This window comes from Homarus americanus, unplaced genomic scaffold (assembly GCF_018991925.1).
Source record: "Homarus americanus isolate GMGI-L3 unplaced genomic scaffold, GMGI_Hamer_2.0 scaffold74, whole genome shotgun sequence".
NCBI lineage: Eukaryota > Metazoa > Arthropoda > Malacostraca > Decapoda > Nephropidae > Homarus > Homarus americanus.
The window spans coordinates 6,581,053-6,725,231 of record NW_024716951.1 but is presented as its reverse complement, the minus strand read 5'-3'; the positions used below and the strand labels follow the sequence as shown (position 1 = coordinate 6,725,231).

At 40.1% G+C, this 144,179-nt stretch overlaps 7 protein-coding genes across 13 annotated transcripts in view; 2 read left to right on the top strand and 5 right to left on the bottom strand.

Annotated features, from left to right (window-relative positions):
- The first annotated feature begins 35,967 nt into the window (after positions 1-35,967).
- Positions 35,968-63,342, top strand: LOC121858740 (short-chain dehydrogenase/reductase family 9C member 7-like). The gene is made up of 9 exons (XM_042355377.1): positions 35,968-36,101; positions 41,861-42,451; positions 49,122-49,180; positions 49,499-49,655; positions 50,482-50,664; positions 59,411-59,543; positions 59,843-60,053; positions 60,617-60,740; positions 60,902-63,342. The coding sequence occupies exons 2-9, from the start codon at positions 42,247-42,249 to the stop codon at positions 61,066-61,068; spliced, it is 1,239 nt and encodes a 412-aa protein (XP_042211311.1). The 5' UTR covers positions 35,968-36,101; positions 41,861-42,246; the 3' UTR covers positions 61,069-63,342.
- A 5,949-nt stretch (positions 63,343-69,291) lies between these two features.
- Positions 69,292-86,928, bottom strand: LOC121858739 (urea transporter 2-like). The gene is made up of 9 exons (XM_042355375.1): positions 86,659-86,928; positions 74,550-74,675; positions 74,157-74,276; positions 73,825-73,979; positions 73,480-73,657; positions 73,047-73,194; positions 72,517-72,701; positions 72,151-72,288; positions 69,292-71,231 (listed from the first exon to the last, which is right to left on the bottom strand). Exons 1-9 carry the CDS (start codon positions 86,680-86,682, stop codon positions 71,163-71,165), a joined length of 1,143 nt encoding a protein of 380 aa, XP_042211309.1. The 5' UTR covers positions 86,683-86,928; the 3' UTR covers positions 69,292-71,162.
- Positions 86,929-99,095: 12,167 nt separating this feature from the next.
- Positions 99,096-100,454, bottom strand: LOC121858755 (pupal cuticle protein 20-like). Its single transcript, XM_042355389.1, has 3 exons — positions 100,422-100,454; positions 100,061-100,242; positions 99,096-99,511 (listed from the first exon to the last, which is right to left on the bottom strand). Exons 1-3 carry the CDS (start codon positions 100,437-100,439, stop codon positions 99,379-99,381), a joined length of 333 nt encoding a protein of 110 aa, XP_042211323.1. The 5' UTR covers positions 100,440-100,454; the 3' UTR covers positions 99,096-99,378.
- Positions 100,455-103,109: 2,655 nt separating this feature from the next.
- Positions 103,110-104,559, bottom strand: LOC121858754 (pupal cuticle protein 20-like). The gene is made up of 4 exons (XM_042355387.1): positions 104,524-104,559; positions 104,201-104,364; positions 104,148-104,165; positions 103,110-103,523 (listed from the first exon to the last, which is right to left on the bottom strand). Exons 1-4 carry the CDS (start codon positions 104,539-104,541, stop codon positions 103,391-103,393), a joined length of 333 nt encoding a protein of 110 aa, XP_042211321.1. The 5' UTR covers positions 104,542-104,559; the 3' UTR covers positions 103,110-103,390.
- Positions 104,560-106,985: 2,426 nt separating this feature from the next.
- On the bottom strand, positions 106,986-108,313 carry LOC121858753 (endocuticle structural glycoprotein SgAbd-8-like). The gene is made up of 3 exons (XM_042355386.1): positions 108,232-108,313; positions 107,910-108,091; positions 106,986-107,386 (listed from the first exon to the last, which is right to left on the bottom strand). The coding sequence occupies exons 1-3, from the start codon at positions 108,247-108,249 to the stop codon at positions 107,254-107,256; spliced, it is 333 nt and encodes a 110-aa protein (XP_042211320.1). The 5' UTR covers positions 108,250-108,313; the 3' UTR covers positions 106,986-107,253.
- Positions 108,314-125,056: 16,743 nt separating this feature from the next.
- On the top strand, positions 125,057-131,810 carry LOC121858736 (ESCRT-I complex subunit tsg101-like). 6 transcript variants are annotated; one of them, XM_042355369.1, is made up of 4 exons: positions 125,057-125,193; positions 126,734-126,895; positions 128,294-128,452; positions 130,202-131,810. In XM_042355369.1, the coding sequence occupies exons 2-4, from the start codon at positions 126,851-126,853 to the stop codon at positions 131,207-131,209; spliced, it is 1,212 nt and encodes a 403-aa protein (XP_042211303.1). In that variant the 5' UTR covers positions 125,057-125,193; positions 126,734-126,850; the 3' UTR covers positions 131,210-131,810. The 6 variants fall into 6 exon arrangements, with proteins under 6 accessions (XP_042211303.1, XP_042211301.1, XP_042211306.1 ...); XM_042355367.1 differs by having other exon boundaries at positions 128,202-128,452; XM_042355372.1 differs by having other exon boundaries at positions 128,202-128,452; positions 128,883-131,810.
- Positions 131,811-133,513: 1,703 nt separating this feature from the next.
- Positions 133,514-144,179, bottom strand: part of LOC121858738 (GTP-binding protein SAR1b-like) — a 13,340-nt gene continuing 2,674 nt past the window's right edge. Inside the window, exons 1-6 of one of the 2 annotated variants that reach the window (XM_042355374.1) lie at positions 141,796-141,861; positions 141,543-141,601; positions 138,646-138,765; positions 136,963-137,120; positions 136,169-136,312; positions 133,514-134,660 (exon numbers count right to left, since the gene is read on the bottom strand). In XM_042355374.1, the coding sequence (XP_042211308.1) occupies positions 134,544-134,660; positions 136,169-136,312; positions 136,963-137,120; positions 138,646-138,765; positions 141,543-141,585 (582 nt within the window). In that variant the 5' untranslated portion in view covers positions 141,586-141,601; positions 141,796-141,861 and the 3' untranslated portion in view covers positions 133,514-134,543. Of the gene's footprint in view, positions 134,661-136,168; positions 136,313-136,962; positions 137,121-138,645; positions 138,766-141,542; positions 141,602-141,795; positions 141,862-144,179 lie in introns of those variants that run through there. The other variant, XM_042355373.1, reaches the window with a different exon arrangement.

The following is a 144,179-nucleotide window of genomic DNA, read 5'->3' as shown; positions in this document are numbered from 1 at the left end:
CTTGCCTAGTCGACTAGTATATTAAAGGGCGTAAGTGCCTGACGGGCCATGGATTTCATCGGCAAGTTACATATAGTGACAGGATGAGTGTGTGGAGGAGAATTCCCGGTACAATACATCTGTTTATGGCAAGGCGTGGCAGGTCCGACTGAAGTTCCACTTCGATTGCAGGTCCTGGGGCTGACTCCTAGCTCTGGGTCACTGCCGTGGGATCAGGTAAATAATCCCGGGGAACAGCTGACGTGCTGACTTACACACTCCTACTGAAGCATCACAATGGAGGCTCATCAAGAAGCTTACAATTGAAAATGAAACAGTTCTATGTAAAAGGCGACTTTACAGGTATTCAGTGAGTATCTTACCAAAAAATAAGAAATAAAGGTCAAACTAAAAATCAGACACGTCCCTTAGAAGTGACAATATTAAGGCCAGGTGTATAATCACTCTCTTCCGTTAACGAGGGTCATCATGTTTACAACTGAAGTTAAAAAAAGTGGTGTCATTCGTGACAAAACATTATTAAAACTCTGGTTATAAACACGACGACCCCGCCAACGGAAGAAGGTGATTAAAACTCCTGGCGTAAGTCTTCAGTTATCATCCTACCGAAAAAATAAAACAGAACTAAATACAAAAAATAAACAAAATCCTATATGGTATCGGCTTGAATTCCTTAACGATAAATATCCGTAACAAACCAAATGTCAAAATGATTAATGAAATGTCGGTTTGGAGTCATCACTCATTAATATTAATGCCAAAACAAATGTCAACATACTTAAAAAGAAATGTGGGTTTAGAGTCGTGAGAAGTCGTGTTAGTGTTCTTACATAACTTAAACTTTCACCGTCACGACTAAACATCTGTCTTGTGCTGACTCATCACTATTATGGTCACGGGTACGACGACTCGACTCCCCTGACCTGACCCCGTAACTTGAATTCTTTAAGTACTTAACCCTTCAGTAATAATAATAATAATGTTTATGTTTTTATAATTTTTGTATCCGTGTACTAACATTTATTTTATTAATCTACTCGTCAAACAGGTTTGATATATATATATATATATATATATATATATATATATATATATATATATATATATATATATATATATATATATATATATATATATATATATATATGTGTGTGTGTGTGTGTGTGTGTGTCTGTCTGTCTGTCTGTCTGTATTACCCCTTCGCCTATCGGAAAGATGCCAAATTTACGCTGTACAACACTGACACACGTACACAGGTTTACATAAGGTACACACACACACTAAAAAAACTGTATTGTACGTACCTTTAAAACAAAGAGGTCAAGACTAAGGTCACGGCAAAATTAAGAATTAATTGGACGTGACAAAGCCCCCTCTGACCACAATAATTCCTGAGAGGGGGATAGGGGGCAGATTATCCTGAACCGAGAGAGAGAGAGAGAGAGACCAACTACGGGTGTGTACTAATACGACATGCTCACCTTCCTTCCATCCTCCTCTTCCTACTCCTCCTCCTCTTCCTCTTATGTCAGTAGAAGCCTTCTGTGTCACTTAAGGCATGACGCCACATCTCTCTCAGGCAGGTAGTGTAATTAGTGTCCTACAGAGGTACGTCATTCCTTCCGGTGCAGGTGTGATGACTTATTGTATTTGACCACCCTCGGTACACACAGACAGACAGACATACAAACACAGATACTGACACACGTGGTATATAGCTATCGACACTTACACTGGTACACATGAAGTTAGTAGATGGTACACATGAAGGTAGTAGATGGTACACATGAAGGTAGTAGATGGTACACATGAAGGTAGATGGTACACATGAAGGTAGTAGATAGTACACATAAAGGTAATAGATGGTACACACACAAGGTAGTAGATGGTACACATGAAGTTAGTAGATGGTACACATGAAGGTAGTAGATGGTACACATGAAGGTAGTAGATGGTACACATGAAGGTAGATGGTACACATGAAGGTAGTAGATAGTACACATAAAGGTAATAGATGGTACACACACAAGGGTAGATAATGACTCACAAAAAATAGACAGACAGACAAAGGCACACATTGTAAACAAGATCGTCAGTTTTATTTACTTTTTATAAGAGGAAAGGCTCATTACCACTGCTGTACTAAAAACGTGACACTCCACACTCGTTAGTCATTCACTGTTTAAAAATTCCCAGAAATTTCATTACGTAGAGTCGTAGACCATTCCTGACAAAGACCTGTGTGTGTGTGTGTGTGTGTGTGTGTGTGTGTGTAAGCCTATTTTATTTTTGTCCATGTTATGGTAACTTGGTCTCATCTCCCTAAGAAATATCACAGTGACGACATAATAAACACAACTGCATCCAAAGACGTCTGATCCTTGGCCATTAATCGCGTGATTCAAAGAAGCCAAGCAAGAACTCCGCATGCATCCCTGTTGGGCGCTGTAAACGCTTTGGCCCTTTGCCTTACACACTATACAAGGTGGTTACCAATAAACTAGTCCCTTCGCGGGGTAAATCTGAATCTGAAACACCTGAAGTGAAGAACATCCCAACGACAAAAACATTGAAGTGTTTAACTGGAAAAACTAATCAACTTTACAAAGAAAAACAAATCCAACAAACAGAACTCTACTGTACGGTTCTCTCTGATCGCAAGATGGTTAGGGACTTGAGAAGTAGGAGGAGGAGGAGGAGGGGATGAACTCGAGAAGCATAGAAGGAAAAGGACGGGATGAACTCGAGAAGTAGGAGGAGGACGCCAAGGCCTCGAAGAGGAGGACGTCAGGGACTTGAGGATGAGGACGCCAAGGCCTCGAAGAGGAGGAGAGCGCCAGGGACTTGAGGAGGAGGAGGAGGACGTCAGGGACTTGAGGAGGAGGACGCCAGGGACTCGAGGAGGAGGAGAGCGCCAGGGACTCGAGGAGGAGGACGCCAGGGACTTGAGGAGGAGGAGAGCGCCAGGGACTCGAGGAGGAGGACGCCAGGGACTTGAGGGAGGAGGACGCCAGGGACTCGAGGAGGAGGAAGCGCCAGGGACTCGGAGGGGGAGGACGTCAGGGACTTGGAGGAGGAGGACGCCAGGGACTCGAGGAGGAGGAGGCGCCAGGGACTCGGAGGGAGGACGTCAGGGACTTGAGGAGGGAGGACGCAAGGGACTTGAGGAGGAGGACGCCAAGGCCTCGAAGAGGAGGAGAGCAGGAGGAGGGAGGAGGAGGACGTCAGGGACTTGAGGAGGAGGACGCCAGGGACTCGGAGGGACACCAGGGGACTCGGGAGGAGGAGAGCTTCAGGGAGGACGCCAAGGCCTCGAAGAGGAGGACGTCAGGGACTTGAGGATGAGGACGCCAAGGCCTCGAAGAGGAGGAGAGCGCCAGGGACTTGAGGAGGAGGAGGAGGACGTCAGGGACTTGAGGAGGAGGACGCCAGGGACTCGAGGAGGAGGAGAGCGCCAGGGACTCGAGGAGGAGGACGCCAGGGACTTGAGGAGGAGGAGAGCGCCAGGGACTCGAGGAGGAGGACGCCAGGGACTTGAGGAGGAGGAGAGCGCCAGGGACTCGAGGAGGAGGAGGAGCGCGCCAGGGGACTTGAGGGAGGGAGGACGCCAGGGACTCGGGGAGGAGGAGGAAGCGCCAGGGACGGGGAGGGAGGACGTCAGGGACTGGGGAGGGAGGACGCCAGGGACTCGGGGAGGAGGGAGAGCGCCAGGGACGAGGAGGAGGACGCCAGGGACTCGGGGAGGAGGAGGGAGGAGGAGGGCGTTAGGGACTTGAGGAGGAGCCAGGGGACGCGCCAGGGACCTCGCCAGGGAGGTGGGAGGAGGCCAGGACTCGAGAGGAGGACCAGGACTTGAGGAGGAGGACGCAAAGGGACTTGAGGAGGAGGAGAGCGCCAGGGACTCGGGGAGGAGGGGCGTCAGGGACTTGAGGAGGAGGACGCCAGGGACTCGGGGAGGAGGAGAATGCCAGGGACTTGAGGAGGAGGAGGAGGGGGCGTTAGTGACGGGAGGAGGACGCCAGGGACTCGGGAGGAGAGCGCCAGGGACCTGGGGAGGAGGACGCCAGGGACTCAGTGGAGGAGAGCGCCAGGAACTCGAAGAGGAGGACGCAAGGGACTTGAGGAGGAGGACACGAGGACTTGAGGAGGAGGACGCCAGGGACTCGGGAGGAGGAGGCGCCAGGGACGAGGAGGAGGAGGACGTCAGGGGACTTGAGGAGGAGGAGGAGGACGCCAGGGACTTGAGGGAGGAGGCCAGGGGACTGGAGGAGGAGGAGGGAGAGCGCCAGGGGACTTGGGAGGAGGACGCCAGGGACTCGACGAGGGGGAGGAGGGAGGACGTCAGGGACTTGAGGAGGAGGAGGGAGGAGGAGGAGGAGGACGGCAGGGGACTTGAGGAGGAGGGGATGCCAGGGGACTCGAGGGAGGAGGGCGCCAGGGGACTTGAGGAGGAGGAGGGTCGCCAGGGACTTGAGGGGAGGGAGGAGGAGGACGCCAGGGTCTTGAGGAGGAGGACGCCAGGGACTCGAGGGGGAGGAGAGCGCCAGGGACTTGAGGAGGAGGAGGAGGACGCCAGGGACTCGAGGAGGAGGACGCCAACGACTCGAGGAGGAGGAGGATTGGGACTTGAGGTGGAAGAGGACGCCTGGGACTCAAGGCGAAGGAGGATGCAAGGGACTCAAGGAGGAAAAAACAAGGGACAACAGAGATCCTTCCCCTGGATAACCAACCCAACGAATACCACAGTCAGTCAAATGATGATGTCACCGGGGTCAGAGAAAGTGTGTGCGTGTGTGTGTGTAATAATATTAATAATAATAATAAACTGTTTATTAATAGAGTTGCAGCCGGTGGCTGAAAATATACAGACTTACATTTGATTTAGACATAATGATATGCATTGAATACATTTACAGGGCTGTACAGTACATAAATCAGGAGTTGTTTATTATTTTAACAATAGATGGGATGGTGCTATTCTTATATCTATCAGTGCGGGCTCTTATGGGCTGAATTTTGTTGTAGTGGCAGACTGCGCGAGGTGGGACTGCCGGTGGTAGGAGGTGGCGATGACGAGGATGGTGCAGTAGTCCACTGCCAAACCTTGCTAGTGCTTGGTGGTGGAGGTCACTGAGGGATGGCATTTCCAGCGTGGAGAGAGCGTTGTTGTAGCCGGAGTAGTCTGCGCCGAGCATGATTCTGCAGGCCCTTTTCTGTACCTTCTCTAGCTGGCGTTGTTGGGTAGAGTTGAGAGAAGACGACCAGGCTGGTGACGCATATGTTAGTTTGGGGAAAATATAGGCGTTGTAGATAGTCCTCAGCTCTGGCATGGGTGCCCCAAGTGACCTAAGTCGTCGTAGCATGTAGAGTCGGTACGAGGCTGCCTTGATTGTGTTGTTTACATGGGCCTTCCAGTCCAGTTTGTGGTCTATGGTAACACCCAGGAGTTTGGCAGACTGCACTAACTGGAGAGGATGGGCACCCACTGTGACTGCTGGAGCTTGCACTGGAGTGGTGGCGGTATTGATGTGCATGACTACGGTTTTGGTGTGGTTGATGGTGACCTTGTTCTCCGTAGTCCATGCCTGTAGCCTGTCCAGGGTGCCTTGTAGCGATGAGTAGTCTGGTGCGGTGTTGTCCACTGTAACCCCCACAGTGCAGTCACCCACATACCTCCACCTGTGAGGAGTGTATATAGAGCGTCGTTGATCAGGATGAGGAAGCACAGTGGTCCCATCTTGGTCCCCTGGGGAACACCGCAGGTGAGGTGTTGGAATGTGGAGACAGAACCCTGATACCTCACGTGGTCCTGTTTTGTTTTGTTTTTAACTTTGGTTAGCCTGTTTGTAAGTTATTTCGAAAAATTACCGGCATGCATGCTGAGAATTTTGCAAAATAGCCAAGTTCACAAAAAAGAAAAACAAAAAAGAAAAGTAACACACACACACACACACCGTCAGGCAGTGAGGTATCAGGGTTCTGTCTCCACATTCCAACACCTCACCTGCATACGAAGCACCTTTTCTTGCACACCGTGGCGTGGTCGATGTCATAAGATGAGCCACACACGCATTGGGAGGGCAAACCTTCTACTGGCCTTCCGTACCTTATTGCAATGGCATCTGTGAATTCTTGTTTATTAAGGATGAAGACTTTTGCCCTTTTCGGTAACGTTGTTAACCAGTTTGAAGCACCCACCTCCTGCGCTATCGCTACTTTTTTCACATTCTCTGGCAATTGCAGCAGCAGTTATTGCAGTTTATCACTTTGGCCGTGCTATCGTTCTGTCGTAACAGACCGTCGAATCTTGTTTAATTCGTTGGTATCCATCCACCTGACTTGCTGCATTCTGATCTATTATGTGCTCACTGACTACTAATGCAGACTACTACTGCTGACTTTTTTTTTTTAACGTGGCCTCCAGCCTCCCCCAATAGCCACACCTTCGCCACCATTTAATTACCTTAATATTAAATATCCTAATACATAATACTACTACTGATTACTACTACTTTTTATGATTACTACTGATGCTGACTACTACTGCTGACTACTAACTGCTGACTACTAACTGCTGACTACTGCTGATGACTACTACTGCTGCTGACAACTGCTGCTGACTACTACTATTACTGACTACTACTGCTGATTACTAACTTTTGACTACTACAGCTGACTACTAACTGCTGATTACTACTGCTGACTACTAACTGCTGACTTCTACTGCTTACTATTATATCCCCATTACTATTAATCTGTGGAAGTTATACAGACAAATGAATATATGAATTAACTAATAAATAAATAAATAAATAAATAAATAAATAAATAAATAAATAGGAATTAAGTGAAAAAGACTGGAATCGTGATAGAGGTAAATAGTGTTCTAATTATCTATCTACCCGTTAATTTGTCTACCTGTCAATCATCCTACTTATCTGTCATCTTTTTCTCTCTACCTGTTGTTAGATTGTATCTGTCAACTATTGTGGCTAACCGTATGATAATCTTGTCAAACTGTCTGTCTGTCTGTCTGTCTGGAAAAATTATTCTGTCTTTCTGTATATCAATCTGTCTACGTCCGATTTTCACCCATTACATCTCAGAGTAAACAAACAGGAAGGGCTATTGTTACTAATCAAGATGTAAACAAAACAAAGAGAAGCTATGGCCACTAATCAAGATGTAAACAAAACAAAGAGAAGCTATCGTCACTAATCAAGATGTAAACAAAACAGTGAAGAGCTTTGGTCACTGCCTCGGTGTGTCGTATCATCCGTCACTGCTGTCCCACTGGCGGTCAGAGGGCAACAGTGAGTCATACACAGGTGGCACTGTGAATGGTGGGAATGAGGTGTGAGGGATGAGGAGGTAGGAGTGAAGGGGACGGAAGAGAGAAGTTGGAAGGGAGGGGTTGGGAGGGAAGGGGAGGGGTTGGAAGGGAAGGGGAGGGGTTGGGAGGGAAGGGGAGGGGTTGGGAGCGAAAAGGAAGGAAGGGGTGGAGTTGTGAATGGGGTGGATGAGGGAGGGGGTGAGGCGTAAGAGGAAGGAAGAGGGGTAATGAGGAGAGGGGAGGAGGAGAGGTAGGGAGGAATGGGAAAGGAATGAGGGAGGGAGGGAGTGAGTGAAATGACGGAGAGGGAGGAGGGTGGGTCTTGAAATTGGGGAGGAAGGAAGGAGTTGGGTCAGTATCGTCACCATCACTACTACTATCACTATCGTCATCACCATCATTATCACTATCGCCATCGTCATCACTACTACTATCACTATCGTCATCACCATTATCACTGACGTCATCACCATAATTATCACTGACATCATCACCATTATTATAATTATCTTCATCGTCATCACCATCACCACCATTAATATCATATCATAGTCAATATCATTATCTCATTATCACCACTAACAAAAAACAGAAGAGAGAGAGAGAGAGAGAGAGAGAGAGAGAGAGAGAGAGAGAGAGAGAGAGAGAGAGCACATGAGACACGAACTACGCTGTTTCCTAGTGACGTCAACCATGAGGTCACCATTACTTCCCCAGTTTTATCACTGACATCAGAGCTCTTTTAAAACGCATTAAACCACAATAAACAAAAGCGTCTTTATCCATTAAGTCAAGGATGTAACCTTCATTTTCGTTAACTTTTGTTGGAGAATTATTCGATGTAATATACTTGTCAATGAAGTCATTTCCCATTGGCTGTCTTCAGTAAAACTCAGGAGATGCTTCCGGTGTTTTGACGTCATAGGAAGCAAATAGTACGTGACACTGGGAAGGAATGTTTATTAGAATTTTTTTTATCTATTTGTTTGTTTTTTCGTTTTCAGGTTTTTTGTGTTGCTCAACTTCTTAAAAATTTATGTTAAAGGTAATTTAATCTCAGGACGAGTGAGTGAGTGAGTGAGTGAGCGAGTGTGGATTTTTTTTTTTAATGGTGACACAAATTATGATATCTAAATCTGTTCATTGTTATTTTTCTTCATATATAAATATAAAAGCAGATAACTTACTGCCCGTGTAAAATAACAACGTACACACACACACACAGTCTAACAAGAGTGACCAAAAACAGGTTATTGGCTGAAATTAACCTTAAACTAAACTAAACTAAACTAAACAACCTCTAAGAATGGAACACTTGACCGGAAGCAGCGCGAGACATATGTAAACAAACACACCGCCCACCTGTTCTCTTTTGTTTTGATAATGCAGTAGTGGATAAATAAACAATTAGGCACGTGCCCCCTCTTTCCCCTATGCCACAGATCATGGGGAAAACTTTCACAATAAATCAACTATCACAGCCTATCCCACCACCCCTCCCAAAACTCCTGAGATATTTCGCAGTCCATAACTGAATCAAGAATACAGAGAGATAACACATAAACACATAACTCAGAAAGGACAGTTATTGTATGTATCTCAAACTTCTTCAAACATTTAATGGGGAAAATTTTGAGCATCGTGTCATGTTAAATAAATACAACACAGGGGACATATATTTTTTACCTCACTCAACTGCTTGAGAGTCTGAGGAGAAAAGTTTTAATAGCGTTTTAACTTTCAGATATTAATTTCTCGTAGGAAAAGGAATGTTATCTGGTAAGGAAAGCAGTGAGCGGGCACGAGAGTCCTGCAAAACGTCTGAATGAATGATATCATTTACATAAGAAAAGACGTTTTTCTACATGCAAGTTTCCCTTTTCCATAACTAAAATTTATAAAGGAGAGAGAGAGAGAGAGAGAGTTAACATCGACACACACACAGGGGAAGTGAAGGTAGGGCACGGCCACAACCCAACAGTGTGGTAACAAAGTATACTGTCACTAAACATCCTCTGACAGAAACACTCCCCGTCACAGGTATTGCCCCCCCCCCCTCACACACACACACACACACATACATGAGTGTGTAATGAAGGAGCTGTGACGTTCATGGATTTCCCCACCCACTCCGTCTTAACCTGAGAGAAGCTTTACGTGTGTGATGCTAACGAGGACTACTACTACTACAAATATTACTACTACTACTATTACTACTACTACTACTACTACAGGTAATAATAATAATAATAATAATAATAAACAGTGAAGGGAAGAATGTAGCCGTAATCATGGACAACCGTGTACAAAATTCATCCCAAATATTAAAAAAAATAACATTAATTATGTCAAGGATACAGGAAGCAGTTCATTCATGACAGTTTACATGACATGACAGGAGGTAAATGTTGTGGGTCTGAAGTAGTAACGGAGCCTTAGTGATCTTCGAATGCTGGGGATGGTGTGGGTTACGTGAGGGATGGTGGGGGCTACGCGGGGGATGGTGTGGGTTACGTGGGGGATGGTGTGGGTTACGTGGGGATGGTGTGGGTATGGTGTGGGTTACGTGGGGGATGGTGGGGTTACGTGGGGGATGGTGTGGGTTACGCTGGGGATGGTGTGGGTTACGTGGGGATGGTGTGGGTACGCGGGGATGGTGTGGGTTACGCTGGGGATGGTGGGTTAGGGGGATGGTGTGACGCTGGGGATGGTGTGGGTTACGCGGGGATGGTGTGGGTTACGTGGGGGATGGTGTGGGTTACGCAGGGATGGTGTGACGCTGGGGATGGTGTGGGTTACGCGGGGATGGTGTGGGTTACGTGGGGATACGCGGGGATGGTGGGGTTACTCGGGGATGGTGGGGTTACTCGGGGATGGTGGGGTTACGGGGGATGGTGTGGGTTACGCTGGGGATGGTGTGGGTTACGCGGGGGATGGTGTGGGTTACGAAGAAGATCTATGTTTATTTTTGGGGGGGGTTGAATTAAGGGTTAGTTAGGTTAGGCTTTGGTTAGTCCATGATAGTTGCAGTCATCAATGATTTACGCCATAAACCATCTCTCTCTCTCTCTCTCTCTCTCTCTCTCTCTCTCTCTCTCTCTCTCACCCCTCCACCCGAGATCGTGTATACTCTATAATGACGCGACAAAAATAACAAACTCGCATGCTAACATCCTCAGTATCGTAAACATCAGGTACATGAGTTTGCTGCAACTTTACCTTGACTCTTAACATCATTATTTTTTTTTTCTCACGTAAATTAAAACATTATTGGATGAAATGGAGAGAAGTGTGAGGACTGATAGTATTTGAAGTTTATTAGAAAATACGTGTGTTATTAAGAGGCATATTATTTTATCCGACATGAACGGGGTGAGGCTGAGCGTGGTTTCGTCGCTGTCTAATGGTACCTAACAACTAACACATGTGTACCAGGCAGTAAACACAACAGACCCGGTAATTAATCAGTTGTCATAGCTGTTATAAGTTGGTGTTGATATAATATTCTAAGTGTGATCATCAGTAACAGTTACGATTCTATAAACTGTCTCCATTGACCCGCTTTGATAACTACAAACATTTACCGGATTTTGTATAACACGACTGGTATGTATGTGAATCTAGAGGCAAGTGAAAACATTGTAACAATTATAATCATCTGTTTTAATCAATAAATTTAACTAACTTTCGACAATTTGATAAATGTAATATTCCTCGTCATATCTTTTAATAAATATGTCAGTATTCTTATATTCAGGGGTAATTAAATACCCCTCATTTTCCTTAATTCATTAATATAAGTTATATATCTCACATATCTTAAAAAAATACAATAAGAAATGTCACCGTCAAGTCTATAAGAGTAACTATCCTAAAACCGCATAGAAGTGTTCAAAGTACCGGGTCTACCAACTGGTAACATATAGCTCAAGCAGCATGATGTAGAGTCTACATCATGTAGAGTCTACATGTAGTAGTAGTCTACATTGTAGACTACTACTACATGTATAGACGCCAGACCCGGTTTGCTATACCCTACCGTATAGCACACTGGGTCAGGCTAACATGTCGGAGGCAAATTTGTTCGATACAGGACCTGGTGTGTGTCGGCTCTAAGTGTACGGACGAAAAATAAATAAATACACCGTTATTTTGTTGTCAGCGACCGATTCGTAGTGGAAAAGTTTATTGACGAAAACCGAATGACATGGGAAAAAATGACATTCTTTTGATTAAAATGATGATATTATGTGAGGAACATGTCATGCTATCTTGAAAAGTAGAATGGTTTTACATGTACTAGAGCTCTGATGACCTTAACCTATGACCTTCGATGACCAAATATGCACATGTAGTTATGATACCAAAGACTAGTTTAATCTACAGGTAACCGACTTTTGACCTTATTTGATACCGTCCACCTCCATCAGTCAAGTTACTGGTCAAGATCCGTACAGCAGGTGAGCTGTTGAGAAAATAATCCAACAGCTGGTGAGGGATAATAGAGGCATAGAAACTTAAGATAAACAGTTCATGTTGCCAAAATGAACGAATCCAGACTGCCAAAAACAATATGAAGAACTTGAATTGAATAGCAAAGCAGTGTTGGGATACAGAAGGAACAATGGCTGGAGGTGGCGCGTCATATGGAAGATGGCGGGATGGCCGGGATTCGACATGAATGAAACTTCCGATTGAACGCAGACACACCTCCTCTCGAATCTGTCCTGCCAGGTGTATAATGTTGTGTGTGTACCCGCTAAAAGTGATCTGCCAACACTCCCCTGCTAAGACCTTAACACAACAAGATCTGATCCTAGGAGGGTGAGCTTCATGCCACTTCAGTATGAGTTTCTCGCCTAGAGGTCCTTGAGAGGAGTTATAGCTACGATTAGTTGAAAATCGCCTCAGGTGCCGCAGCAGTCATCAGTAAGATGGAAGATGTGCATAGCCTTGTGGAGTGGATCCGCCGTGTGACCCAGACAAGATCTCGTACGGCAGTCAATAGTACCTCAGTTGTGTCTGGTGCCTCACTTACTATGTGCACGACTCGTCCTCCAAGAGCCGACACTCCTGCCAGTGACTTGTGTGTCTGTGAACGAGAATATCACTGTCTTTCCCAGCCGAAATGTTGACAAAGTTTTAAGGAATATTTCATGGACAACTGTACACAATTTATACATATTTTTTTTTCTGGGCTTGTATGTATTTAATATATAGATTCGAAAGTGTATAGTACAGTACTCAGCACCAGACGAAATAAAGGGAGAGACTTTATTCAACGTTACTCTACCTTAATTCTCTCCCCTGAAAATAAAAGTGATTCCCAAAGGCCTGACAACCTATGTATACTACACACATACTACACTCTGTGTATTGCTCATGCATACTGCACATTGTATACTGCTCATTCATACAGCACACTGTATACGCATACTGCACCCTGTAGATTGCAATATGTATACCACACTGTATACTACATAATGAATGCTAAGTCAACGGTACACAAAGAAGCAGTGTGGCTGGCACTCCACTTGACCGTCTTCATTGCCATAACTATAAAGTGGACTATGGTGCCGTAATTGGTTGTGATTAAATAAATATCGCAATGAAGGTAGATTCCGGGTCTCAGTGCAATGCTTTGATTCATGTACCTGATACTTTTTTCATGCACCTGATATTTTGATTCATGCATCTGATATTTTGATTCATGCAAATAATATTTTAATTCACGTACCTGTTACTCTGAGTTTATAAATATTAAAAAGACATGTACTGTATTTTCTTTCAGGCTCTTCAGTTGCCAAGGTCGAACATCCCCGTGTGTCCATATGTAAATTATAATCTTCAGAAGCAGGTGTGTCTGGTAGATGAATATGCAGGACCCCAAGTTTCTTTAGTTAAGTTTTAATTCCTCTTTGTTACACCGACTTTAAAAGATCACAAAAATTTCATCTTTTACCTTGGGTTCATTATACCTTCTGTCGGATGGGTCCTTGGCGGCCTCTGTACCCCGGCCTTTTAACTCAACTCCTCGAGCCTCCAACCTTGTGCACTTGATAATGCTGGGCTCCTAACCCCCCCTACCTCCCATCTCATGACCTCAATTTCTGGGTCAGCCTCGGAACTGTTATGCTACGACAACCTTGTTAATTCCTATGTTACCAATATTTCATTGATTTTGGTAGTTGGTTTATTAATCTCGGTCGTATACTGAAGCAGTGCGACGTGAACGACTGAACGAGCGAAGGTGGCGGCTTGAAGTTCATGTGTAACTTAAGCGTTACCAGAGGGCCTTCTCGTCCCTTCAACTTCCAGAAATGCTTTTATCTTTTAATACGAACATACAACTTCACTGTTATCTTCAAAGGTCAACAGGCGTCGACAGTGACGATACAGAGGCGGCGTGAATGAGTGACCAGGCGGTGGATAACTTGGGAAGAACATGATAGACAAGCAGTGTCGGCAGGAGGGCAGGCAGGAAATACTCATTATATGGCCTTCACGCCGTGTCTTCGCTGCCAGCTGTACGAAGCTGCAACGAGGGCAGCACCTAACCCGGAACTACAGTATGTGATACGTCAACATACAGAGGAAGTATAAGTGTCTGGCACTATCCTGTTATGTGGAGACTTCCTTGTTGTAAAATAAGGAGGAGTCAAGTTTATGTTATACAAAAGATTTACCTCGTAAAATGTGATCTGATCTCTCTTCCGTTTTCCATGATGGGATCTGTTACCGGTTAGGTTAGGCTATGCTGACACTATCTTGTATATCTCGACCTGAGTCAATCAATGAGAGATTCCTTAGCAGCTTTCCACAACACTCGATCATTCACCTCTCGGAAACAAGGCGGCATCAGTTTTAAGATGTCTGGTGGGTCACGGCAAGACTGTGTTCCGGGACGGCAAGCAGCGACCATAAAGGTGACGGCTGGTGCAAAGCTCGGACTGTTTACCAGCCATTTTAAGTAAACACTAGTTCATCCGATGAACAGTGAGTGAACAGACACCAGTGTGGATCGTGTTCCGGTGACACTCTTGGTGAAGGACGTTCGTGTGTTTTGTGAGTGAAGGTTTAGATGTACGACATTTGCCCTGGAGATTATCCCATGAAAGTTCAACAAACTTAGTCACGGAGGATCACTTAGAGAGCGTCACCCAGGCCTACCCATGAACGTAAGTACACTTTGGACAACTTAAAACAAGCAAACGGAGATGCCACCTAAGATACTGTTGCCTAGCAGTACACTTCCTCCCACCTCATTTACATTATGAGGCCTTCCCTCTCATGTGGAGTGACCTAACAGAGAGATTCCTGTTTCCTGTCACACGACAAGCAAACTGTGTTTCTTTATGTTAGTTTACCACACAAGATGCCCGGAGGCTGTAAGAGACAGGCAACACTAACATTCACACGACATCCAGCTGTTACTTTGCGACAGCTGATACTCCTCTTCGCTCACATTCCTACCATATCCGCTGTAAGTTCATGAAGTTTATTACAATACACACACACACACACACACACACACACACACATATATATATATATATATATATATATATATATATATAGTGTTCAGGTGATCCAATGAATGAATAATATAAAGTAACCTTGAGCCCATGGAAGGTTGTCGGCGACGAACCCAGAGAAGAACGGACTACTGTAGGTGACCTTTCTGTCGGTGACTTTCAAACCACCTCCTGCCCCCTACGTCAGACCTTCCCGCCACACGTCTTGTAAATGTTTTTGGTGTTAGGCAGAGCACGAAAAAAAAAACATAACCACTTGAATATAGATAACTACTTAATTAACCCCGATAGTGATTAATAACTCCACCCCCGCAAGAGAGGAACTCCAGAAACTAACCAACAGGATAGGTTTGCTTGGCTCGGCTTGCATCATCTGCATAAAACAAACAAAACAACATATGAATGACGTGTCTGTCCTGTTGTTGTCATCTTTCCTGCCGAACACAACACATGCTTCCATCTGAACCAGAGGCACGAGGCATCACCTGGGGCGAGTAAAGGGTGATCGAAAAGTCTCTGTGCACCATCAATATTTAACACTATAGTTGTTCATTGTTGTATTTACATTATTATATACATTATTCTACATACATTAAATATTAGTAACGGCCACAATAAACGTTGGAAGTAGATACCAATTACAATAATCACTAGAAATAGAATAAATATATAATAATGTAAATATAACAAAGAATAACCATATTGTTGAATGATTACAGGTGCACAGGAACTTTTCGATCACCCTAAAGGACGTACGTAATAACCTGACACCAGCTATTGTCAGTCGTTCCCCGTACAGCAACACGTGAAGACCATAGATTATGCCTCTTCACCATCATTCTTGCCATTAATACTAGAACAAGTCTGACGTGTTAGTGTTGGTGAAGAAGAAGAACGTAATAGTTATTTGAGCTGTTATACTCACTCACCTCAACACAAAGGAATATACGGTTGTTATTTTCATCTATTTTAGTTTTGATGTAATGCTTGCCTCTTGCTGTGTGTGTGTGTGTGCTGTGTACGTGTATGTTACGTGGAATTATGTCTATTAAACAAAAGACAAATCACAAGCACACACACACACACACACACACACACGACATTTCACAAAGAACGTGGTCATCCATGTTCAGTCTACCATTACGAGTCCCTGACGTCATGCAGCTGACCAGTTCAAGACCAACACAAAAACACGTTACACTCCTCTAATGCTTGCTGACTCTTACCTGACGCAGCCAACACTCACGTCACCTGCTGGTCATAAGTACTATACAATAATCACTCGTATATACTGTCAATAAATAAATAAATAAATAAATAAGAAATAGATAAATATAAATTATTTATTTTAACGTAACTCATATGCATATAATTTTAAATATCTAACCATGAACATTGACTGATACATTACTATATAAAGTCTTTCACATTAAGAGTTAGTGGACGGGCAATCGGGAGAAGATAATATTCCTATTTAAACACCTAATAATAATATTAATAATAATAATAATTAACGGTTTATTGAAAAAGTTCTGCAGCCCGAAGGCTGAAAATATACATTGAACATAAATGACTTATTACATACATTGGTGGTTTAACAAACGCCTTCATTAGAGAAAGGTAAAGGAACATACAGTGAACATACAGATTAATGTAGGATTGTACGTGTTGAACAGCAAACACGTAGTGTAGTAACTCCCTCCCAGATGGTGTTAGGAGGGACCTCACGTGATGTAGTAGTTCCCTCAGATGGTGTTATGTGGGACCTGACGTGGTGTAGTAATTCCCTCGCAGATGGTGTTATGAGGGTCCTCACGTGGTGTAATAATTCTCTCACAGATGGTGTTATGAGGGACCTGACGTGGTGTAGTTATTCCCTCACAGATGGTGTTATGAGGGACCTGACGTGGTGTAGTAATTCCCTCACAGATGGTGTTATGAGGGGGCCTCATGTGGTGTAGTAATTCCTTCACAGATGGTGTTATATGAGAGAGGTTTGGTCCCAGGCCTTCCTATCGTAGACGTATTAACACATCGCTGGTTGTTGTTGGGTCTCACAGCCGTTATCACTGGGTACCTGGGACCTCACTGTGTGAAGGTTAACTTGGGTACGACTGTTACTGTTGAGCTGTTCTCACTGACTTAAGCACTGTTCACCACTGTTCACCTCTGTTTAACACTGGTTCCATTTCTTTCCTAAATGAAATTGTAACTTCTGGCGAGAACTTGTTGATATTCCAGTGGGGAGGAGGGTTCAGGGGAGGGGGTTGGTATGGGCCAACTTAACAGTTGACCTGGCTGCTCCGAGAGGAGCGCCAGGTACGTCTTGACTCTTCGGTAATCGAGTATGATAGAATTCTTATATTTACATTTATCTCATCAGATAGGTCCTTCACGGGGTGTCGGGTGGGTGGTTTGGCAGATGAACTAAGGATATACATTTCATAGCTTCATTTATTCTTTTCTAGGATAAGAGACAAATAAAAAAAAATATGAGAGAAAGTGAGAGCATATGAGTCGTGTAATGAAGAAGAATTGTTTCCACGCCAAGGAATGATAACGTTAAATGTCTTTTGTCGTTATTATCAGCTGCTCACACTAATGCACCTCTTGACACACATACAACAGCGCCGCCACCTCCTCAAGTGTCGGCTGACCCCATTATTAAGTAGAGAAGTAAATATATTAATTGCAGCTTATAAGTATATGGTAAGAAGAAGTGGTAGCAGCCTTGAGAGCACGGGCCATCATGTACAGGAACGTAGTGCCTATAAACGTCTACTGGTGGGTTCAATAACTCGTAACTAAAGCCGAGTTGATATATACACAAAGTACAAATAATACTATGAGTGCGAAAGAAAAATCCTAAACAGAATCGTATATATTCAAAGACATCATAAAACTCTAAGTGATAGAGGGACAGTGTAGATGGATCTGTAGACGGAGCTGGCACTCAACTGCATTGACTTCAAGTGTAAAGTTAGGTACCCATTCACAGCTGGGAGAACTTGGAGTACCCAAGATACGGATAAGCGACTCTCAACAGGGGGCGAGTGATGTATCCACTTATTTACTTATGTAATTTACCTTAACCTACCCATAACCCGTCTTAACATAACCAAGCTCATTGTTTTTCATGAAAATTTGTATCCGATATAAGTCAGGTTATTTTGGCCCCATTTACTCTACATTATCTACCTACAGTTCTATATATAACTGAATCATATAGCATCACTACTAATTACTTCCCTTTTGTAATTATTTATGGGAGGTATTAGTTTCCTAAATTTTCTTACCATAAGTTAATTAGCCTCTCAATTAATTACAGTAGATTTATCACATATGGTGCTCTCTGTTTACCTAGGAACCTGACCCAGACAAACCAACTTCTGACGGCGTAGGTGTTGGCTCTGTATAAACACGAGTGCCAGTTACCTATATTTGTCAACAAGTGTGATATATAGTCATAATGGTTAACACAGGTTGTTTGCTTACATTATATATTTCTCAGATGTCATGGTTACTGGAGGATGGAGGCAAGTGGTTGGAAGTTGGCTAAGTGTGTGTGTGTGTTTTGAGTAGCATACGTGTAGCAGTGAGGTCTAGAGTGTGGGTATGAACTGAAGGCGTGGAACAAGATAACAAATAAGACATCTTTATCATCGTCTTCACTTCAGGTGCTGGCTGGTGTTGCTACTCCTGTTGATGGTACAGTAATGCTGGCACTCCTGATAACGGTATTATGAGTGTTGGTACCCTCGGTGATGGCACTGTAAATGTTGGTACTCCTGATAACGGTATTATGAGTGTTGGTACCCTCGGTGATGGTACTGTAAATGTTGGTACTTCTGGAAACGGTGTTGTTAATGTTGGCATCCATGGTGATAGATCACTGCCAGGGTTACTTCTGATTACTGTGTTGTCAAAGTTGGTACACTGATGATGATGATTTTGATGTTATTGCTGAGACACCTGATAGCGATGTTGTCAATGATGGCACCCCTTTTCGTTTCCAGGCACTAATTAGTGTTGACAGGCCTATCAACACCGTTATTCGAAAATAATAATAATTGTTGCTAACCCCGATCAAGACGCTATCCGGAAATCTCCAGTGTTGGCAGGCCTGAAGACGGTGTTACCGGACAACATCAACTGTTGGCAGTCCTGGTGGAAACAGTTGGTTCATCGTGTTGCTTCGTCACCGCTGCTCCCCAGCTAGGTCCTTCGCTCTCATTGGCTAAGCATCCCGTCTCCCGATCATTGGAGGACCTCTGGACCAATCGCCACAAAGGTAAACATGGAGGGTTCCTCGTGTGACTGAGAGGGGGGGGGGGGCTTCTGTTGTGGGCCTCAGAGAGAATATAAAATACTTAAAATCAACATCCTGGATGGTTCTCTGCATGTGGTAAACATTGTATATTATCAAATGTCATTTTCAAATTTCATGAAGGTACACAAACGACTTATTTTAGCCTTCAGACATTAAGAAAAAAAATATATATTGAAGAAAAACTCCCACTCCTCTCCACTCCACTCCAGATATATCATTAATGACATCACCGGCAGGAGTAGTGCTGACTTAACGAAGATGGTTCAGGTGTACACAGGTGATAATCAGGATGGTGACGCAAAGCTAATGACATTGACACCCCACTACAGACCGGACGGGCAGATGGATATAGAAAATTTCGGTATGACAGTGACGGACGGATAACGGTAACATAAAGTATATGACAGCGTTTGACAGATTGTCAGGAATCATTCGTGGCAGACAGATATAGGGATAGACAGTGTGTGTGAGCCGTGAGCGTCCTTTTTAAGAGACGGACGGTAATCAAGCACTCAGGATATAAAGGACCAATCAGTACCTGGCATGACAAATCAACGGACGACCGACATGGCAGCCGTACAGACGACGGATGTGCGGTGCGACAAACGAACGGACGGATGAGAGATGTCACAAGCAAATTGACTTGGCGGGGACATACACAGGCGGCTTTGTGTCACATCTGTCGCGGACCGAGGAACTGAACCCGGGACGTAATAAGAGAGATACGCGCGTTACTCTCTGTATCACAAACACCCTTTATGTTTTGATTGGTTAAAATTTGTCTTCCACGTACAAGTTTAATATCAAGTTTTTCTGACAATCTCTCTGGATTTAGAATTATAAAGCAAACGATATCAGTTTCCTGGGAAAAGATGGTCGAGTGGAGTGTTCACGATGAGGGCAGCCAGGCTTGACCCCTAAGTCAACCTTCCCTCAGTACTTAGCATAAATTAAAATGCGGATACAACTCGCTGCGGATGTGACATTGAATTAGAAGCACTCACTGATATCACAAAACTTGGGCAAGTTCCCCATTCGTCCGTCACGTTAAAGTCCAAGTCACAGTGGCCATAATTCTGGACAGTATCTACATATCACACTGATTATTATCAAACTTACACGTGATCTTGTTATGTTACATCCACATGATAAGATTGATAAAGATTAGATTTTATAAGTCATCGTGTTTACTCCACCTACACGATGAGGTCGACAACAACAAGGGGTGAAAGCATTTTCCTCAAGTCTTCCTCCCAGAACAGTGGAGTACAATGATCAACCATCGGTGTTACGGTATATTGAAACCACTCACTCGTATCTCACATCGAAAGACACCCGGTAGAGCTCTCAATGTACCCCACAAAAGGGAGGAGGAGGAGGAGTAGGAACGGGGAGATCTTACCCACATTACCCATCGTCTAAGGCTCAATATTTTTTCTCCTACTTTCAGAGGCGGGGGAGTATCTGAGGCTGGGAGGAGGGGGAAGAAATCTGAGGCTGGGGAGGGGGGAGGGGGAATCTGAAGCGGGAGGGTAGAGGGGCAGTTCAGCGGTGACACAATACTATATTTTTTTTTTTAATTCAAGCGACCTTCATGATATGGTAATGGGGACAAAAAATTATCACTGATGCCAAGTCAACCGTATAACCTTTAAGAAACAATCTATAATACCACAATAATTAACCTGAACGGGAGAGTTATTAAGTATATTGTTTATGAGTCACATTAAAAAGATTCACAAATGACAGTATCAGTGACTTTTTTTGTTTCCATGTATAAACTAAAACTCAAAATTAAAATGCGTCATCTTTGAAATTTTCCCCCTCAAGTAACACGTTTATGGATTATTAACACCATTTTATTTCTCGGTTAGCCTTGCATTCGTCTCTTGTTCTCGTCACCAGCTTGTGTCAACTTGGTAATGATTTCGGATCTCACTCTTCACTTTTTTGGGGGGGGGGGAGGGGGGGGGGGCAAAGTTTGATCGTAAAGAGATACAATATTTTAGGGAATAAACGGATCTGCCAGTGATAATCAGGAGTTACAAATGATAATCAGATCCTGTCAGTGACAATCAGGATCTACACCGCTACGAGACAGAATATAAAAGTTATTTTTCAGTGATTTCCAACTTGTGTCTTTCAGTTCTTTCCCGCCCATGTCTCAACTTTCCCGCCCATCTCTGTACTTTATCATGCGACACTATCTCAACATCTCTCTCATCCTTTCCCTGGGGTTTCCGTATCATTGGCTCACCCCACAAGCGGAAATGAGAGAGAGAGAGAGAGAGAGAGAGAGAGAGAGAGAGAGAGAGAGATAAACATTTCCACCTTTAAATCTTTAGTGAGGGCGGCCACTGGAGAGACTTATTTGGGGAAGGAGAGATAGTCATCACGCAGGTTTATGCAAGAGGTGAGGACAAGGTGTGTGGGAGGGGTCCATAACAAAATCCCCGAGGACGAAAATCCCGCGGACAAAAACCCCACCGGACAAAAACCCCACTGGACATAAACCCCACTCTACTGGACAAAAAAAAACATCGGACAAAACCCACAACGGACAAAATCCCCTCATAGTAAAAAAAACAAAAAAAATCTATTTAAAGTTTATAACAGCGAGCATCATGAACTGTAATTAATATGATAAAAAGTAAATTAAAACTATATCATCATCAACATTTATCTCATGTTAAAAAATAAGACAAAATCTAATTGCAGTTTGTATTAATTTCTTACAAATTCACTTTAACAATACCACTTACTAAGAGGATGTCTGGACCAAGTGAACTGTAGTCATATCGTAAGAGTGGAAGTTCTGTAGTCGACTTATATATAAATAAATATATATATAAGTGTAAAGAAGGTTGTATGAATATCAATATCGCGGATGTATAACAACTGATTGATGTAAATAAAAATATGTGATATTGATTTGTACATATATACTGTACGTATGTTACAGGTATATACTGTATATGTGTATTTATATCTTTCGTGTTCATATAAGCGACACTTCATAATGTTATTTGTAAAAAAAATTTGAAAACTTAAAATAAGTTTGTTTTATTTTCTACCATGAGATAAATATTGAGGTTTAAATAGATTTTGTTTTATTTTTTACTATGATGGAATTTTGTCCGTTGTGGGTTTTGTCCGGTGGGTTTTTAGTCCAGTAGGGTGGGGTTTATGTCCAGTGGGTTTTTTGTCCGAGGGGTTTTTGTCCTCGTGGATTTTGTCCGCATCCCGTGTGGGAGGATGGAAAGTGACAGATGGAGTGAAACAGAGACAGACAGACAGACAGACAGAGAAAAAGAGTCAGAGAGAGAGAGAGAGACAGAGAAAGAGAAGAGAAAAAAGTCAGAGATAAAGAGATAAACATAGAAATAGACAGAAAAGATACAGAGACGTACAGATAATTACAGTAGCGATAAACAGAGAGACAGACAGAGAGGCAGACAGAGATAGAAAAAAAGAACCAGCGGGAGAAACAGACAGAAATCGACAGAGAAAGAGAAATTGACAGAGACAGGAAGAAAGACAGAGAGAATAAGACGCTGCTGCCTCACCTATCGTGGGTGTGTGCAGAAGTACAAGTCACTATTACGAAACGAGTCACTGTTGTTGACCTCAGGGACGAACGCCGGTCTAGGTGCAGTGACCGATTTGTTGTTCCCTGCTACTCCTCCCTGCTGTTGCTGTTCCCTGCTGTTGTTGCTCCCTGCTGTTGTTGTTCCCTGTTGATGTTCCCTGCTGTTGTTGCTCCCTGCTGATGTTGTTCCCTACTGTTGTTGCTTCCTGCTGTTGTTGCTCCCTGCTGTTGATGCTCCCTGTTGTTGGTGCTCCTTGCTGTTGTTGCCCCTTGCTGTTGTTGCTCCCTGTTGTTGCTCCCTGCTGTTTTTGCTCCCTGCTGTTTTTGCTCCCTGCTGTTGACGTTCCCTGCTGATGTTGTTTCCTGCTGTTGTTGCTCCCTGCTGTTATTTCTTCCTGCTGTTGTTGCTCCCTGCTGTTGTTGCTGGTCTGCTCGTTTGTTAGTCACGGTAAGTCATTGTCGGTTTTGTTAGGTCATTGTAGGTCATGTTTGGTCATTGTAGGTCATGCTTGATCACTGTAGGGTTATGTCAGGTGACTATAGATCACGCTAGGTCACTGTAGGTCATGTCAGGTCACTATAATTCATATCAGGTCACCGTTTATTACCACAAGAGTCTACCACCAGGCAATATCACGCTTCCACCTCAACACCTACGGTCCTGCGCCATCAGTGACAAGTTAACCTTCCTTACGGGTTCCTCTCCCTGGATGTTGAGTGGCGCGTAAAGGCCAAACTCGAGACCGACTTATTTAATTGTTATTGTAGATATTATTCATAAAATGGATAAAACTAATGACAAAATTACGTCCTCCGTATTATGTTTTTAGTGAATAACTTCTTTATGGTTTTATGACGAAAAATTCTAAGCCGGTTCTGACACACGAAGAGGTATTGGTAATGAATAACAGGAGGCCCACGAGGGGTTAACAAGGTAGTGTGAATTTACTTCAGTATATTCAAACGTGATGATGGTAAATTTATAAGTGAATTAAACATTACAAGTTGAAAGTAATAACCTAGAAGAACAATACGTATTCAGTTTATATTGTGTCTTCAGACGTTTAATACACTGTGTACTTAGGCAGACGGTCAACTCACCAGCCCTGACGCCACACAGACAATGGTTGCCTGAGGTCTATTTCTGCTGATCTATCTTAAGAGAAAACGTCATGAAGAAGTAAATTAATTTGTTGATGTTATTTGGTGTTTTGTTTTGGGGGGAATTGTATTATGATTATCTTTAATGACTGAAGCTTAAATTTAAGAGATTAGTTTTTAAGAATGAAAAGACGTGTTGGGTCATCCCTTCTCACCTGTACCTGTATGACGACACCAATTAACTGGGAAAAGTCGGGCCTTTTTTTTTTAGAACATATATTTTTTAAACAAACTTTGAAGAATTGGTTCCTAGTTTCCTGATTTTTTGTGTATCTGGAAATGCCATTAATATCAGACGTGAAATTGATTGTCATTATTTAGAAAAGTGTTTTTTTTTTCCTGTTGTTATCCTTTTAATTCCTATTTCTTAGTTAAGGTTCATATATACATCTTGCAGTGCTTAGACCTGGAGCAGCGTAGCCCTTCACTTATACTAAATTAAAGTCACTCATAGAGAGGCTTTGATGTAGTTAAGTCCTTTGTCACTATTCTGAGTGCAGCTCGACCTTTCAACCTTTAATTTCCAGGCCAGTTCTCTAACCACCTGGCCACTACTCCCCCCTCGCCAGTTGTGCTTCAGAAGACGGAGTTATTTTTGCCTCATCAGATGTGCACAAAAACCCGAGAAGGAAAGAGGCAGAGTGTGGAGTCATAAGAACATAAGAAAATAAGGACTCTGCAATAGGCCGGTGGCCTGTGCATGGCAGCTCCTTTCGGGAGTTACAACCACCCTCTATCGTCCACGAATCTATCTAGCCTCCCTTTAAAGCTTTCCAGCGTTCCAGCACTTACTAGAAAGTTGCTAAGCTTGTTATACTCATCTACCACACTATATATGAACCGGTTTCTTCCTCTCTCCCTCCTAAACCTAAACTTATCCAACTTGAATCCGTTGCTACGAGTCCTATCCTGTTCGGATATTATAAGAACTTTCCTTATATCTCCTTTATTGATTCCTTTCACCAACTTAAATACTTCTATCATATCTCCCCGCACTCTTCGTCTTTCTAGGGAAGGCAAGTTTAGTCACAAATAATGTTATAGTCACTCACTACTTCTGTCTGATTATAAGAGAACCTGTTTAGTTATGGTAAATTCTTATGCATATTTCGATGGTATTTTCACTAGTTATCGTTATACTCTTTAATTAAATGAAACAAATGTATACGTAGTCGTAACACTCGGAAGTGAGAAAATTTATCATACGAAACCTTAGTAATAATGGTCCAGGACTGTGTTGTCTCGTCTGAACCACCTACCCTCCTCTCTCTCTCTCTCCTCTTCTCTCTTTTTTTACTTCTCGTGTTTTTACATTTCTCTCTCTCCTTCACCTGGTTCAAACGCTGCTTTCTCCTCTTGCCAACTTATAAAAGCCGCTTCTCTTTTTGTATGTAATATTTAATAATTAACTTTGTTCAAACATATCCTCCAGGCTGGGGTGAGCAGTGTGTCTAAACATATATCTGTCTCTCCATTTACCTGCCCCCCGTTGGTTTAAGACAGCTCACCATGCATCTTGGCACCATACAGGGACGCTAGTCATCACATAGTACGGTCCTGTCAGGGTGCTTAAATTTATGTCTTCATAAATATAAGAAAGTTAGTAATGAGATGAGGTGTGTTACCTGGGCCAAGTCTTTCTGCTTTATCAGGATCAATCAATTATGTATCAGAGAATTGTCATCCACATTTCCTTTTGTGCATCTTTAAACTGTTTACATGACCCCTAATTCTTGTATGAAGTTATCTGAACATTAAGCCTTAAGTTATAAAGAGAAGCGTTACCCTTTGGTATTTGCACGACGGATGATTATTGAAAATTATTGTGGAGAAGCAGGTTTTGGGGCCGGCCGGCCACCAGAATATATATATATATATATATATATATATATATATATATATATATATATATATATATATATATATATATATATATATATGTGTGTGTGTGTGTGTGTGTGTTACCGCCACAGTAAAATAAACTAGGAGAGAGAGAGGTTGAGAAGAGAGGCATAGTGTTGACAACGTGTTTGTTGACATGTTTAATATGAAACAGATGGTCCTCGCCTCGGGCTACGATTGGGCTGTGATTGCTCCCACAGTAGTTTACCGATTCTTGCAGGAGAAACAACTCGCTGGTCTAACCCTAGACCCTAAAACGTGAGTGTGATCGTGAACTAGCAAAGCCTCTAAATAAAAACGCTAAATAACTTTAATAAGTATATTTATGAACTGTAATTTGATCATATTATACAAATTGCCTCCTGATGTATCAATAGTTATAACATGTGAGTTATATTTAAGATGTTAACAGGCTATGTACTGTATATTGATTGTATTATTCATACTATGTGTCCTGAGATAACACCATTTGTTATATGTGAATTGTTCTTTAACAGGTTTTGACCGAATTATATGGTACGAGTCAACATTGAGGGTTTATTTCTCCAGCAACAAACCAATAACGCTCCTATGAGCGTTAACAATATAAATATACTAATGGAGAGTGGGGGTGTCGTCAACACACCCTGGCACCAGGGTATTGTTCCAACAATGACGGGCCGAAGCTTCCTTCCAGTGTTTCCCAGGTGACGTTCCGTGATGCTGACGGAGCTTTTTAATAGGAAACAATTGTGCAATAATTTAGAAATTGGAAAGACTAAGTTTCTGAACCACGAAACACAAAGGTGCAATTTAAAATCAATAATAAATAAATGAATGAATATATGATAAGCAATATATATCAATTACTGTATCTATAAAAAATACCATTAGAGACCCCCGCTGAATCCTAACCTTGACCTTTGACTTAAAAAATCCCCATATATAAACGGGCCCTCCTTGAGCAACACACAGCCACCTGTCTGCCATGTTATATTAAATTCGGTTCACTCGTTATTTTTTTCAAGATTTTGTCTACATTTAGTATGAACACACACACACACACACACACACACACACAAACACACACACACACACACACACACCTCTCTCTCTGCTCCCTATTTGTACACACACCTGTTCCTCCCACACTCACAACGTGACCCCTCTCTCACCTGACAACGAGCACACACACACACACACACATATATAGTCAACAGGTCCGGACACCAACCTTCACACTACATGATGCACCGAGCAAGTTTTTTTTTCTTTGCGCTGAGGACCGTACTGGTGTGTAACCTAGACTACACCCCAGCTGAGAATGTGTAGGACCAGAGGGTGTTTCCGCTCTTGTGTTTGCTTGTGGTAAGGAGGTGAGTAGGTGTAGTTTGAAAGGGTGTAGAAGTGTGGGAGTGTGTAGGTGTAGTGTGGGAGGGTGTAGGTGCAATGTGGGAGTGTGTAGGTGTGGTGAGGGAGGGTGTAGAATTGTGGTGTGGGAGGGTGTAGAAGTGTGGTGTGGGAGGGTGTAGGAGTGTGGGAGAGTGTAGGTGTGGTGAGGGAATGTAGGAGTGTGAGAGAGTGTAGGTGTGGGAGGGGAGGGTGTAGATGTGCTGTGTGGGTGTGTGTGTGTAGTGTGAGGGTGTAGTGAGGTGTGTAGGTGCAGTATGGGAGGGTGTGTGTGTGGGTGTGTAGGTGTGGTGTGGTGAGAGTAGGGTGTAGGGTGTGTAGGAGGGAGGGGGTGTGTGTAGGGGGGTAGAAGGTGGTGGTGTGTAGGTGTAGGTGTGTGGGGTGTGTGTGAGGTGTTGTAGTGGGAGAAGTGAAGGTGTAGGTGAGAGAATAGAAGGGCATAGAAGCGTGTGGGAGGGTGTAGAGGGTGTAGGTGTGGTGTGGTGAGTGAGAAAGAGGAAAAAAGGGAAAGAAAATTCTCCAGTGGCATTACTTTGAGCAATAAATAGACACAAATAAAAAATAAATTGACATATAAAAAGACAATAAAGAGATTAAAAGTGATTGAGAGTCAGTGACCCGTTTAGTGAGAAGAGAGATCAACAGTAAATGCCACAGTGCAAAAAGCAAAAAAAAAAATCATTGCAACGTTAAGTGGATGCAGTGCGAGGGACTTTTGATTGGCTGAACGGAGTAAAAAGGGGAGGAACATTACGGGGAAAGTGTCTTATGATTGGCTATGAGGAAAGTAACGGGAGGGGTAACGAAGAATAGTCGCCTATGATTGGTTGTGTGGAGAGGGGTGGGGATGAGAGGGAATGATTTTTTGACATCTTTCGCGATTGGCTGTGTGGAGAAGGAGGGGGAGAGACAGCCAAGAAATATCGTTCACGATTGGCTGAATGGAAAATTAAGCTTAGTGTGTGGGCGGAGCATCAAGATAATGGCGTTTATTAATTGGCTGTAGGTTTAGTAAGGGGAGTAGCATCATATTTTAAAGGAGAACATCAGGTTTTTATTATCAAACGCCTAAGTCATTGATGCCATTAACGGAGAAGTTGGTTTTGTTCAGGTGTTTCAGGTGCCAAGGTCATTAAGAAGGCACCATTTATTTTGGGGGTCACCTGAAGATAAGCCCTCCAGCTATATTTCACATGATGATTAACCACCCTAACGCTACCTAAGGGAGACTAGGTTAAATTAGTTTAGGTTTGCGTTAGGTTGATTAATTTTAATGTAAAATAAACTGGGGAGACTTTTAAGACACGATCACACACAGCTACAGGATTCATCTTAAGACACGTCAAGGAGAAGGACCTGGAGGGTAAGAACATAGTGGCCACCCTCATGATAAACACACGCTTATGGCAACACTGCTTTACCATAACCCCAAGATAGGTATAGAAACGACAGCTATCAAGGCAACACAACTTGGGAAAAACAATTACAAACGCCATCCTCGTTACACGAGGGGAAACCATTATTTAATATAATCATACTTGAGTATGATGACTTAACCTTTTGAGTACAATGTCGTCGTACTCGAGGGGTTATAGTATTATTATAACATGTCTCAGTAACTCCGTGTCTTAAACCCCACGGACACTGTCTGCATATTTTTGTGAGTGTTCGGGAAAGTTCATAATTACTAGACTAAACTGTAATCTTAAACCCGACGTCCCACCCTCTTTACAAACTAATGGTAAATATATACTTGTACATTCATCTTTTAGGCACAATATTTCCTTAACCTCTACTGACCTTGTTGATGTTGTTGTTGTTGTTGATGTTGTTGTTGTAGATTGCGATGGCTCAACTGACTGTTATCAAGCACCGTTCTCTAGGTCACAACCTCATCAACTTACAGCATTTAACTTTCATTTCGTCACATCATTTCCCAGTAGGAGTTGTTGCCTCAAACCTGCCGAAAAAAGGAAAAACTATGAACACGGAGTAACGCAGATGCCATAAGTGGCACATATTTAATATATAATAAGGGTCACATAAGAGGAAATATCATCAGTTGAAGTACAAAATTGGGATTGGCTGGAGTGAACACACTGGTTAACCACGAGTTGTTGATTATTACAATGGTTGTGATTGGGCTGTTCTTCTAGCGATCAGTACGTGGTCGTATTGGCTAGATGCGGTTGTAGTGTCGAACAGTAATTCGCAGACGTGGGATCACGGGTGGGAGAAGGAAACGGTGTCAAGAGGAATGCAGAAGCTTCTACCCAGACTTGCGGATGGGGTCATGGTGGTGATCAGAGAGAGCTGAGAGTGTCAGTGTACTGAGCGCTTCTTGATATGTGGAGTAGGAGGGGGAGAGAATAATCTTGCATGCCCTCTATTGCACTTTTTCTAGTTGCTTACGTTGTGTGTGGTATTTAGGGAGGAAAGCCAGGTAGGGGAGGCATAGGTGAGCTTGGGAAGATGAATGTTGAGTAAACACTGAGGAGCTCGGATGCAGGAACTCTGCGGGACTTGAGTCGGCGGAGGAGGAGACGGAACTGAAGGATTTGACAGCTTCACTGATGTGTGGTTTCCAATTTAGTTTGTTGTCTATGGTGACGGCGAGGAGCTTAGTGTGTGTGTGTGTGTGTGTTGGGGGATCAGGACACGCAAACGACATACATACCTGTATATGAGTGTAACCACGTGCATTGGAAACCAGTTAATAATAATGTGGAGAAACAGTAAAAAAATAAAAAACACATTAATAGACATTCTAGGGTGGGTGTATGTATGGATGAATAGACAGACCTTAAGTTAACCATAAACCCCCTTAATTAGGTTTATTGATTACTAGAACCTATTAATGTGACCTAAACCAAACTCTCGATCCAGCTTCGAGTTATAACTTTACCCTCATGCTGTCAAGGGATGAGGCAATCACACTGTCAGCAACCAGGTAGTGTCATGTGATTGGTGATGACAGCGGGATGACAGGGGTAGTGGTAGTGGTGGTAGTAGTGATGGTGGTAGTAACACATAGATCCTAGAAGAAATACCACTGATTGAACAGTTTAAGTATTGTGGTAGTTGGAAGAAAATCAAGTTAATTTTAGGTTAATAGTGAAGTTATGTACGAATGTTTGGTTAATGATATACGGATACTGTAGACTTATTATTCAAGTATATTGTTGCGAGGGTAAATGTATTTATTATTAAGAAATTTAATTATTCTCAAACTGACTGATATCACAAGAGGGATGTGTGTCGTAAGGTATCAGAGGAGGGATGTGTGTCGTAAGGTATCAGAGGAGGGATGTGTAAGTACTAAAGAGGGATGTGTTGACAGTAAAATAATTTACTCTTCTATATGGAATATGTATAACCAATTTAGTCTGAAATAAAACATACAGTGTAGACGATTCAGTGGGATGAATTTTTATTTTATTTTAGGAAAATCTAAGACAAATCTTCAAAATAATCACCTCACCTGTAATACTCATTTTCGACCTAAACAAAATAGTTACAGTAATTTGTAATACTCGAAAGATCAGTTTACAGTAAACATTGTAGTGACTAATCCTTTACTGTGTGTATGTGGTAGCTACTTACGGGTCATATAAAAAATCCACTCCTAATACAATAACTACACGGGTCATAATGATCCTCAAGTACTATGCCAGATACTGATGTTCACTTATGAGCCGCGTGTCCCAGAATCAGAAAAAAAATCCTTATCCCACAAAGATCTGTCAGTTTCCCCTATTAGTATTCCGACACACTCTATCTTTAGCCTCCCTCCCCTAATTTTCAATTAGTTCTTTAAATAAGACCGCCAATTTACTGTTATGGGTGGATATTTACGCCAGCTGATTTTTATAAACATACAGTATATAGACTAAAAATAAAAGGAAAACAAATGGTTGTACGATGCATCTTCGTTGTTGGTAGTCGCCTGTGTGGCTGCCTGGTGCTTGTTGTTATCTGTAGCTGTTTGTTAATCTCTGTATATGTTTACTGTGTGTTATTTGATCTATGAGATGATCTGGGCTCGTGGCTACGGTGTTTGTTATAGTTCTCAATCAAAAAGTCAACCTCACTATTGGCCAGGAATGAAGACAAGTGGTAGACATAGCGTCCGTGTCTGTAGTAACTGGTACAAGTGATGAAGTAGAGTTTTAAGTAGGTGAGGGTCCTGTTCTCCCCTAAGGTGGTGTCCATCATGAGAGGGCCCGTGTCATTACCCCATTACGCCCCTTAACAGCGAGATCAGGCCAAAGTTTAAGATCAATATCTATTCGGGGAACGAACTAATACGCCGGCATGCATACTGTAGAGTGCACTACTAAGGCTTCCTCTACAGTGCTTGTTGATCTCCCACCACCGAAAAACAGATGTTTACCTCTACGCCATGTTGTTTTTTCCACACTCGTCAGGTGGCCTTCAACTTGTAAATATTCGATATTCTTACCATTAAAACCATTAGCTTGGGGTATTTTTTTTTCTGAAGTATTGATGAATTAGTGAATTACTAATCCATTGTATTTCTACAGAAAAAAAAGAACAAAAGGAACATAGTGTTTGACAAACATGCCGGCGTATTTTTTTTTCTGAAGTATTGATGAATTAGTGAATTACTAATCCATTGTATTTCTACAGAAAAAAAAGAACAAAAGGAACATAGTGTTTGACAAACATGCCGGCGTGTACAACAGTACTGTGAACGCATTCGGTAACACGCACACGGGAGTGTTTATGGCCTTTGCTTTCAAGGAATCAAAAATTGGATACGGGCTGCTGACCCTGTGGTGAAGGCAGCCTTATCCGGCGTTGTTACTGCCACAATTACCTCCGGGATATTGCAAGGGATATTGCAACTATCATTAACGATACAAACGTGATAACTTGTACGATAGTTACGATATTTATGTTCTCTTTAATCAAATAATTATTAATTACCTTCAGTGTGTTGAATATTTGTCCTACAAACCAGAAAATAATAATGATTACGACGATAGAAACATATAAATCAATTATCTTATCTATGTAATCTGTTACTACAAAAATAAAAACAACGGGGACTCAACTATGGCAAGTTTTTCTCATGCTGAACCTCGATGGCCAACGACGTAGGGGTAAGATCTCCTGCGTCGTAGTTACTAAAAGATCTCCAGTGTCGTGGTTACTCCCTCAACCAGTTAGTCCCTCAGCTGTTTGGGTCGTCGTCGGCAGCTCCATTCTTTGGTCTCGGGTTATAAGGCATCTGAGTAGTAGGTAATGCCACAGTGTTTACTCATCATCTCTGACGCAGTAGAGAGTCGCGTCATTACTGTACTAAGTAACCTAAGACCACACCAGCAGGGACATCCAAGACACAAGCCCTGAAAGATGACTTCGACTCGCCTCTACGTTCTTCTATATGAGGTGTTAAGAGGCTTTATATCAATGTAAATAGATAACCTGGATCACCTGAGGATTAACCACCCTATCCTACCCAATCCTAACCTAACCTGACTCTAACCTGCGTTGCCCTACCCTACTCTAAACTGACGCTTACCTACCCATATCTAACAGAACGCTACCATAACCTAACACTACCCTACCCTACCCTACCTTACCCTAACCTAACTTAACGATAATGTACCTTACCGTAATCTAACATACATAACATAATCCAACCTGACCTAATCCCACCAGGTAGCGTTAGGGTGGTTAATCTTCAAGTGAAATCAATTGGGGTGTGTAATCTTCAGGTAATCCGATATCTTGCGTCTCATACACCAAACTAAAGTGACCTAAAGTAATATACTCGACACACACACACACACACACACACACACACACACACACACACTTTGAGCCACCTATAGAACGCATGAGACAAGGAGATATGTGGGCCATGCGTTAAGACTAGAGACATGCGTGAGATCAGAACCTGCGTGAGATGAGGACATGCGCGAGATGAGGACATACATGGTACTCAGGATGTTCTTGATGACGTTGTACTGTACATCATACTAGGCAAGGGGGGTTTAGGACATACCGGAGATTAAGACATATGGGATATAAGGACACGCGGGAGATCAGGACATGCGGGGGGCTAGGGCATACGGGACGTTAGGACATTTACACAATCTAATAAGGTTATCAAGAGAGGCTCTAGGGAGACTGTGGGTTTAACGAGAGACTCTAGGGAGACTGTGGGTTTAACGAGAGACTCTAGGGGATATGTTCATTCAGGAAGGGATTCGAAGCATAGTGAAAACATTGAACATTTCTTATACTTAACGAATAATTTCAAGAGTTTAATCTACTCAAGGGAGAAATTATTTAGATTTTCAGATCAACGAGGAGTTTTATCAACGAGGATCATCGGGATAATGACACTAGTCAACGAGCATTATACGTCTATTACCGTAAGCTTAACGAGGGATTTTAACGAGTTTTATTATCAAGGCATTATACTTTTTTCATCAATATTATCAAGGCATTATACTTTTCCATCTATATTATCAAGGCATTATACTTTTACTATACTTTTACATCTATATTATCAAGGCATTATACTTTTCCATCTATATTATCAAGGCATTATACTTTTTCTATCTATCTATATTATCAAGGTATTATACTTTTACTATACTTTTCCATCTATATTATCAAGGCATTATACTTTTACATCTATATTATCAAGGCATTATACTTTTTCCATCTATATAATAAAAGCTGTAGTATGATCATTAATTTACAATAATCTACAAAATACTCTAATCATACTCGCTTCCTCTTCATGTCACTCCTGCTGATAAGAAACACGCCACAGTTTGTTAAGAAAAATAATACCCATAAAATAAGTAAATGTTGGATTCTCGAAGGTTCGTCACCGATTAAGTTTTCCTCCTGATTTGTAATATGAGAATGCCTCTAATTAACTGGTTTCTTCTTAGCTATAGGAAACAAAAGTAACCTCTTAAAAGTAACCTTGAACTATACTGGGTCATGACCTCAAATAGCTGCCGTTTCTTGTCAAATGAAAGGAAGGAAAGTACTACGTTAAGAGGATGGAATATTCTATTTTGGTCTTAATAGAATTCATATCTGCCTGATGGTATTATTGACTATTTCAACTCCACCAAAATTTGATAGTGGTTGATCAAATTGTTTACATGATTCAGCTGTTTTGGGACCGGTCTAGGTGTAAAAATAAAAGGTACAATCATGGTCACCTGGCCTCGGATCCCACGTGCAATTAATACAGGTAAAGAAGGTTAAGAGAGGGAAGATAGATGATTAGAAGGAAGAGATGGGAAATGGAAGAGGAGGAGAGATAGTGGGGAAGGGAGAGAGAGAGAGAGGAGGAGGAAAGGAAAGAAGAGGAGGATAAAGAAGGAGGAGGAAAGGAGGCAAAGGAAGAGAGAGACGAAAAGGTAAAAATTATTGATGGGAGAGAAAAAGGAGAGAGAGAGAGAGAGAGAGAGAGAGAGAGAGAGAGAGAGAGAGAGGATAGGTATATACAAAAAGCGGGAGATAGAAATGAAAAATAACAGGAATGACGTAAGTGATAAGATAAGCCTCTATTCTCTCCTCCACACCTCTCTCCGCTCTCAAAAAGCGGGAGATAGAAATGAAAAATAACAGGAATGACGTAAGTGATAAGATAAGCCTCTATTCTCTCCTCCACACCTCTCTCCGCTCTCACTCCACTCCCCATGCCTTTTGAGTCGCTACTGTAACCTAACCTAACCTATCGTAACCTAACCTAGTGCTACTGTAGTCTAACCTAAACTAACCCTCCTAACCTAACGTTACTGTAACCTAACCTAACCTAATGCTACTGTAATCTAACCTATCCTATCCTAACCTAGTGCTACTGTAATCTAACCTATCCTATCCTAACCTAGTGCTACTGTAATCTAACCTAAACTAACCCTCCTAACCTAACGCTACTGTAACCTATCCTAACCTAACCTAACCTAATGCTACTGTGATCTAACCTAATCTAATGCTACTGTAACCTAACCTAACCTAACCTAACCTAACCTAACCTAACCTAACCTATTATAACTTAATCTACTCTATCCTACCCTAACCCAAGTAACGTAAGGGTGTCTAATCTTCAGGTGAAATAAGCTAGGGTGTCTAATCTTCAGGTGAGATAAGCTTGAGTGTCTAATCTTCAGGTGAAATAAGCTAGGGGTGTCTGATCTTCAGGTGAGATAAGCTTGAGTGTCTAATCTTCCAGTGAAATAAGCTAGGGTGTCTGATCTTCAGGTGAAATAAGCTTGAGTGTCTTATCTTCCAGTGAAATAAGCTAGGGTGTCTGATCTTCAGGTGAAATAAGCTTGAGCGTCTAATCTTCATGTGATTCCCATTATCTGTTACCATGGTTAAGTTTGCTTGTAATATCTGGACAAATTTCGCCAAAACCGACATCTCATTGTAGAGGGTTGACAAAACGTTGCAAGACATAGGCATCTACAATGTCAATGAATGAGTTACACCCGACTTACACATCCTATGAGTATCTCACCTTACCACTGTGTTTATTTATGAATGGGAAGGACAATTATGCGTAGGGTGGGAGATAATGAATTTCTTAACCAATCCACTTTCTAGGATTCAAATGTTTCTTGTTTTTCTTCGTTTACAGTGTTCACTATAACGTACAGCACAATAACAAGAAAGAAAAAAACTATAGGAGATGTAGTAATGGCAACAATTAACAAGATACGAGTTACCGTCAACAAGATAGAGGGAGGGAACAAAATACTAGGGTTGCCAGCTAGCGTTCCCCAGTCTTTGCCCGAACTCCGTGGTTGACGCGTCTCTCTCACTCTCTGCCTCACTCTACTCAACCAGCAACACGCTCAGGTACTGCAGCCTCGTTATCTTCACCAGAGTCTTGGTGTGTGTATGTAGTGCTGATGATATCCTTGTGATATGTATGTCACTGAAGAAGGACTGAAACACGGTATATGTTTTACGTTATAATATTTATTTAGCTTTGAATTTTACTACAACAGTTGGGATACAGTGCGTCTGTAACCTAGATGAATAGGCCTATTTAACGAAAACTTAATACAGTATGTTGTTAGAGGAGTTCATCTTGACTATGTGACGCACAAGAATAATCTTTAGCTTATCAATACGACTTAGTTTTCCTGCAGTAGGACATTGCCTCCCTCGTTACATATGTTGGTGTGTTGGTAATTAAGACATCTACAGGGTCATTCCTTTACAACAACGAAAAAAGCGGATTCGATAAATATCAAATAACAAGGCTAGAAATTTTTATTAAACCTTTAACAGAAATCAAATGTTCAGTTTTAATATATCAAATCTATATGACGAATAGATTCTGATAATTGATATTTTATGAAGAAATTGTTCCGTGTTTAAAAGTCTTAAATAGAAATACTAAAAGAACGACTTTTGCCTCTACTGCTGTCACCAAACTAATAAAAGTTGTAATATGGAAAGTAAGACGTGAAACTCGTATAGTTGAGGCCAGTAACTCAAGTGTGGGCGAGTTACTATTATCTATTACGTAACGATAATACTCTGGAATGTATTCTGGCAGCAGGGGCTATAACATTTATGTAAACAGTACTGTGGTTTTCCTCATTTATTATAGTTAAATGTTCTTGAAGTGATTATTTATCGTCATCTATTACTTACAATGAACCTGAATAATAATTACTTCAACAACTATTTACTTTGAATATTAAACCAATAAAACGCATTAAACATAATCATAAAAATTAACCACTACTACTAGACCGTAATTCAAAGTGTTTTCAAATATATTATCAAATTATTTTGTTGTAAATCATAATAACTCGTCCAGACGTTACGAGGTGATGTCAAGGGTTGCGTATAGCGTTGCGTTCTGGAGCTGACATTTGCAGCCTAGCAACTCGTCAGCCTTCATAGGTATGTGTTGCAACTTGTCACCACAGTCACAGTAAATGGGGCAGAATATTGTTTTACGATTATTCTTGTTTGCTGAGGAAGAAGTTGTCTTAGACGATAGCCAATGACCTTCCTCAAATGGGCAGACATGTTAATGAGTAGTTATTTTGTGAATTGAGGAAAATTATCAGAATTTCATATGTGATTTAATTTTTTGTTAGTCGGCGGGAAATAATAGTTCATGATGATACACGATGCAGGGTTAGGTTAGGTTAAAGTTTAATTATATTTTAGAAATAAAAGAAGGAGCTTAGAGAAACACGCCCTCAGAAAAAAAAATATACCTATTCCTAAATGTAAAGGTGATGTTAAAATGAATTCTAAGTCACTTTTCTCTAATAAATTCAGTTCGATTTGCAGTGAAGATATTACACACATTGGAACTCACACAGAAAAGACGCAAATGTACACAAAAGTCATGAAAATCACCTTTTATCGTCGCCAGGTTATTTTTACCGGTGACATCATCGTAACGTCATCCTTTACAATAACTTTATTACATATATATGAAGCTAAATGTCAGTGTTACACCTCAAACATGTTGGACAGAGCAAAAAAAAAAACTCTCCGACTGTATAATGGTTCAAGAATGTATATACTCCAGTGAATATTGCAAAACATTGTCCTAATTTTAACTAATTATTGTGTTGTGTAAATACTGACATAGTTACTTAGCTTAAATGCCCTGGCTGTTGAAGCAGCTCAAACACTAACGAGAAAGGAAAGTTTTCTCTAAATACAGTTACAGTACTGTCTAATGAACAAACTAGGAACCCCTCTTGATTAAAGGATCATTGTAGCAACAAAATATTGCTTAATGAAACAGTATAAAAAAAAGGAAACATTATAATTTATCTTTCATTCGTTTTAAATGTCAGTGTCAAACGTAAAAACTGACTTCTGGAACAGTGGTAGCTGCAGCGTTTAAAGCAACAACACAGCTCTGTACAGAAAATTTAAACTCTCTACCTGATTTATTTCTTTTATCCTCAGGAGTATGTTAAACGTGTTGTGTTTTAAGTGGGTTGATACTGTGATCATTTTAGATGCGGTAAAGCACCAGTGACGCTTACCTCCTGAGTGCCTCTGGGGATGGATTGTGGTAATTACAACCCTGGCGACGGAACAGCTAAGGTCATATGCCGTCAATGCCTCTGGGGACCACAAATAATACCTCCTTCACTTTTCTTACGTAGATAATTACCGAACAGAAAATAACGAAAACTTCTAAATGACCTAAACAAAAGCACACACACAAAAAACATCCAGATTTATATAAACGAAACAGTTTTTGCTAAATTTATAAGAAATGTGACATGAAATCTTAAATAACACATCACAGAAAATAGCGTTAAGGACTATGCATTATATTCAATGTAATACTAACCACGTAATGTTCAACTCTTCAGAAGGTAGAATAGCGAGGTAATGCTGATTGAATATAAACAATGATATCGACCATGGCTATCCTATAAGGTGTTTGTTTACGTGTAGAAGTCGTCCCAGCAACACCTCTCTTATTGTACAGTGAGTGTTAGGAGGAGGCGATGTAACGGAGGTCCAGTACTCACAGATAAAACAGTCAAGGTGACATAACACCTAGATAACTAACTTCGTGGGCGACACAGCTCTTCATTTTTTCTGTAAACATTATTCTATTTTTATGTTCTCACGTTCTGTAATTATTGTTCCCTCGTGTAATATTCATAAGGCTCAATTGTTGTCCTTCCCTCTTACACTTTCTTACGCCCACACCTGCAATCATCACGCCCACACCTGCAAACATCACACCCACACCTGCAAACATCACACCCACACCTGCAAACATCACACACTCACCACGCCCATATTCCATAGGGTTAAAAATAAAGGTATACTCCTCTACCCCAGAACCTGTACCCCAACACAGCTCCGCCACTTTGCCTAAGATAACTAAGAAAATTACTCGAGTCTTGGGTCATATATTCCCCGGCACCATTACTGACAACATACATCTCACTTTCAGTCTTCATAATTGGACTAAGATGCGTCCCTTGTACCATCAGGAGGCGCACGTATGATGTGGTACGCTTAAGTCCTCTAAAAAAAGCTTGACTTGAAAAGAAACTTGAAATCATCTGAAGATTAGTCTCCCCAGCTTATTTCACCTAAAAGATTGACCACACTAACCTAACCTAACCTGACCACACTAACCTAACCTAACCTGACCACACTAACCTAACCCCACCAGGTAGCATTAGAGTGCTTAATCCTCAGGTAAATTAGCTAATCCGAAACTTAGACACTAAACAGCATTTTATTGACATGAGAATTCTGTGTTTTTGTGGTTTTCAATAATTATGTTGATTTTTCGAGTTCCCTGGTGGCTACACGGGAAAAAGGAAGCGAAGCATTAAAGGTCACAAATTGTTCGTGTGATTGGGTCAAAACAGTCCACGAAATGATCTGAGAAGTTCTATTGATAAAATGATCGTTCTTTAATCTAGGTCAGCGGGATCGAAACTGTCCTTGGAATAATTGGAACGAGGCGATTGCTACAGGACAATGCGACCGGGAGTGTAAGTAGGACGAAGGTTCGATTGGTTCATCAGTGGCACGAATTACCCCTTCCTCATTCATTACATCATCCTGGTGTACCCCTGGGAGAGTCTCTGATCAAGGTCGACTAAATAACCTTCCTTCGATTCCTCTCATTGTGAAGCCAAGGCGAGGAATACACTGATTATAATAAGCTAGTCAAGAAGCATCACGTGGTGGGTCCCTCACAGAGAATAACATTGTCCTGGTGCACATAGAGAGTAAATAAATGCCATAAGGATTGGACACTCAGTTGACTATCACTCTCACACGGGACACTGAAGGCTTATTACTCGACTCAGTTTACTAACTTACTGAATGGTGAACACGGCGAACAAGTGAGAGACAAGAAATGTTTATACTAAAGAAGGAGATTTTAACACGGAACAAATAATAATGGGCACTGAACACTTACATTAAGGATGGAGCTTTTGATGTTTACAGGCCACTCGTGCTCTCATGTTTCTCGTTGTTACGCAATTTAATTATTTTCCCTTTTTATCAGTCATTGGTAATTTCTTAAAAAAAAATTACCTGATCTTATAATATGATAATGATTTGTTTCCTTGTTAGGTTACTAAATGAATCACTTCAATTAATCGTTGAAAGCCAAGTGTTGTGGTGTGCGCAAGACGTATACAGCATTCTGGTGCATGGTCTGTTTACGACCTCCGTGAAGGTTGGCTGCTGTATAACCATAAACACATGGGTCCTGGGTATCAGTGGAAGACGACTTGATAGTTCACACTGAATCTCAAACATCATCCCGATTTTTAATGTACTCTACGCATCGTCAGTAACACCTAGGTTAATATTTTCTGCTTTTACCTGTGATTTATATTTTTTTTTCGCCCTGTTTCAAGTCTGGCATCTATAAAACATCCGCGTGGTAGTTATTCCCTTAACAATGCTTAACTTGACACAAGAGTCGTGTGTCTTAGCCAACATCTCCAGGCGGTGAGGTTATACAGTAACATAAGAACCCTTCAAAATCCATAGCTTGTTATACACCAGCGAGTGTGGGTTGCTGTGTACTCTTATATTACTCAGACTGTCGTAACAGTATATCCACGTGATCGGGTATTACCTAACAAGAGCTTCACAAGTTAGTAATCTAAGAATTAACTTTTTTCATTGCCTTGCGTATACCAGTGAGTCACGAGATCATGGCATCACGCACCTTCGCTATGATAACACCTGATAACAGATATTAGGCTCCACTCTTAACCCCTCCCCCCCCCCTCTCTATGAAGGGGTACAATACTCCTCGCATGTCCAAAGGGTTGCTGGTTCACGCCCGAGATGACCCAGTTGAACCAGTTTTGAATAGACATCTTAACTATACCAATGAGGATATGAAGGCGGTCGAGTGCAGTGCCGATCACGTTGTCTTCATGTCTATCGAAGGGTTCATCTTTCAGTCCTCTGTGTGGGTTGAATCCGCACTGCCAGGGAGACCTACGTGACCCTCTCATCCTTTATTTCTGAAAGCTGTAACTAGAACAGTGTTTTGACGGTCACTCTCCACCTACGTGATGTCAGTCCAGTTCACATCTCAAAGTTGTTTCATAGATGACAACAGGCAGTCCTTGACATCTCAGAATAATACTACGGTTCTGGTAATGATGCACAGTGTCGTCATCCTTGTCACTGTCGTCGGTGTACTACAAGTGTACTGAAACACAAACGTTTGATACAGTGAGTTCATTGGGCGGGTCCGAGGCTTATCTTGATAGCTATCCGGTGGACATGCTGTGAGAATTGTAGTAAGTCTTTCGTTACCAAATGTTAATTCTGGGTTGCTGAGTTATGTTTTCTAAGTGAGAAATCTGTGTATATGAGTGTGTAAGAATGCTAAGTGAGTGTAGTTACGTGTAGAAGATATCCGTGTTTGTATATTGTAGTATGTACCTGTTAAAGGATCACAAAGATTCTCCTAAGCTTTTTCACCAGGTGATTAAATGCCCAAACGCTACCTGGGGGAATAGGATGGGTTAGTTTAATCTTACGGTGAAATATAGTATATAAGAAACATTGTCTTACATCGTTTACTTTTTTAATGGACTGTTCTTGTGTTACAGGATTAGCTGTGGATCTCTCTAGTGGTATGTCTGAACACACTCCCTAGTGCCGCACACTCCGGCATCCAGAAGACCTGACCTTGAATGGATAGGAGTTGGCTTACAAGTGAGGATACACTGTTGATGAAGGCAAAGTGTTTCTCGCGGTGAAGTTCTCCTGTGGGTAAAGATCTACGGCCAAAACATCCCGCAAGCCAAGATATCCTGAATGGGGAAGTACTGTTGAGAACTTTTATGTCACCTAAGGAATCCCTACGCCACCCACGTCACACCTGAATACCTCCTATACCACCTACGTCACACCTGAGGAACCCCAATAGTCGCCCTTACTTTGCCGGGTGACCTGCAGAGCTTCGACAGAATAACCTCGTAGTAGGGGCTTCATCATGAGTATGAGATTTTACCACATGGTGGGGGCGTGGGTACTGGCGTGGGCAGCGCTACTGGTGGTGTCACAGCGGTCATGGGCGGTGTCCTGTCTGGCGTTAGGTCTCATGGCTGCACACATAGCAGACTGGGTTATGAAGGCAGCCAAGAACGCCATGAGAAGGACGTGCATCGACCCCACTGGAAAAGCCATCTTCATCACGGGTGAGTATCTACACATGATGTTTGTTCACTTCGTCATAGTTTGTATCTTGAGTTTTTTTTATCTCTCTGCAGCTCCTAAACGAACTTTGTTGCTCTTAACCCTTTATAGGACAAGGGATCCCCTTAGCTGAATAAAATCGTTGGGCGTTACCCGAATAAAATCACTAAGGGATGCTGCACTTTGCCCGCTAAACGGTTAATGGAGATAGATTCTAAGCCACAGTGAATTAGGATTTTTTTTCTTTCAGGAGAGATCTTGCAGGTTCCCCCGTGACATTTGTTTAGATATTCTGATGAAGAGATTCTAAGGCTTAGGGGAGGAAGTCACGTAACTGGCGGTGGAATTCTAGGATGCATTCCCCCAATCCCCTCTCCCAGGCTACATGTGACGTCACGAGAGATCATAATTCTCGGGGATATCCCTCAATTTTTTCCTTCTCGGGGATATTCCTCAATTTTTTCCCCCATTCTCCCCCCCCCCCCATCCCAAACACGTTTCTCCTTACCTTGATACAACCTGTGAAGCTTACAAAGTTCCCCAGTCACACACACACACACACACAAAGGTATATAGAAACTTACACGTACAAAAACTCCCCTAGCTCCCTAAGGACATCCCTCCCCCTTAGCTCCAAACTCCACTGTGTCAATTGGTTAAGGTAAACAAAACGACATCACCGGTGACGGCAGTACTCCCGGGGAAATCCAATAACAAGGTCGTTGACACACATTCTTGATATAAACTAAGATTTCCTCGACCAAGACCCAAATTTCTCTATATTCTGTCAGGTAATTCGTAAGTTTTAGTTTACACACACACACACACAGGCAAAACATCCTACTTGTAAATAGATAAAACTAAAAAAAACAATATATATCGCAAGACACTTCCAAACCTCGAAAATACAAGTGCGCGCTCTACCCCCAGCGGCCTACCAGGTATGGGCGACGCTTTTGAATATTAACAAAAACAAAAATGGCCGTCAAATAGTAAATTTTAGTCAGATCATGACTATTTTCGGATGGCTTCGAGTTCATGAGAGGACCAAATATTCCTCTGGAGTTTTAAGATAATAATATATGTTAAAGTATTTATGAACGTATTTGTGGATACATTGGAAATATAATTATAATAGAGAGTTTTTATTGTATGGGACAGTATTTGGGTGTTTCATCATCTGACGTCTTATAACAGGACCACCAACTTATGGACATTATATAAAGAAGTACAGTATTATATAAACAAGTGTTATAAGCGCTCTTCATAATACTTTATATATATTTTATACGGATTATATATAGATTAACATAAGGAATATACATGGTTGTAGCATCATTATATATAACTATTATATGATTATAGTTTAAACAAATATTATAGGTACCTGTATATACGTTCACTCAGTAAAAAAAAAGTATCTTTACAATTTCTGTGCGAATTAAAATGACACCACGAACGAAGGTTTTTGATAAAGGCCCATGAGGCATACTGATATTCACCAGTCATAATGCAACAAACTAATTTTATATTTTGAATGAAATAACTAAATTAGACCTTCCATAATAGGTAGGATACGTCTCACAATCACTCCTACCAACCCTAGCGAGACAAATGTACATAAATTTTTCTTTCTATCACAAATACAGTAAACTCATACTATGGACATGGTTGTATAGACCCAAAGAAGCTTATCTCTTAAGATATACACATCGGCAATATTATCAGTATGTACACCGATATACACAGTATTTTCTTTTTTACTGTTTACGTAACATTGATGTACAGAAGGTCACAGAGACAAACAGGATTGGCGTCAGGATAGTGATAAGCCACAAAGAGGGAGATAGGCCTAGTGTCGACGTCCCTAGTTACGCGCCAGCTAGTTGAGGACACGCGCAGGTGGGATATCTTTGGGCATGTAAACATTGTCGGCATTATTAATTATAATCTATGATAATTGGGCCATTTGTTGTTTGTACGAAGTAGAATGAATATTGACTTAATGCTTTGTTCAGTTTATGATCTCATGTTGTAAGTAGATGTGCACGGTACTGACACACATCTATGGTGAGGTGATGACGCCTCTACTTTCGTTATAAATTACTACTTACAAACACGTCATCTTCTTCACCAACCTTCATTTTAAATTCATACATTAACAGTTTTTTCCATTGTATTTCTCGATATTTCTTAAGTTTTAAAGTCATATTTTTTTAAAGATCTCTATTTTCCATAGCCTTTACACAGGTATATAGCCTTTACACAGGTATATAGCCTTTCTCGAAGAAATTTTCGATTATTTTACCTGATGATTAAACATCCTAAAATGACCTTAAACGCGACCTTAAGCACGACCAACGCGATCATAAATACGCCCTCAAACACGGTATTAAATACTTCCTCAAATACGACCTTTAACGCGACCTTAAATACGACTTGAAACATGACCTCAAACACGACCTTAAATACGGTCACAATCACGACCTCAAACATTACCCAAACACGACCTCAAACATTACCCAAACACGACCTCAAACATTACCCAAACACGACCTCAAACATTACCCAAACACGACCTCAAACATTACCCAAACACGACCTCAAACATTACCCAAACACGACCTCAAACATTACCCAAACACGACCTCAAACATTACCCGAACACGACCTCAAACCACGAGGCTTATCGAGTTGGTAAAATACAAGGAGAAGACAGTTTTATGTGACTGATAAAACAGTAACATTAGCCACCTGTTGATAAGATATGTTTATCTCTTAACCTAACCTAACAGAGACATAAAGGTGAATGGGACTTATATAATATGCTATCCTACATATCATAACACCATAGAAATGACTATATATAATTGTTAGTTTGGTTTAAAATGAATCAAATTGCCACAAAATGTTTATTGTTCTATAGAAATTAAAATTATATATGCTGAAAAATGGTACTCTTAAGATGGTACCCTCCAGAAGCTTCCAAGTGATTTCGAGTTAAGGATGTGTGTTTGGTAACTTGTTCTATTCTATAATACGGTGACCTTAAAACTGAACCGCATAATCCGCACATACGCGAGATATAGTTTAAAGCTTTTAGATATGAACCCCAGTCTATACTTTGTCAGCCTTACTTCGAATATAAACACAATAATGACTTCTTTTTAGGTTCTTACTTATCATTAACCTTAAATCTTTCTCACAATCGGATTCCACTGTATCTGCGTTATTCAGCTGATAGATAGTTCCTCTGTTTCCATTTCCTAGCCTTTAAGCTGTTCACTTTTCCACATTAAATTACATGTGTCATTTTTCAGTCCATACTAAAAAGTTATTTAAGTTTTCCTGTATTTGTTTTTCTTCTGATTTTTCATCGGATTTCATTCCACTCCTTTCTGTCAGCCTTCACCACCACCACCACCAGTCTACCATCACATTCCACACCCATCCTACACCTCACTACACACGTCCTCTATCGTTCACCATACCTACACCCACATCACTTCCCAATACATCACTGTCACCTGCCAATACATCACAGTCACTTACCAACACACCATAACACATCACACAACAAATAACAAAGACATTATATGAACCCAAATTTGAAGAAAGAGTAAGTATAGCGAAGACGTCACATAAACACCATCACAACAGGGTAAGACAACGTGAGCTGGACGTCATTATAATGCCATTAACGTCGACTTAAATCACCAGGAGAGACACTTGAGGTCCCACAAACTCACACCACTTAAGAGTGTGTGTGAGAGGAGGAGAGGTGATACTTTCTGGTTTATACTCGTATGGTGTGGTGTGGTGTGGGTGTAGGGGGGGGGGTGTGTATAGTGTAGTGTTGTTTTAGTATGATGTGGTGTAGTGTCATAGGGGTGTATTGGAGAGTAGTGGTGTAGTATAACCTATCCCCCATCCCTACAACAACCACACCAATGAATCCCTCAACTCGACCATAAGGCCACTTGACATACTAGTGAAGTTTAATTTGGGTGGTATTTTAACGACTTACGGTCAAGTGCTAAAGATAAGCTCATGAACCTTTGGGACACATAAGAGAGGTAGGGACTTAGGTCATTCATCAACAACCGCCTGTCATAGCAGTCATTTGCCAGCGTTAAAATTATGACTCGCTCAAAACTAGTCCTATATGACGGGATCAAACTAAAAAAAAATAAACTATGACGTTTCTTCACGCCAGAGGAGCACTAAATAAACTCTACAGATTCCTTGGTACTACATAGCCCCCCACTCCCCACACACACACACACACACACACACACACTCATGACCTTCACATAAGCTACATCATCATCAAAACCACACGCAAACATCACCAATGGGCCAGTAAAAAGAACTGCTAACAATGCTACACACACACACACACACACACCTCCCAACACATACCTCCTAAGAACACGCACACACGGGCCTATGATTTCACCTGGAAAACGTATTCAACATTTCTAGATATCCTTAGGTAAGATGAAAACAACATCCTTCTTCTCCTCCTTATTCCCCTTCCTCCCTCTCTCCCTAAATCCCAGTTCTTCTTCTTTATTTCTTCTTCCCTAACTTCCACTTGCAACAATCTTCCTCTCCATCTTGATTCTTTCTCTTTTCTCCCTCCCTCCCTCCCTCCGTTCTTCCTCTTCGCCGCCATCCACACCCACACACACCGTCATCCACACCCCCATCCACACCCCCCCCATCCACACCCAACTCACGAAATCATTTACAACTACTTCTATCGTAAATCAGCATTCATTCAGATCCACCAAGATCTTCGTGGCGGAACTGGCGAAAATATATCTCTTTGACGTCATCCTTCAGCCTCTTCAACCACTTCAGCCGCTCAAATAACCACAAAAAATGAGTATATATTTCTCGCCCTTGTTGATGCATATAAATAAATAAATAAAGCCTCAAGTGGTAAACAAAAGGTCAAGACTTGAGTAAATCGCATATTTTAAAACACCCGGTGAAAGAGTCTAGGGCATTCGAGGGACACTGGTTGTATTTGGTTGGCTGAGACGCGCACTTCCGCTCTGACGTCACCTCTATGATGTCATTGTACCCTTCTACGTCACGACCCGGCGGCTTAAACCACTTAGGTCAGTTGATTATGGGCACTTGGGAATGCCCAACCGGTATTAAAACATCAAAATACCGAGTTAGTGAAAAAGAGGATATGTCAGTCACCTTGATAACGTTGGAGGAGGTGTGATGGAGATGATCTTACAAACGAAAACAGATAGGTGACACACACACACACACACACACACACACACACACACACACACACACACACACACACACACACACACACACACCATCTCCAGGAACATGACTGACAGCAAGAGATAAAAATCAGGGACTTTTGTGAACTGGAAAATGAACACCATTTTTTTTTAAGTTAACTTAAATAAAAAAAAATCCTCTCAGTAAGTAGTGTCGTCTCCTTCACTAATGTTCTCGCCTAGTGTCGTGAAGCAACGTAACATCCTGAATATGAGGCGTGTGTGTGTGTGTCTGTTTACTCAGTACTCCCCCAAAAAATAACAAAAACTCAGAATGTCACGACGTAAACAGGGAAAATCACGAAAGATATGTACTGTAAAATACTGACGGTTACTAAGTTACAAATATTAACGGGAAATCGTGATTGGGTAACAACAAAAATATATAAAATGAAGGTTTACACAAATATGCCATAACTCTAGGTTTAGTATAATCGTTTTAATGTCATATAAACCCGACGTTAGAGAAAGAGGGAAAAATTATCATAAACTATATTCAAAACACTGTTAAAATTGTCTCTATATAAGGTTCAAGCGGTCTCTCTCTCTCTTGTTTAAATTTTGGGTCAGACTATACGGCACTAAATAATATCCTACAGAATCCGCGGACCAAACCCTAATCTACATAACACAACCAAATGAGAATAATTTAGACTTTAGTTAAGGTTAGGTTGGGTTAAGTTGGTCGCGTGTGCCGTCAGAGAAACTATATCTTGTCTTGCTGGCACCCAAATGAACTGCTGTCGTGTTTTATATAATTTATGGAATTTTATAAGACTTTTTCGTAAGGTAACATTATTTATATTTCCTTACTTTTACACAAATTAAAAACAATATGGCGGATTTAGATTAATAATGATATTCTCACTTAACCTAACCTAACCTAACCTAACCTAACCTAACCTAACCTAACCTAACTGGGAATATGGCGAAGAAAAAACAACAACAAAATTCAAAGCTAATCTTCCTAGACAAATCTCATCCTGGCGCCGTGTCTGAGGTGGCGGGATAATGTCAGTATCTACCATCCTGCCGGACTTTAGTATAGAGTAGCGTCCGGGCAGTGACCTTATCCTTGACCTTTAGAATTCTTAAAAGGCAAGAAGATCCTTTTAGGAAACAAACAGTGCACATGAACAAGGACAAGAAGTCACCTTTAATAGCAAGATATTTTTATGAATGACGAACACGTGACGAAAACAAATAAAAATGCTCTCTAGTTGGTTATATAGTAACGTTAACGAGAGAGAGAGAGAGAGAGAACGAAGTATAGAGTATGAAATGTCATCAAAAAATCAACCATCGACAACTGTTCATTCGTGTGTTTCCCTAACCAGTTTCTCGTCTTTGTTCACAGGCTGTGACACCGGGTTCGGTCGACTCCTTGCGGTCAGGCTCGACAAGATGGGTTTTAAGGTAAGTGTGGGATTGTTTTTGTTTTTTCCAGTTGCGGTAGACATCTCTGTTAACGTTTCTTCTGACTGGTTGTTTGAGTTATAAATTATTATCTCCCTTATTTTAAGAATTAATATTAGATTATACAAGATATACAAACCTAAAAATAGAATATTATAGTAAATATCAATTAAAACAACCCAATATTAGGTTTTAATAAATAAATAAATAATAATAATAATAATAATAATAATAATAATAATAATAAATACTAAGTGTCGGAAGGTGACGTGAGGCGGTAATAGACTGCATCTAATCTATCCTTCATCGTCTCTTCAGGTATACGCGGGCTGTCTGCTGCCGAATGGTGAAGGCGCTTGCTTGCTGCAGCAGGAGGCATCGGCGAAGCTTAAGGTGTTGAGCGTGGACGTGACCAAGGACGACGAGGTGCGAGCAGCTTACAAAACCATCGAGAACGACCTTGGCGAGGACCTGAGTACGTAGATTGGAGAGGTTGGACTTGGAGGGGGAGTGGTGGGGGGGGGAGGTGGATGATAGAGAGGAGGGGTGGTTGAGAGGGGGGGGGTTCCTGTTTGGGCTAGTAAAGTGAGTGTGTGGGAGAGAAAGAGATTGTGTGAGAAAGAACATATGTGAAAGTTCTTGGCCGTGTGTGTGAGTGTGTGTGTGTGTGTGTGTGTGTGTGTGAGTGTCTGTCTGTCTGTCTGTCTGTCTGTCTGTCTGTCTTTTATTTGTCTTCTGGATAAGTAAATTTTCAACTCTCTTTTTCATTTACATCTTAAGACAGTGCAGTAATATGTAAACTATATAAGTAATAAGTGTGAGAGGCGTCATCTGGTGTGCTAGATGACGTGTATATATATATATATTCGTTCATAAATACATAAATACAATAAAAATGTAATATAGTTATGAATTATAGTTATTCATCCATGTATTCCTATTTTCCCTGTTATTTATGACTATCGATTTACACTTAAGTCTCTCTTGTCACGCCATGTCACGACACCATTCTCACTAGGGCTTCCGGGCTCTTGAGAACTACGACTAAGATATATTGTTTACTGGTTGTTTTAGTCCATCTATTTTCTCACAGTGTCTCGTGTGTTCATGTGACCTGTGTCTTATTGTTATCTGATACTGAACGCTGGACCTAACTAACGCCTTCTACCACTATCTGTTATCATGCTACTACCATAATCACCTGTTATCATCCTACCACCACCTCGAACAACCACTGTTATTATACAAGTACAGTTACCTATTATTTTGCCGTAACCCATTTCTCCTCCTCGCCCCTGCAGGTCTGTGGGCGGTAGTCAACAACGCAGGTATCGCGGCCTTCACAGAGATAGAGTGGTGTCCTATCTCTGAGTTCCGCCGTGTCTACGAGGTCAACTCCCTGGGTCCCATCCGCGTCACCAAGGAATTCATGCCCCTCCTCCGTGAGTCCAAGGGCAGGGTCGTCCTCGTCGCTTCCCTCGCTGGTGAGTTTCGTGGAAAGTTCCTCTGCTTTTGATCATGTTTTGAAGATGTTTCGTCAGCGTCAATTCGTTGAAGGGTTGGGAAGCCTTTTGAGGACATAAGTCCATAGGAAAAGATCGTAAGTGCAAGGCTTTGTGAACCCAAAGGCTCACAAGTCCAAGAACCTTCGTGCATAGGACAACAATTCCAAGAGCATGCAAGTCCGAAGGTTTGTAAGCTTAAGATCTTGAAAGTCCAAGACCCAGGAAGTTCAAGGGGAAGGTTCTACTTGAAGCTTCCCGAGCTGGTGAATTTCTTGTAATTTAAGTTATGTTTAACCTTGTTATGCCCGCTTCTGGTCACTATGTGTGACTATGATACCATTATACTTATGTCAAAACTGATCCACTTTAATTGTTGTTGTTTTTTCTGGGGTTTTTACCTTGGTTGTTTGTTTTCCTCTCGCCGTCTCCCCCACTCTCCTACCGCCCTAATTTCCGAGTGAAGGACGTCTGGCAAGAACGAGTGTAAAGATGTGGTCGTGTGGTGGGTCTCTCAGCGTTACTCGAAACTAGTTATGAGTTCATCTCTGTTTATAAAACAACAAAACGGGTGTATATCCTCCGTAATATATATCCAGAATAATTCGTACTTATCTCTACGTAAACAACTGTTCGTCTCCTCTGGTAAAACATAATAGGTACAGTACAAACATGGTCTTATCTCTTATGTAAATACAAGTCCTCATAAGAACCAGTAGTTACACAAATGTCCACCAAACGTCACCGCGTCTCTTATCGTGTTCACTGTAACTCGAGCCTTAAAAGTCAACAAGTGTTGGCAGCTCCGCCAACCTCGTCACTGGTTGATTCACTTCCCCGAAAAACTTCCCTATTTCCACTGAGTGAGCGTCGACCACTTCCACTTGACAGTGGAGGCTCATGCGATAGCGTTTCCTTTTGCATGTATTGTTATTAAAAGTTCAGGGCAGTTTCGATACCATTTCACCACCATCAGTTGTCGTCGCCCAAGAGAACTTAACTCGCTGAGAATGAACCAGTGAACCAAGAGACTCGAGGAACCATAAGATTACGTTTATCTACGTTCTGCAAGACACACCACACTGTTTATCGCGAGCTAAGAGAAGATAGCCGCCAAATGACATTGAAATTACCTTGTGACTCAACTGTATCACGATGCGAGCTGTCACCGGCAGCTGGGAGGAAGAACAACTTTATAAATCACCAGGAACCCGAGTTTTGAAACCTAACCTAACCCGAGGTCTTACGCCAGATGCTGTAGGATTCTAAGCTATGGTCGTCTTGCTGGAATTCGACTTTGTTTTTACACCATTAGTTTGTCGTGAGCTGAGTGACTCGAACACCTTCGGGTTTATGACAGGACACGAGACCCTCATCATGTTTTTCATATTTATTTTATATTTTTTCCCATTTTAATTTTTCCATATTATTATTTTACATCTTCCATTGCTTTTCCTCTCGTTATCTGCACATTAAGAGACAGTGTATCAGCCAAGGTCAGTACTATGAAGCTACAGGATGCTCTAAGTAGCTCCCACAGTTATCATCACTTTAACCACGTAGATTATCCCCTACCAGAGCCCGGAGATGCTGCCACTTGGTTTACAGTATTGTTAACTGGATCAATATTTATGGGACAAAACCATAAAATAAAATGGATCGATTTCATTGTTCAAGATCAGAAGTAATTTATTTGTTACTAAAACAGATCATACAGCTGTTTGTTGTATCCCTTCACAGATAAGACTCCTGTATCGTATATTACCTTGGTTTAAAATTCTGTATGTCTTATCTACTGGTTTATGTTGAATAAAAGTGAAAGAAATTAAACTATAATGTTGATCTAATCTTCTCTATAAACGATAAATTTATGTTAAAAGTGTAAAAATACGTCGAGGAAACGCCCATTCGAATCATCCGTTTATGAGATACAAATAAAATCATACTTAAATAATATGTAAATTACCCGCGACAGCCAGGGTGCGAGTGACCATCTGGCATATTGCAAGAGAGATACAGAGAACGATCTCAATGACCCAGGTGTTGACAGCCAGGTAATACAATCCCTTTAGGAGGGACGGAAAGAACAGTCCTTCATAATTATAGAGTTTTACTTAATCTCTAGATGGACGATGGATAAGCCAGAATATTATTACGTATTAGTAAGTAGTGTTTTATGCAGGAGGGAGAAGCAGGAATGGTTTTTTTAGGTAGAGATAAAGATAGAGAGATAAAATAACTTACTCCTATTAAAACAACATCGACGGGACGAGAGGAGGTTTGTATTGGGAACAAGAGCCAAGGAGATAATATTAAAAATGTGGGGGAGGGGAAGATACAATACAGTATATTGGTGTTGAAGAGTAAGACCTTCCTCAGCCACGGTGACTAAAACATCTGAAAAGCTTATTTATAAAATCTATCTGGTGTAGAAACTAATTAAACCTTAGTAGCTGATTAACCCTGTCAGATGAAACGCCATTTGTATCAAAGGAGAGAGAAGCAGGGATGGCAGAGTCCTATAGGATGTACTACGGCATCCTGTCCTCCCACACGTGACTTGTTTAACAACGCAGCACCCCGAGTTATACAACACTGCTATAGAGATCCTAGCCTTCTCCCTAAAGGATCCCCCCCCTGGTCTATGGTATGACATTCTCTTCGCCCGAATTCCTCGATCTATTGATATAAGTCCGCCAAGGTTGGGTGGCGTTGGGCCTTAGGATCTTCCGCCTTCGAGATAAGGAACTTATGGATGGAATTTCTATACAGTGTCGAGTCATTTTCCTGTGATTTTTGTTCCCTTGTCTTTTATCTGTTACCTGTGTAAGTGTCCTTGACGGTATTTGTTCCCTGAGAATACTAAAGACATCAGGGACAGTGATTCGACACCCCCTGACCCCCCTCCTTGCTTCCCCCATGCCTCCCTCCCTCCCTTCCCCATACCTCCTTCTCTGTCTCCCTCCCTACCTCAGTATAGTTCAGCATCATCGTCAGAATAGTCAGTATAGTTCTGTCATCATAACAACTACTCCTGAGAGAGGGGCAGCGTCTTACACGACCCAACAGTAAGAGAGAGGTGGTGTTGGACAGGAGGTCATTATAAGTAACACCCCCATCCCTTGGAGTACTGTGTGTGTGTGTGTGTGTGCATAGAAGACCCAAACACCGGAAGTCACGTGGTGTTACTCATCGTAGTCCGAGTGAGTGACCTCATTATCACCACCCCCCCCTTCCTCCTCCTCTGACGCACACTAAACATCTTTTATTTTGTAATTAACTCAAGGGACAAATAAACACAATCATTATTAAACTTTTGAGGATTATTGATATTAAGTAGTTGAGGAAATATGATAATTGGACTTAGAAGTTACTTAAGAGTCAAGTTAATTATTTACGGCAAGTAAGAACCTCTGTTGTTTACTATCACCGATGAATGGGACTACGTCTTGCTATATAACTGGTCACGTGATGATGTGTGTTGATAACGATAACAATAATAACAATAATGATAATCAGGTATGATAAATTATTGATTGTATAAATAATACAAATAAAAACGATTATATATTTTTTTTCTATTTTGAGTTTGTGATTTTCTTGTGTTTAGCGTTAAGCTTGTTCCCATAGCCTTCCCACGCTAGTCTAAATTGTAGTCTCGTGAGTCCGGGTTACTGCCCACGCACGCAATCTAACAGTCACGTGTAACCACAGACTAATCTCGAGTGAACTTTAAAGAGGCACCAGTTCGCGCCCTTTCAAAAGTCTCAGACGTGTGACCTTTTGCTTCCGATATCATAGTAACTGGGGAAGTTACCATGGCGACTCTTATTTACCCAGTATAAAGACTTTAGTTCTCTTTAAATCCTGCCGATACACTCAGATTAATGTACATGTTATGTAAAAGACACTGGTAAGCCCTTTTCATACAGGTTGGTCGACACAATGCAATGGATTAGGTCCGTTTCCCCTAATCACTGGTGTTTATAGGTCAATATTATGAGCAAGTGGCCGGTGATGTGTGCTCAGGTCTCCTATAATCCAGACCCCAGACTCTTAGAGGATTATAGGAGCAGTGCTTCATATAACTGGTGATGTAAGGACGCACCTGAGTGACTGTTTTAACTGGTGATGTAAGGACACACCTGAGTGACTGTTTTAACTGGTGATGTAAGGACACACCTGAGTGACTGTTTTAACTGGTGATGTAAGGACACACCTGAGTGACTGTTTTAACTGGTGATGTAAGGACACACCTGAGTGACTGTTTTAACTGGTGATGTAAGGACACACCTGAGTGACTGTTTTAACTGGTGATGTAAGGACACACCTGAGTGACTGTTTTAACTGGTGATGTAAGGACACACCTGAGTGACTGTTTTAACTGGTGATGTAAGGACACACCTGAGTGACTGTTTTAACTGGTGATGTAAGGACACACCTGAGTGACTGTTTTAACTGGTGATGTAAGGACACACCTGAGTGACTGTTTTAACTGGTGATGTAAGGACACACCTGAGTGACTGTTTTAACTGGTGATGTAAGGACACACCTGAGTGACTGTTTTAACTGGTGATGTAAGGACACACCTGAGTGACTGTTTTAACTGGTGATGTAAGGACACACCTGAGTGACTGTTTTAACTGGTGATGTAAGGACACACCTGAGTGACTGTTTTAACTGGTGATGTAAGGACACACCTGAGTGACTGTTTTAACTTATATTATTTACTTGTGTACGAAGACTTACATCCATGACGCCATACACACACACACACTTTCTATGACAAATACGAAAGATAAAATATCCATGAGGAGGTGTAAATGAAAGAACTCTTTGTGTGTATTGTAATGTGATATAGATGGAATGAGGTTATGTGCTTCTTACTGTAGATTGTTGTTACACTTCCCCTCCCTCCTCCTCCCTCACTTCCACCATCCTCTCATTATCTCCCTCACTGGGTTTTCTTTACTGTGTACTGTTATAAATCAGATGACGTAAATAGATGGATGAATTCTTGGACATGCAACAATGATCCTCTACATACTCATTCGTACACACACACACACAAGCGCGCGTGCACTTCAATACATGAATGCTTCTCCCGAGTTTCAACATACACACACACACACGCCCCAACAGTTACAAAATTGCAACATATCCTGATACTATACCGCCTCTCCATCAACAAACTGTACCAACACTTTTATATTGATACACTACAGTCATTCTCACAAACTATACACCATCTCAACCAACTATGTACCTTTATCTTTCCCTCATTATAGAAATGTTCTCAAGGGTGTCAATAAACTCTTATAAAACCAAACCAAACCAAACCAAACCTAACCAAACCAAACCAAACCAAACCAAACCTAACCAAACCTAACCAAACCTACACCACCCCTGGCAGTCACCACACAAGACGGGAGAAATATAATCACCCCCAGTGTCTCTTGCATCATAATAAAAACATCTAAGTCTCCATTCCTTCGATGCGTACTTCATAATATCACGACAGTCACTTGTTTACACTTAGCTAGGCATGCGTAGTTGTCCTGGGCATAAACTAGTTCGAAGAAGTTATGTGTTTAAAGCTTATTGAATAGTTGTTACGTAAATGGATAAACAATGGTTGTATTTTCAGAAGGTTAAATTAGTCACACAAACAGTCTAAACAATTTATACGCATCCGAATAAGTTGATTGATTGTAAATAAACAAAACTGAACTTATGCTGCCGGGAATGAATGAATGAATGAATGAATGAGAGTAAACTTTATCTCCTCATTATCTTAACATTTATTCATCATTCATATATACCACAGTTATTACTTAACATCTTCACCATTATGTGCTGCGCCGTTATATGTAGTATCATCACGTTTATCAGTGGCACGACATACTAACACGGCACTGGCACTATCAAGGACTGCCACCACAACTACCACCAACACCCTTAGTATAACCATCAAAATTCGGATATCTCTCCAATAACCATTATTACCACCATCTCCCACTCTCCCTCACTGTCACCACCATCTCCCACTCTCCCTCACTGTCACCACCATCTCCCACTCTCCCTCACTGTTACCATCAGCACCACTACCCTTCCTCCATCAGCATTACCTCCAACACCCTTCCTTACTATCCATCTCCTCCCCCACCCCCTCACCATCAATTAATATTTTATTCCTCTCCCCCCCTTCTCTTCATCATCACTCAGCTCCCTCTCCCCCTTCATCACTCAGCCCCCCCAGCAAGGCTTATCAGGTACCGTTGACCTTGGCTGTAATGACTTGCAGAGTATTCAACCCCGGCTCCTGCGTAGTCTGTGGGGTGGGGGGCGCTTTTGTCGCCTGCAGATTTCACACCCGCTGCCGAACCGGTCCTTCACGCTCCCTAGTGGCTCCTGGCCCTGTGTGTGTAGCCCCTGGCTTTGTTAGTGTGGCCCCTGGCTCTGTGTGTGTGTGTGTGGCCCCTGGTTCTGTATGTGTGGCTCCTAGCTGTATGTGTGTGTGGCCCCTGGATCTTTGTGTGTGTGGCCCCTGGCTCTGTGTTTGTGACCCCTGGCTCTGTGTGTATGGCCCATAGCTCTATGTATGTGTGGCCCCTGACTTTGCGTGTGTGTGGTCCCTGGAAATTTTTTTAGGCCTGTCGTTGTGAATTTCATCAGTAATCGTAGCATAACTGTGGACTATAACACGCGTCCAAACATACAACATCAGAGCTAACAAACACAGTGAATGAGGTTTCCCAGGTCGTCATGTAATGATATCAAGTTGTTTTTATTTTATTTCGTGAGTTTTTTTTACTTCAACCCTCGCGAGATTTTTGTTTTGTTTCGTGTTTTTATTTACTTCAGGCTTTGGGGGACAGGAGGTAGAACATGAGGATGGTATCTAGTTGGTGTGGTGTGGTGTGGCGGAGATGACATGGCTCAACACATTGTAATCCACCACGCATGACGAGTGTAATAAAATCTCACTCCACAACAGACTTCGATTCTGCCAAGTAATGACATTATAAAAGAGAGAGAGACAAGATGGGTGGAGGGGCCGTGTGATGGAGTCTCGGGCATGACAAGGTAAAGTGAACAAGGCTTTATGTTCACGAAGGTCCCAAACACGCCCTGATGTTAAGCAAACACTTGTACACACACACCACTCACGCATGCATACACAACACACACAAAAATTACATCAGCGAATTTAACACACTCACACATATATCTCTCTCTCTCTCTCTCCAATTGCTTCATTTCCCCTCGTATCATCTATTGTTTTCAAAATTTGTATGTATGTATGTCAGTGAGCCACATTTTTTACATATTTCTCATTATGTCTCACTTCTTAATAAACTCTTATCACTATATCACGTTCTTGCCTCGTTTGGTTCAGGGTCGTGTCCTCTGTTTGGTGTTGTAACAGAGAGACGTCCTTATTTACAAACATTTCACCACATTTGTTCGAAGTACAATGGTTATAGTTGTTATATACTTAGTTAATTGTTATTGGTGTGATTTATGCATTTTTTAGAAGGCTTTGGTCTTTAAGTTTGTGGTATGAAGTACGTACGTCAAGGAGGGCGGGGCAGTGAAGTTTGTTTACAAAGGGATGATGTGGATGACTTACTGTTTACAATGGGGCGAGGCTTTTTGATGGTGGTCACAACACACACACACACCTGTGACCTTCAACCACCGATAGCCTTCACATTTTACCTTTTTAATTATATATATATATATTTTTTTTATCCAATTCAACTTAGAATGTATAATGAACCTACACGGAGGCGGTGAATAGAGTGTAGCGGTTCAGAATACACATTGTTTACGAATTATTGCTTACTATTTATACGAGTCGAGGATGAGGGCGAATGTATTCACTCTCTCTCTCTCTCTCTCTCTCTCTCTCTCTCTCCCGGATTCATCCCACACAAAACTGGAAGCGGAAGAATGACGGAGATAAATTGGGTTTCCGGTGACTTGCTGACGCTGTTAAACTTATTGTAAGAGAGAGAGAGAGAGAGAGAGAGAGAGAGAGCCCCCATGTGCGAGAAAAAGGTTGTAATTGTAAAGTAAGGGGGAGAGGTGGGGGCGGGGCGGGGAGGGGAAGTGGGAGAGGGGGGAGGGGAGGAGAGAGAGAGAGGACTTCTTATAATTAGATTCAATTTACTGATAATTCCTTTCACGAAAAAAAAAACGAAGTCATTGACTCTGATGATGAAACTATTAATTTTGATTACCTTTAGTTTAATCACCCCATCCTAACGCTATACCTGGGGTGTTAAGTGTAGGTTATATTAGATTAAGTTAGGTTAGGGTAGATTAAGTTATGTTAGTTAGGGTAAGTTATATGAGGTTAATTTAAGTATGATTATCGTTAGGTTAATTGACCTTCAGACGAAATAATCTGGGTGTCTAATCTTCAGATGATCTATTAATCGAATAGAAATAATATTAAACTGAATGTCAACTGTGATGCATTAATAAATATTACTATATTAAATATCAACGTTCCAGGTGAGAGGTTTCTTAATTACGAGTGAGAGGAGACAGGTGTGAATTAAAGATCACTCAGGTATTTGCCGACCTGCCAGTGACTTGTAGTTCCCACTTAGACATTCGGCGCCCCACACCTCTTTATTGTTGTATTATCCCCATTATTCTAACATCACCTTCTCTGCCGCTATTACTTGTCTGACTCTCTCTTTCTTCTCCCCGTCAGGTCGCTACACTTTCCCCGGGTTCACCGCCTACAGCATGAGTAAGCACGCCACCGTCTCCTTCGCCGACGGCCTTAGACTGGAGATGCAGAAGTGGGGAATCTCTGTCCACACCGTCGAACCCACGCTTTACAGGTGAGTTCTTGAGCCACGTACACTATGAGCCGCCCTGCTGGCCCACCATTTTTACAGATAGTTCCTTGATATTAATTTCCATTATCTAGAGGCGTTTTCATAGCGTCATGTAAGTACCGTCTTGACCAGAACACAATTGGATATTTAAAATCAACTCTATCTCCATTATCTTCGCTAACTGTTAACGATGGCAACTCCATAAATTCTTCATCTTCTAAATACGATTATTTTTCTGTGGTCACGATTAGACCCAACCACCTGTATCCCCTCTTATATTTTGTTTTCCCTTTGGTCGGTAGGACTCCCATCAGCCAGGAGGGTCCCATACACAACGCCCTCGACAGGTTCTGGCACCAGTGTTCTGAGGATGTGAGAAAGTCCTACGGCGACGAGTACATCAAGGACTTCAAGACAACCATCTCCAGCCACCTGAACAGAGCCAAGCCCTCAGAGAAGATCAAGGAGGTCATAGACGACATGGTGGACGCGGTGGCCGGCGACGACCCCAAGGTACAGTACTTCTCGAGGCTCACCATCCCTCCCTTAGTGCCAGAGGTTCTAGGTGGTAAAGGTTCTAGGTGGTAAAGGTTTTAGGTGGTAAAGGTTCTAGGTGGTAAAAGTTCTAGGTAATATTCGTCTATCTCGTTAAATAATCAGATTTTTCTTGACAACGAACAACTTAATTAAATCCCCCAATCACATGAAGATTACCTCCCCCCCCCCAGCTCATTTCACCTGATGCTTAAACACCCAAACGCTGCATTGAGGAGTTAGGTTAGGTTAGGTTAAGTTAGGTTAGGTTAGGTTAGGTTAGGTTAGGTTAGGTTAGGTTAGGTTATGTGAAGTTAAATTAGAGTAGATTATATTAGGTTAAGTTAAATTAGATTAGATTAGGTTAACATTAACAACAAAGGGATTAATCTTAAAAATTAAATCAGCTTAGGAAGGAAGGGCTAATAATATTCAAGAAATCCACAAAAATCAAATACGTGGATTTTTAACATAGAAGACCTTGGTGGTTATAATGTTAAAATAGTGTGTGGATTAACAAGGCATCTCTCTCCTTCACACAGATCCGTTATGTACCCAGCGTCATCACACAGATCAGAGCCAAACTTCTCTCTTCTCTTCCTGACAACCTAAGGGATCACTTCTTCCTCAGCAGCCAACCCCAGACACCACCAGCCTACGTCACAGGTGAGAGATAGATAGATAGATAGGTGGGTGGGTGGGTGGAGGGATAGATGGATGGAGGGATAGATGGATGGATGGATAGATGGAGGGATGGATGGATGGATGAATGGATGGATGTATATAGATTGAAAGATACTAAAAAAACTCTCTTCTCTCTCCACCAGAACTGAGGAAGAAGAAGAAGCCTAGATTAATGGATCCACGAACCATCAGGCCAGGTGACCAAGGCCGTGGTAAGAGGCTAGTCAGAATGTTCTCCATGCCAAACTGGACCAAGAATGAGATGACCCCTTCACCTGTCAAGGAAAACGAGCCTATGTTCAAGTTCTAAGTGGGAGATTTTGAATTCTGAAGTTTTCTAATTGAGTTGGAAGGCTTCAAGTTCGTTCAAGTTTAAGGGCCTCAAGTTTCTGCTCAAGGGCTTCAAATTCAAGTTCAAGTTCTGTGATTTGGGGCAAACAGATAAAAACCCTCTATCAAAACAAAAGCTGGAACAAGATCGATGTTCCAAGTTCAAGTTCTTAAGTTTTGGTCGTACAGATAATATCCAATACCATGAGAAAAAAAACTTTAACTTCTAAGTTTTAGGCCGAACTATGGATATCTGTAGATAATTTAAAAGTTCAAATTCATCTGTTTTTATCGAGTGATAGTGACAGTGTCTAGACCCCCAAGTTCTAATTACATTCTATCCTGTGTTGTTGTTCCATTCAAGGTCATTTTCGGTCTAATAGAGTGATGTCATGCAAGTATCAGTTTTATTCAGTGTTGGCGGCCGTATCTAGGCTTATATATTGTTCTAAGATCACGTGTGCATTATTAACGGGTGCCATTTATATATAAGAAAACAAAATGACTGCAATTTCTACGTCGTATTTTTTTTAGTGCTGACAATTACACCTTAGTGGAATAAGTTCAAATTCTAAATGACATCAGTGAACTTTTTTTTTCATGTGGTGTCTTTTTGAATATGAGAACACAAAAAGTTTAATCCAGTGGAATTTTTTTTTTACAACTAACTGTACCTGCTACGTCAGACCATATATTCCCTTTACCAGTGGTAGCTCATTGTGTGTTCAGCTGCACTAGAAAACATGAATGAAATATCCCCAGAGAGAAAAATTGTATCATAAACTTCATGACCAGTTTAAGTACACACGTTATATCAGGGAGTCATAGAGCCTTCAAGTGGGAACAAGATACGTCGTCGTCTTGTTTACTTGTATAGCTATGAACTGTTGTACCAGAGCAAACATATCGGAGATGCTTACCAGGACACTTACTAGAGAGTCCAAATTTTCAAAGATTCGTAAGATACAAACTTTAAACACAACAAATACTTCACAAGAAATAACCTTAGTGGTTTCATCAACGATAACTTAACTAGATACGTTTAACATCACACCTTAACTGGAGCTAAAATGAATCAAGTTAAGTTTATCTCTTACATTAACTGATGCTAGTATATTTGTTTGTTTTTTATTCATTCTGGTTTCAATTAACTTTGATTATATTCTTTGTGAAGGGAAATAAAAACGGTAAATATACAGAGATGTGTGAAACAAATAAGTGCGCTTTTCGATCTTCACTTAGTAGGAAAAGTTATCGTATACATCTTTGAGAATCTGGCCCCAGGGACCTTCTTCGTTATGATCTCACACGCACGACCTGGTTAAGGTGTCTGTGTGTCTTATTACCTGAACTGTGGCTGTTTGTGTAGTGTTCTATGTCTGTATAACTCTCTGTTTGTATGTACAGTGATGTGTGTCTGTGTACATTGGTGTGTGTGGGTGTACAGTGATGTGTGTGTGTGTGTTTGTCTACGTACAATGGTTATGTACAGTGTTCTTTGTATAGTGAGACGGGTCTGTATATTACCTTCACTATACCATACGTGTGTCTGTATAGTGTACTTAAAAGCACAACAACGTGTACCTGTACAGTGACCGTGATTTATGTTGTATATAAATGTACAATAATTTAAGCTTTCAATTTATCAACCTTTGTTAATAAAACTACCTACAAGTACATGTCTTAAAAAATACTAAACCCAGCTAAAGAGAGTTAATTGTAACTATTAACTAAACAAGGGAGGTTAATTTTACAAGTAACAATTAAGAATCCGAATATGTACATGAACTTAGTAAATCAACTCTCATATCAATAGGACATATACTATAAACCTCAGACATGTTATTTTGTGGACATCAGTTCAACTTTAAAAATACATTCCTGTTTTCTAGTCTAATATTGAAGTAAACTGGACCAATATATTTCATCTTTATATACACAATATACACAATAATTTCAAACCATTCAGGTATACATACTCGGAATCCCATTTTCTGTATATATGTATGTATTCAAAGGGACCAAATTATCCTCACATTAATTCCAGTTGGCAGTGTATTACCGGGAAAATTGCTCCAGGGTTAATTACACCTTACCTGGCTTACAAAAAATGACTAATGAATATGAGTGTTTGGTGTACGTACCTGTATTGTGTGTTGATGGTGTTTGATGACGAGAGGAATAAGTTATCGTGATTCCGGTAAGGAGCAAACATTACAGGGTATAATGTTATGAATAAAATATTATTTCTTAATTGCCAGTTTCTTATCCTTTTATTTATATATACTTGTAGGAGAAAGTTTAGTAACACGAGAGAAACTTTATTAACAAGAAGGACAGTTGAATAATTAAAGACGATTAATAAAACAAGGAAGAAATATTACATGAGAAAGATAATTTAAGAAAATAAAGATTATTAAAAATGGAAGGCTTAATAACGAATAATTAAAAACAAGAAAAAGATCAGCTACAAAACATTAAAATCAAATGGAAGAAATTAAAAAGAGAAAACGATTTGAAAAACAGAGAGAAATCAGCGCCGACAAATATCAGAAGAAGGAAGAGTGAGAGACGACAATAACGAGAGGAAGAGAGAGAGAGAGAGGCAAGAGATAGTGTGGTATAGAATCATCAGCAAAAATAAACACTTCCAATGTACTACCCAGCTCCGTGAGAGAGGAAACTGGCCTCAAGTGAGAATTATTTACGAACACACTTAGATATATTCCCGACTGACAGACACGTTATTGTTTACTGGTGTTCATGGTATACTCTGAGACCGTGAATGAATACGTGAGGTGCTCACTTACGTTACTCAATACGTTAATAATACACATGTGAAGTTGTTTAGTCTCAGTTTACAGTGTGGACCATACTGTATATACCGGAACTTAAGAGTGGATGGAGCGTCACTTAAAGGTTTATTTATGTTTTACTTTAGTTATTTTTCAATGCTAAGTCTTTATTATTTCATATATCGGATCTTAAACGTGTTAGACTTTAATAAACTACTGAACAGTCCCCGAGCTAGATTACAGAGCTCTGGATATGTTGTAGAGCTAACAGCTACTCACTGTAGTACCAACTTGCATTATAAAATCATAAATATTTGGCCATGCACATGCAGGCGTAGTGCCTTTTTCAAGAACATACTTAAATGAATGTGTAAATGGGTTCCACATGTGTTGTGTGGATACAACACACCGACTATGAAGCCTTGGTTACACAAGTAAGCAGCGTAACTTGCACTGCATTTGACTTCTTCCACTTTCAACTTTAAAATTAAGTACTTCTTCACAGCCAGGTGGATTGGAGTGACCCACACACGAACCAGAGACTGAGTATCCACTCGGCCGCCGCACTATTCTCAGGTACGTTGTTAAGAACATGACCTATTATGAAGACTGTCTGATAAAAGGATCTATTTACGGTGTACTGTATAGAACATAATTATATGGATGAGAACGAGACGTCCAAGATATTGCAAGGAATATACTATGAAAAACATGCTAAGAGTGTTGCCAAATGTCACTGTTCAATACTCGTGTACAAAGGTGAGGTATCACAACATCTCGTTGTATATTGTAAATGTGTTAACATGTGTCTACTTTTCCAAACATGTTATATAATCATTGAGAGATGACTGGGCAAGCAATGGGTAGATCACAATACCACGAAAAGTATATGTATAAGGGCCATTAGTCCATTTGATTCACTACCGATTTATGTTTTGCATTTATATGAATATCTGGATATAATGGCCCAACGCTTCATCAAAGATAAACATAATTAACCTAAGTGCATAGTTAACCCAAAAGTGCTGCGTTCTCTATGATACATAAAGACAAGTGGTTGAAAGGAGTAACTCTTCTGTTTTGCAATAAGCGTTACTCGTTCCCACACGAAGCATCATAATTACGGAGAACAAGGAAAAGCGAGTGTGGAAACCATTCATAATGAGGCCCATAGGAACGAGCTAAATAATACTGTTCTTTCCTCCCTCGCTACATTTGTCTTGTGTTAAAACAATGAAGAGGTTAATGAATTTCCTGCTAAACACGGATATAATTTCTTCACACTACCCACAAACGCCATGGTTGTGAAGGGCACACCCAAGTTGCTGTTTTTTTAGTTAAAAAAAAATCGTGGTTTCAACATCGGATTCGTCGAATACAAGTACTATCAGTAACTATCTATAAAAAAAATCACAAAACTTCTGGCTTCGAGGCACCCGTCTCAAAATTTACTCCTTTTTTTTTGCGGAGATTAGTCCACCCAGGCACAAGTCACTGACCCACATCGGGGCCTGGGGGCGAAAATGTAATAATAATAATATTAAATAATAGTCATAATAATTCATAATAAATAAAATTTATGATAAAAAATAAACAATAAAATAATAATAATAATAATAATAATAATAATAATAATAGTAATAATAATAATAATTATTATTATAATATTAATAATTTTAATAATAAAGAACCATGACTACGAAACTCCAACTCAGAAACATTTTTAATGCAGCACTTGCCTCTGGCTACTTTCCAAGGAAATTTAAAACAGCAAGCATCCGACTTATACCAAAACAAGGTAAATCCCCCACCCAAGTATCAAATTACAGACCAATCTCTCTTCTAGAAACACCGGGAAAAGTCCTAGAAAAAATAATTAACCACCGACTGAGAATACACCTCGAACTTGAAGAGAAATACAACCCCAGGCAGCATGGATTTAGAAAACACAGAGGAGCCCATACAGCCTTAGCCCTAATTTACGAAAACATAGCAAACGCAATACACAACAAGGATCAATGTAACGTAGTATTAAGGGACGCAGCAAAAGCATTCGACAAGGTCTGGCACTTAGGGCTCAAATACAAAATTACCACCCAAGAACTTCCCAACAACTTTACTTCCTTTCTGTGTAACTTCCTTGACAATAGAGAGGCCAAAATTATCATTGGTAACCACATAGGCCCAAGCATCAAGTTATACAGCGGAGTACCACAGGGAAGTAACCTCTCGCCCACACTCTACACAATATACACGGCGGACATGCCACCTCCAATACACGGAGAATACGTTGCTTATGCTGATAACGTCACCCAAATCATCCGACATCCAGGCAAGGGCAAACAGATGATGGCACGGAAAACAGCCCACGCCATCGAGCAAATCAACGAATATGAAAAAAAGTGGAAAATACAAACCAATACACAGAAACTAATGATAATACACATTGCCAAAATAAACCCAGCACCAATCACAGTCAACAACGTACCTATACAATACTCCAACGAAGGCAATATTCTGGGACTCACAATAACAAGAACAGGCATAGCAAAACACATAACACAACGCAAACAGCTTGCCCAATCACAACTCACGAAACTACGAAGATTTAGCAAAATTTCCACCAAATTTCAACTACACCTATTCAAAACACTTGTCCGCCCCCACCTGGAGTATCCTCCAATACCACTTAGCACGATCAGCAAAACCAGCCAACTTAAACTTCAATCAGTACAAAACAAAGCTATCCGTAGAGCATCAAAGCAACTCCCGCCATACACCACCAAAATACAAAAACTTCACGAATTATACAATATCGAACCACTGAACACACGTACACACAGCCAAGCGCAGAGAATATGGAGCAAACTTGAAGAGTTGAAGGACCCATTATTCTCCCAGTTAAAAGAAGAAGGAACAACTAAAACACACAGCTGGTGGCCCAAGAGCGTCCATGCTAGCATAAAAGAACAAGACCCACTTTACACATATGTGCACATATAACACCACCATCTAACAAACATAAATTAACACCCATTACAATAATGAATACCAAGCTAGCTTAGCTTCCCTCCCCTCCACCTGCCTCCCTCCACCTGCCTCCCTTGAGCGCGCGGGCATGTGCTGTGGGTGGCCACCACCCCAACATATCAACTCGTCTCAGCTAGGTTGACAGCCCACCTGCCATCTCCCCCTCCTACTTTTCCTCTCGTTCCTATGCTTTACTTCTCTCTCCTCCCCTTTCCCAGTGCAAAGTCATTTGCCACTTTATTTCATTATCATCATCATCATACAAAATGACAAAAAAAGATCAAAAGTGAGAAACAGTATATGTATGTTGTGTTGTCAATGGCAAGAGAAACAATTGAGACCCTGCAATTGTGTGTAAATGAGGCATATAAAATTTTAAACATAAAATAACACCCGATTGTCACACAGCTCGACAAATTAGCTTTATTTACTCGGTTTACGATTTTAATATTTGATTTGAACACGCACAGGTACTGTAGACAAAATTACGTCTATTCATCTATAAAATTTTGATACCTTTCATCACCGAAGATTTAAAAAAAAAAATCCATCTGATTACTGTTTTAAGATACGGCTTTACACTCCCTTTCCCCACATCCCCCTCCCCGTCCCCTCCCACATCCCCCTCCCCCTTATCCCGCTCCCCATCCCCCTCCCCTTCTCATTACCCGTTCCCCCTCCTAATAGTCTAATACTAGCATTACGTCTCCGAAAACTGATGCTTATGGTTAGTTAGGTTATAATCTTCAATAAAATTAATAAGTATCTTACCTTGCCAATGAGGTGAGTCTCCCATACGGGCCTCGGAATCCTCTTTCACTCTTGTACTGTACTGGAGCTGTTATTTACATGACAAATTCCCAAACAGACGAGTGGAAGTCACGCCATCTGTCTTACAGGTGCACTAACATACTAATACACTCGCTCAACAGTATATCATTTTGCCGTGTGTAGTATTCTTCCTTTTGGAGTTCAACTACTGTTTGTTGTTCTAGACATCAGGTGGTAAGGTAAACGCCTGCGACCGTCACGATTTTCAGGAAATTCTATTCACTCTATTCTGGACATATTTCCTTGGCAAGGTTTGTACGTGTGCGTCAACAATTATCTCATACTTGTAAAAAAAACGTAAATTAAACTATTTCGGGTGAGTTTAAAGATTATAAACATTTTGTTACATCTATGAAAACTGACTCATAAGCAACACTTCACCGTCGAAGTATTTTCCTGAAAACCTTGACGGCCATGAGCACTCGGAAACTATTTGGCCTCGTTAATGTTTGACGTCATAAGGTTATTATTGCGCCACTTATAACATATTATTAGGTTAATGCCAGAGGATTTTATTTAACATAGAAAGATCCCTCGTTCCTATGTTAGTAACTACACTCGTCCATCGATGATATTATATACGAGATTAAGAATTCTATCTCGTTAGTGGTTATTCAAACGGGATTTAAAGCTCTAATTTCCGCTACTATTCCTGTATTTAAGGTTATACTACAGTAGTTTTAGCGTGATAATCAAAATGAAAAAAATAGTTTCAATGGGATACAAAACCAGGATTAAAGTCTCTTAAGATTCATGCGGGGTGAATAAAATAACTAATTCCCTCATGTGAACAGAGACACAGATCAGGTCCTTAATGGCGTCAAAATTTTAATGAGACTGTACTGTACCTTGACGTCTTGGATCACCTGAAGATTCGTCCCCCAGCTTATTTCACCTGAAGATTCGTCCCCCAGCTTATTTCACCTCAGCTTATTTTACTTGAAGATTAACCACCCTAATGCTAACCGAACCATACCTGACCTAACAATCTAACTTAACCTAACCTAACCAAACTTCTCTCAGGTAGCGTTAGGTGGGTTAAACGTCACGCGAAATAAGCTGGGGTGGCGAATCTTCAGGTGATCCGATTTTTGTATTTCACTTCCGGTTAAAAATATCCCAAATCTAATCAAACTTTGTCCCAAATTATAAATGATTTAGTCGAGGCAATAGTTAACGATAATAGATTGAGTTAACACTTATTAAAGCCACTGTGGCCTCTGTACTGCGTCCCCAGCTCTATAAATACATACCTTGGTGACTGACTGACGGACTGACTGAGAGAGCCATTTCTTTTAATCAATTCTTAAGTCTCTTTTGTTTTTATATTATCCCGCATTATCTAAACATGTTTTTCTTTTCTGATTCTTATAATGAGAAGAAAGAAAACTAATTAATACTTGTTTTTAGTGAAGACAATTTTTTTTTTTTTTTCTTAAGATTTTTTTTTATAATGAAAACAATAATTTCTTTGCTTAAGGAAGAAAATTGGGGGAAGACAAACTCAGTAGTTATTTTGTTCACAGAAGGACCATTAAACAACAACAAAAATCTTACATCATGTATTCATAAACATCAGAGCTTTTGTTGCTATCAGAGAACTTTTTTTTTTTACAATAACAGAAAATATAAACAAAACAAAACACGTAGGAAATAATTATGAATAAAGATATGGACAGGTAAAAATATATAGAATAAAAGTATTACCATTATATTACTGTAATAGATCATTTATTTTAAAACAAACTACAGACAAGAATAAACATTTGAAATCCCCTTTAAGAAATTCACTATTACAAGTATTTCAAGAGTGATATTGATTCAATGGTTAAATGAATATATTAATTACAATATTACCAGTTGTTACCTATTGCAATATGTCTACCCCGTTCAATACCTCAGGAAACATTGATGACCTTTTACCTTTGACCTATGGGGGCGTAGGGGGGGGGGATGACATATTTTTACTAAGTCTACTGAATGAACTCCAGTGGAAAATGAACCCAAAATCCAAACCTATATATCGATGTGTGCATTTTGACCCCTGTGACCCCCTGTATAATAGTCAAATATGCATCACTTCTAAAACGTTCATAATATCTGTAGTGAGGCATCTTTCTGTGAGGTTTTATGTTCCTTGATTTAATTACGACTGTATAATGACTCCCAGACCCCAATAAGGTGTTAGTGGGACCTTTCATCAATATAAATGAACGAAAATACATAATACTTACTTTTTTAAATGTTATTGTGGCGCTCAGGTGAATGCAGTTCTATAATGGCCTTTAATTAATGAGTAAATATATTTCTTTTAGACTTCACATAAGAAAATATGAGAAATAATTATCCACATAATTTTCATAATATTTTTCTATCTCCTACATATTACATGAATCTTTAATATTATTCTATGTTAATTTCTCTTCATGCAGCGGTATAGATGCGTAGATAATTAATATTTAGCATCTAGAACAGACAAACAAACAAACGATATATGAGTAATCTGCGGTGTCTCGAGTTAAAACAACAACAACTATTCTTTTAAATTCTCTTTAAAATGGCAAAAGTTTGTAAGCATTAAAATATTTATGCAGAAAACTCCAGACACATACAAAAAAAATCAGTTCTCAAGCAAGTATAACCCAAGTATTTTTTAAGGTGAAGAAATAAGAAATTAAAACAATACGGACCTAAATTAACTTGCATACAAAGTTTAGTTAGCAGCAAAATATATAACTATCTTGACATACAACAAAAATAAAATAACATAAAAATCTTTCCTTCTCATATATCTACCTGCCTCCCTCACATGACACTCGGAACTACACACACCTCACCTCACCTCGCAACCTTATACAGGGTGGTGTAAAAGTAGGTATAAATTAATCTGTTTACGTCAAAATCATTAGCTGAATGTTGTTTTCTGGGATACATTATGCGTTTTATTAATCTCCAGAAAACCAAAGAGAGAGTACAGCAGTGGGGGTGAGTAAAGCTATATTTGAACTTCTACGTCCATTTAGAATAGAATTACTATCATATACTTCATCTTGCACCAGCCTGTATAGAAATCAATGGTTGACTCGTTGTTTAAGCGACCAAATTGACTCTCCTGGTTGAGTTTGGTGTTGAAAAGCAGGAAAAAAACAGGTTGTCTATTCTTTATTGATGGTGGTGATGATATAGGTTAACGAGCTAGTTGTTGATGTTACCTGTTGAGTGCCCTAAGACAATGTTAGGTGACGGTACCCTGATGTAAGGTTAAAGGGGTCTTGGTGGTGTCCTTGGGGCGATGGTAGGTGAGGGGTGTATAGGTCTTGAGACTTCACAGGGCCTTCTGGGTATTCAAGGTTTTAAGGTCCTCAGGGCTCAGAAAGGCCCTACCTCCAGGGTCTTCAGGGTCTTCAAAGTGGGTGTGTTAGACCATGGGCTCGGTGGTAGTCTCGTCCCCATCTCGGTTGTCCTTAGTGGCCACGATACGAGATTTCTGGAAAGACACAAGGAGATAAATGATGGCGACAGTGTATGTGTTTTGATCTGTACAATATGTTGTCCCTCTCCATCTCGTTCTCTCACTTCACTTGAAACTTGCATCGGTATGAGTGAGAAGACAGGCACACACAAACAGCCAGACATGATGCAATGGCAAGCTCTCTCTCTCTCTCTCTCTCTCTCTCTCTCTCTCTCTCTCTCTCTCTCTCTCTCTCTCTCTGATCTCACCATAACTTAAAAAGCAATATATCAGAAAGTGAAAGTGAGTTCCTAGACTCGACGGACCATTAGGGATAGTGTAAAAGGTAGCGTGGCTGGCACTGCACTCGATCACTTTCACTCTCCCAACTGTAAACTTAGGTATCTATTCACAGCTTGGTGGGTTAGGGGTGTCCCGAGCGACCCTTGAAACAAAAAGCGGGAGTGTTTTCCTCTTGGCCAGCACACTCCTTAGACCAGAGACTAACATAACCTTAATGTAAAGACGTTGCCAAACTCGACATCAAAAGATAACATGACATCATCACACTTGAGACTGAGGATGGTCTAGTTACTAGTCTGAAATATCTCCTACTTGGAAATAACATGACAACAAGCAGGTGGCGATCGGGTGTCCTCTTGGTATAGCTTTCATAAACGATTTGTTATTTGATAGCATGGTGATGGCTGCTCTTATTGGCACTCATGGTAAGAGGAAACATAAATACTTCCCTGAAATGTGACAGTGTCAACCAGGAGGACATCTAGGAGGCAGCCTTGACTCTTGAATCAACGGGAATAATATTGTTCACTCAGCGGCTGCTGACATACTGCACTTGGTTAAGAAGAATTACCCGAGTGTTAGATATTTGCTTAAGGATGAATTACGTTCTGAAAGTAACTGTACAATATTTACTTGTGGGTGTTGTACTTACTTGATTGTACTGTACGAGGTGTAGCTCAGGGAACGAAGGGCTAGTGACACGCAGGGTGCTGGGGCCCATGGCCATGGCCGTCGCCAAGAACAGCACTGAGGCCAGGCAGAATGGGAAGGTGAACACCGGCAGCCCGTTCTGGTAGAGGAGAACATATGGTGAACATTGACAACTTTTTATAGACGAAAAGAACGAGGGTTGATCAAAAACAATTGAGAATTATTAACATAGATTGAAAGAATAAAACAATTCCACAGATACTATTTTGATAAGCTGAAACTGTGTGTTCTTATGATGTAAAACCCAGCCTCTTCCTACACATCTGACTTACTTCAACAGAGAGAGAGCAAAGGTACATGTACTTACTGCGGCGTAAACGGGAATAAGTGCAGCCTGAAGGTAGGTGGCGAAGACTGCGTTGATGGCGGCGACGAGAATGACCCTCGGGGTGGGGGCCATGAAGAAGGCGATGGAGCCGGCCGCCAGGAACCCGTTGTACCCCCAGATACCGTGATAGACCAGCGTGTAGGGTGCAGACGACACCACCAGACCTGTGTATCAGTTAACGTGTAGGCAGGAGAAACTTATCGCTTATGCGGTAGTTAATACAAGACTGAAGGGACGAACTAAGAGGCAAAAGGTACAGAAGAATATTTTCACTATATAATATTACTACAGTTCTATAAGGCTGATTTGGTAAGCAAATTATCGACTACGTATCATAGTTCTGCTAATATTTAAACCACTGCAGTTAGTACTGTGATGAGAACGGGCTCGGTGTGGGAGTAATCCGTCAGGAGCAAAGGACAACTCAGTGGTGTAGTCACGACTCTCAAGCTACCTATGTAGTCTTTTGATGTGATGGTCTGAGTGTGGCCCCAAGGTGTGGTACTCACCTGTCAAGGTGCCGAGGGTGGCTCCCAGGTAGCTGACGAGGGTGAGGGTAGGGGAGAAGATGAAGAGTCCCAAGAGTACAAGAACAGAACAGGCGACGCTTTCCACAGCCCACACGTGCCCGGCAGACAACAACGTTCCCAGGAACACCTGTAAGTAAGCAGACGTCTTCATTAGTGACTCAAGACTTCGTAGTCACGAAAACCACCGTTCAACCAAGGTCTATAGGATATATAGACTTTGCATTCAACAACTTTAGCTTCACCTGTCAAGAGATGAGCTTCTCGGAAGTGCGTCCAGGATTCAAACTCTCCCACTTTGCCTGACAAGAGGAACCGCTCCTGGTTTCAGCTAGTTCCACTAAAACAAGCTGACTCATCTTGTTCCCTTGAAAAAGGCTACTTCACTTGGTCTCATCGAAACAAGTTACCTCACCTGGTCCCACTGTAGGCCGGTATCGGGCTCCTCAGAAGGCGCTGGGGAGGCCTCTTCGCCGAAGCCCGCGGCCTTCATACACAAGAAGGTGGTGGAGATAGCGATGTTGAAGGGCAGTGTGTAGGCGGGGATGTTGTGGCCCTCCAGGATCCTACCCAGCCCTGCCATAACGCACACGCTGTGGGAGACACTCACTGGTGTAGAATTCTTGACAACTCAAGAGCAATTCAAACAATAGCCAAGAGAAAATAAATTTGGGAAATGAAAGACAGTGACACTGATAAGGCACTGCAGTAAGCTCAGATAACAGTGCCTGACAGTGACAATAGTGCCAGGTGTACATACGTGAACATGGCAGCAACGATAATGTATCCCCAGACGGCTGGTGAGAGTGGCGTGTGGAAGACGAGGGGGTAGAGGGCGGTGGAGACAGTGCCTATCAACACGGCGTTAAAGTTACTGTGACCAGCGGCTATGGCGTCGTCTTGCCAGCATAACAACTGGACAAAGGAGTAAAGGTTGTGTGTCGTGGTTACTGTTTTAAATGCTTCAACTGCCGTGTTATTTAGCCTCATGTAAAGATTTTTATTTCAATTACTTCGGTTACCATGGTAACTAATCACCATTCAGAAGGCTTTAGTTTATTACAACAAATAACTTTTGAAAATTTAGCTAACCTTAGCAACGAAGACTGAGGTGAGGGAACAGACGACGGCGCCTAACCCGCTCATGACGTTGCCGACGAACAGACCAATCAGGATGAGCAGCCCAGAGATGGGGTTGTTACCGAAGGCCACCTGGAGACAACAAATGTTATTGATAACGTAATGAAAAAATAAGATCAGTTCATTGATAAAATAGTAAAACCAAGAAACTTAATGACATAATGGAAAACTGACACTTGGAAAAATAGAGAACAGATGCAAAGAAAACAGCAGACAAACGTGCAGAAGGCCAGGCATAGAAACGAGCAGTCAGAGAGACAGGGACAGATAAAAAGTAAAAAATAAAAAAACAGAAACAGAAAGCACCAGACTAAGACACGAAGTAACAGAGACACACAAACGTACCTGTGCGATGCCCCTCAGCACACTGTCCAGGACCTTCACGACGACAGCTGGGGACTTCCAGCTGAACTTGGCCAGAGCGTCTCTCGCAGCTGGCGCATCACCCACCACCCACGCCAACGCCCCGGGCTGACCAGGGAGATACAAACACCTTGTTAGTCCATACACGCCCTCCTGATGTATGCGACACCTACGCCTAACACCACCCGAGCCAGCAACCCAGGCTTTCACGGAAATACACGTAGAAACTAAGAAATGATGAATTAATTCACTCCTGGGACCCAGAAACCCCCTTATCATCAGTCCTGGGCCCCAGAGACCCCCTTAGCACCACTCCTGGGCCCCAGAAATCCCCTCATCCGACCTCTATATGGGAGTTATGGGAGCCATAAATCAAAGACACAGAGTCAAATGTTTTGGTTGTTACTGTAGCTGTGGTTGAGTGATGGTAGCTCGTGACGTCATACCTATATAACAATAGAATCAACACGTGAGAAGAATTATACAAACCATAGAATAAATTATATCTGTAAAGGAATAATCATATACAATAAAACCTCTATTTAACGGACTATATGGAGAGGAAATTCTGTTATATCGACTGTCCGTTAGAATTGTAACCTCTATCTAACGAACTACATCGAGATGAAAGTGTAATATATCGTGGGTCCATTAGATGTGAAACCCTCCATTTAACGGATTATATGGAGAGAGAAGTCCATTATATGGAGGTTTCACTGTAACTACATAAAAACACAAAACAGATGAAAGGATTTTATGATAACGTTTACCATAGGACGTCAGACTGTACCATACACTCCTGGCGGCAGCGTTAAATACTACCGCTTAGAAGAACTCATAACCCCTTTTAGTCACGAGTAATCCATAAAATTTTTCAATCTCCTCCTAATGACGAACCACGACTCGCTAAAGTAACCAAGACTCATTTGACGTGTTTGTTTGCTTCACACATTATCTTGGTATATAATTCTGGTGTGGAGGATTCTGTATATAGTTTATGTGTGTGTGTGTGTGTGTGTGTGTGTGTGTGTGTACGTGATGGGTTTATTGAGCTTGAGTGGACTATTAGGTCAGCTAAGTGATCTTTAAATGTTAAAATCGTGCGTATGGACATATGGATCTCTGTGTGTATGTGTGTGTGTGTGTGTGTGTGTGTGTGTGTGTGTGTGTATGTGTGTGTGTGTGTGTGTGTATTGTTCCCACACTAAGAAGTTCTACGCAAAACAGAATAAATTAATCTTCATCACACGCCTTGACCCTAAGAGGACTCCCCCTCTTTAACCACTTCCCTCTTCGTTACTCTCTCTTTGTTTATATATATGTTGTTTTTCTTCCTGTCTCTCTTTCCTTTTCCTTCTTATGACCTTTTCTCTTAACATTTTTCTCTTCCTTGTCTCTCGGTTACCCATTCTTTCTTCCTTCTCTTAACACACTTAAAGAACCTCGAGTCATCTATCATCATCATCATTGTCTTCATTATCATTATCATCAACATCACGAGCATCAACATCTAGTCCAGTCTTACAACTGTTAATGGAGAAATTGTTACCCACAGACACACAGACACACACGCACAGTCATCCCTGCTGGTCGAGGAGAAAGACAAGATGCCTGAACAAAACATCGTCGCGTCGTGGTAGTGAGAAAAACACCAGCAACAGTAACAGCAGATCATCAGACCCAGACAGTAACTGGTTTGGGTGTACTGAACCGGGAACCATCTGTAGACACACGCACACAATTGTCCATCATCGTGTTTTTTTTTTTTTTTTCTTGCGAGTTTTTTATGTGGGAGATATTTTTCGTAGTGAAGATTCGAAAAACGATGACCGCTATTCGATTGAGTGTATTGTATTGGTGTATAAGTGATAGATATAATACATTAGCTGTTTCCTCATTAAAGCAGTGTTGTTCAGAACATATTTAAACTCCCGTAAATGAGTATCGTCTGCCACGGTAACCAACTCCTATACTGTAGCCAGAAACAGACGTGAATGTATGAACGTTTCTCGCTTTGTTTACAAAGTTGGGAACGAATAACTTAAATTCCTAACCGTGGGAAATATTAATTTGTGAAATTGTTCTTGTCTTTTGTAGCTCTTTTTTGTGTACATAATTAAGTGCGTAATTTTCTTAAGACCGGTTCTTGTTGGTCCACTACGAGGTCACAGCTGCTGACCCTCGTTGAATTAATTGATGTCTACTGGGACGTTTAGAAACTGACCAGAAAAAAAAGGGATGCGGGTTTTTTTTATTTATTTTTTTTACCGGCGTCTCTGGTGAGTATGCATTAAAGACATAGTGTGGAGAGAAGGGGGGGTTTGTGGGGGGTGGGGGGGAGGGGACTTATAGTGACTATAAGAACCATAATGCCGACTTTTGGTAATTCTATTGTTGCTAGGGGCCTGCTTGTGCTTCTTGTTTACACAGAGGCACACCAGGTACAGTGGGATAAAATTGGTCTGTCACTATTTACTGTTTCCTTGACCAAGATGTCAACGCCAGTACTAAACATTATATCACCTGTTGTCTACTGTTCCATTCCTCTCCGAGAACACAAGGAATAAAAAAACTCAAATCACTTATTAGTTCTTGAATTATTATAAAATTCAATAGAGCGAAAGGTCAATGTTGTTGTGTGTTGAATTGTTTTACTGTGTATGACATGTTAGTGTTGATGGGTTGTGTTGTCCATTAAGCTAATTCTCTCATGATGCCTTGAGATAAAACCTAACCTAACCTAACCTAACCTAAACTAACCTATACTAACCTAACCTAACGTTGAGGATTACAATTGCAATCTAAATCCCCCATATTTTGCCTGGACGAAACGTGACCAGTTGATTGTCAGAATAAAACGACCATAATCCTCTCTTTTTTAACGCGTCATTCGTGTTATTTGCTGAAGATTTTTACAATATACTGAAACTTTCTCTTTGTGTTGACTCTTGTTCTTTCTAGTAACTAATTTTTACATTTTATTTACACAATATTGGGCCATATAGTATTTCCTATTTAACGCAATTATTATTTTTTTTCGTCTCACTTTTCTTTTTTTACACATATACACAATTTTGGTTAATATGTTATGTGACGGAGGGATCTGTTATGTAACGGTGGGATCTGTTATGTAACGGTGGGATCTGTTATGTAACGGTGGGCTCTGTTATGTAACGGTGGGATCTGTTATGTGACGGTGGGCTCTGTTATGTAACGGTGGGATCTGTTATGTAACGGTGGGATCTGTTATGTGACGGAGGGATCTGTTATGTAACGGTGGGATCTGTTATGTAACGGTGGGCTCTGTTACGTGACCGTGGGCTCTGTTTTGTGAAGGCAGGCTCCGTCATGTGACTATAGGCTTTGTTATGTGACGGTGGACTAGACTCGATACTAATGACAAATCTGGAATTCTATGGCAAACTATGACTAACTTTTTACCCTCCTTACTTATTGATTACGTGAACTAACTTGAGGAAGATTCTTGAACTACTTAAGGATTTGAGCTTAGATTATCATCCTTGAAGGGTTAAAGCTTAGATTATTGTCCTCAACGGGTTGAAGCTTAGACCAATTCTATCAAAGGGGTTAAAGGGGTTAAATATTAAACTATTGTCTTCAAGGTGCTAAAGCTTAGACTATTGTCCTCAAGGGTTAAAGCTCTTAGACCAGTGTCCTCAAACGGTTAAAGCTTAAACCAGTATCATCAATGCGTTAGGATTCTCGTAATGTTCAGCTTATAAAATATCCACCCTGAGATGCATGTGTGTGTGTGTGTGTGTGTGTGTGTGTGTGTGTGTGTGTGTGTGTGTGTGTGTGTGTGTGTGTATGCGTGCGTGTGTCTACAGGTACATCAATACGTTGTTACATGTTCAGGGTCAACAATACTTAATACTGGGTAATTATACAAGTTAGTTCCCACTCCAAGGTGACCTCAGCCGATGAACCTACACAAATCGAGGTTCAGTGGCACTACAAGGTCAACCTCCGGATAATGAATCGTCAAGTGTAAGATTATTGAAAATTGCAATTAACATCAAAGCCAAGTGCTGTAAGATAGTAGGAATGGTGTTGTTGGCTGGTGGTGGTGGTGGTGGTGTTGCAAGGTGGTGGTGATGTTGTAGGGTGGTGGTGTTGCAGGATGATGGTGGTGTTGCAGGATGGTGATTATGTTGTAGGGTGGTGGTGTGTGCAGGATGGTGGTGGTGTTGCAGGATGGTGATTATGTTGTAGGGTGGTGGTGTTGCAGGATGGTGGTGATGTTGTAGGGTGGTGGTGGTGGTGATGTTGAAGGATGGTGATGATGTTGTAGGGTGGTGGTGGTGTTGTAGGGTGATGGTGGTGGTATTATAGGTGGTGGTGGTATTATAGGTGGTGATGTTGTTGTAGGGTGGTGGTGATATTGTTGTAGGGTGGTGGTGGTGGTGTAGGGTGGTGGTGTTGTAGGGTGGTGGTGTTGCAGGGTGGTAGTGATGATGTTGTAGAGTGGTGGTGATGATGTTGTAGAGTGGTGGTGGTGTGTTGCAGGGTGGTGATGATGTTGTAGAGTGGTGGTGGTGTTGGTGATGATATAGAATGGTAGTAATGATGGCGATGGTGGTAACGACGATGATATTGCAAGGTAGCGGTGGTGGTGATGTTGCAAAATGGTGGTGATGGCGTTGCAGGGTGATGCTGGTCGTCGTGTATGAGAGAGGAAGCAGCTGATGTGTGTGTGTGTGAATGCCTACACATTATCTACTCAGGGATAGCCTTTACTGCCCTCTTATGGAACCTAAGAGTTAAGAGTCAGCCGAGTCATCCCCTGAAGAAAAAATAAAATCATTGGTGTGTTTGTGGTTTATACGATCCTGAAAGAGAGATAGATAGAAAGATAAATAGATAGAGAGAAAGAAAGAGAGAAAGGGAGAAAGAGAGTCTGTCTGTGTGTCTGTCTGTCTGTGTGTCTGTCTGTCTGTCTGTCTGTCTGTCTGTCTGCCTGTCTGTCGGTCTGTCGGTCTGTCTGTCTGTTGCTTCTATTCATTTATACACTATCATGTCGGGGTGCATTAATTAAATATTTTATTTATGTTTATCATCGTTGTTTTTAATTGCTCTTTTTTGTCTCCCATGAACGCAGACTGATTTTTTTTTCTTAGTTAAGGCAAGACGTCGTGGTTTTTATCTTAGCAGCTGTTAGGTTCGGCTCGGTACATTTTCAGATATACAGTACATTAATATTTTACATATCTATACTCCAGAAACTGTATTCGTTAAAACCTCTCAACTAATTCTATATACAAACTATTTCTTCGTCATATTTTTCATTGACGAGAAGGAAGGAGAGAGAGAGAGAGAGAGAGAGAGAGAGAGAGAGAGAGACTTGAAAAGGAAGTTAGATAAACACACTTAACCCCAGTCTATGGTTGAGGGAATGCCGAGGTACATGTGCGGTGCCTCGTCTCTTATGGCCAGCGCAGATGTGTGGATTCTTGAGCGCCAGGCCCGCAAGAAAATCAGGGTCCACGACTGAGCCTCCTCCACTGACACTGAAAGCATAGCCATCCTCGCGGGTATTCGTGAGGGGGCGACCTATGCTCGCACTGAACGCCGGAACCTCCTTATATAATCAATGACAGCACTTCTGGGTTAGCGAGGCTCAAATTACGCCCCCCCTCCCCCCTCCTCCCCTGCCACCCAACACACACTAGCCGCCGTCGCCGGGCTAGAACAAACTGATGACATCCGTGTCAAGTTTATTTGGATCCCGTCACATATAGGAATAACTGCCTGTGACACTGTTGACCTGCTTGCCAAAGAAGCTACACAAGAAGAAGATATTGAAGCCACCCTCGCCCTCTCCCTGAATCATCTCAAATCTCGCATACACGCCACACAACGAGAAGCATTCGACGTAAAATGGACACACCTGAAACAACGGGGCAGCGTCACACTAGGCCACTATGACGCTGTAACCGGTGACTCCAACCGCCACTACAAAGAGTATCAATCTCTGACTCGATCTCAACAGATTATATACATGAGACTGCACCTAGGGTACAGGTACCTATGGGAGTACATTGGCAACCCTGAGCCTGGCCGCACTGTTTGTAAACTTTGTGGCCAACAGATTACAGATTGTCCCGGAAGGGGCTAGTTTATTGGGCACCCCCTTACATCCTGTGCAAGGTGAAGCGCAGAAGCGTTTACAGTGCCCAACTGCGAAGCATGAGGAGCTCATGCTTGCCTTTTATATATGGCCAACCCGACTCTCACACTCTTTCTCACTGCATCCTCACTTGCCCTATGACCTCCTCCTGCAGGTCCCCAGCCGTTACCAACACCTCTTCCCTCCCTGACCAGATATCCCTCCTAGTCACAGGCCTGGCACTTGACATTATTAGGGACCTGCCACGCTTTGCTATAAACATAAATTGTACCGGGAATTTTCCCCCCACACACTCATCATTCTGTCACTTTATGTAACTTGCTGACAAAACCTATGACCCATCAGGCTTCCACGCCCTTAATGCATGAGTCATAAAGGCAAGCATGAACTTAGCATGCTTCCCAGATGGACACTGTAAACGCTTCTGCGCTTCACCTTGCACAGGATGTAAGGGGGTGCCCAATAAACTAGGTCCGGAGCAATCTGTAATAAATCACGTGCGGTGCCTCGTCTCTTATGGCCAGCGCAGCCTAACACGAGGACAGGAACTGTTTGATGACAGTGATCTCGCTCTCCATCACTGACTGACACACACACACAGACACAGACATGTCAATTACATAACCAATTTATTTCTTGTTTATTCCTCATTTTATGGTTGTTCTACATTAGAGTCAGGAGGAGTGTTTAATGAATTATTTTGTGGAGTTTCAACTTATCTACGCTGTAAGGGGAACACTCGTTAACTTAGCGAAACAAAATGCCAATTGAGTAAAACAATGGAAATTGAAAACTCGCCTAAGACAGAAAATAAGATACAAAAAAAAACTCGCTTAACAAAACTAAAATTAAGTTAGGATAAATCACATGATGGAAAAGGAAACAGAATTTATAAACTCGTATTATAAAGACTCATACACACACACACACACACACACACACACACACACACACAACAACAAAGAAACACTGAAGGGATCTCTCAAACTCTAGAGTCTAGACAGTGGACGTCTGTAGTAAAAATAAAGAGTGGTAGTTCCTCACCACTACGCGGGAGCCATACTCTATCATTGTTGATTTACGCTCTGATGGTGGTGAATGAAGCGTTTCCTGTACTAGCAGTGTGTCCAACTCCTCAGTGTTTGAGCCTCACCGTACGCAAAATGCAAATTCCGAGGTGCTTGTTTGCTTGCTTGCTTGCTTCTAATCACATGCATAGTGTTAATTACATGGTTATTCTGCCTTTGTTTTTGTTGTTTGTAAGAGAACAAAGGTAATGATTTAAGGACTGAAGGGCTATGGTTAAAAGTTGGGAAGGACTGTGTGTTTTTGTTTTGGTAACCTGACGCGCGCGAGGTATTGTGGGGCGTGCCTAATGTCGGGTAAGGAGAGGGCTGTCTTGGTAAATAAATGCTAAACATTTTTTTTTTCATTTATATCTATGGAGAAATTTTATGGTGTAAATTAGCATTAGACGTTAAGTAAAGGTCGATAGATATACACTACATATATTATAAAAACCCGAAAATTGTATGAATCACCTGAAGTCGCGTTGGTGAAGGTATCTACTTCTCTAAGCCTCAGTGAACATAACAGTTGATTGCCTTCGCTAAACTCCCGTCTAACAAAGATACTGTTTGAGAGAAATTTTAGATCTGCCAAACATAACCTGACCTAAAAACTGTAATCAGGAAAGAGTTTGCGTATAAATTTAAACCAAAAAGACAAGTTTAAACAGACAGTATTATTATTATTATTATTATTATTATTATTATTATTATTATTATTATTATTATTATTATTATTACTACTGCTATTATTACTATTACTGCTTCTACTACTACTACTACTTCTTCTTACATTCCACTATTAAACTCGAGACTCTACCTGAGGAGCTTTACTCAATTCCAGTACAATTTATGTAAACATTTTAATCCAATGTTGAAAAATCATTCAGAAAAACATTAATTCCACTCGACAGTAAAGCATTCATCCTCTTGTCTTGAGAACATTGGTGTTTTTTTTTTCTCTCGCCAACGTTCACTCACCACTGGGATATTTTTCAACCTTGGGTTTGGATTTCTTCATTTTATGGATCACCTGAAGATTCGACTCCCCAGCTTATTTGGATTGATGGTTAAGTACCCTATCCTAACCTAACCTAACCTAACCTATCCGAACCAAACCAAAGAAGATAACATAACCGAACCTAACCTAACGCTAACCTAACATTAACCTAACCTTACCCCCTGCCGGTAAAGTTAGGGTGTTTAATCTTCAGGTAAAATAAACTGGAGTATCTAATCTTCAATTAATCCCATAAAATCCCACTGTTAGGTTAGGTTAGGTTAGATTAGGTTAAGTTAGATTCGATGCCTCTTCCTTTGCCCGGGTGATTGGACAGGCTTGCAAGGAAGTTGACGCGACCTTAAGGACTTGAGAGGAAAATTAACGGGGGCAGTAGTAAGAGGAGGTCGGTAGATGTGGATGAATGAAAGGTACTTGTGGCCTGGAGAGGATCCGGCCCAGCTGGCAAGGTCCTCACACGTCCGGGTGGGCACAACTCTGCACCCGCTAATAAATACTATGGCCCGACCTGTTTTGTGGGGAGTTGGCAACACTGACACCCACGTTTGACGACCATCCTATAGGATGATTTCCTTAAGTTTTTAAAAGCTACTGTGCGATACATCTATCCTGGAGGTAGATCGTTCATGAAATATCTAAGGCGATAACTTAGTGATAAACGAAGGAGAAGATAATAGCTCTCCTCTCCGTGCAGGTACACAGGAGACCAATGAATGAGTTAAGCAACAAGTAAACAGAAGGCTGGGTTGGTGGATCCAGCTGCCCGCATCCCCACTGGTGAAGTAGTCAACGAGAGGTCTTAACCCCACCAAGGACCCGGGGGAGGGCGGGGGTAACTCTACTGGATTTGTCTTTTCCTGTGACGTTAAAAGTGGTTTAGTCTATGATATTATACACTATTGTTTGATTTACCCACCCCCCCACGCACATACACACACACACAGCTTCTTCCCACCTTGTTATTATATATCATATTTGTATCACTTACCTTACTTGTATATTATTTGTAAATCAAGAGACCCATTCCCCAATTATGTAACTGTATATTTTCAGCCTTCCGGCTGCCATGCTCTTTCAATAAACCGTTAATTATTATTATTACACACACACACACACACACACACACACACACACACACACACACACACACACACACGACCTCATCTGCAAATTTGGTAAGAAGCTTCTACACCATTCTCGACACCGGCTCCTACTACCACCTGAGATCCCTAGCCCGAGAATTGCTGTTCGACACCACAACCGCATCCAGCCCATATGTGCACGAACTGATCGCTATAAGAACAGCCCAGTCCCAACCATTGTAAAAATTATCAATAACTTGTAATAAGCCAGTGTATTCACTCCCAGTAAATACTGCTTCTTGCACTGTCACTATGCTGAAATGCACTGTAGTTTGAGCTTTTCCCCATCTAGTTATTAAATATCTTATTTGTATCACTTATGTTACTTGTATATTATTTGTAATTCGAAACCCATTCCCCAAATATGTAACTGTATATTTTCAGCCTTCTGGCTGCCAAGCTCTTTCAATAAACCGTTAATTGTTATTATTATTATTATTACACTGACGGGAGTGGGATGACTTACTGACGGGAGTGGGATGACTTACTGACGGGAGTGGGATGACTTACTGACGGGAGTGGGATAACTTACTGACGGGAGTGGGATAACTTACTGACGGGAATGGATAACTTACTGACGGGAGTGGGATGACTTACTGACGGGAGTGGGATGACTTACTGACGGGAGTGGGATGACTGACGGGAGTGGGATGACTTACTGACGGGAGTGGGGTGACTTACTGACGGGAGTGGGGTGACTTACTGACGGGAGTGGGGTGACTTACTGACGGGAGTGGGATGACTTACTGACGGGAGTGGGATGACTTACTGACGGGAGTGGGGTGACTTACTGACGGGAGTGGGGTGACTTACATAATATATTCTTTGAAATGTCAAGTAAACATGATCGGTCAAATGGTAGAAGATAACAAACTAATGAAGATCATAAATCATGAAATAAAATTGACACGCCATACAGACCTTCTCAGAGCTCTTCATGGTAATGTTGGACCTTCAAAGGCGGCCATTTAGAAACCTGTCAGTAAATACTAAATACTACACGAGCCTCTACCTTAATATGTGTTTAATTTGTAAGTAAAGTATATAAGACTTCACGTTTAACATTCTCTATTCTTTACCAAGTCATTAGTTAAGTGCAGAGTTGTAAAGTAGCTAAATAAATTTACTTGAGTACTCTACTCAAGTATCATATGTGGGAATTTACTTTTTTAAAGGTACTCATGATTTTCAGTATTTTTACTTAAGTATTTTCTTCTATTACTTTTACTCCAATACAACTGAAAAAAGAGAAATTGATATCGTTACATGCCCCAAAACAATAGAAGTTTACCAACTACAAGCGTTTCTTCACGTCTGGACCAATCACATGCGTTTTCATATCGTTTCATCTGTGTATCCAACCGACGAACACGGAGTTTAAGCGCCCAAGCCGCCCTTTTCTTGTTCAGTGTTACGGAGGCAACAATCATCCACAAACTCCTCAACTGATGGAGCTTGATAGCTACTTGGTATGCCCAGGGGATGGAATGGAACTACTGAGGTCTTTCGCGACATCATGTGACTTATCTCTCAAGCTTAACATCCCACTACCTACATCTTCTGTCTTGTGAGCGTCTGTTTAGTCATGCAGGGCTTATAGTTAGGCCTAAAAGATCCTGATTGGACAGCCATAATTTTGAGAATCAGTTATTGATTAATCTCAATAGAAAGATTTGCAAATAAACATGTGTAATGCTATGTCTTATATTATTATCTTTAGTTAACTTTTTTTTTAATTTACTGTTGATTTATTTTAATATTTGAGACGATTAATTATTTTGTTAGTTTTTACTTTCAGTACTTGATTACTTTTGGAATGGGAATCTTTTTTACTTCTACTTGAGTACATTGAACTTCGAATACTTTTACTTGTATCCAAGTAACATTTTGCCAGTGTAACAATACTTTTACTTAAGTAAGAAAGTCCGGTACTTTCTAAAACTCTGGTTAAGTGAAAATAAATGATTCGATATTGATTCGACTGACTCTGTTTAAATACAACTCCTCTTTAAGGGTGACTCATGCAGTTATCTCCTTCGACATAATATATATCTAGTGACTGTACGCCAGGTAACAGCCTCGTAGTACACATGTAATGAAGAGTGACCATGAGTGTACAAAACCCGATCCAGGATCTTCTAATTGTTTGACTTCAGCTAAATTACAGAATATCGAACTCACTAAAATCGGGACTTCTCAGGATTTTTCTGTCCTGAATATTTTACTCAACCTACAATTCGCTGATCAAACACATACTTTTTTTTTAGTCACAGACAACAAAGGTAACTGATTAAGCAGGATACCGGACAGCTCTGTATTAGCTACAGGTGACTGGCCACTTGTTAAACCCATAGTGAGGCGGGCGGCTCACGGTACATCAAAGTCAACGTTTGACTACCGAGATGATGACAGGTGAGGATGGGGAAACTAACATCTGTAGTGAGCGTCGGGTATGGTCAGTGAGGCTGTGTCTTAAACACGTTTTCACATGCCCTTGATAAATATTATAATCTTAAACTATAGTATTTTTTCATCTACATTCACTCAAGTGTACACCTCTCCGAGGTGAAGGAGCCATAAATGATCTGATTATCAAGGTCCACACATACAGTACTATAACCTATGTGTGTAGAGCGAGTATATAAACAAAGTTTCATTATGTACAGTCAAGTTATTGCCTGGACCGTAATGCCAACACGTCTCTCCACCTTACCAGGTTTTGCACGAAGTCAGCCATAGCTCCTCACAGACGGACGTTACCCCGGATATAAGAAGACTCGGTCGCGCCTCTAGATAGTGACAAAAGGGAACCGACAAACAGACAGACTGATCAACTCTGTGGGACTTGATGTAGTGATGAGGATGATAATGTGTTGCTCTAGGATGCCACTGCTGGGCTTGGTCGTGGGTGGTGACAGTGGTGAGGGAAGTCGGGCCTCCAGTAAGGGCAGGACGGAGTAAGTGAGTGAGGACACAAGTGTCACAGAGCCACACACCTCGAGTACCCACCAACCCTCCAACTCCCTGCGCGCGCATGATCTTCAAATCCAAATACCCCCATTCCCCCTAAACACACCCTCATCCTCCCCCCACATACAACCTAATTATGCAAACTTATGAATTTAAGGTCTTTTTGCACAATATAACTGTTTCTATCACGGCGTTAATAATAACCACAAATATGCTAAAGTTAAATATCAGGATTAGAGAATGTGACCATTTAGTGACCAGACGAAATGCTTTGGGTACATGACCTGTGAAAATTGAGGACGATTATAATATGCGTGATAATAATTTGGTACAAACATCCTTTTTTTAGATAAAACTCTTGTGTAGTACGCCAAGGCTCACGCAGAGAGCAGTAGTTATGTGTGAGTTACAACAAACTTTCACTTTATGTTTGATTCAACTTAAGTGCTTGTGTGTATGTGTGTGTGTGTGTGTGTTAAATATTTGGACCAAAAGTCAAGCGGCAGATAAGATATGGGCGGTTAGACTATATTAATAATAATATTAATAATAATAATAATAATAATAATAATAATCATAATAATAATAAAAATAATAATAAATAATAATAAATTCTGTAAAAGCATCTTATAGGTTTGGTGTGGATATAGACTTTGCAGGCATGCAGTTCAGCATGTGTATAGATTATGCAGGTATACGTTTATCCACCGATGAAAGCACGGATCATACACACACGTCCACCCCGTGAGGGAACACCCTATAACGTTATCCGGGTGGATGAAAGGGATAGGTTACGTTACGTTACGTTACGTTAGGCTAGGTTAGGTTAGGCTAGGTTAGGTTAGGCTAGGTTAGCATTTTTTCCTCTACAAGTATATGGCGACTCCACTACTACTTTGTATATTTTAACACACAGTTATTGTTTATATACTTTGCATGCTGAATCAATGTAAACTTGTACGGCGACTTTACTTAATATCTACTGCATATATAAGAACATAAGAAAATAAGAATGGAGGAAATTGCAGCGGGCCTTTTGGCCCATACTGGGCAGTCCCGTTTACAACCAACCCCTATCGCTCATATATCCGTCCAACCTATATTTGAAGCTACCCAGCGTGTTCGGTAACTTGTTCCACTCATCCACTACTCTATTTCTAAACCAGTGTTTACCTATCTCACGCCTAAATCTAAATTTGTCTAATTTTAAACCATTGCTACGAGTTCGCTCCTGGCTGGATAGTTTGAGTACCTTTATTATATCTATCTATCTATCTTCGGTATGTAACTTCAAACCCAGACAATTCCGGGTTCTCAGAGCAGCTTAATATTAATTTCCAAATGCGCAAAATTAATTATAAAATGAAACTCAAATGAACCCTGAATTTACAAATGACTCCGAATCACCGAACCCTCAAACCCTCGATCCTCTGCAGTTAACGAAGTCGTTGATCTATGTAATGAACCTTAATTTGCTTAATAATTTATGAAATTTGTGTTAATTATGACTATTATTATCCACATACGAGAAACTACAGAAATGTAGCTTGACTTAGAGGATGTGGGTGGTGTAATGCACAGAAATTGAAACTGAAATACTTCATTAACCATAAAACTATTACATCAAAAGATCAGGGTAGTATACTGCACCCACCCTCACCTGGGGCTTACAAAAAGTTATAAATTTCATAATACAATAATTATTTTTACATAAATGAAATAGTTCATTTTGGCATGAACACTGCACTACATTAAAAGAACAAATAATGTAATTCTACACAAAGATAAATGTCATATCCTTGGAGCAAAATTTTTATACATTGCAAGAATTACTTTAATCTTTCCATTATTAATCATCCAACAAACTTGTTTCTTTAAAGAAGTGATCTCACTGTTCCTGTATGGTTGGATTTTTTCACATCTTGATACATAATGTTGTAGTGTATGGGCATCCCTAAGATGACACAGTTGACCCGCCCCTCCAGTAATATTTGTATCCCAGTCTTAGTCTCATTATAACAGTATCAACAGATGGTAAGTTTGTCCCGTAAGTTACACTGGTGTTTTGTAAAACGTACAAATAGTGCTGACAACTCTCGCTACATATGGCAATCACTTCTCTTTTTGTTTTGTTTTCCTCTCTTTTTTCTTTTCATTTCCCTCTTTATCGTTCTAATACTTTGCTAACAATATCTATATACATCCTTTCTGCAGCTTTTTTGGCCAACATATCAGCCATTTCAATTAAATGAATCCCACATGTGATGTAATCTATACAAACTGCACAGCGCATTCCATTTCTTGCATTACCGTGACCAGTCGTTTACAGATATTAACAATGTGAAAGTTACATGATTTTTTACTCTACAAAGCTTCCAATGCACTTTTAGTATCAACAAAAATATATGTTTCTTTACATTGCTCTTTCGCAACTTGAAGTCCTTCACAAATTGCGTATAGGTCAGCCAGCGTGGATGAGGTGCTGTTACTAATTCTTTTACAAACTGTTTCATCTGCATAACACTCATTGATAAGATATTCCCTCATAAAAGCACCACATCCCGCTTGATCCATCACAATATATATGTACAGTGTTTCGCCTGGGGAAGACTATTTATTTTCTCTAAAACGACATTTCGTAAATAACTGGGATGCCAATCTTCGTTTTTCTCCTCAAGCTGTAAAATATCTACTGTAATGCATCCTTCCTGCCATGATCTAAACTCTAAACATTAAATAAGTTTGTAATGAAATGCAATACTGTATTTATCTACTCAATACTCCATCATATTATTATACAGTAGCCTTGCATACTTGGACACATTATCGTACGGGACAACCTTTTATCTCCTCCTCTCGTAATGGTCCTAGGAGTTGCGGCTTCAGCAAGTTCCTTTACTCTATATTCTATACTTGGTAAATCTAACTCCATTCTCATTATTTCAATTCTAGTGTTCCATTGACACCCTAAAACAATTCTCAAGACCTCGTTGTGTATCACTTCAAGCTTTTGAATAACTTTCTTACTATACATTATAAGGCTGCGAGCTGCATAGTCAATAACTGAACGTATAGTACTGATATAAACCATCCTTAAAATAGGAATACCTGTGCCATTTACCTCCCATGCCAAAGCTCTTAAAGGTCTTAAACGTCCTTGATATGCATTCTCCAGGTATTGCATCTCACGTACTTTACTGTTGGACTTATACCCAATGTACATCCCAAGGTATTTGTAAACATCAACTTTTTTTAGCCTTAATTCATTAAAAAATAAATCCCCTTGTTCATAATTTCTGATCTGATATTTAGTTTTTTTCATTGTTAATTACAAGGCCCATTATACAACAAAGTGTACTCAATGCACCTAAAGCATCTTCCATATTTCTCATACCTTTACACTAGTACCGAGCCATTATGTTCATCAATGCGTTAAAAAGAGTGGGGCTAAGTACACCTCCCTGTGGAGTCCCCAACTACATCTCTTTCTTCTGAGTACCAACCCTGAAACCATACTCTAGCCTTTCTGTTACTCAAGTAATATTCTATTTCTATTTCAGCAATTTCCCAGAAACCCCTAAATTAATTAGTTCCTCAAGTATGACTTCTTTATTTTCCCTATCAAAGGCCCCTTTTAAGTCTACAAAAGTCCTGCATGTAGCCTTGGAATTATTCAAACACCTTACAACACCGTCTGTAGTACTACATAGAGGAATTATTCACTAATATATGCCTGTTATTTGAATAATGGATTCAGTATCGAGTTTGAGATCTGACGTAAAACATGACGTCATCACCAGCTTTCCAGGGGTCGCCCTAGTCAAATATTAGTTTTTAGATAAACAGAATTAATCCTTATAAATAGGATACAAGGGTTTTTCTCTTTTACAAACTGGAAGCGCAAGATTCTTTCAACTTTGAGAACATTTACTTTAAAAAAAAATGTGATTTTCGGGGTTATGTCGGAAATGGCGACATATAATTATGCTAATTGTGTCGTGTAGAGAACATAACATTAAGTCTAGTTCTGTCAATCAATCATATTTTTATTTACTTATTTTTAGTTAACTCTAATACTATACAAAAGTAAACAGTAAGGCAATTTGACCAAGGATATCCGATAGAGCCAGGAGGATCATTTGCTTAAGTTTGGTTAATTAGATATAGTATATCTATAGGAAGCTGACGGATCCCTTCAACAACACAAAAGTCTGTGGTTTAGAATATAGAAACTCACTCTCTTCTCTTGCTGTAGCTTCATCTGTTATGTATTATTCGCGTTTTTTTTTTTTTAGTTTTAGCTTTGAATTATTTGATAGCATTACTGATTTTAATGTAGTCAGGTAACGTGTTCCATTCCGTTATAGCTGTAAAGAGGAAAGTGTTTTTAGCTTGACTGCAGACACCAGGTATTACAAAATTGTGTTCACGACCTCTAGTGCCCTGCCGGATCATATCCCTAATCCTTACTAAGTTAGTTAGATACTCTGGGCACAGTCTGTTAAAAATCGTGAAAATATGATTAAGGCTCAGTTGCTTCATTCTATCCGCCACACTTAACATATCCAGCGACTGTAGGACTTCTGGTGTCTAATTTTCATGTCAAGAACGAGCTTCATCTTGTTTTGCATAATCTGTAGCTTGGATTTTAGATTATTTGATAAATCAGAGTATCATGAAGGGGAGGAATAGTCAGAGTGACAGTGTATGAGCGCCAAGCCAAGGTCCACGTACCTGTATGAATGTATGTGTGCTTATGCAGTATGTGTGTATGTGCACCAAAAGATGTCTGGATGGCGTCACAACACTCACAATTAGTTATTATTTTATATACACATTCCAAGTACTGCTCCCCCTCGCTCAAGGTCAGTGTTACGTCACAGTCAACAACTTAAAAACTGGTCTTTTTAATTACCCGCTACACAAAATATAGCTGTCTTGTTTTTTTAATGTTGTAAAGATAATATTTAATTTTAGGATCCTGGGGGGTGACACCACTAGCTCTCCTGCACTGTATTGTCCTGTAGTACTGCTTCCCTGACCCTAACCCTGATTCTGACCCTGATCCTGACCTTTGTATTATTTTATCTCATTAGACAGGGTCAGTGGAACGATCCTTATCCTTGAGTGCTAAATGACTCACAGATCCATGGTCACGTGGCTGAGGAGTGTCCCTATCATTCCCAATACTAAATGACACACACACACACACACACAAAACTTATTTCCATCCACACCCCCACCCCCACCCCCCACCAATAACCACTTTGTTCCTCCCTCTACACACGTACAAAAATCCCATCCCCTACTCAGACTATCCCCTCACACACAAACACACACACAGGCCAATTACAATACCCCCTCTCGAGAGTGAGTGCTTCTACCATTCTAAATTGAACACAAGTTACACACCGAGTCCAAAAAAAAATAACCTCGCCCTTCGTCACAGTTTTTTTGCCTTAAAAGAAGAGTAAATAAATAAAAATAAATTATTGTATTATTTTCCGAGTGTAATTTTGTCTTAACTGAAGGACATTGTTTTTTTTTAGTGTTTGTTTTTCATTTTTTTTAATCTCTAGTTTACTTAAAAATAAAAGAATTCAGCTGGTCCGTGGGGTAGCCGAGTCAGCAAATTTCTCAATAAGTTTTTTGCCGAGTTATGGTGACGTCACTATTTTGCGCAGGAATAAAAAGTTGATTTTGTTAAAGTATGACATAAATAAGAATATAGTGATTGACATTGAATCTTGTATAATTACGGAGTTGTTGATCTCTTCACGCGTGTAGTTAGAGAAGTATTGACCTTCATCCCCCAAAAATTTAGAATAAAATCCCGACCAGTTATTCTGCTGTAGCTCTTCACTGTTGTTGCTATTATTATATTACTACAACTACTACCACTTTTCTAACTACTACTATTACTACATCTACTACCACTATTTTTAATGGCCTCCAACCTCCCCTTATTGCTACTACTACTAATACTATTACTACTCTACTTCAACAACTATTTTTTTAAACGTGGCTTCTAATATCCCCTAATAGTCACACCTTCGCCACCATTTTAATACCATAATATTAAATATCCTAATACAAAAGTAGCTATCCTAGATGAGTTAGTTAAGCCGCAGATCTATGCAGCATTCGGTGATTGTTGCCTCATAGTCAAAATCTGCGATCGTTGTCGGCTTTGGAATCTTCGTTACCCTGAGGCAGAGTAATGCAGAACTAAGCAGAGAAAAGGACAGACGACATCTTAACGAGGCTGTAACGAAGCTTCTGGGCTGGTGCTTCTGTTCAGATAACACCTCGGCTATTCTTGAATAGAAGCATCCTGCACTTGGTCCCATTCTGCCAGAGTTTGTAAATACCAGAGGAGTGAAGTTGCCTTGTTCCACATTTTGAATTCTCTCCCCTTACTCTCTGTTCTTGCCCTTCTCGTTCTTCTTGTGTGCAGCATCGAGAGACAGGTTATGGTGACAGGCGGTAAAGGGGTCGAATACCCTGATACCAACTATTACCACTACTATTACTACAGCAACAACTGCTACTACTTATACATTTACAACTTCTACTTTTGGTACTACAACTACCATTATAGAGAAAACTGATACAACTTACCCAATCGACTTCCCCATAGTTAAAATGTTTTAAAGTATACAAAGACCGTAAGTCAGCCTCTACCACCTTGCTTAAGCTCCTTGCATGCCGTCTATAATATAAGATCAATTACTAACAGATGGGAATTTATGCCATTGAAACCTTAACACTGTAGACAGCACCATAGGACTTACTGTAACATTTTAATATAGGACCTGACACTGCACCGTGGGATTTTGTGGGTATGTGTGTTTACGTGTGTATGTGTGTGCGTGTGCATGTGTGTGCGTGTGCATGTGTGTGCATGTGCATGTGCTTGTGTAAGTGTGTGTGTGTGTGTGTGTGTGTGTGTGTGTGCGTGCGTGTGTAAGTGTCTGTGTGTGTGTAAGTGCCTGCATATATTCGCAAAAGCATATAAGCACCATGAGTTAACACGTCTTCATTAATTTCGTTTACTTTTTGTTTCGCTGAATGACACAACAGTATAATAAAATATTAAATTAGTGTCCAGAATAGAAAACAAAATGGTCACAAGGCTATTTTAATTCCCGGCTGAAAACTCTTACAAAAAACGTCTGGTTTCTTTATGTGACAGTCACCGTCCGGCTAATGGCATGATTCTTAAGTATAGGGACAAATACATGTAACCCAAGCTGGACTGGGCAAAAGGGAGAATTAAACGGATACATTGTCAGACAAACTCAAGACACAGTTTTCTATGTTAATTCATCACTGGTTGGAATACTTACGCTATTCGTGGTCATCATTTGGATAAAGTGAAATTTAACCCTCAGTTTATTTCACTTGATTTAACACCCTGATGCTACCTGGGAGAAGGATAGATTAGGTGTATAAATGACTACATGAAGAGCCTAGCATAAAGACATGACTATTGTAACATATACCCCCCAACCGCCACTTCTGCAGCTTGAACCAATAGACACTACGATAGGAGCTGTTGTGTAAGTTTAACCCAGCATTATTTTAAGAGGAGTTCCATAATCAGTGTTTTCTGTAGAAAAAATTAACCCTTATACGATTCCCTTCTCACCCCACACACACTTAGTACGATCTTACTCCTCCTGACAGAAACGTTTCCAATCGCATCAACCTATCGACGTGAGTTTGGTGGCTCCTCAACGCTGGGGGTGGGTGGCTCCTCAACGCTGGGGGTGGTGGCTCCCCAACGTGGTGGGTGGGTGGCTCCTCAACGTGGGTGACAACATATTAAATTGCTTATTTGTGGTGTCCTTGTTTCATGCTTTATCAAATGATAAGGGATAACGTCACTGACATGGGGACGTAAATCACTTGAACTTATAAATGATTACTAACAACTCAAGTAATAATAAAATAATAATAATAATAATAATAATAATAATAATAATAATAATAATAATAATTCTTTTTTTCGTAGTCCTTGTTCACAGTATGTGTATGATATTACAAGTTACTAAGAGAAATGAGATGCTTATACACCTCAATTAGGTCGCTCCTTGCCCGTCTGTAGTATAAGCTAGGCAAGTTCAGGCGCTCCAATCTCTCAGGGTAGTTGAGGCGCCGAAGTGCAGGCACCAGTCTGATGGCCCTCCTTTGAACATTTTCAACCAACTGACAGTCCCTAGCATATCTTAGGGACCAGACAGTACTCCAGATGGGGGAAGCAAGTCACTCTTGAAGATCGTTACTACGTTCTTATAAGACCCAATAATTTATTTGCCTGATTTACCTTCTTCTCGCAATGCCCGAGAACTTCACCCCATTGCCTACATACACACCCAGGTCCTTCTCACATTGTTTCAAATCGTGCAGTTTCTTCTTACCGTTGGGTCATATGATACGCCTCCTTACCGTTGGTACGCCCCAGGTGCATCCTCTTACACTTCATGACACTGAATCTCAGCAGCCATTTCTTCGACCATTCTTAGAACTCACAGAGATCCTTCTGCAGCTCTTCACAATCCGCTTGGTTCTTGATTTCCCGAAATAACTTGGCGTCGTCGGCAAACATTTGTATGGAGGAGTGTACAACGTCAGGCATGTCATTTATGAAACAAACAAACAACAGCGGGCCCAATACAATGCCCTGTGGTACCTCGCTTGTGACAGGTACAGATGATGATCTCGTGCCATTAATCACCACACACTGCTTGCGGTCATGTAGAAAGTCCACGCTCGGACATTTCCCAGAGTTCCGTACCCTTCCAGTATGATTTTCAGCCTTTCGTGGTGGTACACTGTCGAAAGCCTTGGCAAAATTTAGGTAGAGCGGTCATTTAGCACGCTGAGACGCGTCAAGACATATCTTCGATTAATAATGTCAACTGAACGTTTGTCTGGATAATGCATGTTCAGCGTGCATCGCCAGAAAGTGTTAGATGGAAAGAAAGCCTTCGTTGAAGACGTGATTGATCGATTTGGGACTGATGAGCGCCGCCTGCAGTATTTATTTAATCATTGAAAGTACGATGTTAATGTTCTGAGCAAGTCACCAGCGTATCAGACAAATAGCATTGGCCATCCCCAGAGTATCAGGATTAATATCGAATTAATTATTTTCGTTACATTCTAATGCTTAAGTCAACCTTATGATAATTTTAGTGATTAATAATTTGGTGATAGCACTGATAAGTGATATTGTTGATCACACAGTACTCGAAAGTAACTTATTATACTTGATCATACTTCTGCATGGATGTGTATACCTGTTTTGTATAAACTGGTGTTAGGTCTTGTCTTCCCTTCTTGCACTCCCTTACAAAAATCATGAGGAGGCCCATGATTATGAACAGTGCGTAACAGAGCCAGTAGGCCTACATTCCCACAGTACCAACAATACCAACAGTGCCCAACGGAGACGTGATCGACCTAAGTGGCTAAAGGCAATTCAGTGGTGAAGAGGATAAAATAAATAAAGTACACTAAAGTAAAATATTTGCTAAGTCTTACAATCATAATTAAAAGTAAAGATGTCCTCCCATCTAAATATTACATTTTCTTTTGCCGCAACAGAGAAAATGGACGTAAATAAACAGTTTCATGAATGAGCTTAAATGCGGAACTTAAACGACTTTGAATGAGAATAACTGCGGGAATTAGAGGACTTTGAATGAGTTTAAAGGCGATACCATAGTATTAAAGAGACCAATCAAGCATCACTTTAGTTAAATTACTAACAATAACAATAATATGGGTCATTTACGAGGGAAAAGTCTAGAAGAAAAAGGCTAATATTGACGAAATACCCATCACAGCGTTATTTGTTTTGATGTTTCTTTCGGAAATTAGTTATTGACGGTGATTTACCTAAAGTATAAATTAAACTACGAATGAACTCGAAAAAATTAATTTACCTTAAATATGATGAGAAGCGAGAGTGTTCAATGTCAGCCTTCCTCTCTATCCGGGGTCAAAATAAGTTGACCAACGCCAAAACACCTGGTTAAGTACCTCCTCGCTCCCGCCAAGAACGTGTACGAATTGGGAAAATGACAAATAATTTCTAACTTTGATCGTACATGCATATTTTTAATAAGTATTTAGAGTAAATTAAGTTATTCAGTAACATGAAAATAATACAAAAATATAAATAAATAAAGTCTACAAAAATTAATATACACAATAATACTGTACAGGTACTTCAAATTCTTCAGCGTTTAACAACGTTGACAAGACATGATGCCAACACTACCGATCTGTTACTAAAACATGGTTGCCAATTTTTCTAACAATTCATATATTTTTATTTAAGAATAATAGCACACTCTTCAAATCGATAAAATATATTACTCAGAAAACCTCACCTGGTACAATATAGACGCCTTACATCCCTAACTACAATAATGCGGCAATTACCTTAGTGACTGTTACACGTTGTTACCACTGATTCAGTAACAGATAATTATATAGTGAATGTTTTAATCCTATTATTTCTTGTATTTATATAAAGACTTGAATAGCCAAATAAGAAAGCTACCCCGTGATACCATGAGTGATAGCATTCAGTTATGACACGATTACTGGATATAGTATGCTCAATTTTGCTGATTTAAATGAACTCATGTAATAGAAATACCCTGTACGTTAATATGTGTATGAAGTTCTAAATCTTTACTTTTACTTTTATCCTCTGCGCCACTGATCGGTTCGTTAGCCGTTTGGGAGATCGGTCACGTCTCTGTTACGTACTGTTGGCATGTACTGGACGTAAACTGGCTCCTGAATGTATCGGAACCTGCTCCAGTGTTGGTCAAGTCTGGTTTCGAAACAACTCACACTCGGTGCCGTCACAACACTCTCTGGCAGATTGTTCCAAGAGTTCACAATTTTTATTCCAAAAAAGTTTGCCCTCAGATTTCTGGACTAGTGGCTTCTTCAACCTTGAGCTTTTGTTGTTTATTTAATAGTTTTCTTGATGAACAACGCCTTTCATGTATATTTTATTCTATTTCTATTTCAAACATAGATATAAAAATATTAATTATGATTATAAGTCTTAAGGAATCAAAATTTAAGTAGTGTAGCCTAAGCATTTTTTTATTATGACAGAGAAAGTATGTTGAAATTAATCCTGTGCAAGGTGAAACGTAGAAGCGTTTACAGTGCCCAACTGGGAAGCATGCTAAATTCATTCTTCCCTTTATGACTCATGCATTAAGGGCGTAAAAGCCTGAAGGGTCATGGGTTTTGTCAGCAAATTACATAAAGTGAAAGAATGATGAGTGTGCGGGGGGGAAATTTCCAGGTACAATTTATCTGTTTATGGCAAAGCGTGACAGGTCCCTAATAATGTCAAGTGCCAGGCCATAGGCATTGACAATATTGATGGACATACCTTTTAGTGTGCAGCCCAGGGGTTGATCTCAGCAGAAGGGAAGGTCAGACGGATGACTCGAGGCCAGCTTATATACCCCTAGCTGCTCCCTGTTCAGGGGGCTTCCCGCCAAGTATCCCAATACAGTGTAGTTCGTAGCAGAGGAGACGAGCAGTACGGCACGGGTAGTTTCGGGCAGCACAACTCGTTTACATTTTCAAAAATATATATATTTCGTGACGTATAGTTGCGGAATGTGTTCCTACACCCCTGTGGTAACCCGTGTCTCCAAACGGCACCGTCGCTGTAGTAGTATCACTATTTATGAATGAATGGGTATTGGTCGTTTAACGACGGACGTGGTCAGTGGACGGGTTTGCTCTAGGTCATAATAGGTTGGCCGCTTGGAGACACGGATTACCACAGAAGGTGTAGCAACACATTTCCGCAACTGTACATTACGAACATTTTGTATATTTGGATATTTTCTTTATATCATAAGTCTCCGAGTAACATGTTTTCTGGTCTCCTGTGCAGCTTCTGTTAAATAACATTACTGTTTATCCACAGAATATGAAGTTGATGTCATTTGTATCATTATTGTTAAAATGTTATTTCCGGTAATATTATTATTATCATCATAATTATCAATACGCGGATAAATATCATCGTTTCTTTTAGTGTCATCAGTATTTATATCTTTCTTTTATTTTTATTTTTTTAACATAATATAATCACATCTTTTTCAGGGGTTTAGAAAATTTTGATTTCTAAAGAGACAATTTATTTACAATCATAAACATCTTGTTGTCTAAGGAATAAATAGATTCGTCGAATAAATAGTTTTAAAACGTTTACAGTTTTAAGAATAAAATATAAAAATGTGATTGTGGTCCAACATGTCCACGAGACATGAGCGATAGATGAAGGAACAGACAGGTAGATCATGGACTGGTAGACTCTTGTTGAGACTCACCAACACTCAGAGATAAGGAAAGAATCAGGGCTGTGAAAATGGTAACATGTGAGAGTGAGGATCAGGTTGTGGCCTTAGTTTCCAGATCTCTGGTAGGGCAGAGCCACGGGTGTGGGTGGTACGGGCAGGTGGTCGCCCACGGGAACGTAGCCGTTTGCGCCAGCGGTGAAGGTGAGCACGATGGGCACGCCCTCTGGACCAGTGTAGCTGAAGTAGAAAATAACTTTGGCTTACACCCTTGGATGTTGTTATTTTGTTCACTATATAGTTCATTATTATGTTAGAAAAATAGTACATGTATGATATAATGTTATTAACAATATGTACTGTATACTATACCATAAAAAGTAGATATTTTGGAAACTTTTAAACACTTGTTTAATTAAAAGTATAATATCCAGCAGATGTCAGATTTGTGACAGACTAAGTGCAGTTTTAATTAAGTATAATCAGTCCTTTGTGTGAATACTGATAATGGTGGAGAGGAAATGGTCACTTCTGATCCTAAAACATCCACAAAAATTTTAATGGTGATGACTATTAAATCACCAAATACTGTAGATTATTACCATAGGTGAGGATCATCTGCTGGGTTGTAGGATTATACTGAACTGATACAACACAATTCTGTGTTCAACTGACAGATGTGCGTTACCTCATCACCTACACCACCACCACCTCACCTCCAGCCACCTCATCATCTGCACCTCACCTCCAGCCACCTCATCACCTACACAACCACCACCTGCACCTCACCTCCAGCCACCTGATGACTCCTGACCGTCAGCCTGCTTGCCGGCCTCGTTCCTGGAGATGCCGTTGCCAGTCTCGTACTCGAAGGTGTACTCGCCATAAGCGTTCTGGGTGCGGTCATCCTTCAGGATGGGGATGGGCGTCTTGTAGCTGTCAGCAGCCACGACTGCCACCACGCAAGCAACCTGCACGAAATTAGAACAATCAGCGTTTACAATCGGCATCTTTTATGCACATCAAAGACATTGTATGTTTATCAACAGTATATGGTCTTTCATTATAAGTAGACCTTCCTGGTCCGGCACTTGTACCTCACAACTAACACTAGACTATGGGAGCACTTTAGTAACAAGCAGCAACTCACAATGAGAAGACGATGCATCTTGAACTTGTAATTTTTGATACGTCCCAACTCTGAGCCAGGGCTTATATAGCCTGGTGTAGAGTGGTGGGCGGAGCCAAGGTGAAGAGGGCGGGGCTTGGCTGGGTGGGGCCTGAGGTAACATAGCCAAGGGAAGAGTTTCCTCACTCTATGTTGTCTCACAAGTCTCTAAACAACTTTTGTCTACTTAATTATTTACTTCGAGACAACATATGTAATGAACTCCTTAACTGGTAATTCAGTGGTAGGAAGAGCGGAGTTGTCACTAATACGTAAATGCTAAAATACATTGTCTTGATTTTTTTTTTAATGAGGATAAAATTTGTATAGGATTTATATCTGTTTCTATCAGCTGTCTTGTTTTAATCCGTGTGTGTGTGTGTGTGTGCGCGCGCGCTTGTGTGTGTGTGTGTGTGTGTGTGTGTGTGTGTGTGTGTGTGTGTGCGCGCGCGCTTGTGTGTGTGTGTGTGTGTGTGTGTGTGTGCGCGCTTGTGTGTGTGTGTGTGTGTGTGTGTGTGTGAATTCTCAAATAATTATACTATCAACTCGCCGCCAATTTAGTAGATGGTTCCGGTAGAGGGGAAGAGTACTGGACAGGAAAGTTTCTTTTAGACGCGGCTGATTACCACTTTCTGGTGATTCTTCTTATAAATGTTTATTACGACTACTTCCTCACGGGAAAAATAAAACTTTTCTCAAACGGCTTCATTATCGACACAGCGTAGTTATTGTAATGCTCGGTGTACTGTGTAGTTTAGTAAACTTAGTTAATAGCTTCCCCGACTGAATGACTCACTAGCCTACCTGGATCAATATTTTCCCCAATATATGATGGCGCTGCCTGACGTACAATCATAGTAGTAAAAGTGATGTTTCTTGTTTAAGTTGTACACAAAAAACATCAGAATGAGAGAAAGTAGAGGAGGCTTATTAGTTCCTCTTACACCCAAGCCTTATCACTATCATCTGACCTTTAATTGAAGATTCCCAGCGAGTACCATACACTTAATAATCATGTTTGCTAACTTGTTCCTCTCATCCATAACTCTGTTTCTGAGCCAATGTTTATCTAATTCCTTTCTAAATATTGATTCTTAATGTAAAACTAATACAACGTTTTCGCTGCTGAACTGACAGTTTAGTACATCACACTTAATCCCATCTTCCTTCATATCGTCCCTCACTCTACGTCTCTCCAGAAAATGCAAAGTTAGTTTCCTTAATCTGACTCTAGACGGAAGATTTCTAATGCACGGAATTAACTTTCTATTGAGCTTCTTAAATTTGTTTTTATTTATAAAGAAGAAGTTGTTCAATAGCTTGAACACCAGCCTCTCGTGGTAGTGTGGATAAAAGTAAGGTAACTGCGGACAACTCTTGGCTAGTCGTATTGATTTACATATTTACCATCAGGTTTAGATAAGTTTATGTATTTTACTCTTATTTACTCCTACGGTTGGTAGTTGTGTCGAGTTAACATCGGTGTGTTTTTAATGTGTCTCGGGGCAAGGTGTTAAACAACTCAATCGTAATTAAATTTGTTGCTCTTTTTTAAAGTTCTGATAAACTCATTATACTAGATAGCTAATAAAAACTATCATAAACAAGTTTAATTTTAACATAATATATAGTTACATACAAGTTGTAATATAATCCCAAACTATTTAATTACCAAGACATAACCCCTTAAGCAAACTCTAAATTACCCATAACAAATAATAAAAACGTGACACGAGACAACATTTATAGACTCAAGATTTTGAACAGTTTCCACTCCACAAAAACAACCACTAAAACACACCAACTTGATTATTCACACTCACAGTAGATGACTAAATGTATAATACACAGTCCTGGCAGAATTCCGGTGAAATATCCACAGTTGTTGCACAGAACCTCGCCCCGATGATCAGTGGACTGGTAAGGACAGTACGCCGCCCAGGGGTTGATCTCAGCTGAAGGGTAGATCAGACGGACTACTCGAGGCCAGCTTATATACCCCTAGCTGCTCCCTGTTCAGGGGGCTTCCCGCCAAGTATCCCAATACAGTGTAGTTCGTAGCAGGGGAGACGAGCAGTACGGCACGAGTAGTTTCGGGCAGCAGAACTCGTTTACAGTATCCAATAATATATTTTTCGCTACGTACAGTTGTGGTAATGTGTTCCTACACCCCTGTGGTAACCCGTGTCTCCAAACGGCACCGTCGCTGTAGTAGTATCACTATTTATGAATGAATGGGTATTGGTCGTTTAACGACGGACGTGGTCAGTGGATGGGTTTGCTCTAGGTCATAATAGGTTGGCCGCTTGGAGACACGGATTACCACAGAAGGTTTAGCAACACATTTCCGCAACTGTACATTACGAACATTTTGTATATTTGGATATTTTCTTTTTATCATAAGTCTCCGAGTAACATGTTTTCTGGTCTCCTGTGCAGCTTCTGTTACATAACATTACTGTTTATCCACAGAACATGAAGTTGATGTCGTTTGTATCATTATTGTTAAAATGTTATTTCCGGTAATATTATTATTATCGTCATAATTATCAATACACGGATAAATATCATCGTTTCTTTTAGTGTCATCAGTATTTATATCTTTCTTTTTATTTTTATTTTTTTAACACAATATAATCACATCTTTTTCAGGGGTTTAGAAAATTTTGATTTCTAAAGAGAATTTATTTACAATCATAAACATCTTGTTGTCTAAGGAATAAATAGATTCGTCGAATAAATAGTTTTAAAACGTTTACAGTCTTAAGAATAAAATATAAAGATGTGATTGTGGTCCAACATGACCACGAGACATGAGCGATAGATGAAGGAACAGACAGGTAGATCATGGACTGGTAGACTCTTGTTGAGACTCACCAACACTCAGAGATAAGGAAAGAATCAGGGCTGTGAAAATGGTAACATGTGAGAGTGAGGATCAGGTTGTGGGCTTAGTTTCCAGATCTCTGGTAGGGCAGAGCCACAGGTGTGGGTGGCACGGGCAGGTGGTCGCCCACGGGAACGTAGCCGTTCGCGCCAGCGGTGAAGGTGAGCACGATGGGCACACCCTCTGGACCAGTGTAGCTGAAGTAGAAAATAGAATGTAAATAATGACCCGTTATGAGACACGCAATAGACCTTTATCATAGTAGAGAAATCAAAATATTCTTGAGATTTTTTTTCACAATACATCAAAGTTTTGGCCAGATAACCTTACTCTTTTAGTTCATTGTGAATTATTTCCTACCAGTTGATATTACGCCAAGAATCTAGGCGTATTGCTTTCAGTAAACCAACAGACGAAGAGAAGCCCCACGACAACACCCCTAAACACCTGTCCTTAACCAACGCAACACATGTCGGTAGAGATGTAGTAAAGGTTTCTGACAGGTTTCAGTCTATGACATTGTGAATATCACCCAATAATTTGGAACAATGTAAAATGTGGACAGGAACAATAAAGGATAATTTGAGGTTATTTTTGCAGCTTCACGGCAGAGACTGTAATGTCAAGTGGTTTATATTATTGTTATTCCTGAAGGTGAATTAACACAAGAAACTCGCTTCTTTAAATTAAACTTGAGTATCACCTCCAGCCCCTCATCACCTACCAACCTGCACCTCACCTCCAGCCACCTCATCACCTACACAAACTGCACCTCACCTCCAGGCACCTCATCACCTACACAAACATCACCTGCACCTCACCTCCAGCCACCTGATGACCTCATCACCTGCACCTCACCTCAGCCTGCTGATGCTCCTGACCGTCAGCCTGCTTGCCGGCCTCGTTCCTGGAGATGCCGTTGCCAGTCTCGTACTCGAAGGTGTACTCGCCATAAGCGTTCTGGGTGCGGTCATCCTTCAGGATGGGGATGGGCGTCTTGTAGCTGTCAGCAGCCACGACTGCCACCACGCAAGCAACCTGCACGAAATTAGAACAATGAGCGTTTAAAATCGGCATCTTTTATTCACATCAAAGATATTGTATGTTTATAAACAGAATATGATCTTTCATTATAAGTAGACCATCGTGGTCCTTCACTTGTACCTCAACCAACACTAGACTATCACATCAACTCACAATGAGAAGACGATGCATCTTGAACGTGTGTTTTTGATACGTCCCAACTCTGAGACAGGGTTTATATAGCCTGGTGTAGTGTGGTGGGCGGAGCCAAGGTGAGGAGGGAGGGGCTTGGCTGGACGGGGCCTGGGGTAACAAAGCCAAGGGAAGAGTTTCCTCACTGTTGTCTCACATGTCAATGAACAACTTTCCTTTAATTAATTGATTAACTTTTCAAAACAGATGTGATTAAATCTCCATAAATAATTCAGTGGCAGTAGAACACGAGTCATGAATAATGTGTCTGTAGCTTAAACGTTAATACTGTATAGTGTAGTAATTGGATTACCTTAATATTTCTTATGCCTCTGTTTTCTCTGGGCTCTTCTTTTTTAACTTAACCTGTGTGTGTGTGTGTGTGTGTGTGTGTGTTTCCCCCAAATGTGGAATTTTGGGGAGTTAGCTCAAGTGGTCGGCCCTCTGGTCCCAAAAGTAGAACGTCCTCAATAAAAACACGTTTAGGTTGATATAAAGTAAATGATAGTATAATAATTAATGTAGTGTAGATAGTGTAGTCACGGACCATTTTAATTCGTTGTATTATTAGGCCCTTACGACTATTTTTTTTCAATTTAAAGCATAATTTTTACTCAATAAATCACAGTCAGTTGATAATATATATTTTTCTCTGATTTCTGTTAAGTATTTATCACTCGAGTACATCATACTGCAGCTGTGGCCAAACATGACGTCAGAGAGTTAAGGTCAGGAGGTGTTTTGTTGGTGGTCATCTCTTCATCCTTCTGTGTTTCCTGCCGTCGTAGTCATTTGGATCAAGTTTTATTTTATCTGTATTATTTCCTTGAGCTGTGGCACCAGTTACAGTACATCATTTTTACCTCACTTAATTTATTGTGTTTGAACAGAGTGCACTGCGGGTAAAGGTTATAGAAGGGATCTTGATCACCACGACCATGAACAATGATTTTGCTTATTTTCTTTCGTTAGTTTTAAATTTATTTATCTATTGTTAGATTTTAAATCCTATCTACCTCTTATCAGTTCACTAGCCCCTCGGTCTGTTCTTTGTTATTTTGTTAAGGCCTTCATAGTCCAGATGGTTTTCTTGACTCCTCAATGCGCAACACAAAATTTTATCAGACTTTTGTATTCTTTAGTGAATGCTTTTATGACTGAATTACCGAATGAGTTGCAGGGAAGAGGATTTCCCCAAACATTTGTACGGTGTTGCCAGACACACAATCATCACAAAAACAATGGCATAGCCAGTTTGAGTTGAGGAGTTTAACCCTCTGAGTGACAGGAACGACTTTAAGGATTTGATTCTGGCTGATGCCGCGCGAGTTTTTTTCAGCTTTGGGAAACCTTTAGCAATGAGAGGGTTAAAGGTTCATCGAAAAGTATAGTGAATTTCATAAAATTAGTTTTATTAGATATTTATTTACTGCTGTATACAAAAGAAACACATTTATAAACCAAAAAATAACTTGCTGGTTAGCTAACACACGGCACCTGCCAGTGTGGTTCAAGACGGTGTCCAGCGCCACCCTAAGCTGATGGACAACACCGAGCCAGGTTTATTTATTTTATAAATATTTACCATGCCTTGTGTTCAATCAAGATCAAATGTTAGATGTTAATAAAGGATGAAGTCTGCATTTAAACAAAATTGTGTACTTCCTTTATACTGTAGTTTGTTACCTCAGTGTATTTTAATATTTCAATATTAATCGTAACATTATTAAAATATTCTCCTTTTATATTGTATCTTGTTTAACGATTCATTACAAAAAGATCATAACAGATTAAGGTGCATAGTCTTCACTAGGTGCATACACTATATAACTCTCTTATGTACAAATTAGCTCCGATCCTTTTATATTTTACGAATATTTTGAAGCATTTATTCTTCGTGGTTTCATATTCCTCCGTATGGTTGTACTTTCTAAATATAAAGAAAATTATAATGACCTAAATAACCCGATGATTCCTCGAAACTAGCCCAGCATCACACCATCTGCACCGTCCATCACCATAGTTTACCATATACTGTACTATAACACCTGTACTGTCTTATTGTAATTTATTATGTATCAATATTATATATTATGACACCGCTATTGTTTTATTGTAATTTATTTTGTATCACCTAATACCTCTATAACGCGGACTACCTAACTTATTGTACCACTACAGTCGCCTATCACGCTGTAGTCTCACGTGGTGGTGAAGAAAAAACATGAAACTAATATTGAAAATCAATATCCTAATCTTCTGAAGCAATTATTAATACAAACTTGGTTACATATCACAAAGGAAATCTAATATCACTCATTTATTTATAATGATGATGCCATATATTATTAATATTGTCATTATCATTGCTGGCATTATTAATGTATTTCTTATGACGATAAAGACAACCCGACTTTTATTCTAAGAGGGTTTAAAAAATTTACTTTTAAAAATTATTTTTTATTTACAATTGTAAACATTGCTGTCCAAGAAATAAATACTCTTGCAGAATAAATAGCTAAAAACAGTTTAAATTTTTAAGAATGAAATATAAGTTGTGATTGTGGCCAAACATGTCCACAAGACATGAGCGGCAGACAGGTAGATCATGGACTGGTAGACTCTTGTTGAGACTCACCAACACTCAGAGATAAGTGAAGAATCAGGACCGTGAAAATGGAAACATATGAGAGTGAGGATCAGGTTGTAGGTTTAGTTTCCAGATCTCTGGTAGGGCAGAGCCACAGGTGTGGGTGGTACGGGCAGGTGGTCGCCCACGGGAACGTAGCCGTTTGCGCCAGCGGTGAAGGTGAGCACGATGGGCACGCCCTCTGGACCAGTGTAGCTGAAGTAAAAAATAACTTTGGCTTACACCCTTGGATGTTGTTATTTTGTTCACTATATAGTTCATTATTATGTTAGAAAAATAGTACATGTATGATATAATGTTATTAACAATATGTACTGTATACTATACCATAAAAAGTAGATATTTTGGAAACTTTTAAACACTTGTTTAATTAAAAGTATAATATCCAGCAGATGTCAGATTTGTGACAGACTAAGTGCAGTTTTAATTAAGTATAATCAGTCCTTTGTGTGAATACTGATAATGGTGGAGAGGAAATGGTCACTTCTGATCCTAAAACATCCACAAAAATTTTAATGGTGATGACTATTAAATCACCAAATACTGTAGATTATTACCATAGGTGAGGATCATCTGCTGGGTTCTAGGATTATACTGAACTGATACAACACAATTCTGTGTTCAACTGACAGATGTGCGTTACCTCATCACCACCACCACCACCTGCACCTCACCTCCAGCCACCTCATCACCTACACAACCACCACCTGCACCTCACCTCCAGCCACCTGATGACTCCTGACCGTCAGCCTGCTTGCCGGCCTCGTTCCTGGAGATGCCGTTGCCAGTCTCGTACTCTAAGGTGTACTCGCCATAAGCGTTCTGGGTGCGGTCATCCTTCAGGATGGGGATGGGCGTCTTGTAGCTGTCAGCAGCCACGACTGCCACCACGCAAGCGAACTGGAATCAAGGATACCATTGAATTATATGTATCAAGTATTTGAGTAATAGAAGAGATTTTCAACATTAATTTCACGTTTTGATTTGAAGTGACATGGATGAAAAGATCCTGTATATTTGGAATGTTTCACTGTACTCACGAGGAAGAGTCGGTTCATGGTGGTGTCTTCTCGGTGTTTGGACTGAGAGTGGTGAAGTTGTGCAGGAGCCGGTGCCTTATATACAGTACTGCCATCTGTTCCAAGGCTACACTCGCCACCTGGACTTGCTCCATGGAGAAATCTTCTTTACTCTCTTACTTCTGACTCTGCCCCGCCCCTCTAAAACACAACCTCTGGTGTTAATTAGTGATCGGCGACGTTCACATCAGCACAATAGATCGGACTCCTCGCCATGTTACTTGACATGAATAATACAAATACTGACAACTCCTTTCGTTTTGATTTTAATTATTGCGTCAGAATCAGTATCGTTTATAACTGAATTCCCATATATTAACTGAAGATGGATTACAATGTTGTCATACTTAAACGGGATTCTGTTTCTGTTTCCTGTGTTCTTAAATGAGTGTTATTAAAATCCTCTCCCGGACTTTATACGCGCGATCCTTCGTCAATGTTTATTTTCTCGCCCGTTTTAACTGTTCCTCCCATGTGTTCCTTCAGTACCTCCCATGTGTTCCTTCAGTACCTCCTATGTGTTCCTTCAGTACCTCCCATGTGTTCCCCCAGTACCTCCCATGTGTTCCTTCAGTACCTCCTATGTGTTCCTTCAGTACCTCCCATGTGTTCCCCCAGTACCTCCCATGTGTTCCTTCAGTACCTCCTATGTGTTCCTTCAGTACCTCCTATGTGTTCCTTCAGTACCTCCCATGTGTTCCCCCAGTACCTCCCATGTGTTCCTCGCAAACCCTCACTCATCTGTCACTCAGTTGTACAGTATAGTTAATATATTATTAGTGCGTCATAAGCTCGAAGTCTTCAGGATTCGAGCTATAATTTCTCTTCTTAAACACGGCGATGTGGGAACGGGCCTCAACTGTCTCACTTCATCTACACGACACAAATATGGAAGCTAAAAAGTGGTATTAAAATTAACCTTAAACTCTAGCGTAAGTAAATGCGTACCTTCATATCCTTAGGAAAGGTGAGATAATTTAGTTTTGAAACAGCTGGAAGTCATTGTATGTGTATTATGTATGTTGTATGTATACCATGTATGTACTCTATATATAATACACATACAGTCATTACCTATAGGAGTGTTCTTTCTGCTCGTGGTTTAGTCAAAGGGTTTCTCTTGGTCTGAAACCTCCTCGAGACGTAAGTTCGAATCCAAATTGAAGATTATGAGTGTGTCCTAAGGTTCTGTCTTTGTTGCCAGTGTATTAAAGGAGGTTCCAGGTGTAGTGAGATACCTGTTTTGTTACTGTTTAAATTGGATGCCAAAGGTGTTGATAATATTTACAGAGCCTTGAGGTGTTTTTACTCATGAAAGTATCGAAATAAACTGTAAATATAATCTCTCTCTCTCAAGGTAAGCACAGAAGATTGTTTAAGCATTTTCCAATGTTCATATATATAGCTACAGTAACCTAGTTGTAGCCAGACCTTCCCACCGGGGTAACGTGTGACCTCGTGAACAACCTGACGAAACACCTCCCTCCACCACACCTTCCTGATGGGGTTCACCCAGCCAGCCTCCACACATACCGCCGCTTCACCACCATAACCTATACTTCGACCTTCCTAGTAATGAACTACTCTTCCGCCCGGAACTTCTGCGTGAGTGAAACTTGACCTACAGACGAAGAACAAAATGAAAACCGAGGTCATGAAATAGGTCAAGGGCCATCTTAACTTCACCCTCTTCCCTCTGCAACTATGGTTCCTACTATAAAATGCAATGTCTTTCCTTATCCCGTTAAGAGTGGGTTAGGGGTGAGGTCATGAGTCCTTCCTGATGGTGGACACAACCACAACCAAAGGACGACTCAAGTTATTGTACCAGAGAGAACCGCATCGTCAGGAGGATGAGGGTGAGAGTGAGGGAACGACAGAGGAAAAGGAGGAGAAGGGGGAGAAGAAGAAGGAGGTCATGGAGAAGAAGGAGGCCATGGAGAAGGAAAAAGAGGCCGAGGAGGAAAAGAAGGCCAAGGAGGAGGAGGAGGAAAAGGAGGACAAATCAGCAGCACTGTGTATAGTGAGAGTACTGGAAGGAACATCGCTCTAACTTCACTACGGCGATGTCTTACTAACACAAGGCCAGGGAATATTATACAGTATGTTTACTAGGGGGTTGTCTCTCACGTCTAGAGGGGAGATGGTGAGGGGATGAGGGGAGAAGAAAGGGAAGCTTATCCTAGTTCTTACTTGTCCTTAGCCTCACCTTTAACCTCCCTCTTATCTCTCTCTACGTCACTTTATCCTTTCCTCTACCTTCCTTCCTTTCAACTATACCTCCACCTTCCTCACCTCTCTCTCTCTCTCTCTCTCTCTCCTACCCTTCCCTCCTTCCAATATCCTTATCTCCTTTCTCCTGCCTTAATTTTCTCTTTTCCTCCTCCTTCCAACCTATTTTCTCCCCTTCAATCTACCTTTACCTCCACCTTACCTCTTCCTACCCTTCACCTAAGTACCCCTTCCTCCCTCTCCTCACAGTCCCTTCACCTACTACCCAACCTGCTTCCCCTCACTCCGGCATCTACACCACATACCAGGTAACAAGGTCCGCGAGGTGAGTTGCTCCTCCCTGGCCGCCGGATGCTAGTGAAGGCGTTAATGTATTCTAGGTCAGTATTCAGCGTCTAGACAGCGGTCATGGTCGCAAACGGGGCACCTGGGGCTGGGAGAGATCGCTGGGTCATTTAAAGCCGCAAGAGAGAGGAAAGGTGAGTGGAGAGCCGTAGTCACTCCCTCCCGCAAAGGGAAAGGGTAGGGAGGGGAGGGGAGAGGAGGGGAGGGGAGGGCCGCAGTTACGCCTTGCCGCAAATAACCGGGAAGTAGAGTACCTAACCTAACCTAACCTGATATAACTTAACATAGCCTAAGCTAACCTAACCTAACCTAACCAAACCTAACTTTTAAAACATAACTAATAAATAAACCTTTACAGAAAAATCAAAAGACCTTTACTTGAAAAAAAAATGTTTAATATATAGAAGAAAACTTAATCAAATATTACAAGAAAATTATATAATTTTTTTTTGGGGGGGGGCATGAAGACTGAATGGTAAAGAAATGGTTTATTGACATTAACAAACAACAAAGTCAGTGTGTGTGTGTGTATAAACCTCACGACCCTTCATGAATATTCTACACGTGTCAGTAAGAGTAAGTATGAGGGATGAGTGAGAGGTATCCGGCCGGTCAGTATCCCCCAAGGTTATGAGACGATGGAGTAACACCGCCCACTGGACCTAATCAATTATGGGGGTTGCGATACTTTTATTAGGCGTGCGTGTGTGTGTGTGTGTGACCAGATTAGTAAATACACTAACTCATCAACAATTAAACACAGGGGGAGATAGAACTTTCTGTATAAAGTCAGTAATGTATAATGTTATGTTCCTACACTGGCTCTCTGTTCACTGGCTGGTGGTACAATACTTACGGAGGATTATTAAATTTTCATAACCTAAATCTTTCCCTTAATAATTTCTGCTGTCTGAACCTAATTTTAGCAGCTACTTTTATATCACAGTTTTAGTTAATTATATATACCAATTAAATGTTTATATTGAACGTAAGGAGTTTTAAAGATTCCGATTTTTTTTTTTTTTTTGCTGCCCTGGTTGGTATTTCGGTTGGATGAGAGACCAATCCCAGACCGTTTGACTAAAGGACCTCTCGTGCAACACCTCCCGTGACGCATCCTGTACGTGTTATGTTATTTCTTATTATGAGCCAATAATGTATACTTGTGAATTAGAACATCTATGCATTTTTTCATTCAAGTACGTGTGGGTTTGTGTTGAAGAGTATTACAAAGGAAATATACATTGTGTAGTACGATCTATAGTGTTAAACCTTTGGTGTAACTGTGTATATGAGTGTGTAGACGTCGATATATGTATGTGCCTCATGGTGTCAACGGAAACAACACAGTCATCCCTCCAGAGTTGTGTGTACAGCTTTATCAAGTTTTAGTGATGTTGAGTTCCCGTCAACCTCAGTCACGAAATGGTTTATTATCATGAGTCGCTCTTGTCTCGTAGTTTGTCTCCCTCATAGTACTGAGCTTCCTCCAGCGGTGCACCACAGACTATCACTGCACATTAGAGATCACGAAACCATTCTTGGCATTATCCCAAAATTGTGAATCAGGGGCGTAGCGGTGTGCCGTAACCCAACCCTATACACAATATTACAGACCCAGTACTGCGTCGTCAGGTAACAGTGCTAAAAAGGAACTCCAAGTATTATAGAGCCAGCAATGTGCGCCCAAATTCACCGCAAATGGAGCCGTGGGTAGCCTGTGAGAGGGTCATGGGAACTCCACTTACTTAGCCATGCGAGTAATTACTTCACAACCTGATGAGTGGAGTGGAGCAAGGGAGGGGAGGGGGGGAAGGTGCTAAGGGAGTGGTGACGCCAATGGGGGAAGGGGTCATGGGGAGGCATGGATTAAGCAAGTGTTGTGTATCCTTGCAAGGGAGGGCGGATCGTTCCCCCTGCCACAGGCCAGTGAAAGTGATGGTGGCGGCGATTGTGTGGGGGGGCCTTAGTACAGTAGGGTGTGGCTACTGAGTCCTTCCCCTCTACCAGTTCGACCTCTCTCTTTCCCTCCTTCTTTCACTTTGACCTCTCCCTTTTTCCCGTTCCCTCTCACTCACTTCAATTTTTTTCCCTAACACTTCTTCCCTCCCCTTTTCCCCACGAACTCTCCCTCTCCCTCTCTAAATCCAACTCCTTACCCCCACACCCCTCCCTTACTTCAGCTCGTCGTCCTCTAAACACCATTCTTTTCCCCCTCTCACTCTTCGACTTCTCTCCTTTCCTCCTTCTATCACTCCAACACCTCACTCCTTCTCCACCATCGCAATCTTTCTGTGGTCCACCTCCTCTGACAGTAACTTTATCATAACGAAGCAAACTCTTCAAGTACTGTAAAGCAGACCGATGATAATGATGACGACGATGAAGACGGCGAACGATACACCAACGTTAATACAACCACAGAAGATTGAGTCACAAGACCCATCTGAGGGCGTCTTGACCGTCCGACCTTAGACAAGATACATCCATCGGGAGACACATCCCAGGGGGTCCTTCCTCACTCGTCGTCTCCCACAGGTTATTTATAAAAGGCTTCACCTGTGTACTGACTCACAAATTATTGATGTCTCCCCTTGTAGACTGACTCAGGTAGGTGACATAACGACTCAAATTACTGATATCCTGAATAAAATCCTTGACGCCTCTCAGTGCAAAAATTTACAAGGAGGTCAACATTATTGCCCTGAAGACGAACGTGAAGACGGACGCGACCTTGGTGGTTAGGGCTGAGGAAGTAAGTACTTAATGAGGCAGTTCTCAGGGTTAGGAGGTATAGGGGTGAGGGAGGGGCCTGGCTGAAGCGTCTCAAGTGCGGCAAGATGGCCCAGGGGTTACGTCAGACACATACACACACACACCCTCCCTCTCCAAGATAACCTTCATATTACCGCTACTGTCATTTAACCCTTCTTGTGAAACTTCTCTGAGTGTCTACAAGATCTTCTGCTGGGAGTGGAGGAGCGAAAGTGTTAATATCACTGTTGTTGTTGTTGTTGTTTTTGTTGTTATTGTTGCTGTTTTTATGTTAGGTACTTCAAGTGTCAGGGTTACGAAGCATCAATCAAGTCTTAGTTTTTACTGGGTGATTCCCTCGCTGGCAGCCCACCTAAGGAACTGTCATCCAATATAAGCCTCGCATCGTCAATGACCTACAGGTAAACATCCGCCAGGAGATTGAAGCCATTCAAGAGACTATATTACAGCGAACATACGATTCATAAATAAGGGTTGTGTATTATGAAACCCCAGGACTACCAGAAAGTGAATCACCCCGTTATTATGCACGGTACAGTAAGTGTTGGTTTTCAATGTTGCAACAGCCAGATTTATTTAGGTTTAATTTTGTTTCTATTTCGTCTTTCTGTTTCAGTGCCTCTTTTAACTCATTAATATAATCAGGTAACTTATACATTTATTTGGACATATCAGTTTTTTTCTTGATTGAATTTCCTATGATGTTTACCTGTGTTTAAAGTTGTACATGATTATATGCACATGTGTATGTTTGTGATTATGAGTGTGTGAATGGTTTTGTGAGAGAGAGAGAGAGAGAGAGAGAGAGAGAGAGAGAGAGAGAGAGAGAGAGAGAGAGAGAGAGAGAGAGAGAGAGACATAACATAACATAACCTAACATAACATAACATTACATAACATAACATAACATAACATAACACATCTCCTCCTCCTCCTCCTCCTACTCCTCCGCCCCTTCCGAAATATTATATTATCTTAACTGTATTACATTTATCTTTGTTACTCTTCGTCGTGGTTCTCTCTCTTGGCAGCTGTACACCTGAGTATCTCTTGCCTATTCAGTGTCATTTATCTCTTCTAATGTAATGTTGTCATAAACTGGAGGAAAATTATCGGAATATCCCTTACCAATCCATTACCTCAATTTACCTGTTGTACACCGGAAAGTAGGATACGTACATGAGAAAATTGACTTGAACGAACACGTAGGTAAGCCACACCTATTTTGCGGACAAGGGAAAAGTAGCACAAATACAGATAATTTAGTGAACTCAAGAAAACATGATATTAACTTTCACCAGTCCTAAATTTACCTCCTGAACATAGAAACATTGGACACGCGAGGCTGGTCAATTTAGCAAGGCCGTAACGTAGGCACTGAACGTTGATAATATCCATGAGTGAAAGTGGCCGTATGAATCGTTGACCTGCCTCTCTTACGTGTACAACTATCGCTATGGACCACAGGGGTTGGCTAAGCCTAAATTTCCTTTTGTTAGGATAACGAGGCATCGATCTATTGCGAAAGTGGATGTGGCAAGAACTCATCATTAACTCGTATTGCTCTTCCTCCAATCAGTTGATAGCGGGTGCCTGGGACAATACCTTCGTGGTAGTGAGTTTTGCAGGGGGCTTCAGCAACTGAGGCTCTACCGATTCCTACACTTAAAATTCTCCCTGAGCCGTGCAGTTCTCTGTGGCTTTGTTGAGATTTATAGTGTTAAGTAGCGTTGGAGGAGCGGATGACGAGATGGATAAACAAACATAGGGTCTTTGTCGATGTAGATAACAAACGTAAACAGATCTTGACTCAACCTGGTCTTAACCGAATAATTATCAGAGTTCTATATCTTATTATTTTTATTTATTGATGTACTATTGTAATTACTAACCTTGTTGCACTCTTAAATACCTTAGTTGTATAAGCAGAGTACTGTACTAACTTTATATCGCCACGTCAACCTAGTACTATAAGACTCCAGATATGTTCTTCGTTACCCAATCAGCGTGTATTGTAGATGTGTCTTACCTACCACACCCTTACCCACCATGCCCTACTACCTCAAGTCTTCGTGGGAGACAACAACAACACTGGCTGTCTGCCTTACTTTAACTACATCATACAAACAAAACTTAATAAAACGAAATATAAGTCAAGTAAACAAAAGAAAGTCAAGCAAACAAAAGAAATTCAAGTAAACAAAAGAAAGTCAAGTAAACAAAAGAAAGTCAAGTTACAAAAGAAAGTCAAGTAACACAAGAAAGTCGTGCAGACAAAAGAAAGTCAAATAAACAAAAGAAAGTCAAGTAACACAAGAAAGTCGTGCAGACAAAAGAAAGTCAAATAAACTAAAGAAAGTCAAGTAAACAAAACCATGTCAAATAAACAAAAGAAAATCAAGTAAACAAAAGAAAGTCAAGTAAACAAAAGAAAGTCAAGCAAACAAAAGACAGTCAAGTAAACAAAAGTCATGTAAACAGAAAAAGTAAAGTAAACAAAAGAGAGTCAATTAAACAAAAGAAAGTCAAGTAAACAAAAAAGAAAGTCAAATAAATAAACGAAAGTCAAATAAATAAACGAAAGTCAAATAAACAAACGAAAATCATGGAAACAAAACAAAGTCAAGGAATCAAAAGAAAGTCAAGGAAACAAAATTATATCATTCCGGTGACGCCCTGTTATGTGACTGCCGCCTCAGTACTGTTATGGCATCATCAGGCTACAGGTAAACCACTGATTTTACTCAGGTATGTTAATTAATGTATTGAGTTACTGAAGGTCAAAAAGTACGGTAACCAGCTAATCTAAGCTAACCTAAACTAACCTAGCCCAGTTTACTCTAACTTAAGCAAACCTGACCTAACCTAATCTAATTTAACCTAACATAACTATAATCCTTACCAAAGCTACTACCCTAACCTAACATAATTTAAAGTAACTTAACTTAACCTAACCAACCTAGCCAAACCTTACTTAGCCTACTAACCTAGCAATGGCATTTCGTCACATAATATACAGTATAGTTGTGTTCTGCCCGGCGGTAGTATCACCATTACCCATCACTATTATTTCCCACTACTGGTATATCAACTAAAGTAATCACCTGTACTGGCATCACTGTAGAAATTACCAGTGTCTACAGCGTCGCACCGTAATCACTGAGGCCAGAAACCAACCCCTCGACCACAAACAACCACACGAGTCCTTGGGTGAGTCCAGAGTTTGTTGTTTTGGCATTTTTACAGCAGTTTAACCTCCCAAGTTGACCAACATAGAAAACGCTTGTTCTTGTGATCAATATATACAATAGTATGTCAGGGTTATTTATTAGTTTTGTAGATGTTCTCGTGGAAATAACTCTCAAGGCGTTTGTTCGGTATTAGAAACTATTGTCACATGTTTGACACTCACTTAAATGGAATGTTTTAATGGTAATGTAACGTGATAACTAAGGTAATATTCGCTATGTATCTAAACGCTTACTTTTCTTAAGCTTTTCAGTTAATGTGTAATATCTAATGTTTTGTATTATAACCCAGAGAGGTGTGGCTTAATAATACAGGTATATATTAAACTGCTCTTTCGGTTATTTTTCTCTTGGTCTTTCGACCTAGTTTAGCTATTTTATGTATTCGTCCTTTAATAACTAAATTGTATAAACCTTATGTTGTTGTTGTTGATTTACCGACACAGTTCGCTATTTGTATTTATTTTTTCTTCCTCCGTCACAGGCAGCAGAGGACTCAGGCTCAATCCTTGTGTGTGTCCAGAACACTTCATGGTGTATTCCGCAGTGACTTAATGGGAAGGATTTAAACAGGAGTATCACCCATACGTGACCGAGTTCTGGCGCTGAACACGAGGAAGGTGATGGAGTGTTTTATGGGGACTGACATTTCCTGTGATATTTATTTATTTATTTTTTATTTTTTATTTTATTTTTTAGCTTCTATATTGAACTCAAAGTGACACATCCCTACTGACAAGGCTGCCCACTCATGGCCATTCGGGAGGGCATCGTAAGGTCCTTCTTCCACAAAATTCAAACAAAATATTGCAACAATTTAACATCAGGGATTTGAGAAGTACAATTAATAGAGAGTTTGAGGATTACTGGACCGCACGAGGTTACAGGATAAAGTCTGGGTGTAGAGTCCTTTACCATTAACCAGATCAGGATTGTCTGTACCGTCTTCACCAAGTTCACGGTGTTGATGTCCTTCAGGTACTCACAGGACTGGACACAGTAAGACAGGATATGGCCATGTGGACGACCACAAAGGTGGCAGGTACAGTCTTCCTCATTCCTTACACTGACAGCCTCCGGTGCAGCTGTGACTTGTTCCTCTTTATGCTGCCACTGTTTATCCTCATGTCGAGCAGATGACCACACTATTTATTTTGGCAATAATGTATTTCATCCTTCTGTTTCTGGCACCGATTCATTGATTCACTCACTCACTCACTAACACCATCCAATAACTCACTCACTGCCTCAGGTCACGACGATACGATAGTTTCTACAGAACAAGGCCATTCCTCGAGTTTGTTGGTGCGAATCATTATTCTGTAATGATACCGACTTAACGTTACAGTGTGAGAGGATCACAGTCTTAAATGAAGCTATTTGGATCTAAAACTGTGTTGCTTCAAACCCGTGAGCGCAGTGATTTAAACATAATGATGAGGTGCGGAGGGAGATGGGTGTAGACAACCACTGCACAGTCATTCCCAAACTGATCAAATTTCCACATAATATTTGCCTTTATAAAAGCTATCACTACTAGATGACAACACGTTCAGTAAACAGTGGTTGTTGACATGCTTCAAAAACTAAGGTCTTTAAGCTCGTAACATGGTTAGTAATTACACTAATCTATCATAAATATAATGATATATTAAATTCATTATAGTAGTACCGTTGTCATAATATATAGTGTGGTCAGGTGGACCTTAAGGGTGGTACAGCAGCTTATTTAAGTGTAAGAACGGTACAGTACGAGGGTAAATGTTCCACTTTTATTATAACAGGAAAAAGGGGGAAGCAAAGGGAAATGAAAACGGTAGACTGAGAAGAAGTAAGAGGAGGAAAGGACTAGGTGAAGAAAGAGGACGAGGAGGTGGAAGATGAGTAAAAGATGAACGAGAAAATAGGTAATGTTTTTTCTTTAAAGGAAAATCTTCTCTTAACCAACAACACTACATTGGTCAAGGGATAAGCATCTTTCTCAAGAACTTAGCTTATCTTGCTCGTGAGATTAACTCATCTTAATCAAGATTTCACTCACTAGCTCACACAACAGCCTCAGCTAATGGGCTAAAATTGCGTCACTAGAAAAGCTTAACTTGAGTAACTAAACTCCACTACGTCGCCACATATAAATACCGTATTTTTACACTGAATGTCACAACAAACTGTAGCCATTTATTCTGCTAGCTGAATCACCACAAAACAAAACATCATGTAGAATCTCAATTGCCTTATTAGCCATTAGTCAACCCATAGTTTCTTGATCAAAAAACTCTAATAATATGTAAACAAAACATCATTATCTTCCAGCGCTCAAGAAATGGGTTGACGATTTCTCTCGACGTGCGGTAGAGGCGACACACGACGGTCAACTGTGTGTGGCGGCCTGAAGGGTCGAAAGTTTTATAATGTATAATGGCAGGGCAAAACACGGTGCCTGTTACCCCTCCACCACATAGTATATATAAGAATTGACACAAACACATTCGAGATAAAACGATAGCGTAATAGGAAAGAGAAACTCGTTGTCTGGGACTCTAGGAATGATAAAAGTGGAAGACCATAAGTTGTTTATAGAACTTAACGAAATGTTTTATGACATGTCTTCCCTTTTTTTTTTTTGAGGGAGAAGGAGATTTAAGAGAAAAGAAAAATGAGAGATTATGGGAAGAGAGAGACAGTGAGGCCAGAGAGCATTAACCAGCTATGTGTGGTCCCGGCCGCTAGCGTGTGGTTAAGGGTAAGATTAAACAGCAGCCACACACACTCTCTCTTTTTTTGCATTCCACTCTTACTTTCTATGACGTCTAATTATGTAGTCACTTTTTCACGCATGATGTTCGCCATATGGCAGATATTTACCCGGGGAAGAAAGTGTTGTAGAGAAACATTTGTGACCAGAAGCAACCAATTACTGTGTTTAACAAGTAACTTATGGTATCATTGTTGTCGACTGTCATTTCTGGGTAATATATAAGACTGATTTATATCTAATAACGTTGTGTTTCATCACATGTTATGTCAAAACCACAAAATCAAATAAATCTACTTAATACAAAGAATAATCTGAAAAAAATACGCTAAAATTCTAATGCCTTCACCTAATGATCCTCAAGTACTTACACGTCAGATGCTGTCAAGTGTTAAGGAAATTTTGTCCGCAACTGTACGCTGATAATTTTCATTGTTATAAAAAAAATTATATTTAAGCCAAAGTTATCCGGTGAAAACTATATATATTGTAATAACTCAAACTAACATAACCAAATATAATCCTCAATCTCGCCTACACTACCGTAAACAAAGAGATATAAAGGTTATCTCGTTTGGGTTAAAACTGGATTAACTTAAATGTCGAATAGGAATACTGGGCCGGTTACCTGAGACACTGTGACGTATATTAATGTCTCTATTATACACGTTTCTAAATACTTTAAATAGCTAATCATTATAAAGTTACTATACTAAATGTATTATTTACTTTACCTCATTTACCTAATGGTCACCCACTAGAGGTAGTCATGCCGAGGGAAAGGGGGAGATCAGTGGCCTATGTAAGATCTATTTTCAAACCCAGTGATGTTCTTGAATCCACAGCTTGATAGAGGAAAGTGGAGGGTGATGGTCAGCTTATTCATCCAGATGTTGGTTGAAATAATAATACCTTCTCCAGAGTTCACCCATCAGGCTTGGGTCAAGGTGGAATCCTGATGAGTGCAGAGAGAGTTTTACTTAATATTCCCTTCTACCGGCTAAACTTAAATAATCTATTATTTTACTTTTATCCTCTTCACCACTGATCGGCTCGTTAGCTGCATGGGCAATTGATCACGTCTCTGTTACGCACTGTTGGCAAGCACTGGGCATGCACCGGCTCCTGAATGTACCTGAACCTGCTCCAGTGTTGGTCAAGTCTTGTCTTGAAAGAGCTCACACTCGGTGCCGTCACAACACTTTCCGGCAGATTGTTTCAAGAGTTCACAACTCTCACTCCGAAAAGTTTGCCCTCACAGTTTTCTGGACCTGCAGCTTCTTCAATCTTGAGCTGTGACCCCTTGTGGGGCGAGCGTCCGCCAGCTCCAAGTAAGGACACTCGACTGAGTAGTGCCCCTTGAGATACTTATACAACTCAATCAGGTTGCCCCTTGCCCGTCTGTAGTATAAGCTAGGCAAGTTCAGGCGCTCCAATCTCTCAGGGAAGTTGAGGTGCCGAAGTGCAGGCACCAGTCTGGTGGCCCTCCTTTGAACATTTTCAACCAACTGACAGTCCCTAACATATCTCGGGGACCAGACAGGGTGACAGTACTCCTGATTTACCTTATTCTCGCAATGGCCCGAGAACTTCACCTCATTGTCAACATACACACCTAGGTCCTTCTCACATTCAGTCTCTCTAGTACTTTACATATTATGCTGGTCAGGATCACCGGTCTACAGTTGTTCGTGGAGTGATGGTCGCCCTTCTTGAAAATAGGTACTCACATAAGCCATTTTCCAATCACTGGGACCTTTTGTTCATCCAGGCATTTACAAAACAGGATCTTCAGGAGCTCGGCAAGCTCGTTGTATAACTCTCTTAACACTCTGGGATGCACCATGTCAGGGCCGGGACTCTTATGGACCTTTAGCTTTGACAGTTTAATTCTAATACCCTCTTCTGTGAACACAATGTGGGTCAGTGCTGTGTCGAACCGTCTGTCCGCAAACGCAGGAAGGTTAATCGCATCCTCACGCCTCTACCCAACACCAATACACACATGGAGGTCACAAAATTACCACATCGGAGGTTAGAATATTATATTTTTCCTCTCTAGTACAGTTGAATTTCTGCCTGCCTCCATGCCTCCATCCCTCCCTCCCCTCTCCTTCCCTTCCTCCCCCTCACTCCCTCTCTCTCCTTTCCCTCCTCCCTTCCTCCCTCTCTACCTCCCTCCCTCCTTCATCCACTCTCGTTTTCATTGTTTTTCTCACTTTCATCCCAATATGACGGAAAGGTAGACCCCAGAGAGGATACTTATCGCTTGTCTACCAGTATTCCTATGTGTTACTTTTACCCGTCACCACCATCACAGGCCGCCGGCTGCCACCTGTTGCTGACCTCAACACCTTAGTCAACCTCTTGCGTCTATTTTCTCCCTGGTACAGACTATTGAGTAAGGAATCGACAACTCTCTTACCATTTTCTTAGATAGATACATAGATAGATAGATGGATGGGACGGACGGACAGACAGACAGACAGACAAACAGACGGACGGACGAACAGATAAACACAGACAGAAAGACAGATAGATAGACATTCAGTAAAATCAATATACAAGTTCATATTCGCTCAGGGTGTAAGTAGACAATGTAGGTATATAATGTCTATAGACAACGTTGGTATATAACTAACAACTGATCATAATGTTAAAATAATTCATCTTGTTAATCATTGTTGTTAATATTTGTAACGTAACATCATTTTGTAAGTCTCTGAAACCAACTAAAAATGGCGCTTAGGTAAAAAATATTAATAAAGTATTTTTGTTTTGGCTTTACGCGATGGGGGATAAAACCTTTGCGTTATTGTATGTTAACAGTTGCGTTATCGTATGTATAACAGTTGCGTTATTGTATGTTAACAGTTGCGTTATTGTATGTTAACAGTTGCGTTATCGTATGTTAACAGTTGCGTTATTGTATGTTAACAGTTGCGTTATTGTATGTTAACAGTTGCGTTATCGTATGTTGACAGTTGCGTTGTCGTATGTTTTCAGCTGTATTAACACAGCTTCTGGTGTACTTAACACACTGTGCTGACAGCACATACTTGACACACATCACGAGCCTCAGACACCCAAAACACACGTCTTACATTAACAAATACACGGCACGTTTGACACACTAAGCTCGGCCATGGTTATACAGGCCTACTCGGTGTATTTAAACCACGCTCAGTACAGCTAATAATACCTAGTGGGAGAGAAGCGGTCACCAGTACTTTCTCATACTATTTAGAAATATGTTGTGTTATTCATTACAGAAATATACTGTAACGTGTTCGTATAATGCTTAGATACCTCGATTTTAACTCCTAATAATAACAGAGGTAAAGGAAAGAGTGTGAGGGAGGGAATGAGGGTGATGGAGGGAAAGGGTGTTGGGAAAGGAGGGTGGTGAAGAAAGGGATGTAAGAGGGGGGGGGGGGGATGGAGAGAGGGGATGTAGGGGTAGGGGGAAGGGAAGAAGGGTAGGGAGGGAGTAGAGACACAAGAGTCAAGGCTGTGTAGTACTTGGCCCCTTCCTCCCCCTCCTTCGACCAGTCACAATAACCGCTCGGCATACTTGCAGGTCTCAACGCTGGGTACAGTATTACTCGTGGGGCTCGAAACAGAGTTCATGCTTACTTTTAGAGAGTTTTAGTTTTTTAGTTTAAGAATGGGTGAGTGTATCACAGGTTGTGTTAGCAAGTTACATGTAGTTAAGGAAGGATAGGTGTATACAAGAGGATTCCCTGTAAAGGTTCATATGTTGTTAAGAGTGGCAGATCTCTAATAATGTCAAGTGCCACCAGTACGAGCAGGATTATTTGGTCAGGAAGAGACGACGTGATGAAGGCTGGGGACCTACGTATACGAGAAGATTTCGGAACATGTCATGATGCAGTGGGGGAAGGTATTGGGTCTCCCACAAAGTGTATATAATATTACAGTGTAGCCACTGACCAGACTCCGGATTGTTCATGTACTCTTTGTAATGGAGTAGCAGCTGTGCCGTTATGACGTAGTGCTCTACTTACACCTCCCCACGCCCCTACACAGCCTGGAGGGAGTGTATGTGGCAAGACCCAACTGTTCTCTTACAGCTACCACGCCGATAGTACGGTAACCGTTAGACCAACATGTGAAGTATTAAAGAAATCTTTACATCGACACCTGAGTTACTGTAGTTAATCTAATCTGCCTGGACCTCTTACCTGGCCATCAAGTTTTACTCAAATATCTGCACGACCTTCAGCCATCAGCCATTGCTTTCTTAGTGTTAATTAATTACAAACGTTTACCTTTTTCGGCCTACAGGAGGTTACTGGTTTACTTGTAAATTTGCTTGACAGTATTCTCACTTAACCCTTTAAGGAGTAGTGTCGCACTTAGTTCTTTTATTCCGGCTAACGCTTGACAGTTTTATTCAGATGAGAAAAATCCCTGCCATCCCTACCATTCAATGGTTTAAAAAAAAGTACAGACTCATTTCAAGGAAATGAAGAAAGACTATTTTTCCACCTCACTATAGGGCGCGTTAAGGCTGTTGTTGTGGTCTTCTCGATCATAACCTTCTGGGAACGTTCTCGAGATTGTGTAGTCGATAATTTGTATTATTATCAGAACTCCTGGTTTGGTTGTTTTGCTGCGCCGTACATAACTGTTTTTATTTAATAATCTGGTGCGATTGCATATCTTATAAGCCAATGTTTTACTTTCCGGTCGCTTGGCGACGCCACTGTCGGAAGGTGGATGAAAACTTTAATAAGGAGTGAGCTATCCTCTTGAAGTCTCATAAACCTTGGTTACGTTTATCACATTGCGAGTCTTGGCGATGTCCAAATTTAATTACTATACATTTCCCCAAACTTCCAATACCACCAATGTCTGTAATCAGTATAAATAACTCCATTAAAAAGGTTTTCATGCCTAAATCGTCAGCACATGTTTTCGGAATCGTATGAAATTATCCAATGCCGTAATTATGTATACTTGAAGTCTTTGTAATACTTACTGCGGTCTGTATATGCACACATACTTCTTGGACATCTGTAAATACAAAATCACAGCCACTACAACGATATGCTTCTCCACCAGTCGTCATCTTTCTTGTTTTATAAACATCTCGGCACTATGGAGTAACAGAGCTACCCACCTCCACGGGCCGTAGTCTGTGTAGCACTACGGAAACTTCGAATTGCCTGAAGGAAGTGTTAGGAAAGGGGAGAATGACACAGGCAGTAAACAACAACAAATTATAAGGGCGACTGATGAGAGAATTGGGTCATGTTTTATTTTATATTGTCAGTTATTTAATTTATTCGTCACGGTAAGTGTTTAACAATTCAAAATAAAGCTCAGTTTGACATGTCTAAAGTGTTAAAATTATATTTATTAATTAAAGTGTCTTGCAGGTGGTGGTGGTGGTGTGCCTGATCAACAGATGGCAGCACAGCAGCCTGATCGCCCCGGAGGATCAGGCTTGATTTTTGTAATAATCAAACATGTCAGCCTGTTGTTCATCTGGTGACAGTGATAAATCTCTAGATGTGTTCATTCATCCATTAGTTATTGCAGGTTAGTTGTTGCATGCGTGATTATCGGAAAATTTTCATGATTCACCCAAGTTCCAAAAGAAAACAACGACAAGAGTGACTGTACGTGTTAATGAATGTTTATAACCAAGGCAGGAACTGATCATTAACCGGAATGGGTACTTTGTGGAAATGCTTCTTGGCATAACGGCTTCTGCACCGAAAGAAAACGACACTTGAGTCTGTATCAGGATTATTAAATGTGTACTTAGTTGTAAATAGTATACATAAGTCAGGAGGAGTAAAGTTACAGCTGTCGCCTATTCATGACTGGCCCAACACACTTTATTGAGAACTGAGAAGTACTTGTCTGTAGTTATTAATTTTCATATTATATAACCTGTTCTAGTATTTAAAATAGATCTTAGAGTTAACTTGTATTCTATTTCCATATGGTGGTACATTGGTAACGCGGGTGTATCTTATCTTTGTCCTGGATTGGAACCCCGGAACAGGTCAGATGTGAACCAATGTGACACGACCAAGCATCACGGGTGTCCTTCCAGTTTCCCTCTGTACTAACATTAATAATACAGGTCATAACAAAGTAATAAAGAACAGATCAACCCTCCGAACAATTAGTAAGAAGATAAGTTGTGAAATGATAGAATAAAACAAAAATAAAATGATAAAGTTAGCCAACAATTCCTACTGAAGCATAATCGTGTCTACCTGGCACTTGTCATTAAATAATTCCCCATATACAGTACCTGTACATGTCTAACATTTTTTTTTTCAATTGAAAAGGGACAGCACTGAGATGATAGATATTTGATGCTTGTAGTGTAATTAATTGTTGATATTAATAGTGTTTATTGATGATGCTCATAACATTTATTGCTTATTTTGATAACAAAGGTGAGGGTTTAGGAATAGGACACCACTGAACATTCATATTTTATAAAACATTTGTTACTTAATTTTAGTTTTTTCTTAAGACCAGTATTCATGTTAGTCCTCATTTTTGACCAAGTAGAATTTGACTTCCTTTCAGTGGGAGAACAAGTGTATCATAGGAAATTTAATAATATTAATTATGCTTATCTTGCATCGATTTGTTGATGTACAGGTAATGGGTTTTTATTTTTGTAATATCTTCCAAATCTCTTCCTTTTATAGTGTAGGGTAATCGGTATTAGGCTCTCCCAGATTTTAACAACCAGACCAAATTCTGTTTATTGATGCAGTACTTTATTATCTACACCACGATACTGCATAATATTAACAGATAACAATTTAATATGATACCATTAATAATTCTAGTGCAGTAGCTGTTCTTTACTGGATCTTTACATTTTCTCCTACATCTGCTGTGAAGGATGCTCTTTTAGGAGGCTTTGTTAATACATTACAGGTATTGGTTTAATGCTAGCAGAAAACCACTCCTGTTCAGTAATAATTTTATTTAATAGTCCTTTCTTACACATATTCCCATGGTGTTGGTAAAGTTATATTCTGATATGCACATATTTATTTATTTCTTATTCTCCATTTATCTATGCACAGTATTTATATTTATACAGAAACATCACTACAGGAACCCAGTGATAGGTTATTCATCATAAATGGCTCGATTTCCCCTGGACACGAAGAGAGTCCAACCACAGCACCACAAGTTATGAATCATATTCAGTCATCTAATGAAGAGGGACTCTATAGTGCAGATGTATCAAGGAAATTATCAGGTAATGCTCTTTGTTTAGGTTTGATGTACTACTGAACAGCCATCACAGCCAGTTACAGTACTGCATTAGGAACTGAGTTAGGAGAAGCATAACTGGCATGTTCAGAGTCCCCTGCCAGATAATCAAATCCAGGACCACTTAATTGCTAGTAAAAACAAATATTATTCACCACACAACACCATAGCAATGGAGTCTCAAATCTAACTTACTGAAAACTGGATAAATGAACAGCACTATACTGTACTTAAACCACTTAAGATTTTTAGTGACAAGCTGGAATTTTTTTATATTAAGATATATCAGATTGCTGTAGTGTCTAATGATATGAGAAGGGAAATGACTTCAGTACAGTACACTAATGTACAGTACTGCACAACACAGATTGTATGCTAAAACAGCAGTGAGCAAGGGAACAAGTTTGTACAATGAGCTACTAGTGTTATGATGCTTGAGTTTGAGGAAATAGGCTGCAAGATACATCAGTCAATCCTAGGCATCCTATGCGGTCACATGACAGTAGTAGCCAGTCGTAGCTCATGAGTACTCTGAGCCTATGCATCCACACACTCAGCACGTGCAGTCGCATGATGCAATCTCTCGGAAATTCGTTTGAATGCCTAGAATAGAGAGAGATTCCCGAAATTTTTCGGACTACTCAAAAAAATCTCGGTAATGGAGAGTTCCAGGCTATCAAAAACATTACTGTATTGTATTTCACTTACAATGTTTATTATGGCTTATAATCATTGTGTACTGTACACCAAAAATTTTCATTAAAAACATGTTTTGTGGCATGTTAAGACTTTTAAGGGAATTTTATTTTATTTTATTATTTGTTTTTTCCTTGGGAATGTATCTCAGCTTTCATAATAGGAGTCACTGGGAAAATATGATCCAGTTTATGAAAAATTTATTTCTATACAGTACTGTATATGCTTTTTTTCGGGAATGGAATTCTCTCATTAATCGGTGAATATCTGTACAGTATTCTGTTAGGGTTGGTGATAGTAGTACTAAGTTAGGTTTGGTTGTAGCAATATTATAACAGTTACTTATTTGTTAAATACATGAATATTGGATTGTGAGTACAGTATTACAGTGTGAAAATTACGTTCCATTTTCCCCCAATATTTTTGATAGTCCTGATTAATTTCTTAGGGGATTAGAATGTCTTTCTTCCCTCCTTCATCCCATTTAGTTAGGAAGAGCTAATAAAGAGAACTAAACGTAGCCCCTTTCTTACCATATAAAGTTGTTCTCCTATTTTACAAATGTGAACTGCAAGACAAGGTTGTCTTTCACAAAGGTGTTGGAAAATGGTCGAGCAGAGCCACACAGTTGTTTTTACAAATGATGCTACAGGAAGCTGATAAACTACACAGCCCTTACATCAAACAGCGGGACATCTGGAGACACATCTCCCAGGAGCTTACTAAAGAGGGCTTTCGTCTTGTGGCTGAGCACGTAGAGCGAAAGTGGCATAATTTACTCAGAACATACAGAATTCATAAGAGGCAGAGGACTGCTAATGGTTTCAAATTCTGGGAATATTATGAAGTAAGTTTAAACTTGTTTTGGTTGTCTCTTAATTTTTATGCTTTTATTTTTTTATGCCTTTATTTATTTTTACACAAACAGTTTCATGGAACATACAGCTATCCCTCATTTAGCCTTAATTCACTTTAGCAGTAAACAAATTTTGACATCCTTTCTAGTTTATTGTTCGTAAAAATTCAGTTTAGCAATAGCTTAACTCACTGGTAAGAGGGAAAAACTGAGGATGAGGTGGCCTGTTACATGTAATGAAACTATAAGAGTTGTGGGAAAATCATTACAATACTGTACTCTAATATAGCTTAGAAATAAAGATAATATAATGTACAGTACTGTAAAACTATAAAATGTGAAAAATGAAGAGCATGGGTATTTATGTGTGGGAAATGAATGTATGTGTGCAGGCAGTAGGCTCATGTAACTATATTGCCAGCCCTGTCAGCACCGTGATCCTTCCCCTGATGTGACATCACAGCATACACATAGCGCAGCACAGCAGTAGCCACATGTCTCTGAATCAGCTCGGTGACTGCCCGACTGAATTGTTTGGTGTCACCCAGTGGATGGTTTGAGTGTGGAAGGAGCTATTTTTTTTACATAAAATATGTGCTGTTGTAGTTTATGATATTTATGTATTTATCTATTTAATTGTTTATCATAGCATTTTTATTTTTTTTGACAAATGCAATTTGAAATTTGTTGAAATTAGGTGTACTTTGTGCTCGCTAAATCATTTAACTCTGAACCACATTGTTTATATAGGAGCTTGGTGTTAAAAATTAATTGTATAACTTCAAATCCATTTGTAACAAACTCATTATTACTGTATTATTATTATTATTATTAGGAAATACTTTGCTGTATTATACTGTACTCAGTGTTTACTGCCTTGCCATTTGAAACCTTTGTTCACTCTGTACTTTGCTGTAATCCGTCATTTAACGATAAGTTCGCTTATTGTTAAGTTTTCAGGATCGTAACCCCTTCGTTAAACAAGGGATACCTGTGCTGTATTTATTTCTTTATCAGGTCAGATTATGTTTTGTTTCTCTTTAAACTGATAAATTTACATTATGCTCAGTCTTTGTTTTTATTTCTTAGCCTTTCAGGCCTATTACTATAAGTATTGATTATCTTATTCTGTAGGATTCGGTACTAAGTAGGTTGTCCCAACCTTTAAGTATAAGTCTAGACCTCTGAAAAAATTACTTCTAATATAGTACAGTACAGGGTATATGCAAATGTTAATGTATTCATTTTATTGCTTAGTGTACAAGGTATGAACCTAGTCCTCTGCCTTAACTGGGAATTGAAGCAAATGCTTTTCCACTGAGCTACAGAGTCACTCAATAAGATGGCACATGTAATGTAAAACCTTCCATCAAAATGTTTGACTGCAGCTCACTGTAAATTCAAATACAGTAGTGTTGAGTAAAAGCTCAAAATGCAGTATTTATTACAAACTCTGTTTCTTTTTCTATTTGCTGAATGTGAGAGATATATACTTTTTTTATTTTTTGTCTTTGGGAAATCAAAGTGCAAATAAAGAAAGACATTTTTGTGTAGCTGCTACATATCTGTGGGATTCTCCAGGACAGTACTGTGACCCATACTGAAATCGAGGTTTACTGTATGAAGCTGTGTTTAGAAGAAATTCTGAGTTATCACCCCTTTAATGCGTGGATGTGAATTCATAATATTTATGCTGATATGTAACTACCCATAATTAATGGTAGTGTTGAACTCTTTCAGATGATGGATAAGATCATGGGCTCTTTACCTAACGACAAAACATCTTTAGGACCAACTGTGGATATACTTACAACAAATTCACAGTTTCCCATTACCAGTAGTGTCTCAACAGCTGCAACTTCTCTTGTGTCAACAACTTTAACACAGCTGCCAACACAAAACCTGAATCTTCCCAACACTTCTTCATTAATTATAGTTCCAGTATCATCTTCCTCTGTTCCACCTCCTAATGCACCAGTCTATTCTATGCCTACTCCTGTAACCAGTCATTCTCACTTTCTCTCACCTCTTTTACCCAAAACTTCACAAGAAAATACTTCAGCCATCACTCTATCTCAAGTCCTACCAAACAGTCAGCCATATTGCCCACCAGCTTTCACTTCGCCAACAGTTTGTTTTAGTGAGCAACCAGATGGTCATTCTGCTGCTCTTCCTCTATCACCACTTCATCCTGTACATCAACCAGACAGTTCTTTAGGTTCATCACCTACCCTTTGTATAAAGCAAGAACTAGATGAGTCTTCCAGTGTCACTCCTGAGTGCCGGCTAAATAGCTCCTTTCTTTCTGTACCTCAGTTGGGTCACCCTGAGTGTAAGCCAAACAGTCCCTCAGTTGACACATTACCTCCACCTCTCCCTTCATGTCAACTAGACAGTTCCTCAGGTACCTCTTTTCCTTCAGTCCATTCCAAGCGCCGTAAAATTTCAACTTCTGCAGCCATTGAATCTGGAAATGAAATGTCAACATTCAAAGACGAAACAAAAGAATCAATAGAGAGTCAAGGGTCAGTGGAGAAAAATGAGAATATGAGAAATGAAAGTTCAGATGCACACACAAGTGCTCTACTAAAAGAACAATCAAAGGTGTTAAAGTTAATTTACCAGGGCCTTCAAGCAAATAACAGGTCTTTGGAGCAATTTAATAATGGATTGCAGATCATGCATGCAGACATAAATCGGCTATCATCAGCAGTAGAATCCCTGACTCAAACTTTAAACAAGAGATAATGTTTTGTTGTTCTATACATTGCAGAATACATTCAGTAAGCCAGCTGAAAAGAATAAACATATAGCCACCCTATGCCACTGCAGGAGAGGGCTTGCAAGAGTGTGAGCAAACTGTACCTCCATCACCTTTTTACTGTGATTGTTAATATTATAGCCTTTAAAATATATATAATTTTATTATGACACTGAAATACCTTTTACATGTTGAATATGTTTATGCTTGTTTGATTTTTTGCTTTGGATAAGACTTTTAATATTTTATTTTAACTTTTATTTATGGATGTGTATAACACTCTGAATTTATTGGTTTAAAACTATAGTTGCATTTTAATAGTACTATTACCTAGTCAACTGTAATGCACACAAGAGGCCTAGTCAACTGTATGTACTGTACACAAGAGACAAGAGCAGAATAGGTAGGCCATACAATAGAGCTCTATTTTTCATATTTTTGCTAAAAAAAGTAACAAGAGAAGAAGATTTCAAGAAATAGGTCATGATAGGGAGGCCAAGGGGCTTTTCTATCATGTCCACTTACTGAGGGGAGCTTAATTTGGTAGTGAGTCATCGCAAATAAATTACAGTACGTCCTGTACTAAAACATCCTTGTATGATTCTTAGTCCTGCATTATGTTTTCCTGGTTACAGTAGTGAAGTTGCAAGTCCTCTATATACTTTTTTTATCTATGTTATTATCTTTAAATTTGTCTTTCCTCCCTAGGTACCTTGATAATACATCCAGGATCTTTTTATTTTTTTATCTTTACTTTTGCCATAGAATTTCTTCACTCTTCCAAATGGAATATCTTCTATGTTCTTTGTGAATTACCACTTAGATTTTACTTCTTTTTTTTATTAATTATATTTATGTATTATTCCAGATAATCTGCTCTTTTCCTCTTAATGCATCTCCTTTCTTTCTTAGGAGCAATTATGACAGTACAGTACTGTTCTTCATGGACAATACTTGGACAAGATAGGTCGGCTGATAAGGGAGCAGACCTTGACTTGAAGTACTGTACAGATAAACCTCAATTTTTAATTTGAGTTATGTTCCTGAAAACCCCATCGCAAATCAAAATATCGTAAATCGAGTTCAATATAGCATGGGGTTGATTGGGATACATTCCCAGCGAGTCCAACGCATACCTGTATCACTGAAAAAAAGAAAACCTACTCTAATAAAATAGATTAACAATTAAACAACACTCACCACATCATTAAGAACAAGCCTGGCCACTTCACAATATCAAACTTCATGTCCAGAGACACGGTTTTCCTGGGCACTTTGGCCTTCCTAGACACAGGAGCCTTCAGCAACAGCTTGCTAGACATTTTCCAAGTTACACTGCTCACTTCAGTCACAAAAACAGTCTTCAACTGTGTCCACAGCACGTTCCCCTTTTTCAAATCGGGTTAATACATCCATTTTCGTAGCAAGGGTAATGGTCTTACGTTGCCTCTTCACTACACTAGCATCAGTAGCACTTGATGGGTGCTGGGGACGAGGTATTTTTTTCCAGCTTTGAGAATTTAGTCTCATTACCCGGAAATCTCTCATTCCCAGAAGTGCTCTGCACCGATTGTTCCAGCGAACAGAGATATCATTGTAGTAGTTTTAATAGTAGGAGTAATAATAATGGCAATTGTATCATTTGTAAAACAAGGTTACAAAGGGCTATGAAGCTCAAGTCAAGTTTGATGTACAGTATGCATATTCAATGATACACAAAGTGTTCCAAGAATGTAAATCTAGAGCCCAGTGTACTAAATTTCGCTTATCTATGAATTTGACCTTTACCTTTGTCACATTGATAAGTTAAAGGTCGCAAAGTCTTGCCGCCGCCCCCCCCCCACCCAAAAAAATAAAGTTTCCACAGCATTGGCTTTGTTTTTGGGATTGACCCCTTGTGGTCTATCACATACCGGTAACCAAAATATTTCACAAGAATACGGCCATGTCTCCTTTTGCTCTTACCCATTCACACCTTTGACACCTCATTATGTTCTGCTCACTTCTCCTTTCCCCAAAACCAAGTCATCCAGTTCCTCTTGTTCATCATTACTAGCTCTCAGTTCCTCATTACACTCAAGCATCTTCAAACACCGTCGTCTATTTTTCTTTTCATTTTTCACTCCTTTTAGGGAACTCAGTAATGTGTGAAGTTCTGGCAGTTGAATAATAATTGACAACCGTTGATTTCAGTAGGTAATAATAACAGTTGGTGATAACAGGTAATACTATCAATAATAGATGATTAATTTATCAATTGATTTTAATTAAGGCACAATAAATACAAATACTAATTTACCTTGTTTTATTATACAAAGATTGCTTGTAACAGAAACCTGAAAATAGTGAAAATGACATTTTTACATCACTAAATGAGGGGAGCGCAATGTTGTCAAGCTTCATACGTAAAAACAAGCGGCACGTGAAGTTCAACTTAACACTATAACCGAAGCGATAAATAATTGAATGCTTATTATTACTGATGTTCCATTCAGCTGATGGTTCTTCAGAGTGGCTGTCCTCTGTGTACTCGAGGACAACCCCCCCATTAGTTATACTGTACTTAGCATAGCACTAAAATATTACAACTACTTGCATCACAATGAAAGGGATGATGCACGGGGCCACCATCCCAAAATGAAAACGGCATCACTTAAATTCATAAGAAATTATTTTAAAAATTTAACTGCCACACAACAGTAATTTAAATAATCGATAACAATCTGCTACACTGCGTAGTTAATATCTTACAACTCTTAAATTTGTGTTTTTGTTTTCAGGGTTGTGGGAATTCACATATGAAAAGCTCAACTTGATGTTCAAAAGTAATATTACACAGATTATTATTTGTAGTTAATGTTCATGGAAGTCACAAATGTTAATAGCATTTTTCAAAGCTAAAAGAATAATCAAACCTACAAAACATGGGAATGGATCATGTAAAGGTGAGGCTGGCAGTTAGGGAGTTTGGGCTGGTAAGCTACACATACAAAAATCGTCTCCACTAACCAGCTACAATCCACTATTATATTTAAATTACCATCACATAATGAAGGAGTATAAATATAACTTGGTGTCTGTGAGTTCATTAAAGAACCTGCCAAATATTGCAGTTCAGGCAGCACTTAGTAGTCTGTAACACCCAAGATAAGAGTATGAGACGTTGAAGATTTCATGTCTCCTAAGTCACGAAGTGCAGAATTAAGCTTTAGCCAAATTTTCCACTCTCGACGATGAAGGATCAATGATTAGAAATTGGCGTAACAGACGCACCAGTGTTCAACTTCACTATCATCATACCCTAGTCCAGGTCACTTGCACCTAATCGATGTAATTGGCAATCCAGCGAAAACCTTCACCATATCCTTGCCTTTTCAGAACTGAACACATAAAAAGCTCAAGTGGACGCCCAGGAAGTTCATTTCGGGGAATTTTGTTCTGAAATAAAAAATAAAAAACATTGAGACAAAAACTATATCTTTAGTTTTTATACCAAGCAAAATGGATCAACCTTAAAACTGGTAGCTGATGAAACACCAACCCACATTCTTATTGACAAAATTTACATGGTATCCTAAAGACTGCCATAGCTGCAATCTACATCAGGGGTCCGCAAACCCCATTTTACCGGCCGCATGCGGATGGAAAGGGGTACGTATGCGGCCGGCTGAACGACGTCTAAATTATGGGCTATGTGGCTGGTAAAACTGTTATTATTCCTTATATTTTGGTGAAAATAAAAAGGAGGGAAATCAACATACTGCTGTGAGCAGACATTCCGTGCTGCTCATAAGCAGTCACACCACAGAACTTGTGAAAGCTGCTGAAACACACTTTGAACCAACTTTTTCTGAAATTGCAAACCACATCCAGGCTCAGCCCTCACATTAGTTTTGGTACTGTTCTGTCTGTTTGTATTTGAAATTGAAGCCCTTATATTCCTAGGCAAAAAGCAAACTTTATTTTACCTGTATATAAAACACACAACATATTTTTCGTCATTTATAATATCATATCCTTTTTGGAGGGTTATTGTACAGTGTACTGCAGGATATCACTACACCACTTATATAAAGCAATTTCCCCTGTATGCTTGTATTTCGTGTGCGAATTGGTCGTTAAACTGTTATTTTGTACTGACTGAAGACAGTTTCATATTTACATATTTTATATTGCTAAAAGTTGTTTCCTTAATTTCTTTACAGAATATTTAACTAGGCTAGTGACTAGCACTATTATTTCAATGCAGAATATGTACCGGCATATGCTGAAAATGAAAGCTATGTTTAGTCGTAAATATCAGTGTTATTTATAATATATAATTTTCTCACAATAAAATTTAGTCCTACATTTCTGATTTTACATTCAATTCAGTGGAACTTAGTGCTGACTTATGTTGGCTTAGTACACCTGCAGCCAACTGATTCCTTGCACCATTAAGTAGCCGACTAGTGTATAAAGGTTGCAGACCACTGATATACATGAATCAAAGTACAGTATATTCAGATTTGATTTATCCCTTTAATTATCTTCCATAACAAAAGTTGGAGGAAGAAGAGATTAACTGGGAGTTAGGTGAGGAAGTCAAGGAAGAAAGATAAACCAACATGAACAGGTTATGGGGGTTTGCAGGTACAGTAACTACGGAGCAAAAGGACAACAGCTAAAATAACTCGGCAGGTGTCTAGGTCAGCCTTAAACCACTGTGACAAAAATCCTATTATCTCTGTCATAAAATATTGAAGCAATACATCACAGGGATTCATTGTAAATAAAAATCCTCACACACACACACTTCAATGGAGAGCACATCTAAAATAAGTGTGTTTTATGGAGGGAATGACGAACAAACTTTCAACACAGCTATACCATATTATTCATTGTAAAAAGTCTTGTTTTTGTATACCATGTTGAAGTAAGGCTCAACTACAGGAATAAAAACTAACCTTTCCTGTCGTCTGGCCAAAGAGACCAAAGTAGTGCCTGAGTTCATCCTCTGATGCAGCACCAGGTATATCTATCTTGTTGCCCAGAATAACAATGGGAACATTAGAGAGTTGGTCGTCCGTCAACAGTGAATCCAGTTCAGCCTGTGAAATCCAGAAAATTATGTTAACCAGCCATTTGTAACAACTTTTCTCAAAGAATAAATTGATTTTTTTTAATTTTAGTTTTTTTTTAAACTAGGTAACATCTTGTGTTAAATACAGTTAACATATTGTATTGCCTTTATATACACCAAGTTATATTAAACTATGGTAGGCCAGGATGAAATACAGTACACACTTGTAGAAAAAGTAGAGGATGAAAAAAGATAATGTACATTACAGGGGGTCCCCGACTTATGAACATACGACAAACGAACGCCCGCTGATAAGAACAAGGATAAACTTTAAATATACAGTATTTTATTTTCCTGATGACTTATTTTTTACTTCCATTTACAGTATTTTGTCATTCTATTTGTTCTTTTCTCTTAAATTAAGTGATTTTAGATGTACAAAAGGACTTAGGCTTTTATTTAGTGGGATTTTAAACATTGCTTTGTAAGTACAGTATGCATATAGCATGTGTTTCGACTTGGGAACATTTTTTACTTAAGAACGTCCTTAGGAACGGAACCCATTCATAACCCAGGGACACCCTGTACTGTATTTGTATGTGTGAAATTTTATGAGGAGTCCCCTAACTAGTTAACCATTTTGAGAGTCAGACTTTCATAACTACTACACAACTTTACCTTTGATTCAGCAAATCTGCCTCGGTCTGCTGCATCTATAAGGAAGACGATGGCATCTACTGCAGGGAAATAGTCCTTCCACACTCTCCGTGCTTGGTGATGACCACCCAGGTCAAATGTGGTGAACTTTATTTGTCCTATGCTTAGTTCTTCAGATGCTGAAAGCCAAGTTGAATAAATGTTAGGTTCAACTACAAAGTTACATAACCAGTCGAGACAGCTTCTGCAATTTAGATCTACTGTAATATCTTAGTCTTCCGAGATAATCATTAACCCTTTTATTCCTCTGATGTGAAAATTATTCATGTATACATGCATCAGTATGCAGATGTACAGAAACATTCAACTTGCACACTTATTCCCTGGTACTGATCCCCCATTGGAATATTATTGAAATATTCTGTGGTAGCTACAGTATCAAAGTCCTAAAGAATTAGAGGGCAAAGTTACATTCCAGCTTCCCTATGGCTACAACCAATCAAATAACTTATCTCGAACAATTCTATATCATTCTTTATCTAGTTTTCAATTGTGAGCATTTATTGCACTCCAATTTACTTCTACATCTTTCTATTATGTAAGGTCAGAGCCAGCTGAAGGTAGTGTAGTATTGGTAAGGATCATGTGCCTCATACTAGTCAGTGATGATAATGACCAACAGGCCACTTTAATGCTGAGCTGAGTGTTAGCTTATAATTTAGAAAGAAGTAAACAAAGAGAATTTGCAGCTAGGGATCATGGCTAATATTCCATAAATCAGTAGAAAAACTACAGTGACAGTAGTGGAATGGATATACAGTACATGTTTTGCATACAGTAACTAAAATCTAGTTAATAACATTTCTATTATCAGGTTTGTGAAGATTTTATTATACAAAAAACATGAACCCACCCAGACATCAATAAATTTGGTAAACTTTGCCAGTGGTCAGCTAAAAATAAAAACCCTGTAGAATGAAAACTTGTGAAACCACTCTTGGCACACCTCTGCACATACCTCTAATACATCTTTTCTTGGCACACATCAACAGATGCCATTCAGGATCTCTCGCACACATGCAACCATACCGGAGATCACATGCAATCATATCTTTTTGTTTGCATTTATATTAAGTTTTCTTAATAACTTGTACACTCCATCACTAAATGTATAGTTTGTGTCCCATACAAGCCAGGATGGATGTACAATACTATAGTACTGTCCAGTACAGTATGTAATAACAAACCATCTATATTTACAATAACTTAAAATTTCATATATTTATTCATTAAATAATTACCTCCAGGTCATTACACTATAATAAGGTATATGAAAATAGATGCTGTTCGCAGTGGCCAAACAACAACAACAAAAATCTGAGTAATATTTGTTGTCAAGGAAAATAGGCTTCTCTGGCCAGAAAGAGTAATATCCAAATTCTTAGCTTTCTAGCAGCAAAGGGTTGTTCCACTATAACCAAGCACAATCAAGTGAATATTCATTTATTACTCTGTGTACTAGGGCTACTCGGGAACTGAACCCATGATAATTCACTGTCAGGTTAACTACAGTACATAAATATCACACATCAAAAACTGAAAATATCCATTTATGTAAAAACATGAAAAGTTGAATGCAAGCACACATACAATACCTTAACAGTACAAACACACATCAAACTCCAAATGACATATTATACATACTTGGATGGAGTGTGGGTACATGCTGGGCCATGCGATCATCTTTCAACATGTGGAGTAACGTGGTTTTTCCAGCATTGTCTAAACCAAGGAACAGTAGCTTCCCACTCTTCTTCCACAGACCTGCCAGCCAAAACAGTTTGAAGATAATACAATAAACGAAATGTTTACTGGAACTGTCTATTAATAAAACCAAAGAAAATAAATTCAATTCAACTAGCCTAAATGAACATGATAGGATGGGACAAATTTCAAAAAAAGAAAAATCTGCAATTTGACAAAACCTGCAGAAGGTATATCCAATTGTCAAAGGCAGAAAACAATGCAATTTTTAACACCTGTCAAATAGAAGCTAACCATAAGTTATACCAAATTGGAGCACAGTTCTAGAGCAAATGCAGTTACTAAGTACAGTACCACAAATACAGCATTTATATGATACAGTTACAAGGTTCCGTATATGTTGTATGTAGTATTCTTTAGAGCTACACGAGTGCATTTGACCAAAAAATTGGGTTTCTGGTTTTCATATACAGTATTACTTCCAGATGATACAATGAAGACTAACTGAATTTTTGGCTGGCGGGTCTGGTTGGCTGTTAGTAAATGTTAATAAAATACTGCTAGTCTGCTGTAAGTGTTTTCATAAGTACAGGTATAAAAAATCCAATTACAGTACAATAATTCACAAAACTGGTCAAAGAATTTGATACAAAATGAAATTACCATTAGCCTACAAAATATGGCACATCTGTACAGTACATAGAAGTAAACAGACATGCAGCAAAAAGTTATTTTTGTAGATAAAAAAAGAAAAAAAAAGGAAAAAGAAACTGACCTAATTGTTAGCAAAAATTAAAAAATGCAGCCAACCAGACCATCACCGACTTACAGCACTTGTGCCACACGGGTGACAGCCAACCTTCCTCCTGCAGATGTATCAACAAAGTTGTTTTCCCAGACTTCTCTAAGCCTACAAATGTACATCTGAGTTTGGGGCTCATCACCCCTCAAAAGAGAGACAGGCAGTTATTATTCCAAGCACAGTATTAATGTACACTAATAGCTTAAACAAAACTAGAGTAATCTAATGTGGAAATGCATCAAACATTCTCTAAGACATTATTCATTTAACTTCAAAATGACAATACAGTACAGTATAGTTATACCAAAATACTATTTAAATACAAGTCATCTAAAATAACATATTTCCTTCGTCCTACAGGTGGAACAGAGACGTTTGGATATACAACTCATTAGAGCAGCAACAGCTTGACACAGGCACACTACAGGGGGGTATACATCCATATTCACCATTAGCACAAGGTAGGAAGAAATTTTATCTTCAAAACTGGAAAAAATAAAAAATTCATAACCTTTCCTGAGAATAAACTTGCATTCACATCAAACATAACTTTATATTTCACACAACACAACCTTCTGAATCTAGTAACTGGCACCTGAAAGGTGGTGAAAGCCTTCTTCCTTGCCTTGGAGTACATAAAAGCTTTCTTCCATGCTTGAGTACACCACTTCCCCACTATTAAAGGGGGAATGGAATGGTTACGGGTTACAAATAAAATTTTATTTCGGACACCCTTCTTGTACCTTATCTTCCATTTGAACTTTTAAAATAGTACTTTCCTTAACATAAGCCTTTTTTAATACAGTATGAGCCCAGTTCACTATTGTAACCATGAATCATAAAAACACAGTTGTACTGTACAGTATATACTGTATAGGCAATCCCCAATTTATTCTGTGAAGGGAGTCAGAGGAGATCTTGCTTAGATAGGGTTGCATGAGGCGGCAGTTGGGCAAGACATCTGTTCCCTTGGTTTTGTTGTCGCAACCACTGCTCCACTGTGAACTCTGTTTTGTTCATATTTAGTGCTTCCCTATTGTATTATCATGGCCTCTAAAGCAAGTAAAGGCACAACACCACTGAGGAACATTGAGAGAAAAGGAATGGTACAGCACTTTGAACTCTATCAATTGAAGAGAAACCGAAAATATGAGTCAGGAGGTTGGGCTGAAGCGAAGTAATTTATGTGACATCAGTTAGATTTGCGTGCATATTAAATATAAAGTGTAATTCAATATAAGTGTCAGAGTACATACTGTAAGTGTAAGCAGCCCCCCATCATTTTCAACCTAAGATTCATCTGCTAGAACAGAAGTAAGTGCAAGCATAAATGTATATTGGTAACTTTACATTTGTTTTGGGAAGGGAATTTTCAGTAAAATGATGGTTGAAAGCACTAAGGGAGAAGGTTATACATAGGTCGCACAGCCAACTAGAGGAGTCTAAACGTAATAAAGAAAATATGCTCAAATACCAGTAATTTACTTTCAGTTACCACCAATATAATTACTTAATTATTCTCTAACATTCAATGTTATTCATTCTACAAATAAGCTTTCAATGTGCCATTATTCTCAAACTCACTGGGGACAAGTACTCTCTCCACCAGCACAGCACTCAGCTAGTTTCCTGATTATCTAATTTCTCATTTACTTTTCCCAGTATGTAATATGTAGCAAACTAAATACCCGGTACAAGAAAATTATTCTGTACAGGGGTATTCATAAATTTCAAATACTTATTACGTACAGTAGCTAAAACAACTATCTGTGCAGGTGGGGGTCGATGCTCCAAAATTTTACGTGTGACGAGTGACAGCCTTCGTATACCAAAATTTATCGTCCATAGTCTCATATTGTTTCCCACAAAGTATGCACAGATAGTTGTTTTAGCTACTGCACAATTAAGATCGAGAATTATAATTTCAGAATGTAGAAAACCTGTAGCAAGTGAGATGGTAATACTGTATTACATTCCTAATTAAGCATTATACTGTACATACTCACTAACAAAATATGAACATTAAAATGCTTACCAAGGTATCCCAGCACACCGGTGATCCAATCCCAGAGAAACATTGTAGGGCCAAATGAGCTGTAAGAAAAAATAAAAGATGGTACGGAATCTTGTTACAGTACAACTCTACAGGAAGATACATCCACCAGTAATATCATCTTTATCTAATTGCATAACATTTCCAAAATGGGAGCATGGATTAGAAAATACTCTTTATTCTCCCTAATCTGTTCAAACACTGGTTAGCAATATTGAATACACCTCAAATTTACCAAATCCAAAAGTGAAGCAGACACCAGGCCACTGCACAACACTCATAACCCTGACACTACTAATTACCATCTTGTCTTTTATGTTTATCAGTCCCAAATCTTTTCATATCTATTACATCATTCTCAAGTGTTATCATAAACCAAGTGATAACCTAATACTGTATTCACCAGGAATTCACTTGGGAAGCTTCTACCTCGCATAACTTACCTGTGACCAAATTTTCCACGCGACAACTTTATCAATCATGCCACTGTTGCTCATTGTCTATTTGCCAATCAAATTACAGACATTCCTTAACTTACGTAAGAACCATTACGTGTTAGTGATGCCTAGCAAAATTTCAAGGGAAGGCGATAGTGGTGTGTCACAATGCTACATGACGACAAGTAATACCAAAGTTTACTCATACATAACATCACACAGAAAATCTGTGCACATCAGATATAAACTGTATCTCTACTACTTACAAAGGGATGTATATATAAAGTCAAATTTAGGTACAGCACAGTACTTCATTAATTTATCAGGGAACTTTTAAAGAAATACATCAGGCTCTCTATTAATTTGAACTAGTCTCTCTGCAACATTCCTCATGCTTGCAGGAAACAAACTGAAAGGTCTTTAGTCCTCAAATGGCAACATTGATGTCATGACTGTACTTATGGCAACCCTACTCTTCACTGAATGTATCTTCCACACTCCGATTATCACACCTTTCTTTTCAATAACTTTGTATGGAGGTTCTGGACAAGATCCTTCAGCATATCCCATGAGTACAGTACAGGCCAATATTCTTCATCTTTTGGGAAAAGAGACATATCGTGTTCTTTCTGGCATGTACCACATTTCATTTTTTTTCACCAGTAAAATGATGAGAGCATATTCAGTAAATTTCTACTTGGGGCCATTCTATTTAAAACTATTCCTCCCACTTAATAACAGATAATTCTTTCTTTAATCAACACCAAACAATACATTTTCCATGAACGCTAAATTTCTTGAATTAACCCTTACCCTTCTTTATTACTGTAAATGAGATCGTGATGCCTATATTTATGGGGCACAGTCTGAGATTAGATAGACCAATATCAAATGCTCGCTGACGCACCATGACAAGAAACGAGGTCAAGTTTTTAGTACTGTACACTTATTTTTTTTTCAAGTTACTATCTTCATCATATTATTGTAACAACAACAATCCATCACCTAATTAGATTCTCCTCTTTACCAACTAATACACCACATACTATACATACAGTAAATAGACATGTACAGTATACACACAAAATAAGCCCCCAAATTCATTATAACATTGAAAGCACACACAGCCTCACACTTTCTAGCTTTAGTAATTGATGGGAAAACAATGTCACAAGTGTTTTTTTTTTCTTTAATATATAACATGCTTCTCTTTTACAGTACAGAAGTCACCTGCACTCCCAACAACCTTCCTTATTAACCAGACTACACTAAGACGAGGTACTATCTCATACCAGGTGGAAACTTCAACACAATTATGGCTTTCACCTTTGACTTTTCCATCATAAAAACATAAACTACCTCTTGAGATTGATGTATAGGTTATTTCTTGCAACTGTCAAGTTGTTTTGCAATAAATACATACTGTACTATAATTGGATGCATACAGAAGGAATTGATTGCCCTATTTGTGCTACCCCAAATGCATCCCAATACTGTACTGTACTAATGATAATGGCACTACTCCAGGCACACAATTAGTAGTGATACTGTATCTCCGTTAGCTGGAACAATTGGTGTACAGCACATCTGAGAATGAGAGATTCCCAGGTAATGAGACAACTCTCTCAAACCTGGAGAAAATCCTCCAGACCAGAAAAAGAATTAGTGTCGGGAATTTTCTAGGAATTTCTCAGAATTACACATTATTTCATCCACTGAATTTGCTCCCAGACCCAGAAAAAATGGAGATTTTCTACAACTTTCTGAAAATGTGCCTGATTTTCAACCTCGGAAAATCATTCCCAAACCCGGAATTGAAAGAAATTTTCCGGAAAATTTCTGAGCAAATATCAATTCCAGCCATTGGAGTTCCAGATAATGGATATATTACTGTACTAGGAGTTTTCCCGGATTTAGCTTCTGAAGCTTTGCTCTACCATTCCAAGCACACCATTAAACAAGTGTCAAACATTCCCAGTGATTATTATTACATTATGGTATGCAGTAAATGTACTCTATTATAATTCATCATAGATTATATGAACCAACAAAAACTATCTAACCTAGCTATCCTAGGATGGATATACTGTATATCACTATTATTTAGCATTAATTACTTCTCTGGTAAAGGACCTTTACTTATTCTGCTATTTGTCTGGCAGTCATTCTGATTGATCAAAAT

Coding starts and splice junctions, on each gene's coding strand:
- LOC121858740 (XM_042355377.1), top strand. CDS start 42,247: ATGAGTATGAGATTTTACCACATGGTGGGGGCGTGGGTACTGGCGTGG. Junction 42,452..49,121: donor AAAAGCCATCTTCATCACGG/GTGAGTATCTAC, acceptor CTTTGTTCACAG/GCTGTGACACCGGGTTCGGT. Junction 49,181..49,498: donor TCGACAAGATGGGTTTTAAG/GTAAGTGTGGGA, acceptor TCGTCTCTTCAG/GTATACGCGGGCTGTCTGCT.
- LOC121858739 (XM_042355375.1), bottom strand. CDS start 86,682: ATGGCTGACTTCGTGCAAAACCTG. Junction 74,277..74,549: donor TGCTGAGGGGCATCGCACAG/GTACGTTTGTGT, acceptor TGTTGTCTCCAG/GTGGCCTTCGGTAACAACCC. Junction 72,289..72,516: donor TTATTCCCGTTTACGCCGCA/GTAAGTACATGT, acceptor CTCCTCTACCAG/AACGGGCTGCCGGTGTTCAC.
- LOC121858755 (XM_042355389.1), bottom strand. Junction 99,512..100,060: donor GAGTCATCAGGTGGCTGGAG/GTGAGGTGCAGG, acceptor TTTCTACTTCAG/CTACACTGGTCCAGAGGGCG.
- LOC121858753 (XM_042355386.1), bottom strand. Junction 107,387..107,909: donor GAGTCATCAGGTGGCTGGAG/GTGAGGTGCAGG, acceptor TTTTTACTTCAG/CTACACTGGTCCAGAGGGCG.
- LOC121858736 (XM_042355367.1), top strand. CDS start 125,121: ATGTCAGCCTGTTGTTCATCTGGTGACAGTGATAAATCTCTAGATGTG. Junction 125,194..126,733: donor TCATCCATTAGTTATTGCAG/GTTAGTTGTTGC, acceptor ATATTTATACAG/AAACATCACTACAGGAACCC. Junction 126,896..128,201: donor TGTATCAAGGAAATTATCAG/GTAATGCTCTTT, acceptor TCTTTCACAAAG/GTGTTGGAAAATGGTCGAGC.